The 143,671-nt window shown below is 48.2% G+C and overlaps 5 protein-coding genes across 5 annotated transcripts in view; all 5 read left to right on the top strand.

The window, feature by feature from the left end:
• Positions 1-10,274, top strand: part of LOC128726405 (protein PRRC1-like) — a 12,027-nt gene extending 1,753 nt beyond the window's left edge. Inside the window, exon 5 of the mRNA XM_053820211.1 lies at positions 10,004-10,274. Coding sequence (XP_053676186.1) covers positions 10,004-10,207 — 204 coding nt within the window. The 3' untranslated portion in view covers positions 10,208-10,274. The remainder of the gene's footprint in view (positions 1-10,003) is intronic.
• Positions 10,275-26,710: 16,436 nt separating this feature from the next.
• On the top strand, positions 26,711-30,267 carry LOC128724084 (uncharacterized). The gene is made up of 12 exons (XM_053817848.1): positions 26,711-26,771; positions 26,846-26,944; positions 27,025-27,229; positions 27,309-27,479; positions 27,550-27,638; positions 27,706-27,809; positions 27,875-28,061; positions 28,129-28,381; positions 28,445-28,707; positions 28,772-29,418; positions 29,477-29,816; positions 29,874-30,267. Exons 1-12 carry the CDS (start codon positions 26,711-26,713, stop codon positions 30,170-30,172), a joined length of 2,718 nt encoding a protein of 905 aa, XP_053673823.1. The 3' UTR covers positions 30,173-30,267.
• A 264-nt stretch (positions 30,268-30,531) lies between these two features.
• Positions 30,532-34,473, top strand: LOC128727641 (uncharacterized). The gene is given in 12 exon segments (XM_053821571.1): positions 30,532-30,643; positions 30,708-30,797; positions 30,867-31,068; positions 31,146-31,313; positions 31,413-31,507; positions 31,572-31,723; positions 31,805-31,988; positions 32,063-32,309; positions 32,376-32,609; positions 32,648-33,326; positions 33,414-33,726; positions 33,808-34,473. Coding segments are annotated over 12 exon segments (2,706 nt in total). The 5' UTR covers positions 30,532-30,594; the 3' UTR covers positions 34,101-34,473.
• Positions 34,474-44,725: 10,252 nt separating this feature from the next.
• LOC128726679 (zwei Ig domain protein zig-8-like) lies at positions 44,726-100,992 on the top strand. The gene is made up of 8 exons (XM_053820499.1): positions 44,726-46,151; positions 85,243-85,314; positions 95,827-96,161; positions 96,356-96,472; positions 96,841-96,934; positions 97,140-97,267; positions 99,553-99,721; positions 99,820-100,992. Exons 2-8 carry the CDS (start codon positions 85,245-85,247, stop codon positions 99,921-99,923), a joined length of 1,017 nt encoding a protein of 338 aa, XP_053676474.1. The 5' UTR covers positions 44,726-46,151; positions 85,243-85,244; the 3' UTR covers positions 99,924-100,992.
• Positions 100,993-141,238: 40,246 nt separating this feature from the next.
• LOC128727536 (cytochrome P450 4C1-like) overlaps positions 141,239-143,671 on the top strand; it is a 5,449-nt gene continuing 3,016 nt past the window's right edge. The window contains exons 1-5 of the mRNA XM_053821457.1: positions 141,239-141,413; positions 142,108-142,305; positions 142,410-142,598; positions 142,844-142,916; positions 143,005-143,131. Of these exons, the coding sequence (XP_053677432.1) occupies positions 141,239-141,413; positions 142,108-142,305; positions 142,410-142,598; positions 142,844-142,916; positions 143,005-143,131 (762 nt within the window). The remainder of the gene's footprint in view (positions 141,414-142,107; positions 142,306-142,409; positions 142,599-142,843; positions 142,917-143,004; positions 143,132-143,671) is intronic.

The raw sequence follows: 143,671 nt of genomic DNA, 5'->3' as shown, positions 1-143,671 counted from the left end.
TCGTTAGCGAAATGGAAGAAGCGCTATTAAAAGTAGAAACAAAAATGTTTATTTTGACTTTCGCACACTGGCTCTTCGAGGCGAAAAAGGGCACATGCTTGCTTCATACCCGAAACGTGCTCCATCCGTGGACATTATTCCGGATTACTATTGCGCCCCGGCCAACTGGGAAATGGTTTGGGCAAACTGGCGAAGAAAAGGGCGAAGATGAAGCGGAAAAAAAACAACACAACGATGTTGATCATCCTTATTATAGCCACTTGGCGTGGACATTCGTCCCGGTAGGACTCGCACAGCTGTGACAAGGCGCGCCGGCCACAACAAAGCGCACGGAATGCATCGGAATGGCATGCAATCCGCTCAATTAGACACTCTTGCGGTGGTGAATGCGCGATCGCGAAAGCGCGTAAAACGAATGCATTTATTTTATTTAAAAGATGTACCCATTTGCCCACGATGATGTGCTGTTTGCGGTGTGCATGAGGAATCGTCTGCTCTTTAAGCACCTGAACAGGGGCAGCAAAAAATGGATAATTATATCCGCCCCGGTAGCACAGGCGCAGGGGTTGCAAAAAAAAAATAAAGGGAAGACAAACGCGATGAGGTGCGGTGTGCTGTTTCCGAGAATTTTGAAATGGAAACTGCATTTTCCGTGGTTTTTCAGTTGACAGCTCCATGAAGAGTGGTTCGGAAAATGCAAACAAGAACAAAAAAATAGAGCCAGCTCTCCCAATTTTTAATGAATCTTTTTTTAATCATGCCACATTAAAGCTGCAACAGCGGTCGCATTCGTTCTCGCCACCCAATTCGACGGGGGTAGTTCGTGTAGTTTTGCGAAGCATTTACTCACCATACAAAAGCCTGTTCTGTCAGCTCAATCGCGTTTGATCAGTTGGTGTGGCTAAACATAAAACGGCGATTTACATGCGCGGTGTTGGAGTGTTTTCCCACAAACTTATATATATATATATATATATATATATATATATATATATATATATATATATATATATATATATATATATATATATATATACATATATCCCCGCGGCTGGGTTGTTCACCAGTGTTCAAGCGCCTTTGATGTTCAAGCGTTAATTACGGTGTTAATACGCGACTGATTGCACGCGTAATGTCACGGTCGGTAATAATAGAGGTGGGAAAAATAATTCACAAAACGAAACAGAGAGCGGGAGATGGATTTCGAAGCATTCCCAATCAGCATGGTTCGGTTAATGCCGTTACCGTGAAACCGATTTCAGGCCGTCTGGGTGTTCGTACGTGTTTCATCCATTTAATTTCACTCCAGTTTAAGGTCGATCACAGCCGAACACTTGTGGTCAGAAAACGGCAACAAAAGGATACGGCAAACGTGTGGAAGGACATGCCGGTGATGTAGCTTAAAACGGCAGCTTGGAATGTGTTTCATTAGATTTTACCGGAATGCGGCTCGAATCCCGGTTGCGAGTGGCAAAGGCCTTGGGAAATGCTGTCCAAGTCCCGTCCGAGCCCTTGGGACTCGAGCAGTCGACCGTGCCGACCGAACGGGCACTCAAAAATGATCCGATACCCCGGTCCGGTGTTCTCGGGAAAAAGGCTTGAGCTGTAATTAAATTGGCGACGTTCCCTGTTGTTCCTTTCGGTATCGCTTACAACGGCAGCCCCGTCCCTGGAGAGAGGTTTCCCATTGCCGGATGGGAGACAAAGCGAACGGAGCACTCTCTGTTCGTAGAACGAACTTACGAACGAGCGAACGAACGAGCCCCAATTACATTTCGCGTGCCCACCCTTGTCGTGCACCCTTGGGGACTCGTAGGACGTACCGTCGCAGCAAGACGGCACCAGTTGGAAAGGATAACAGTAAATTCGCTATCATCACGCACGCTATTAGCGTACTTCGCGGGATCCACTTAGGGGCCGCCGGTCCCTGTTTCGTTTTATGTGTGCCACATTTCAAACCATTGCATTGCCCGCTGAGCGTTGGATATCTAACGTGTTGCCTGTGCGGCAACGGTGGCGTTTGGGAAGCGCTCCAGAAAACGGTCATGCCAAACATGCACCGGTCGCGCAACCGGTGGAGAAAGCTTGCCTGCCTGTAATAAAAGCAAATGAATTGGAAAAGAATGCATCTCCTCGAGTCCCATGCAACGAAACGGAAGTCCCATGCAACGTGCAGCGTACTGCAGCTGTGTATGCGCACTTGTATGCATGAGTCCCACTCGGGGTCGTTAGTTTTATTACGATGCCATTACTACCACTGCTTTTACTGCTGCTGCTGCTGCTGCTGCTGCTGCTTGAGAAAATCTTGCCTCGCTTTACGGTGTGATGATTTATGGCATCCCGGCGTGGCGCGTCGAGCGGAAAATGTGATCCGGAAGCGGAAATCCAACCCGCGCTCTCTGGTCGATGCAGAAAGTTGTGCGTGTTTGCGCTCTTCTTCGGCACGGGCACGGGTTCGGCTGAATATGGATGTGTCCTGCCGGGGCAGGTATGTGCCATACCTTCGCATCTTTCATCCAGGTTAGGTGTGGCGTTGGCTTTTTGTACGGTAAAACCCGAAACGCCCAACGGCCGGCGGAACGGAAATGAAAAATGGCCGGTCTGGATAGCCGTGCAGGTACGCGCACGCCGTTTGCCTATTAAAATAATGTATGTCGTCGGCAGCCGGCTCGCGCTACCGGAACCCCCCCGGACCCACTGGTGGCCTGCGAGCGATGAAGTGTGGCCGATGTCATTAAGGAAGCCGACGATGCAGTGTATACCCTGGAAAACGTGCGAAAGCGAGCAAGCGAGGAGATATATACGTTGGGGCCTCCACTAACGATGTCGTACGATGGTGGTACTTGCAGTCTGAGAAGATTTGCTCCACCTTTGCACACTGCACACGGCCTGCCAAACACAATGGGCAAAGATGCGACGATAGTGGACGTACAGTGGATGTCGAAACCTTTGCCATCGCCGCCTGGATGTGATCATTTGCAACGAGAGCGTTGTCATGCTGTGGACGATATGGGGCTGGGATTTGGCGAAGAGATTAGCAAACATGCAGATCATCAACAACATGATGATGAACATTCTCACCGTTCGCCTTCAGCCTGCAGCTGCGCCTCAAATCAGCACCACACTGTACGGTACGGACACCGGCACGACGCTCGGGTGGCCTTTTTCGTCGGGCAAAGATGCGCTTTTCTTTGCTGATAAAATTACCCACAACGTCTTTTGCCACCGGAAAGTTGTCGTCCTCGGCATCGGTTGCACCTTGGCCGCGCGCATTGCCGGTGTCCTGATGGCCACGGTATGATCCTCTGCCCACCGTCGCTGGTAGGGTTGAGGATTTGTGAAAGTTTTCCCATTTTACACTGTGTACTCCATCTAATTCCAATCAATTACATGCACCAGGGCCGGTCTCGGGTATGGTTGGGGAACCCAACTTTTTTTTTTCGGGACGTTTTTGTGAATGTGTTCCCGGGACTTCGTTCCCGCCCACCGAGGACCGACCACACGAACGCCGTCGGGAAGTCGCAAGTGCACACCGTAATTGGGTGCACAAACGACACTTCAGCCGCGTACCGTGCCATGCCATCATGCCTCCCCTCTCCCATTTAGTGCAGTTTCCGATCTGGCCATTTTCCACCTGCCAAGGGCGAGGTTCCACCGACGTGACGTGACGTGGAAAAGTCGCCCCACGCCTAAAGCACTTTCGGGTGCTTTCGTTCCACGGACGGCTTCGAGAGTTGGGGCTGGCTTCGTTCAGCTTGAAGCGGTTTCGTTTCGCTCCGGACTCGTTCCGACCGGACGAAAGTGGGGCCAATAAAGGATGCGAAAGTTTTGATGGCGCTCTCTCTTTCTTTTTTTTTTATTCGTTCCTTGCTGCGTGGGGTTTTTTGTGTGTGTGTGTCGGCCACTTTCCCGTTCGTTGTAGTTTTTCAGTGTCGCATTTTTTGGGCGCGTTTTTTTTGTTGCGTGATTTTTTTTTGTTCACTAAACCGTTGTTAAAGGATGGTAACCCGCGAGACGGTTCCACTTCGTTGTTTGGTGGACGATGGTAAATTTAAAAGTACTTGATTAGAAGTTAGGTGGGGATCGGGATGAAAGTTTTCTTAAATTGGTTAACGTTGAAGAAGCGGGACCCTTTTTTTTCCCCGTCGCTCAAGGACACTCGGAACGGCATCTCCCGGGGGGAGGAGGCGTTGAGCTAACGGTGGAACGGCGTTAATTAATCATGTTTGCGGAGTTATGCGATTGTTGGCCGGCTGTCGAAGTTGAGCGCTTTGCTATGAAACGTTTTAAAATAAATGATGGTTCTGGATGGGGTGGTGGCTTTTTTTGTGTGCTTTCGCTAAAAAAAAAACTCACTCCATCATCTAACAAACCGTCAACGGTATCGGACAGATGAATCTCTGATCAATATTGTAACATCCCGCCGTTGAATTGCACGCTCATTAGTCGCACAGTTTTCAGCGATTGGCAAGCGAATGTAAACGCTTAATTACGATCGATTCAGCCACGAAATGGTGGCCCACCCGACAGCCTTCTCCAGCCAGCGAGAGCGAGGGTGGTTTATCGATCGTCGGGCTAATGGTTGAAAAGTTTTCCACCATTTAGGCAGCGAAATTGTCATTGCACGATTCCCCATTTCGATTCGCCATCATCCAAAAACCCGGTACCACCAAACGCTCAACGTTTCTCAGGATTTCGATGTGATTGCACGAAATTCGTCTTCTGTGACCACCCCTTCATGTCCGGGCTAGTGCTATTGGGTCTGGAGTTGGCCTTCCCGGGAGGACGTGGGACAGATTTTGGGTCCCATGGATCCATTCCGGTCGTTTTTCGGTGCTTCCATCTCGTTAAGGAGCGCTTCCAATGCCTCGACAATACCAATGCAACGGTGGCCATTGATTGCGATGGTCCACCCCGGAACTGGTTGGGGGGGGGGGAGCGTTGTGTGTTGCCCTTTTTTGGGGGTGAGGACGAGTTCTTCGAAGAAAAGGGTACCGAAACTAAACAGCTTCATCGGCGTGGGTTTTGGTGAGGAAGCGAGCGAATTGAAATCATTCCATCACTTTTCATTAATTCCAGGGAACTATCGGACGACCCAGCAAAAGCTGGTGATTGTGGTGACACACTGGGGCATTCATTGGAGGACTGATGGCCAAAATGTGTGTTCTTTTAGGGGCTGCTTGCTTCTTTTGTTTATTGAAACATCACTTTAAAATTCCATTCCCTCGGACGTTTAGAATTCATGCGAAATCATCGCTAAAGAAAGGACCCCTCCGAAGGAAATGACTCAATCATTTTCACAACGAGATCAAAGTAGGCCAACAAAACAAAAAAGGACAACAGTAATTCGCCCAAATAAGCGCCCGTTGTTTTCGATCGGTGTAAAGAGCCGCTCATGTCAATGGCCACCGGAGAAGGATACCAGCGTGGCGCACGTCTTGCTGAGTGGCAAAATTGATGTTCCGACGGGGTTTTATCGAAGTGACGCTTCCGTCCCCTGAAACGGTGGGCTTTTCCGGCGAGCTCGTATTAGGAACCGGGGAACGCTTTTTTTGATCGAAGACATCAATGCGACGGTGGAGCTGCTCCATTGTGTGACCAAACGGCCCGTGCAAACTCCCCCTCGGTTCCGGACCATCGTATGGCGAGCGAAATGTTCATCCTTTTCCCCGGAACACCCGGCAGCGGGTTTTGGCGACGTCACGGAATGCTGTAAAGCGCACCAAAACGAGCGTCGTTCTCCGTCGTTTTGTGGCAAGCGTTACGACAGGAAGTGACGCTCAAAATGATGGCACACGTTGTGGTGATGTCAAGCACAAGCACACGATGCTGTGACTCGAGCTTTACTCACCCCCACACGCATCGTAAAGCGCCTTCGAAGCAGGACTCGAGTGTTGATAAAATGGGAAAACAAGGGTGTTCGCTGGGCCGGGATAATGGTGCTGCTTTCATCCACGAACGGTCGCAAAACCGAGACGGTTCGTCATCTTGGGACCTCGACCTAAAAGTTTCGCGCCCATCGATACACGAGATTGACGGGTCCAGCTCCCCGGGTGGTTCACAGTTTCCGTTCCGGTTGATCAGAGGACAAACCGTGAGCAGCCGCTTTGGGAAGGTGAATGGCATCAAAAATCGTTGATTACTCTTTGACGGGTGGTGCTTTCGGAAGGGATTTTGGGCCGTGTCGTGTTTTGTTGAGCATCACGGTTCGGTTCTGGCATTGATCATGTACCTGTCGCGTTAGCATTAATTGGAAATTCAGCATAGAAAGCGATCTCCTCGTTCCCGCTTGGTTCTCGTTTCGTTCATCGGCAAAGCAAGACGGTACGGTTCTTCGGTTGTGACCCACGTCATCGTCATACGGGTCCTATTCCGGGGCTGGGGAAATTTTATGGTCTCTTTGATTTTCACTTACGAACCGCCTTTAGCAGCAGCCTTTTAGCCCTTTTCGCTCGAACACCGAACACCGTTAATCCATTAACAATTCCTTCCAGTGCGTTTGATAAGAACCCGGACCCAATTTTGTGACTGATATCTTTCCGGGGGAAAACTACACCGTCAAACTACTGTGCGCCGGGGGTCCGCAAAGGGACTCCACAGGGGGATAAAGATAACACAATGCGATGCGAAACGAGCTCCGAACCGGAACGAAGGTGGGAAAACTCACCCGCCGTGGGTGTAAAATATTCCGTCTGGCCATTTTGCCCCCCCCATGCAGACAATAGTTGTCACTTGGGTTAAAATGTGTGTTTCACCTTCTGCTTCGCATCCCTCGCAAGCATTGTGATGCAGGTTTTGAAAAAGGGATCCGTTTTCATAATTCAAACCGGCGGCGATTCGGGTTTCGAACCTTTACACCTGTCTTTGGAAACGATCGCGGTGAGATGTTAATATTCATCGTTTTCTTGTGTCTTCAAACCCATCGCCCATGTTATCGGTGCTTTTTTTTTTCGTAATGAAATCTTCAATCCATTACCGAAATGACGCGCAAAGTCCAAAGGTTCTGGTAGGGACGCTTTCTCACTTAAGTGGCGCTTTTATGCGCTGTTTGCTCGCTTTATTGCACGGCAGCGCTTGCTGGAAGCACCATCGAATTGATTTGAATTTCGCCTTTGAGAGTTCCCATCCTACCCGTACGGAACGTTTAATAATTGGCTTCTTTCGCGTGGGTCAGACTTTGCGTTAGCAAACAGGGAAAAATGCTCCCAAAAAGTTCCCGGTTTCAGTTCGAACCGATAATGGTGGGAATTAGATTAATCGCTCTTGTTCGTTTCAATTGGGGCAGTTTTAGGGTGCTCATTTAGAGGCATTAAACCGAGTTTTTCCCCCGGAGCATTGGGGCTCTGCTTTCCGGTAATGTGAGTGAGCAACTTGCGTTTTTTTTCTCTTCATTTTTCACACGCAAATAATCGACGCTTGCAATTAAACGCTATTGCGATTCTTTTATGCATTGATTGCCACATTCGGGAACACGCTCATTTGGAATTCGCTCGGTAAAATCACGCAACGCGACGTAAAATCGCGCCATAAATTCGCCCCACAACGCGTCTGTGTTGTGCCGTAAGTTAAATTTCCCAAAAAACCAACCCCGTGGGCGGGGGAGAGTTTTCCGTTCCGCACGTGACCATTTTGCATCCCCGCAGTCGGTTGGAAAACTTACAAATTTCATCAAAATTGTTAAGCGCGCACACACACACACAGTGCAGCAACACTAGCAAAGGTGAAAGGAGCAAAAAAAAAAAATTTGCCCTCACAATGCCACGTTTTCATCCGGGTGGCTTGGTTGGCCTCGGTTGGGTTTAAACTTATTGCACCTTAACTTTCACAGCAGCACCAAGCGAGCGAGCGAGCGTAGTGGAGCTAATCTTCTTTCCGTAGTTACGTGGGGGCGACTCCACGAGCTTAACCCCCCCCCCCCCCCCCCCGGGCGGGACCTGCCTGGTTTGCAGAAGGATTTGCAAATCACGGACACCACGGTCATGGCCTGGATTTGCCGCTTCCGGTTTGGTGTGTGTGTTTGCCCGGCGCCAGCCAGTCAGCCAGCTGCTTAGTTGCATTATGCAGCACCATCCCCAGCAGGAGTCACCTGCTGACAAAACCCGGCCAATGCTGTGCACCTGAAACGTTATGCAGCGATGCTATCGCTCCGGCACGAAATGAGAATCCCAAAAACCCGGGCCAACCATAGATAACGCCTGGGTCGGAGTCGGATTTTACCTACCGTAGTGCTCCCCTTCGCGTATCGATTCCGTTCGGAGTGGGAGTTTTTCGACGAGCAAATGCATAACGAACACCACCAAGTCACAATGATTCACGACGGGGGTTTTTTGGGGGGGTAAATAGAAGCCGAGCGACATAATTTTCCCGTCCAGACGGATGATGATTAGCTGAAAGGTTGATCGGATCCGGGCGCGCGCGCGAGAGAGGAACGGTACGTCATTAGACGATTTACGGGTGGTACGCCTAAATTGGATTATAAACTATTTCGAGAGGACAGGCTCTCCAGGACAGCCTTCGAACGCATGCAGCCCAATGTAACCCCCGATGTCCTTCGGAAGTGGCGTTGAATCAAGCAACCCGTTCCCAGCAAGCAGCCAAGCCAGTTTCCAACCATTTTGCTGAAAGTTACCGCATGCGAAAATTGAAACTTATCGAACAATCTAAGCCCCCCAAAAGCCCTCGTATCTGTGTGCATCCGTTGCTAGTTCCGGAGTTCCGGAGTTCGAACCAGCGAACTAGCTTGCGCAGTTAGTACTAGTACCCCTCCCATGGTCGAGGTTTTCCATTGTTCAGGGATGGTCGGTTTGGTGTCTTTCGTTACATTGGCTGCCTTTGCGAGGCGATAACAATCGGAAAAGGCAAAGAAGCAGTTCCGGTCCTTCCGGCGGAAGGAACATATCTTCCATTGTATCTTGCGTGTTTTTTTTCTTCTTTTCGTTCGTCCGGCAGCTTTATTCCCGGTGGTCGTCTCAGCGCATTTGATCGATTGCACACACACACACACACACGCACGGAAAAAGAAAGAAAAACAGAAAAAGTTCTCGCAAAAAGTTGCACAAATATTAGTCGGCCGATGTACGTGCGGAAAGTTCCTTTTCTGCGCTTTTTTTTTGGGGGGGCGAAGGCAAACGACCGATGAATGAATATTAAGTGAATAGAATCAAATACCAGTTTGTGAAATGACGGGGTAAACAAAGATGGATTCGAGGAGCGATTGGGGAGGGGTTGGTATTCGAAAAGGGGGAAACAAAAATATACATGTCCGGATTCGCTTTGTGCCCAGTGTGTTTGCCAATCGTCTGTACAAGCTTCAAGCGTAATGTTTTCATTGCAATGTTCGATAGTTTCCGAGATGTTTAAAATCGCTTAGATGGTACAAATTGGATTCGAGCAAAAAGAGCATCAAAAAAAAAAAAAAAGAAAAATTCACGTACACTATCTGCTGAAAAGACACAAAATCCTCGTGCGATTAAAAACCCCCGGTTGACCGACTCATTGACTTCGGTTTCAACGGTTGATTGCGCCCATGAATTTGCCGTCCGTTCGTCCGGCTGGAAATTGGGTTGGCCTTTTTCTTTCTGTGCCGACCGAAACCCTCCCCCCCCCGTTTCAGGTTCATGATCGGGGTACACGTTTGATTAAGCGTCTGAAAAGCAAGCATCCTGAAAAAGGGGGGGATTTAATGGGAAATTCATTAGTTTTTCTTATCACCAAAGGCGAGAGGCTGCCTGGCGTTTGGGTGGGGTGGAACTAAATCGAGCTTAGCCCTCGCTCTTTGCAATGCACTGTAACGCAATGGTACATTCCGACGCGGATGTGCAAGCTTTAGCCCGGGGTAAGCCCGACCAAACCCACCCCCTGACACTGGCTGGCCATTTAAGCATCCACGAGACTGGCATGCATTTTGTTTTCTCCCCATCCCGGGCTGACCGGGTTTTCTGATTTCACACTATCTAATCTCTCCGCGCAACCGCGTCGTCTCTTTTTGCTGTTATCCTTCCAGACCTCACACACCGAATGGCACCGAGCGTACACGTCCGTATCCCGCCCGGAGATGATACTGGCCGCGGCAAAAACGATAGCGACGCTCTACAAGCAGGCCGCCCACGAGTACGAACACATAGCGTCCCAATCGGGTTCGGTCCCACCGGGTGAGGTGCCGGCCGGTGCGGACCCGACCGGTGGAAACCCCGAACCGGCGGAATAAGAATTAATGTCCACCATCATTAAAGCTTGCCACTGTAATCACTACTAAACGGACGACTGAGCCGATGGGCGATGAACGAATTAAGCTCTGGTTGGAGGAGGGGGGTGGGGGAGACCGGGGAGGGGGAAGCCATCGAAGAAGGTGTCGAAGGACGACGGTGCGCGCTGCACCGGGTTGTTGGCAGAAAACCTTCTCCACACCCATACGAAGCGAAAGGATATTCCGAAGGATAGCCCACCCCCGTCAGCATCATCATCATCATTATTGGAAGATTGTAAAAAGGTCACCCACTGGCCGAAGATTGAGAGAAAATCGTTCTCCTTCATCCCGGACGGTGGACAAACCCCCCTCTCGACCAGCCGACACAAAGACGTCCTGCGATGGGTGCGATCGACGGTGGCGCACACCGGGGGTTGCGCATAAAAGTTTTAATGGTGGTTGTTGGTAGGGGAGCCTTAGGACGCCCTGCGAGACGGCGTTACGGAATATCATCGGTTTTATCGTTACTTTTCTCTTTCTCTCTCTCTCTCTCACTCCCGTCTATGTTAAAAAGGGAGCGAATAAACGGGGGGATTCGGCATGATTACCATTTTTTGATTCGACCCCCGAGAATTCAGCATCGACGCAGCACACGTTAAAGCAACGTCACCCCTTTTCCCGGCAAAAAAGGGGTGGCTCGGGGTTTTCCCCGCCCAAACGAAACCGGGGGGGGGGGGCGGGAGGAGTGCTTTTAATTTTAGAACGCGCCTATCAAAATTATTATCATAGTTTATTATAGCGCATCGTTGAAAATGTAAGCCTATTATCGTAATAATAACAAGTAATAAAACGTAGGACCTATAAGCAGCATGGGTTTGATGGGCATTGCGGCAACGTCGCCCGTGGCCAAACACGCAGACTGGTGGGATCTGGGGGTTGTGCGGGCTTGCGTTAGCACAAAATTGAATATCTTAATTCGTTTTTATACGCGATTGTGCGGCGGAAGGAATCTCGAATCCTCGAGCGGGTTTCTTCATCAAACCCCGGGCATTCCACGCGTTCCGGATCATGCTTCAGGAGGGGGCGGCACGTAGGCGCGGACGGAAACTCGACATCATGCTCCGGGTTGAGTGGTCGGTCGATTTTCAGCTGGTCGGGAGCTGCACCGGAAGGCAGCTTTCCACGTCCACGTGGTCCCAGGATGCTGGTGTTTGTCTGGTGTCGTCGTGGTGGATTTTTTTTTGCTTCTCTCTTCTCACTCACTCACCACGCACGCTCTCTGTTATTAGTGCCTTTATCCCGAGCGGAACGTCCCCGAGGCTGGCCCGGCTAGCGACAGAAATTACCGTTTTCCAGCCAACGGAGCACGGCAAGCGCAAGAGTGTGTCGAGAGGGTGCTGGATCCAGGAAGAGACGACTCCCGGTCGTCTGGTTTTGAGATGAAATGAAATTATGATTTCTCTATTTGCAACCGAGGTGTGTGCGTGTGTGTGTGTCCTTGCCTGGTGCTCGAACCCGTAGCCTGCGGTAGGAACCATTTGCCATTTCACAGGACAACGCCAGGATTCTAAGCAGCACAGCGACCGTTGCGGGTGAAACATAAAGCAAGTGCGCAACAAACCGACAAGGAAGCAAACCGGCTTTCCCTCCTTTCGACGGAGGTTTTCGCATGTGTCCTCCTCGGGGGTTTGGCTCACGCTGGTTTGGACAGGTTGGTTCAAGTTAGACGACGGCTACGAACGGGGTTTGCCAACCGCAGCCACTACACAGCGATGATTGCGGATGTTAATTGTTTTGTTTATTAAATTTGGAAAGTTTGGTTCCGTTTTATGATCCCGGAGGTCCGGTGAGGGGGGGTTGGGGGGGGGGGGGTTAATTTTTGCATACATGCATGCTTTCGACGGCATTGTGGCCCCGAGGGCAGCCGGCAGCAGCAGGTATGGCTAAGGGTTGGGTTTTTGCAAATGGGAATATTTAATTTTCACCCAATGATAATGAGTGTGTCTCCTTGCGAGGTGACGCGTACGTGAGGTGGAACATTGTGGGGGCGTGCTGGAGGGTGGGGGGTTTGGTTTTTCTAATAATTATTTCATTCTTCCCACACGCCTTTCCATACGCCCCCCTATCGTTGGGGGTGTGCTGGACGAGCAAGCAAAAAAAAAAGGGTGTGCCAGTTGCGTTCCTTTGGGTTCGTCGTTGCAAATTGTATGCAAATGTAAGCACATGACATCGAACGAAGGTGTACGGTAAATTGTTTTCTGTGCAAATTGTCGGCTTATGTACCGGTCAGTAGCAGCATGCTGTTAATTAAGTGTGCTTGAGCGTGCGGCTGTTAATTAACATAACGCCTGTTGGTCTTGCATTGTTTTTTTGTTTGTTAATACGGCGAATGCTGTCGGCAAACAGTGTCGGCCTGGGCCAGTTCCATTTTAATAATTAAAATACAGTCCAGTTCAGGATCAGGAATTGCCGCTCGGTTTCTTCGGATATCTTTCAGCAATTTACCTACCGGGAAGTGAAAGAACGAACACTATGCTTTAGTAACCGTACCAGCTTCTTCCCGATGTCGGTTGCCTTGGAAACGCTTCACTTTCTTTGTCATTTAACGGTTTTATGCCTCCGTCCTCCACGCGACTAATGGCCACCTGATCCTTTTAAGCCTATGTGAGCCACCTTCCGACGACGTTGATAACGAACCGGAGTGAGTCTTATCTGTGCGCCCGTACAAAAAAAGACAAATTGCAAATTTATGATTGATGGCTATCTGCAAGTATTAGTTTACGGGCGACGAAGCGTACCGTGCCCACTAAGAGAGATGATTTACTTTCACTGGAAGCAAACTAATTAAATACGGTGCAAACTGAGCCAGCTTGTTGAGGTATAAAACGCCGCTCGTTGCCGCCAGAAGATGCAGTTAATTTAAATGCATTATGCAAATGATGGATATCATTTCTGCGTTCTTGTGTGTTTTTTTTTCTCTTTGCTTTGCCATCCCGCCATTATCCCAGTTTATGCGAGGCTGCACACAACTGACCGTAATTGCCGCACCATCAGCTGGCTCAATTCATCATCCTGCAATGATGGGACCGATGGAGATCGAAAAGAAACGTTCCAGCGACGTGCAGCGTGTCGTTGTGGTGCCCTTAATTTGTGGCCCTGCCGGTTGGTACCGGGAAAATGCAAAACAAAAAACGGTACGCTTGATTTGTGTGCACAAAAGTTACTACTTTAGCCGAATGCATTCGATACCGTTCATTTTGGTTCCGTTCGTCCCCGATCGCTTACACGGTTGTGTTGGCTGATGCATCTTAATTAAGCTACCCCTCCACACAGCACACCCTATTCCGAACCTCTGCAATCGGTTGGTCGGGACAAAAATTCAATTTATTTCAACTAGCCAACTTTGCTCGCCCTCGGGGCGCCTTTCCCGGGCCAGATCGGGGGGGTTTTTTTTTGTTTGCCAATAGGTTGAACCCCGGTGGGCGTCAGGGCAATGATGAAAAATAACAGTTTAGCAACAGTGTTGGACAAACAGTTCCGTTGGCCAACCCTCACCCTTCGGGATTAGCACGATTGCCAGGGCTTTAGGTAAACTGCGATGTTATTTCTGGCCCGCGGCACACCGCTGCTCACCAACTCGCCATTGTGTTGCGAGTTTTACGAAAAACTAATTCCACACCATGCTATTATCGTTCTCCATTTGCCGGACCTTTCGCCGGACCGGGTTCGGTACATTGGCCGGGTGCACCGAAAAAGCACAAGGATCTCCTTCTCTCGTGCTCGTGCTTACTCTTGCACCTTTCTTCGTCCTTGTTTTGCCCGCGAAACGTCTTCCTCCGTGCACCGTCTTTCAATCTTTTGTCACTTCACACCACGCTCTAAGGCCACCGGAAAAATGCATCACAGCACCGTCGAGTCGTTTTGCTGGTGGCTCGTTGCCGTTGCAGCCGGTCCTCGAAATTAAATGTACTGTTTATTGTTTTTGTCCCTGGTGTAGTTTCGTCCCCTGGCGTTCTTTCGAAAGGCGATTCCACACTCGGCACACACACACACCTCACACGGTGCTAAAGAGCGCGCACCGACAGACGATCCTTTTGCTGTTTGCTCCATCGCGTATTGCAGGTTGCCTACATTCAGGGTGCACCGTTCAGGAGTGCGCGTTTTCCAGATTGCTTCCGTCAAACCCGGTTTTGTACTGTTTGTGCAGGTTCGCCTCCTTCATCGGGATTAGTACTGCAAATGGATGCAGCTGGGAGGTGTTTTTTTTTTTCTCACACTCTCTCTCTCTCGTTTTTCTTCTGCACTGGAAGGGTGCACCCGGGTAAAAGGACGCCTTTCGCAAAAGGACTCTTAATCACGTCTTTTCATTGACGACGTGTGATTTTCGATGTGATTTGCCCGGGCAGAACCGACGGCGTTAGCCTCGGGAAGCAGGGGAAAGTGTTTTTTTTTTCAAATGCACGTGAAAGGCGACAAGCGATGGCGAGAAACCGTTCCACTGTAGAGCGGAATTTGAGGAACTTTTCCGTTCCAGCAGTGCGATAGGCATGCACTTTTGTGTCACTCTTTTTTTTTCTCCCCATCAGCACGCTGATTCCTCGCAGGGTGTGGGAGAGTAGTTTGCGAAAGGTTCGAGCTCTTATCGGGAAATGGAACCGAGATTTAAGTGGTGCAGGAGAGAGAGATCGCGAAAGAAAGGCTAGTGAGTGAAAGGAATGGCATTTGCGGAGCAAGTTTCGTTTGGGTTGAAAAACGTCGTCAACTTCAGGCAGTCTCGATCGTTAATCGACAAATAATCCGGTCTCGCCGAACACTTCACCAGGAGCTGCATGCCGATTGGTACGGCTGTGGCTCAGGTTTCTACCCTGAGAATGCGCCCGGTCCGGTAGGTGATGTGGGAAAGTTTAATTGAAAGATTTCTTCCACCACCGCCCGGTGTCGTTTTCTTTTGCCGGAAAGGACCGCTCAGGAACAGCGAAAGGAACTGGCATGGACGGGGGTGGAAAATGCACAAACAAACAACCGAGCTACAGCCGATGGTTTTCGATTTTCTCGATGGCAGCAAACTTTGGCCACCGGAATTGAGTTTTAATTATTTCATGCCTGCCGATCGTACGCACGTTTTGTGCCCCGGATTTTTCGCCGCGTTTTCCACCATTACGTACGGGGGGGGGGGGGGGGGTGGGAAAACTTTTGCCAGTTGCATGAGAGCGAAAATTATAGCCTCAAATAGCGCACGTTTCACCGGCGCTGCACTGGCTTCGGTGCCCGACCGGACGGTGAAGTAATCGGAAAAAATGTACCACCTTGCTGTGGGAAAGTGACGAGAAACGATTTCACTCACGGCAAGTGAACGAAACAAACGTTCCTACCAACGTTCGCGACTACCCCGGGGCACAGCTTGTAAGCTCGTGCACGGCAAGCGGAAGCGAAAGAAAACGTAGCGATGAAGAGAAAGAACAAGAAAAGGAAAACTCTGACGAAGGCTGCACAAAAAGATGCATGCCCGGAATGGTCTGATGCACCTTGCATGGGAATTGCAGCGACGCGCGGGACCACGCCGAGAAACTTGCTCGTCGATCCTTCCCAGGAGCAGAAGCAACACTTCCAAAGTTTTCCCACGAGAGTTTGGGCGAGGCGCTGGGGAGCTTTTCCGTCCATCCCTACCGGAAAAATAAAAAAAAAGCTCCACCCTCACGTGCGATTTTCGAGCGCCACGAGGGCGAAATGTGGAGTTTTAATTAGAATCTTCCGGCAACTTTAACCTCAATTGCCGATGCAGGTGGAATGGTTCCTCTTTTTCTTTCACTCTCTCTCTCTCTCTCTCTCTCTCTCGCTTGCAGGTGCCAGAATTTTCCCGTGCTTCATGCCCGAATCAGGCAAACGGATCGTACATTACTCTCCACCTGGCATTAGGCCGCTCGACTCCGTCACGGTGGAAATACAACGTTTCGGAGACGAACGAACTTGTGGTATGTGTGTGTGTGTGGGTTTGCCAGGGTAAATTAATTACTCAATTCGGAAGAATGATTACTGGAAACAAGTGCGACCGTGTAGCGGTGGTTCTAGACGAGAGGGCTTGATGTAAAATCGATTTGTAGCGGTAACTCGAAACGACAGTGGCATCCCTTCGCTTTGCAGTGCTGAATTTTGGCGAAATTGCGCCCACCTAAGCCGGGTTGAACCCTTGACAAAGTCGATTTATCCCCTTATCGAAGCTCGTTTGCCTCCGCAGGACGAACGGTTGATTACTCCGGCGTTGATGAACGTATCTGCCACAACGTTTGGTGGAATACGCACTAATATTTCTTGTAACGCGATTAATCATCACCCAAACCGCACGTGCAGTCGTTCGCAGAAGATGCGTTTCCATTCGATTGGTTTCAACCGAAACAGTTAACAATTCAAACTAACTGCTGGAATAACTTAACGCGACAACACCCAGCATGATGATGCGTGCGAATTACAATACGATGGCAAATAATGAGGTTCCAGCATCCACCCACGAGGAGCGTTTCAATTATTGCACCAAAATGACGCTCACTTTGAGCTTCGAGGGATTATGTTACGATAATACGCGGTAACGCTGTACAATGAAAGAAAGGTGTTTCTCTTCTCAGAATAAACCGCGAAATTCATCCTCCATTCATTCCATTCCTCCGAAAAATTCATCCGAAAATCCATCCATTCGTTCGGAGTTCATGACGTCTAGGCTGGATTCGCCTACTAGATTGTGTTGTGGTCAAAAGTCGATGATGGTTCGCTAAACTTGCGCTGTAAATCCCCGCCTAATGTTTAGCAATTTTATCCGACACTCTCGCTCACCGGATACACTGGCGGTGGTTTTGGAAGTTTGCAACCCTCACCGGCTCAAGCCAGCCGCTTTCGAAGCACACCCACCATATACCTTCTTTTATTGGTTCCGGGGGATGGAAAATCCTTGCGAAAGCCAACCAGGCCAGGATAAAGCGGACGGGCGAAAGAGAAGAGTTGTTGACCCGTTCGGTTTTTGAAGTGCTTCTTCGTTCCTATCGCTCGCTATCGGACGGCCTTTTAGGTGTTTGGTTTTGTTTGGATGTTTAGTTTTTCCACCTCGTTCCAGGGCACTTTTTTAGTCCACCGGTCCAACGATGTGCCGGTGGCATGTTGTGCGCTGGAAACAAAAATAACAACCCCCGTAAACAGCACCCCGGGAAGAGCGAGAGAGAGAGAGAGAGAGAGAGAGAGAGAAGAAAAAAAGCGAGCACCAGCACAAGCTTTCTAATCCAAACAACAAAACACCGGCAAGAGAAACATCGCCCGGTTAGCCGGTTTGCGTAAAAGCGAACCACCCCCCCCGGCCGGGTGTTGTTTTAAAAGGCGAAAGAGCTTTCCGTTTCATTTTTTTTATCGCCCCGTGGATGTCTCGAGAGTAGTGGCCGAAAAACAAAGTTTTCCGCACGCCAGGACAATGGTCCCGTTTTGCTTTACAACCCCGGGGAGGGTGTCGAAGGGGAAAACACCCAGCTAAGGGGGGATGGGAAAATTCACCACCCACCAACCCACCCACGGGGCACCCACATTAATATTCACCGCGGCAACGGAGCTCACCCCGAGAGCTGGGAAATCACTTTCGCCTGTTCACTCAATAGCCGTGAGGGTTCGCCATTTCTGCCACTTGCAAACCCCGTGGACCGCTAATCGGCCATCGTTCGACCGGGTTCGGGCGCCATTTGCTAGTTCGTCTTCGTGCCGCGTCGCCCACCCACACCCCCACACGCTGTAAGGAAAAGTTGTTGCGGATTTGAGCACGTAAAAACAGCGCGAGACAAGCGAACGAGTGCCGTGTGCGTGCCAGCCACCGGACCGTGCTAATCAAATACTAAACGATACGATTGATGTCTACACAAATCGGTCCATCGGTCGGTGGCCTGGTCTCGAGGGCCCGGTCTCGTTAGCCGTTGACGCCAGCACCGCGCTACCGGTTTCGATCGCTCATTCGAACGGTGGGCGTTGCGGGAACAACAACAGCAGGAAAATAAAATAATCAACATCATTTACAAACCAGTTCGCGTTCGCAACCGGCCAGTGGACGGGCCGTTTCGGGCTTGCCCTTTTTTTTTCTCGTTGTTCTTCTTCCTTCAGCTTTTGGCCAAAAACTTTCTCTACCCATGCACTGGCCGTCACTAATGTAATCTCTTCATTCGACGCCGGAGCGTGGGCGGGTGCGCCCGGAGTAAAAGGTTAAATATTGGATTAAGGGACAAATTAAATTGATGATCCTTTTTTATTTTTTTTTGCTTAGCCATCGGCTCCCCGAGGAACACGTGTGGGTGCGTCCGAGAACCGAGAACGTGCTGCCGACTGGTCCCGGCTTTGTACAGGGGGGAGCCTCGGAACATCATTTCCGGTTGTCTATTTTCCGCACGTATGTTGTTCTGGTCTCCCCCCCCCCCCCTCCCCATTTTCCCGGGAGCTGTGTGCGTTTCTTCTTTGTGCGCTTTTTTTTGTCTTCTTCTCTCTCCTCTGTACGTTCGAGTGACCGCTGAATGTTCGGACTTTTCCGGAGGCAACACGCTCGGAAGCGTCGGATTGTTGCCGGTGTGCTGCTGTACGGCTTTCGGGAGAACCAACGGGCCAGATCAAGGAACAGGAAGGAACTGATTATGGCTATTATGGGGGAGGAGTGGACCCGGGTAAATCCTTTCCGTGGACTCCGTGGAGTCGAGTCGTTTCCAAGCTGGTGGGCTGAAAGTAAAATGAAAAAAAAGGAAGGGAGAAAAGACAGTAAAATCTGACGCTACGCTATATAAATTAAATAATACGTTCCGGGCGCACATTTGCCAAGTTTGTGGGCGGATTAGCATTTTGAGCATTTTGCCTAGCCTGGGGGCTCAGCATACAGGGTGGGCTTTTGCTTCTTTTTGGTTTAGACGGGGGGGGTGCTTTAAACATGGCCGTCGACGTGCGTGCAACATTGGGAAACGTTGAGCCGAAACCGAGAAGGTAACGTATGTGACGGACCGTGCTCGTTACAGGAGAAGTTCGTTAGCCCAAATTTGAGGGCTCCTTTTTCGAGGTGGGAGGGCAGCAAATTGAGAGATTTAAATTTCTGACAATTCATCTCGTGGTCCGCATCAGGTTCGCCTTTCCGGCTGTGCACGTGGGAAGAAGAGAATTCATTAAATGGACCTGTTTGTTGAGCGTGTTGATTCACAGCGCGGTGTACTTTAAATTGGTAGGTATTTTACTCGCAGTGATTGTTGAAAATTATCTTTTGTTTGATTCGACAATATTTTGCGATTCCATTAGTTTAACATGTGTATTATCTGTGTCTAACTTTGTAATCCATTTTATGCGTATCTTTCGTGAATGCCAGCCCAGTAAAAAAGACGGATATTTTAGCTTGATAAAAATACAAATTAATCACAATAAAGAACGTTTATAAACCATCGTAGAGTGAAGCAGCTTTAGCTACACAAGAAAAGGAATAATTGATTACCGTTCGCTCTCTTTAAGAAGCGATGGAACCAAAGCAAACGGCTAAGTGGCAGGACGAAATCATAAACAATATCTCTCGTTGGCGTTGCTCTAGAAAGGAAGGTTAAAAGTTTGAACGCTGGTTGTTTTTATTTTTATTCCGCCAGCAAGTTTCCGACACTTTCCAGCCATAACAGGCGCATCGATATCGCTATCATAATCAATCATGAGCTAGCTGTTGCAAACAAACTTTAAAGTATAAAACTTGTTTATCATCAACAGTGTAAGTGGGCTTTTCTTTATGAACTCAACACACTTTGTTAGGCTGTCATTATTCGCTACATATTACGTCTTTCAGGATCATTATTCGCTACTCGCTACTCGTCTTATGAGTTCTCCACCGTTAGTGGGTGAGTAGGCTTAGACATTAAATCAAGATTGCCATGGAACGGCAATCGCTTACCCAAATCCGCAACAATAGACGCCCCAATCGAGGACTCTTGCAACCTTCAAAAGGTCATGCCAGCGAATGGCTACCTTATTTACGAGGAGCTGTTCTAATTCGTTCTATCGTTTAATCAATCGCTTCTGGCTCTTTTGAGCTGCCCAAGCGAACCCATCTCGGTGTGAGCCCACGCTACACCGTCAACGTCAACGCCTGCTTTCGAGCCAGCGCCTCCTTTGATCATGACGATCACGGAGCCCGACGTGAGTGTGAGCCAACAGCCCATCCCACGCAAGGATTCCCGTTGATTTATGAACTTTTAAACAACTTGCTTTATCGTGTAATCAGACCGGAGCGATAGCCGACACCGAAACGGCCACCCGCCAAATGTCAAAGTGTCAAAACTTTACGACGATGTGGTTTGTCCGGCGTCCAGCCATTCGAGAATCTGCAGGCTACCAAGGCCGGGCGACCTCTCTGCAGGACCGAAACTTTTATCTGCAGGTGTGCGGAACGCATCATTTGCCACCCGCAAATGTTTACGTTTATGATGCCGAGTGGCAGCAGCCGGGCAAGATAAGCAAGCACGAGGACACGTTTGCCGTTCGGTGGGTTGGGACATTTTAACGGTAATGATCGTTCGACGGGGTTAACCTCTGGTGTCTCACCGCACCATACGATGGGTTGTAACGTGGAAAGGGCCGGAAAATGTGGCCATGAATTCCGGCAATGACTCGACGGAGGTCGGCCTAACCAGTGCGCGCTTCCGGTGGTGGGCAAATTGCCCACGCTTGGCCATCCTTGCCCTTATGAAAGACGAACGAGCGCAGGTAAATGAATGCTATAAATTTTCATACAAATGATGTGCGGCTGATTCGCTGTTGTTGCGGGAAAATTACACCACTCGCCTGGGAGGGGTGGCACTTTCGAGGGAAAATCTACCCTCCACCAGGTCGGCAGCTTGAGTAATAGCAGGTGTTTGACAATTGTGTGACGCTGAACCGGTGAAACGCGATTCCAACCGCGGTTCCGGATTTCGGGTTCCGCTTCGTAACGTTGATTAATTATGTTATGGAAATTTATGAAATATATTTTAATTTTTCATCCGTCACCATCAGCTCGTGCCACCAACTGCGTGGATTTCCCAATGCGAATGTGCGAGTGGGCGGATGGGTGGGGGCAAGGACCCTTCTTCCCAGCCATATCTTCCGAGTGCAGTGGAGGATGAATAAATGGAACATGCTTTGGTCGGTTGGATCCCGCCCGTCTGCAATCAGACTCTGGGGGTTTTTCAGTACCAGTCCTCAAGCTATTTTCCGAAACGACGGCAAGAGTCCAGAAGCCTGCAGAACGAAGCACACTCAGTTGCGAAACGTGTGCAGCAAACGTACATACGCCAATGGCGAATGGGTAAAGTGATTTCTTTTTTGACAGCTGAACGTGACAGAAGAGTGCATTTGATGCAATGCACGGCACGCATGACAGATGGCTGTGGCGAATCTTCCTTTTGCGACGGAGTGCTGCATCCTTCGAGCCATTTAACACGCCAAACCTTTAGTCATGGCTTCGGCAAAGAGGGACATGAAATTAATTACCAACAAACAAGCGCACATCGTTGTTGTGATTTTTTTCTCTCTCTCTCTCTCTCTCTCTCACTCAGTGCTGTCCTTTCTTGTTAGTGGATTCTCTTCGATCGTTCTCCCCTTACTCGAGGTTAATTTTTCAAACCCGGCAATATTTATGCGCCCCCATTCCATTTGCTTTTCTGGAGCCTGGCAGAGTTCGTTAGCAGTAAAATATGAGCAGACGGTTCGTCCGAGCGAACCCCGTTCTCGAGTTTCTTATGCCGTTCGTGCCAGTCACCCTTGGTTCTGGCTGGGGCCAGAAGAAAGAGTCAAGTGTACGAACTGGGCGATCCGAAGGACACACCGGGCAAGGTTATCGATGGAAATTTAATTCCTTCGATCAATCATTTGCATTGTTTCGATAGTTCGAGCGCCTGGCTGCGCTTGTTGTCGTTGTCGTCACCGTCGGTGGTAATGAAAAATGGGAGCAAGTTGTCAAAAAGAAAAAAAAAGAGGGAAGTGGAAAATGTACCAACCCGATCCGTCATGGCGATGTCGTCGGGAGATATCCCCGTGAACCCGCCGTTGTTTTGTCTTAGTTGTTGTGTGCATATAAAAAAAAATATACCCCATTTTCCTTTCGTCGCAAACACATTAAAACGGGTCCTAGAAATGGTGCTGGCTTGGGTTAAATTCCGTTGCAGATCCACGGTGCCCGTTTGTTCCGCTATAATGGGCTCAATTCGGCCTTTTGTCTTTGAGCCGTATCAAATAGCCGTTTGAATAGGTCGTTTGATCTCGCCCCCCGAAACGATTCGCTCAACCCACCCACCCACCTTCGCGAAAAAAGTCGAAAAGCGAAGTAAAATAGCAAAGATAAATGTCTCAATTTCCGCGTGCGCAATCGAATAGCGAGCGCTTTTCCCGCGCACCGGCACCAAACCAAGCTAAACGATTGAAAACTTTCGCCTCCACCGTGCCCTTCCTGGGCGGTATAAATGGCGCAATCAGTGGGGGGGTGAGTGAAAAGTTAAAACCGTTCCTGTGGCTTCTTATGCAAATGCGCCTAAGCTGTGTGTGTCTCTCCGGCGGTGTGTTTGAGTTTGGCCGAGAGAACGAGGCCACGCAGCCAGGCGGTGGTGATAGCGGCAAACTAGATTTATAGATGGAAATTTAATTCAGAAATCAATCACCAATATTGTTTTTATCGATTTGTGCCAAATCCAACACGGAACTTTACCGGCAGAATGGGCGATCGATTTCGGTAAAGCTCATCGGTAAAGAGACAAGCGAGAGAGAGAGTGAGTGAAAAAAAAAACGATGATAAGGAATGAAACGGAAACGAAGTCATTTTCCCCCGGAGGAGGTGAAAATGGAGCACAGCAAGGGGACGTGTTTTCGTCAGTTTTCTTTTGCCTCCTTCCGTTCGCCGGGCGAAAAAAGCCCAGTTGACAAGACAAAGGCCAGGCCAAATGGACCGTGCTCATCGCAGGGTAATGAGAAAGAAGCAAGCTAAGGATAACACACACACACCCACACGCACACACACACATACAAAAAATGAAAAAGAAGAAAAAGAAAACCAACCCTAAAGAAACCTTTCCCCACGGTGGCAGGACAATTTATTTTTCGTTCGATCTTCCCGATCCCGATACCCGGCGGCTAGGGAGGAAAATTGAGATCGATTTGTTGCAGCTTTGCGTCTCAATTTCCACGGGTGGCCACCGGAATCAGTTGCGGGTGTGTGTGAGTATGGCTACAGCAGGACACGAATTTCCCGGAATTTCCACCGGCGGGAAAAGCGTTCGCCAATAAGGCACGCTGTGCCGTCGTTTGGGAAAAGGTCCATTATTCTGGTCAATATTTTCGAGTTTTGATCGTCCCGAGCCGCCTGCCGACCCTGGGCCGGTTCTCCCGTCCGTGCTGTCCGGTGATAAACAAATGATGATGATGATTTTACGGTGCTTTTATGATTAGCTTCATTTGACGTCGGGCAGGGTCGATATTTTATGGCGTATATTTTTATTGCCGCTTTCGCTTTTGGACGATACCAATCTTAAAACAATCGGAATCAATCGCAATCTCACGGGGATCGCGATTTTAATTAAATGTTTTGGATGTTTTTGTGCATGTTTTTCGGTTTCGTATTATTGATGTGGCGGTTCTTTTTTTCTCTCTCGAAGGAATCCTTACAATTTATTGAATCACAATTCTTGGAACTGCTCAACTTAAATCTTATGCCGGTCAGGTCTGGTGGTAGATAAACTTGGCAGAGGCTTCATTTTTTGGCATAAAAATTCAACGAAATGCTTACGATCTTTGAGGGAATTCGTAATTAGGTTTAATTAGTAACGCCAAACAAAAATATATACGCCCCAAGGCTCACATTGACCCGAGGACCTTTCAAAACGCGCTAGAGTCCTTTTTCCTGCACTTGACTCGATCCCGGTGTAATCTGCATAAGAAAATAATACCCCCCGAAGGGCCGATTCTTGATTTTTGATGGATGCTTACATTTCCATTCGAATACGCCGCGCCCTTCGGCAACGGGGCCGATTTGAATAGTAAGCTGCCTCGGTGCGGCCAGATAGCCTTTTGAACGGTCAATTAGCGCAGCTACTCGTGCTCATTATTCTGTAAAAACTTCACCCGCACAACAGTAAAAGGAGGGCTTCACCCTCAAGCTTGGAACGGAAAAGTGGATGCAGATTTAAATGCGCAAATCGGTCGAAACGGAGCGAAACAAAACCCGGAGCGCGGTGGCCGCGGTTCCGGGTTTTTGTCGAGCGGAGTTGCGGGGAGAAACATAATTATTTACTCGCATCACTGTAGCGCTCTAAGTTGCGGCAATGAAAAACTTTCCCGGTACGTGATGGGTGGGACAGCAAAACGAAGCTTTAGCAGAGGCGGAAGAAAAAAAAAAGAAAAGAAATAAAACGAAGGCAAACAAAGCCCGCAAAGGGAAGAAATGTCCCTCAATGGGGATGGGCTTTTGGTAGGCCTGTGTTTTTGGGAGTTGCCTGCGCTACGACGACAACAACGCTAGGACTCGAACGCAACGACTTGGGACGGTGGAAATTAATTGGCCAGCTTAGCGTTGCGATTCGGAATTGGCAAGGATTCGGCTCTTAAACTTGCCAATGTTACGTTCGCTTGTTCCCGGGGACCTTGGTTGGTGGAAAACTTTTCCGTTCGGGTCACCCTGGAAACCGTTCCATCCGTGGCTCCTTTGATGCTCATTAGGCGTAATGGTACGTTTCCTAGGACGCTCTTCCGGCCTGTTTCCCGCACGGAGTGCTTGTGCTTTCTTGGTGCGGTTTTTTTTGCGCGCCCTCTCTTTCTCTTTCTAAATTTTCATTTGTGCGTGAAGCCTGAATTTTTGCCCAAAAGCCTCACCACCCAAATTCCCGCTCACGTCGGTGTCCGCACAAGGACGATTGACAAAACAAGCCACCACCGCCGGAGTTGTGGTGGGAATCCGCGAACGCCGCGGTCGTGCGGAAACAATCGACCGGAACACCGGAAACCAGTCCGAGACCCCACACGCACTGGGGAGTGGGTTTTTGTTTCGGGCGAATGGGCGCAAATTTTCCACCCACCCCACGACCCCCAGGGACAACACCGTTTTAGCATTTGAACCTTCGCGAGGGGAAAAAGCCGCTTGTTCGAAATCTAATCGTTTCCCGGCACGACTCCGTTTTTGTGTGTTGCTGTAGTCGGCGAGTTCAGGCAGATAATTGCCGTGGTAAATGCCACCACTACAAATTGGTTTATTATTTCGATACGGCTTATTGGGCCGGGGGTGCCTGTTTACCAGCCATACGCTTTTAGCGTGAGCATTGTGGAGCACAAAAAGGGCGAACAGTCGGAGTTCCGTCCGTTGAGCTTGGGATTGCGAACCGTTTTTTTCGAGGGCCAGTAAATCAACACACTCAGTCAACTGCATCTTATCAGTCGAGGGGAATTGGCAGAAGTTTTGATTGATCGATTTACTCCACACCGACGCTTGCTGGCGCGTTTGAAGAAGTAACGATCGCATTTCCATTTCATGAAACTCTGCCTGAAATTCCTGCACTTTGTGTTGGCTTTTCGCACCACTAGCTTCAACTACACTCATCGCAAACTATGAAGCGGCTATCGAGTAACGACTATCGAAACGATTATACGTACAACAGTTGGGAGAGTTTGCTTGCTTACATCCTGGACGCTTACAGGATGGCCGGATGCCACATCGAGATAACCGTTTTGAGCAGCCTCGGGTGATGGTAACTTCAAACCGTTTGAAGCTGCAGGCTTTGAGTGGGCCTCAGGAACAAGAGTTCCAGAGTGCAATATCCGCCCGTTCGTGTGCGCTTTACAATGTACAACAAGGGTTGCATTTGAAGGGTAACCGTCTCGATCGGATGTTGATGCTGCATGAAGAGGGTTTGGTTTGGTTTGGTTTGGCTTGGGAGCATACAGGGGAGTAGTTTTTCCAAACGATTTACTGTTTTCCAAGCATAAAGCATACGACTTGTTGGTGGCGTTAACTTTGTTTCACCTAGAGTGGTTAGATTAAGACGTGAATAGCCTGAATTTTGATCAGGGATTCGAGAAAGCAAATATGTTATACTGTTTTTATATCATATCAAGCAATTTTATTAAAACAATAGCTTGTTTTTCTGATTACAAGGTATATTTCTACAAACGAAACGGTAGAGCTGCATAAAATTAATGATAATTCTGAACATGAGTTAATAGTAAGGAATTTGGAAGTCTTTTAAACAACGCGCTCTACTTTGCTCGTCATATTTAGCTGTTTAAAAACCGCATAAGCAACTCAAAGTCTCGAAAGAAAAAATAAACGTATTCTATGGGGAAGCCCTATTTCTTGACCCGATCTACTCCTCTCTAATGTAGCACATGTAGCTCGCGATCGTGAAGCTATTCCCCGCCGAAAGCCGCAAAACCCGTTCCACCGTGAGTGTATTCGTGAAGGTCGTTCGATGCGACTCGCGCTCCGCCTCAGACGGTTTCTCGTACTATCAGTGCAACGGAGGCTGCAACGAGAGCAACATGCAGCTCGTCAAGCAACAAGCACTGCTCGTGGGACTGCTATCTATATTCACCAGTTGCAGTAAGCTATTGCTGTCGGAAATCGCCATTCTTCCAAAAAGCCACCGATTAACAGCAAACGCTTTCCAATTTCAGCTAATGGCGATCGCACGTTTATGGCGTTTATGGACAGCATAGTAGCTGAAAATCGCATCGAGTTGGCCATGATGCCGAATGTCCGCGAATCGCTGGATGGTAGGATAGTTGGAACTCGCTTTTTGTTCCCCGGTAAAGCACTCTCATACGCATCATGGATGTATTCTGCACGCTTACAGATTGCCACATGCGTTACTACAAGTACGATGAAGAGGTCAACGAGTATCCGATGTTCGAGCGTGCTCGGTTGGTACATCGTGAGTACCCTCATCTGGCTTTACTCGGTTGGACGCAACCAAACGGTACGATCGTGTGGGGCTGCGTAGGAGCGTTAGTGTGGGAAAACTTCATTCTAACTACGGCGCGTTGCATCGGCAGCCGTGGGTAAGTGTGCTATTTCTGTTCTGAGATTTACGTTTTGCGATTGTGACGTTGATTTGTGCGTATTGTAACGTCACTGTAGCCTCGCGGCTCCCGATGTAGCGCGTATGGGAGATTCCGAGCCGCTGGGAAACGAGAACGTTAACCAACACGTGCAGCAGTTGAAGATCGTGCAAGCTGTTCGTCATCCGGAGTACAGAGCCGGTGAAGGACAGCACGATGTGGCGTTGGTGCGATTGGAGCAGCACGTGCGGTAAGCAAGTAGTACTCAAGTGCTCCCCGTTGAGCGTTATGACAGGACATTTGTGGTTGTATTTCGGTAGGCTTCACTCGACCGTTGTTCCAGCTTGTCTTTGGAATCGGAACGATTTCAATCACACCTCGCTGGAAGCGATAGGATGGAACACGTCAGGTAAGCCTTCGATTTGTCTTGGGGTCAGAACGGGTTTAAAGATTGATTCGTTGTCTTCCTTCCACAGGATCACCGAAGCTTTCCAAAGTGACAGTTCATCCCGTCAGCTGTGATCAGTCAGTGGCAAGTCAGAACACCTGCTTCAACAACGACGGCTCAGATCGGTGTTTGGTACGACTTCCTTCCTGATCACCGCATACTTTGATGCACGTTCACATAGCTGTCTCATTCCACAGGGTGGTTCGAGTGGCTTCGTTCAAGCAAGGTTGCACCACAACTCGAAGGTGTCACCTTTTTTGCTCGCGTTTACCGCAACAACGAGCGGTCAGTGTGATGGTTCCACACCAGCAGTCTACACGCCGGTGTCCTCGTACATCAAGTGGATACAAGAGACGATCGTCGCCAGTGGAGAACGTGTGTTAGGTCTGTCATTTATGTTCGTCGATCTGTAGTGGCTGAGATGGTTAACCTCACGGATGGATTATTACAGATTGGGAATTGCCACCGGATGCGTGCGCTTTGCGTTACGTGCACTTGCGCGAGTACGACTCGGACGTGGTGATCGGTGAAACGAGTAACTCGCAGACGGTTACACCGGGTCGGAGTCGCATCAAGCTGGAACAGACGTACCCGATGGCTGAGATCCGCTATGGAGGTTACTACGTCAGCCGGGAAGACTGCAACGGGATCGTCATAGACGAAGACACCGTGTTAACGCTGGCACAATGCACCACAAACTACGGGTAAGGGTTCTAGTTGGGTGATGTGCCAGTTCATCTATTTCTTACAGTGCCTTTGTGTTGCAGAAAACTCGCTGCATATGTAAACTGGCGAAACGAACGGAACACCGTCGTGAAGCATTACAACCATCCGGGATATCGCGAGGGTGAACACCACAACGACATCGGCATCCTGAAGGTGGAGATGCCTTTCGTGTTTTCCCGAAGGTTCGTTCCAAGCTGCATCTGGTACGAGCCAGACCTTCCTGGGGACGAGATTTTAGTGAGCGGCTATGGAAGACGTGATTTGAACTACTTCAGCCTGCATTCGGAGACAGTGACTGTGTTCGGTGAGAAGTGTGACGTGTTGAAGATCCTTTTGCATATGCCTTATATCCGTTTTTTTTTGTTCAGAACCGAGTGAAGATCGATTGGTTGTGCGTTCGAATGTGCTACCTTTGGCCAATTGTTCCTATCCCGAGGAGTTCCAAAAGGGACTTCCTCGCGGGCTCACCGAAGAGAACATCTGTTTCGGCCACGATACCTACCTGGTGCCAAAGATATGTCAGCAAGCATACGGTGGCCCAATCGGAGGTAAAGTGGCCAGACTCGATCGAACGTTTCAGTACGCGTACGGATTGAACTCGTTCGGAAGGGATTGTGGCTTTGGTCGTGCTGCCGTGGGTGTAAAGCTGTCCCATCACGCACACTGGCTGAAGACGATCCTGTTGGCGGACTATCGCACGGACACCGGATCATTGCTGTTCCTGCACTCAGAGCTGGAAATGAATGACACATGCCGGCACGTGGATGGATCGGATGGACGGTGTATCGACGCGACGCGTTGTCCTCGAATTCGGTATGAATTTTCCAACCACAGGCAGGTGGTGTTTTGCAACTCACCCACCGTCGTCTGCTGTCCGTACGAGAATATGGTGAACGAGACGACCGCTGCTGGTCGAGAGTTGGACGAGTGTGTGGAGCGTTACGGTGAGGCTCGTTCTCGATCCATAAACCACCTGTACCAGAATGGACCGTCGTCGGACGAATTTCCGCATCTGGTAAGGTCAAACGAATGTTTGTCGCAGTTCTGGATCTAACTCGATCAACATTTTGCAGGTTATGATCGGTTGGAAATCGACGAAGGAAGACGCAGCACCACGATGGAAGTGCAGGGGAACGATCATCGCTTCGAGGGCGATCGTGACGGTTGGAACGTGTTTGCTCGCGGAAACAGGTTCACCAACCGCTGTGCGGTTGGGTATGAACAACGACGCCGCAGTAGTTGCCATCGAGGAAGTGATCTTCCATCCAGACCGTAACGGATCCAGTGGAATTCATGACGTAGCGGTGATCAAACTGAACAGCTCCATCGAGCAAACGTCATCTTCAGTATATCCGGCCTGTATTTGGTCGAACCAAACGCACACACCCTTCGAAATGATTCAGCTGGTGATCAGTGAGTAGATCGAGTGATCTCGTTCGTAGCAACCGATCTAATTGTGTCCATTTGCAGATGAAACCGCCGACGAGTACGTGTACTCGATGGCTAAATATAACGCAGATTGCAACCCACCGGAGGCTGACGATCGACCTGAGGATCGTTTAAGATCCAGCCAGCTGTGTGTGGATGTAAGCTCACCCAACACGGTAGTTTCCAGAGGTGATGGGATGTTCTGGTCACGGGCCCACGAGGACGGTACAAGCATCCAGTATTTGGTGGGCCTCATGAGCCACCGTTTACGCCACGATCCATCGATAAACGTCCACATCCGCATGTCATCGTACGTCGGGTGGATTAAGAGCATCTTGTAGATACTCGAAGGTACGCATTGCGGTGAGAATGGTAACACTTTGTAACGCGAAACGAATATGCTAATTACCGCGAAGGTGGACAAATAAATAAGGAATTAAATAGTGATGGATGGCTCAGGTGTGTGCTTTTTTTTCTTCTCCCTCTCAATTCTATAAGCAGACTGCTTTATCATTCTCCCCTCAGTTGGTCGGAGAAGGACACAGCATTTGCAACGAGCAGCTAACTCGGTCGTGAAGAAGACGCCCTGACATATGCTAATAAAACGGGTTGCTTTGAATTGACTGTATTTTTTTGTTGTTGCGTAACGCTGATATTTAATCAATGCTACAGGGAGGTACTCATTCCAGCGATAAGAACGTACGTTATAAAGCTTCTCTCGGATGACTCGGTGGCCTCATTCTTCGTTCGAGGCTTTAGCGCGATGCATGTTATTAGTGCACTTGCGTTTCTAGCGATATTTTTGCGATCCGGTAAGATCAACTGTTGGTTGAGTGACGCGATTAGTTTCACACTGCTTTATTCGCTCACGCACAGGTGATGGAATTATTCTCATACCGACCAGTGACGAGCATGGACCCCAACTACACGACACGCTGCTGCCGAATCGTCGGGAATCCATTACGGGTAAGGCACCTCAACCTTGCTGCCGTAGGTCCTACACCCTGGAGATTGTTTTACCGTTGTACCTTCTAGATTGCCATTACAGGTACTACAAATACGGGAAAAACAGTCTCATTAAGCCGGCTTATGGGCAACCGGCCTTTCTAAGGGAGTTTGCTCATATGGGCGCGATTGGATGGACACAATCGGACGGCACCATCCAGTGGAACTGTGGAGGTTCCTTGATATGGGAGAATTACATCCTGACTGCGGCGCATTGTTCAGCGGACGATGAGTAAGTTACTAACCACGGGTGTGTGTGTTTGATCGAGTGGTTCGAGGTGAAATATAACTAACGATCGTGCGCTCTAGCAATATGGCACCGGACGTAGCACGATTTGGTGATATCAATCTCTTAAATGACACCGACGATCAGTACGTGCAGCAGCTGAAGATCGTCGAGATCATCCGTCATCCAGAGTTTCGCTTTCGGGCGCGTTATCATGACATCGCACTGATGCGTCTGGCGCAAAAGATCAAGTAAGATGTCGCACGAGACAGATGAGACGTTGAAGTGGCTGTGATGATTGAGTGTGTATTCGTTTTTTCTCTCTCTCTCTCTCTCTCTCTCTTTTGAAGGCTTCACGATACCGTAGCACCAGCGTGCCTGTGGAAAGACGATGAAATACGCTTCAAATCGCTGGAAGCCACCGGCTGGGGAGACACTGGATTTGGTATACTACGGTTCATCGGTGAGTTTTTTGCTATTGAGCTTGATTTGATACATTTATTTCACAGCGGAAAGCCGAACGCCAAACTTGCTGAAGGTGTCGCTTCGTCCTGTTCCAATAGAGCGATGTAATCAGCACTATCTCAACCTGCGTGGATTGGGTGCCGGATTACACACGAACCAAATCTGCGCTGGTGACGCCCTCATGGACACGTGTCCGGTAGGTTTGTGTGTGTGTGTGTGTAATCGTGATAACCCGTTGGATAATTAACCGAATTGGATTCTTATTTGTTTCCACCAGGGTGACTCGGGAGGACCGCTGCAGGTGAAGCTTTTGCACAACACACGCCTCACGCCGTTCGTAGTCGGTGTTACCTCGTTTGGAACGGCTTGTGGATTGTCAGTGCCGGGAGTTTACACCCGAGTAGCGCCATACGTACCCTGGATTCGGTCTGTGTTGAGTGATCGAGGCGAAGACGCTGCAGGTTAGCAGTTAGTTCTAATTCGTTCAAGTTTAAGCAGATAAACATAACCTCACATTTGCCGTTTGCCGTTGTAGAATGGAAATTTGAACCGCAAGGCTGTGCTGCTCGCTACGTGCAATTGCGGGAGTTTGAACCGAGTGTAGTGCTGCACAAGGGCTCCAAGAAAGAAGAGCTTGATTTTTCAAATGCGCACATATTTACGAGAGACAACCCGCAGTCGGTTTCCATCCACTGGCGCGGACCCAGTGCGAAGGAGTGCTATGGAGTCATCATCGACGAACGGGCTGTCGTTACGCTGGCGCGATGTACAACAGATAACGGGTTAGTACGACTATCAGTTGCGCCTTATGCGTGTCTCGTGACGTGGATATTCCTCTTGTTTTGCAGAGTTCCACCAGACTTCGTACGGTACCTAGGCACTGAAACGAATGCGATCATTCGTCACTTTCAACATCCCAACTGGACGGAGAACTCACTGTACGGAGACGTTGGTTTACTGATGTTGAAAGATCCATTTCGGTTTTCACCGGAGTTCCATCCCGCGTGCATCTGGGAAAGATCGGATATTCCCGGTTCCAAAATTGAAGTCATCGGTCGAGGACTGCTTGCGTTGAACGCTTTGTTTGACGAACCTGTGGAAGATGGCTACAGTGAGTGAGTTACCCCGACGTAAAGCCGGTTGATATTGTGTAGTGATCTTTCTCGGCAGTGCTATCCAACCAATCGATCAATCTGATCGCCATTGCTGATGTGCATGGAGCAACCAACTGTACGGTGCCACAACGATACGAGTCGCAGCTAGGGAGCGGTTTAGCAGCGGAACATCTGTGTTTTGGGGCCGATCCATTCCTGGTACCGGACACATGCGAACAGGCGTGGGGTGGCCCGGTTCAGCAAGAAGTCACACGTCTGGCACGCAGTCTAGAGTACGTGTTAGCGTTAAACCTGTTTGGGCGCGATTGTGGCTTCGGAGAGTCCGCCGTCAGTGTACGGTTGGGGCCCTATGTACCATGGCTGCAGTCGATACTGCTACCCAAGCAACCCGAACCCGACATCGTAGAGAAGTTTGTGTTCTTAAACCACGATCTCCAGCAGGGCGATGATTGCAGGGCAGATCAGGATCGTGCTGGAGTGTGCATGAACGCGTTGGAATGTCCCAAAGTGTTGCACGATTTCCGCGAGAATCGTCCGGTGCGCTTTTGCCACACCGGCTCATTACTGTGCTGCCCGCGCGAGGACATTCGCAATGGAACAGATGCAGAATGGCGCGAAATCGATAGCTGTGAGGCGGGTTCTAACGCGCATGAACGCGCATATTTCAAGTCTGCTCCTTACGTGGTTAGTGCAGGCTGGTTGTGTTGTGGTGTGATCGTAAACGTAAATTAATGAACCTTAACCATTCACTAGGTGTGGATCATATTGAAGTTGGGAGAAGAGACGCGAGTCTGCCTCGGCACGATCATCACCAGCAGGACGTTCCTGACGGCGGCTAGCTGTTTTGACGACGACGTCACACCGGAGTTTGTATCTATCGAGGATAGAGAGAAGTCAATGGTGCTCGAGATGTCAGTCCGGAGGTATGTGGTGCATCCGGAGTATGAGAAAACCACCAAACGTCGCAACATAGCGCTGGTAACGGTGCAGAGTCGCATTGAGGCGTCGTTTCGGAAGATGAGCGCGTGTCTCTGGAACAACGCTACGCACACACCGTTCTACCTGCATCAGGCTGCATTATTAGGTTAGGGTGTTTCTTAAGTAATACAAGCCTAATGTGGGATTCAGGTTGTAATTGGGATGATTTTTCTCTTACCATTTGCAGAAGATGATCAGTGGGATACGATAGACGTCTTCACGCAGTTCAGCTCCGAATGTGGGCACACGTTTGGTCGGGAGTTAGAATCCGATGAGCTTTGTGTGTTCGTGGGCGGTCGCCACGAGGAAGCTCCAGTAGACGAAGGGATGCCTGCTTTTTGGGTACGAAAGGGCTCTGGTACTAGCCCACGGTTGAGCTACCTGATCGGCATCATGAACTATAGGGTTCGAAACGACAGCAGCACGCGTATGCTGACTCGCATACAACCCTACGTGAGCTGGATAAAGAGTGTGTTGTGAAAGAACAGCTGGAGGTTATGTGTCTTCATTTTCAAATATAAGCTTTAACAAGGAGATGAATATACAAGAAAAAAAGATAATCGTTAACGGGTTGACTAAACCAAAGAAATTTTGGAGCATCATATGCCTGAAAATTGGATATGCGCTTTAAGGAATTGGATACATCTTTGGTGTTATTTTAAGGCAATTTTACTCGCTAAAACCTAGAAATGATAGCGTAGGTCATGAGTTTATCGTCCAGCAAGATGTTTTGGACTTATCCCTTAGAACTTGAACTGTTAATGACGACCACATTGTGCTGCAAAACTCAATCGCGGCATGGATCCAATGCTCGATGCTAGGTTTTATCCACAAAAAAAAATCGCGGCTTTGCGTTGATTGAATAAAGCACGTAGATAGTTAAAGTGTGAGCGATTACAGTGCTCGGTGAATGTTTCTCATTTTGGCAGCATGAATGTAATCTCCCTGAAAAGTCGACGTTGCTGATGAGGAAAGCCCGATAGGCTCTCGAGAAGTCTCATGCTTGATGGTACACTGATATGAATAACATGCCACTGGGACTTTTAAGAAACTGAAACCTTCTAGAGTTCCTACTTAACGGTCCCTGTCCCTGCCAAGGATAAGTTTAGGATCCCAAATCATTGCTCAATTATTGCCCACTAATGGTCCAGTTTATTTCAGACCAATTTGTCCTGCTAAGAACTAAAGAATGACCGTTTTTTTTTGCCGCAAAGTATCAATTTGTTCGCTTGTATTTTTCACCCCACGATCGATTCGGCACTACAACGTACGTATAACTCCAGTCCCAGCTGTGGAGTATGATACGCAAAGCCGTCCTTCCCGGGATTTATTATCGCCGACTTTCATCCCAAACAAACTTTGTTAACACGCTTTTTTTTTCCTGCTTCTCTGCGTTCCCCGTATGGGTCTCTTTTCCCCATTCCTACCGGTTTCCGAGCGGCATTTCGTAGAACCTTTCCGTAGTATTCATTGCGCGGTGGGGCTCTTTGGAAAACGCCGCCAGAAAAGCCCATAAAAGTCGTCACGCTAACGAGTTTGGGCGTTTTTTGGGTGTGTGGGTGTGTGTGGGTGGTCGAGATGGTCAAACACACATGGCGTTGGCAAATGACGTTTGATTTGATCGGGGGAGGGGCCCCAGAAAAAGGAAAACGAAATGGAAAAGAAGTCAACGAAAGAAAGAAAAAAAAAACGGCGAAGAAATCCAATCACACATAACATATGTTGTGGCGAGCAGCGTAACTTTATTACGCCCCAGCCTCCCCAAAAAGAAAAAAAAACCCCGGATGCGTCTATTCGCAGCCATCTTCCGGAAGTTGGGGGTTTTTCCTGCGAAATCACTTCCGGAACCGGTACCGCCCGGTCCAGCGGTCGCTGGACGCTAATTGATTCCTCGGAGCGGGATTATTGCTCACAATTTACAACACTCCTTCTGTTCATTATCTCGGGCGGTGGGAGGTTTTTGCCATTTTCGTATTTCTCGCTCGCGTATGCCCACGAACGCATGAAGAAGACACAGATGGCACTGTCGATAAGGGGGCGAACAAATGGTTTAACTAATTGAATAATAAATATCATCGGACATAAAACGCTCTAATCGGATGTGGATGTACACCACGACGCCAAAGCACGCCCCGGGCCCGGGCTAATTAATGCAGCGCGGTTTAACATTATTCACCGAAACGGGTTTTATCCGTCAAGTAGAGCAGCTTTTCCTGGGGCGTGGGAGTTGATTTTACGCCGATTATTTTATGCTCGTTTACACTCTGGAACGTGCACGCATAATTAGGGCGCGAATGTGGGAGTGGCGAATAATTCTTGCCAAATTATGCAACCCCGAATCGGCTTCTCCCGGGCGAATGCGTTCGGAATTAAAATGTGTGCCGGCGTGACCGGGTTTTCCACCCTCCCTCGGCTGGTGGGTGCTGTTTTGTCTTAACGGTCAAGGAAATTGGGCGCTTTGCTGCGTAATATGGGTCACACGCGCTTCTGGTCAACGTCCAAATGCGCCTGGTGCAAAAGAAACCGACTAAAACTTGGCCTTGAAGGATGGCAGGCCCTTCAACGAGTGTCCTTCTTCCATTCCCGGTGACGGCCTTTTTCGTGTTCGCGTTTGGTACCATCCTACCAAAGGGCTACCCTGGTTCCACTTTCCCGGCGGATAATAAACGCTCCGCTGGCGTAGGCCTGGTTGTATCGGGCCATTCGGGTTTCGGAGGCGGAAATTAACGCTGGCAAAAATCCACTCCCACTGCGGAACTAAGCGCAGTCTCCACGAAGAAAGCTGTCGCTGTTGACGCTTTCATTTCGTCCTGGGTTGTGCCGGAAGAAAGGGGGAGAGAAAACCAACCACCGCCGAACCCAATCCTCGAGAAAAGCGGAAGGAAATTTTGCGTCACCGGCGGAAGCGCACTGATGAGCCTGGCGACGAGCGCCCGTTTGGTTAGCGGCGGCAGTTTCAGCCTTCCAGGAGTCCGCTGGCAGTGGATGCTGGAGGCAAATTAAATAAAACAACAATCTCCTGCCACCACCACAAGTGAGCATTTCGCGTTTCGAAGACACGACGGTTCCAGCAAAGATGTTGGTGGTGAGAAGCGATGCCTTGAATTGATTAGTTCACCGAGGCCCTTTTTGAAACGACGGCATGTGTCAACGGTTGCTAGGGTGATGGCAGCCGAGTGTATTTCGAGTGTCCCTTTCTTTTTCAAGGCTACTGAGATGAGCGAGTTACGCGTGGCGTTCAGAAGCGTTTGGTTTTTCCCGCCCGTAGCTACCACCAGCGTATCGGGAACTTATCAACGTGCGGCACTAGCGGCGGTCGAGCTCACGCTGCTCAATTTAGGTAACCCTGCTGAGTAAGCGCGTTTTACTGTGCGGCACTTGCACGCATCGAACATTGCCACGATAATTCAATATCTTCCACTGATTGCCGGAACGGAACTGAACCGGTTGCAGCCCTTTTTTTTTGTCGGTTGTTTCGCGCCCACATGCCACCATTCGTCGCACGTTTGATGATGATCCACCACGCCGACAAGCGCCGAATGCCTTCCGAGGGCGGTTAGATTTTCAATTTTTTTGCTACTCTCAAGCTGCGACGATTGTTCGCGGGAAAAGGGGAACATCTCCCACCTGGGGAGAAGCAATTTGCACACCGGGAATCTGCCTCACCGTGGCTTCGGTGTCCCACTGGCACACAGAACCGGGGGATAAGATGGCACACGTGCGCGTAAGTGGGCTTGGATGATAAAAATTGGGCTTAATGTTGGCTTGGTGGGCATGTAAACGAGTGGATACAAAAGCAAACGAATAAAAAGCGCCAACGTATGCGCCGTGTGCGCTCTCAGTGCTGTTTGAAGTAAATTAATGTTTGCTTCGGCTTTTCCTGTGTGCGCCTTGCGCCTGTGGAATTAATTAGACCGTCTTGGGTGTATTTGAAAACGACGCACCAGCGCCGCTATTCCAGAGGGCATATCTATAGGGGGTGGCAGGGTTTTTTTTATAAAGCCGTAGATAAATCTTTGACGATGCGTTATAAAAGACGACGCGATCTTTCAGCTCGTGCCTAGCCGCCAGGGGAATCAACGCAAAGGCTTACGCGTTCACGAGCGAGTTACGCCAGCACTCGACTCTGTTTTATTTCGATTTTTTTTGGCTTTTGTTGTACTACAACACCTTCCAAACGAAACAATGGAATGACTCCGACCCAGCTATGGCCCCATTTCCGGTGATGTTGATCTCTGTGTCTTTATCGGTAGCGTATGCTTTTGTTTCGCACAGCTCAACTGCAGTCCGCATTGTGCGCGTACATGGGGCTGTTTTATCAACTCGCCCGTACTTCATTTCACGCTGAGCCCTTTTCCGCTACTGCTGGTAAGCTCGATGCGATCGGTTTTGCATCAATATTTGCACAGTAATCGACCCGCCCACGGCCGGATGTGCCGGTGTGAAGGTTGCTGGTGCTGGGGTTGGCGCGAACGGAAGCATCGTTACGATTTCCTGAATTTTCCGTGGTGCGTGTGGCGATGTCCGATGGGATTAATAAGTGAGCTGGAAGTTTGTGGCATTTGTCATCTGTGGCGCAATTTCCCACCCGAGTGTGAATGTGCACGACACCGCGCGTGCACGCGTGTGTGTGCGTTTGGATGGGTGAGAGTACCCGTGGGACGTAGCCGTGCGTGAAATTGTTATTTTATGCATTCACTCAGCACGAAATTTATATCGAAAGGGTACTTTATGTCGAGCGGAAGATGTTTTTTTTTTTCGAGACCAGAGCCCCACCCGTGTGCCGAGCGAGAGCTGCATTCGGGAGTCAAAAGTGAAGCGGAAACACTCACCTCAATTGTTTTCACAAGGGCTCGGTCGAGCGGGTGTATCAGGAAAATGGGGTGGATGGAAAAATAATGGATAAGTTGTAAGGTTTATATCGTTGAGCTTACATAAAAATTCAGTCGGTATCGCTCTCCAACCGGAGAATGAGCCCTTGAATCCTGCTGGAAATTTATGTTCGATGCTTGTTTCTACTAGGGCAGAATGACATGATAAAGGTTGGGATAAAGAAAAAGAACTAATACTCTATTTGTGGATGGTATAGTTGTGCTCAAAATACACGTTAGAATTTTATGAGATGTGTACCAAAATATTAAGATTTGTTTTTAAATATAAATGTGTATGGAATGTGGAATTGTCATATAACTAGTAGTATTTTATAAATAAGAAATGATAAAAAACTCTATGAAACAAAAAAATAATGGCAAACAATTTTCTACGATTTGATGAAATTTGATAATGGTTTTTGTTTTTTAGTTATATCCTAGCATGCATCATTTCTACAGAAATTTCTTGTTGTTAATGTTATTTATTTAAGGATGGTCTGATCGTATTTAAATTTGTATAATTATTTGTGAGCTGAAAGGCATTTCCACCCAACAGCCGCTGAGCGCCTAATCCCGGGCTGACTCGGTTAGTTTTTGCAATAGATCTGTGACAAGTAACACAGGAAAGCTTTGGTAGATTTTTAAGACCTTTACGAAGGCAGTCACTTCTGAAAATTCCTTAACCTCTTCGTCGATTTAAAACTGCGTTACCTCAAAGTTCATCATCGTTTCATCAATACGCAGGTTGAACTTGCGCGAATGATTCTGTATAATACCGGTCAGGAAAGGCTGAGTGAAGTAGAAACCACTTATCCAGACGTTAGGTTTACTCTCGTCAATCCAACGTTGGAAGAATGCTAGACGATGCACGAAATCGTTCAAGAGGTTTTCGCTAGGGGTAGCTTTTCGAGGATCACGCCTTGGAATGGATATTTTGCTTGACTGTTTAAATTTAGCTCCATAACTAAAACCATAAAGAGTTATTGAATTATAATCTGTGGAGGTTTTAATGAATGAATTTTATTCATTCATGATTAAATGAGCTCAAAGTATTTTTAGTTTACTCAACGCTGCAGATGACAATTTGGTCCTTCAACTTGATTCGAATTAAATTAATCGCATCACTCAAATGATCTAAAGTTTTATGATTAAGTACTGAGTTGTTTTTTAATCAATGAATGCAAATTTTATTCGTTCATATTCTTCTCCTTGATTTTTTACTATTTTTCCCGAGGTACATTATTCCAAACTAAAAACTACACTACAATAATTCATCATAGTACAAAACATGTCATTCCTATTGTGTTAAGATATTATATAAACCAGAATCAATATAATCTTCACGTTTATATGAACAAATCGATTTTAAAATATAGATACTACTACTACTACTACTATTCGTTCACAGCTATAGTTTATCTTTGACAGGTTATTATATTAATTTCATATGTCGCTGTTTGAGCATAAATTTATTGACATCTCGCATGTCATAAATGGTACTGCTTAAACCGAGCTGCCTCCAGTTGCTGTAATACACTTATTCACCGAAACGTCGCACCGTACCCTTATGCAAATTAGGTATGCAAGATCGTATTAAAATACCTCCACTATCAAGTGACCCATACTTCGCTCTCTCCGATAGATTCCCTTCCACAGGACACGCATCAACTGCGGCGCAAACCTTCGGTAGCATAAACTCGGGCTGAAAATCAATACGGCTTGATTAGTGCTAATTGTACCGATATTCATCGTCAGCACGGTCGCACTCTCTCTCTCACTCTCTCTCTCTCTCTCCCACGCCCAGCTCGTTCGAAAAACGATCAAACGGGTTCGGGTTCCGTGGGCTCCCGAGTGGTAGCGGGAACCGTGGGGTTGTTTGAATAATTGATGAAAATCCCTTCGCAGATGCAAAACCCGCTCTCGCCTTCTCGCTTTTCGCGCAACCCCTGGCTGCCATTCAACAGGCGCACAGGTGGATGGTTTAATTATTTGACGGCAATCATTTATGCATCACCGGGTTGTTTCTGAAGCGGCCAGCGGCATCCACAAATCCCCTAGGGAGGCATCATCTCGCGCACCTTGTTCCTGGGTCTGCTAAACTTCTTGACCCACGGGGCAAATCAATCGCACCGCATCACTCAACCCGGTTTTGCTGTGGCCGTTTCGAGCTGTTCCGGATGAGCTGAACCGGTCTCATCAAGACGCCCCTCATCCGGTGGACGCTTCCTTGCGATGGCTCCCAACACAGGGTGGTTCATGAAGGTGGGCGTTTTGTCTGTGCCAGAGTTGGGCTCAATTGTCATTCAAGCTCATGGTTTTAGGCCACTCTGGGGCGCTCAATCGTGCGCCGCTGTTGTTGTTTTTCCGGCCACCCCCTGGTGGTTGTTTTGGGTTTTCACGAAAGCAGGGACGCCATCAAGCACACGCTCGGTTGTAGTGTGTCAGGTCCAGAGCGTCGTAAAAACGGGTGCATCTTTCACGCCCGCTCCTGGTTGGTGGGTGGCTCATGATTACCGGGTGGTGATTTGGGCGCGTGAAAAAGGGCTGCACGATCACCATGCCATGCAGCGCACGTCGGTGCCGTTTTTATGAGTCTTCCCCGCCCATGTGCCACGCAACAGTCTCGTAAGAAGCAGTCGATCCTGACCGATCCTGACGATGATTGCCGACGTCGTTTGGTTGTGTGTGGCGTTACTACTTACTACCCGGTTTGTTGTGTTCTGCCATCGCCTGCCTGCTCCGAAAAGGCGTCATGTTTCGGTTGTTGGCCCTTTTTGGCTCGTTTGCTGCGTTGCTTTCGTATTTCAGTGGGGGAAAAGTCGTAAAAGAATCGACACAACGTCGAGGAGGTGGGTGTGAAGCGCACGTCCACGGAGATGATGACGACGAGGACGACAAGGACGACAAGGACGACGACGACAACAGAATCGTAAACGATGGCCGTATTCGTGCATCGAACGGAGAGGTCGAAGTCGGTGATAAAACGCATGCACGAATTCAGCAACACTCGCGCGCTTTGCTAACGATACGTGCGCGTTTTAAATTGTTGTGCGCAATCATCGCGCGGCTGGATGATTTGTTGTTAAAAATTGGCTTTCATTGAGCCACGGTGCAGCAGCAGCAACAACGCATGGATAAAAGCCTCCAGCTATGTCGCGTGTTTTTATGTGTGCAGCGCGCGTAAACACCACATTTTCGGGGTTTTTGCACTGTCGATGATCGTCTTGCGGTGCTAAATAAAAGACTCCATAAGCCCCAAAGACGGGTTTGCAGGCCACGACGTTCCCGACGGACGTTCAAACTTCGCCACCGACGAAAAACTTGCGCAACTTCGCAAACGCAAATAAAAGTAAGAAGCGAAACTTTCCCCATCGTCACCGGGAGGGAAGGCGAGCGAGCTTTAGTCGCTTTCCGCTTAATACCGGTCAGTGTCGAAAATTCGGCGACTCGGCGTGGCGGTGTTGGTTGGTTTTCGTCTGTCTGGCTGGGCCGTTTTATTTCCTGCTCTGCATACGTGAACCACGTCGTTCGGTTAAGTTGTGCGGCATAAAATAAAAGCAAACGCGGGCGGAAGGAAAAACACAAAAAATCAGACACACACACACACACGCGAGAGAGAGAAAATTGTGGCAACAATTCGCGTGTGCGTGTGTGGGTTTTCGAGGGTTTGTGAGTGCAAAAACTTCCCACTTTTCACACACGGTAAGGACGAAAACGGCCCGTTGTAGTGACACAATAACGAGCTGGTCCTGGGAGTTGGTAGTTTGGTTTTGTGTTCTCTTTGCTCTTGACCCTTTTGTTTTCTTTCTTCACACGTTCTCTCTCTCTCTCTCTCTCTCTCTCGCTCCCTCACATACACAACAACTCCATCAGCCTCCAGGGGGTTTTCTCACGCTGCTGCTGCTGCTGCGGCATTGCAACATGTATATACGTCTTGTTTATTTTACGGCATTCGGCAACGATAACCCGCACCGCTCCGAGGGCATTTCGGATGGGTTGCATTTTGGGGCCCGGTTTTTAACAGCGAACCCATGGCTCGTTTTTCCACACGCCCATGATCCAAATCTGACTTGCGGGCCACAACCACAGGCCGATTTAGCATCGACCGACCGACGGGAGGGCCGCGCTTCTGTGGCATCCGTCATGCGCCACCCATGCGCCTTTCGCCCAGGACCGAGAACAGATAAATACCACCGGGCATGGGGCGTGGGCGCGTTCCTTTTGTGCTGCCCGTGCGAGTTGTGGGCCGCGTGCTGATAGAACGGCCACACGGTCACGTTGCGAGGGTGAACGCACACTACGCGACGAACGTTATCCTGCGCTTGTCCTGCGGAAAACTCATAACATGTCGGGTCGGGTGGTTAGCTTTAAAAGTAGAGTGAGAGAAAAAGAAAGAACGAAAGAAAATCTCACCCCCAAACCGGAAGTGGAGGTTGATGCTATCTGAAAGCCGGTGGAAAAGCTACGGCTCACTCGTGGCGCCCGCTAGGATTCAAGCGTCCAAAGGCCAGAGCTCAACATTCAAACCACCCACCGGATCGGTGGGTGTGGGTGGTAAAGTTTACACACCCTGCCTGCTTTGCTTTCGGGCAGCCGGAAGCTTCGATCGGTTTGCCGGAGAGGTGGAAAATGTCGCCCCCATTCACGGCAAAGCGCAACATAATCTATCGGGGGGCCCGTCCGATTACACAAGTTAATAATATTGTTTGTATATTTTTATGGCACTATCGCTAATTTTATGCCATTACTTGTGCTCGCTTGGCTCGTTGACGAGATCGAGCCGGCGTGTGGCACGATAAGGCCGCGGCCAATAGCGAACTATCGCGTAACTAGATTGGAAAAGTTCGCTCGCGGGAAGAGACAAAAAAAAAAACTAACGAGAGCTGGTAAAACCGGACTAGTGGACTGTCGTTTGCCAGTGCTGTTGAGGGCGGAATTTATTTACTCCAGTTTGCGTGCGTGGGTGTGTGCGTGCGTGCGTATTGAAGCACCCGCCGGGAGGCGTATCGTTCGATATCGGTCGGTCGGTCGATCGGTTGAGCCGTAATCGCACGTGGAATATCAATGATTTGTTAATCCCGTGAACGTGGTGTGAGGCGTCGAGAGATGAACCCTCACGGAATTGTTTCAAAATGTAGCGATCCCGCCCGGGGGGGGCATCCGTGGGAGATTAATGTGTTGGTTGTGTTGGTCAGACAATTTCAAACCACCATCAATACGTGGGTGTGTGTCTGAGGGATGATAAGAAAACACTTTCTCATCCCCGTCGAGGATTGTGACAACTTTCAAACGAAAACAGAAACGCTTCCCACAAGCGAGCTTTGCGGGTGGGTGGGTGGTTGGGTGGTCCTTTTTCCTGTTTTCCACCGACCTTCTCAGATCCGTCCGTTCCACAATCCCGTTCAGTGTCAAACGGAATGAAAGACAAATACGAGCGGAGCCAGCGTGAGTTCACCAAACCGCCACCGAGCCGAACCGGTTCGTGGTGGTGTGAGTGCACCCAGTTCTAGTTCGCAAAGAATGGGGCACCTTTTGCCGGAAATGCAGCGGAAAATGTTCGGAAACGCTGGACCCTCGCCCCGAAAACGTAAACAAATGGTGTGTCTGTCGCGTCGCGTCGTGAGCTTTCCCGTGAGTGCCCGGTACCCGTGGCTGGGAAACCATCGCGCCGTGAGTCACTCAAAGCTCCGACCCGAGCAGGCACTCAGTGGGCACTCATCGCAGGAGCCTTTTTTGGTTGGCTTGTCGGTTGGACGACGCACGCCAAACGGCACACTTGCCGTGTGTCAGCGGTGAAGGAGTCTCGTGTTTTTTGGCAACCCGTTTCGAGCGTCTCCATTTCCGGCGGGGTCCGTTCGAGATGCGCTCGGTAGGATTGTCCTGCCATCCTGCGGGTTTTCGTAAGCCGTATGCAGGATATTAAACGTTTGACCACGTGTGTGTGTTTGTGTGTGAGTTTGTGACCAAACCCCCCGTTTGCACGGAAAAGCCACAAAGCAGTGTCGCCGAATCTTCGTGTGCTTGCGCGCGTGTATGTGTGTGGGTGGGAGGCTTAGTGAAAATCCCACAACGGTACCATGCGAGTGGGTGGTGGTTTGATTTTATTAGACAAGCGTTGCATTATCTCCGTGCGGTGCGGATAATCCGCCCCGGCCCATAAAGAAAGAGTCCTTGCGTGGAAATTGAAAATGGTGCGAAAGATGATTAAAAGCACCGTGGATGTGCGTAGGGCAGCACGCCGAGACGAAGAACCGAAGGAACCGGAAGCTGCACCACATCGCACACACACATCGCCCACACGGGGATCAGCTGTCGTCGGTCGGAATGTGACGGTTGCGTCGGGCGTTAGCCGATTGTAAAGTGTTAATCGTTAATTGCTCGGAAGCAAGCGCGTCAGCGCATCGGTATGCCCGCAGGGAAAGGCATCCATTGTAACGGCACAGTGGCCTCGTGCGGTGGAATGTCACGCCAAAGCGATGGAACCGGCTCCGGATGCAGGATGCAGGATCATGAGTGGAATGTGCGGTCCGAGTTCGAGTGCGGCCAGGTTTAATGGGATTAGAAAGTAATTTCCGAGCACTGGTACTGCGGCGTTCTGTTGTCGCATTTGCTGGCAGGAGATACGATTCCTTGTGAGGCGCGGGTACGTGTGTGTGTGTGTGGGGGGAGTTTGGAGGGAGTTTGGAGGGTGCCACCCCTTAGGGAAGTAAAACGTGTGTTTGCGCGAGACCGTTACTGGATTCGGAAGTGTGCGCTGCTTTACTGCGTATCGATAAAGTGTACCGGCCCAGATGGGGCGCAATCTCTCGCGTGTGTCTGTTTCTGTGTGTGTGTGAGTGCGCGTGTGCGTGTGTGTGTGTGTGTGCTTACACATTCACGCTCGTGACACCTAGCGTGGCGAAATAAATCCGCAATCGCTTAAGCGCGCGCGCTCACCGTGCCACTTGCTGGTAACAAGGGAGCAGCAAAGCAAAAAAAAAGAAAAAAAGAAGTAATAATAATACGCACGAGAAAGCGTCCGAAGGGCGAACGTGAAAGGAGGGGGGGGGGGCCTACAAAACCCGCGACGGGGCCATAAATAAAAAATAAACAAGTGTTCCGATGGCGTACCGCAGCGAGATCCTCCCGATTGGCGTGCTCGCGTTTGGTGAATCGTGTCGGCTTATCGAGGGATAAGGGAGGATTTTTGCGCCGCCCGAGCAGCTGGAAACCTCCACACTTTCGGGAAGCTACCAGGTGGATAGTGGAGGGCTTTCCGTGTCCTTCCATCTGCGCTCTGTTTCACTTCCTGTTCGCAGTCCTTTCCGCTGCGCCCTGGGCTGGTGCTGCGGTGCTTTAAACATTTAGCAGCTTCGTGTATTTGCGGCTCACTGACAAGCGTCTGTTACGGTAATTGACAATTTGCGTTGCGGTCAGCCGTTTGCGTGGGCGAGCCTGCTGCGATCGCAAAACCGCACACCGGAACGCAGGCGTAAGCAGGCGTGAACAAGCGATCCAGGAAGCCGCGGGTCCAGGCGAACCACGCGATAAAAGACGGCCGGTTTTGGTGAGTCGGGACGGGAAGGAAGAACCAAAACAGCAACAGCAGCAAAAAAGGAGAAAAAAAAAAGAAATAAAATAAACTCACCGAGTTGGAGAACATCGTTCCGTTTCAGCGCAGGTATGTTGGGCCGTTATAATGTTATGAGCGATTATTTATGGGCAAACATTTCCACCGCTTGCGAGTTTCGAATTAATTTGTTCGGGTGAAAATATGACCCGAAACGGAAACGGTGCAGGATGGTTTCTCTCTCTGTTTTTTTTTTTTTTTGCGTCACCTTTTTTCGTGTTTGCACCTGTCAGCTCGCCGCGTTCAATTACGAGTGCACACAGAAAAGCGAGAGGAATTGTGCTGATTGTGGGTTTTGTAAATAAACTAGAGGCATTCATGGTAATTTTGGAAGGAAAAAGGTTTTGCGAAATCGAGAAAAAAGGGTGCATGCATTAATACATGCTAATAATGCTAGTGGAAATATAATCCCGTTTAGATTGCTTTTCAACGCATATTCATTTGAATAAATGTTGCACATTTTATGTGGAAAAATAAATTGAATGAGAATTGTTTAAAAAGAACCATTTACTATTTTAATGAGAAAAGTGAAAGGTTTTATGAAGGCAAAAAAAAGAGATGATTGCGTGAATAAATGCAAGCGAAAATTTTATCCTGTTTAGATACCCTTAGAAATGACATTCGTTTCATACTGTGCATGGAATAGGAATGTAATGTTAGCGATTTGATCCGCATTTTCATGGGAACGCAAACCACAGTTGATCCATTGTAATGCTATTTTAGTCCGTTTTGATAGTTTTGAGCGTAACTATCCAAAAACAAAAGGGGACATGCATTAATTCGGCACCATGCCTCACAATGTCGCAGCAATCGATGCCATCAAAAGCATCGTATTATCCCCATTATTGAAGGCACTTAATTGGTATAATTGGCGGTGAAAAGGTCAGCATTGAAAATTCCGTCCGCTAATTATGCGTGCTTTTGCGATTATGCATGCACGCGATTTTTGCGCTTTGATTGACCGCGTTAATAATGCACTGCCCACTGCAGCACGAAAAACAATCCACCCACTCGGGAACAGGACTTGGCATGGTTGGTTGGTTGTGGCCGGAAATCGCATACATAAAACACGCGCAAGCCCTTACGCTGCTCCTGAGGGCAAGAGCGTTATCTTCTCACCCGTGAGCTGACCAGCCACTTCCACTCTGCCCGTGGTTTTCACCATCAATCAAATGCCACCCCGAGCCACCGAGGGTGGCTGGGAAATTGCGTTTCACCTGCGCAACTGGGAACCCCTCGGTTTAAAAGTGAAAACCGCGACCCAACCCCCGGGCGCGAGCGCTTCTTGTGGGATTATTTTCCGGCTCGTGGCCAGGACGGCTTAACCTCGGGCGTAAGATTCATAAATATTTATTGAAATGATCCAGCCTTCGCCTTCCCCGCTTCGGTGGCACTGCGACACCGGTGCAGGAAGCCGGCTGCAGCTTCACCGGCAGTGGCGGTGGCGAACGTAAAGCAGCGGCCTCGTAAAGCATCACGGGGAGTGTTTATGGCGATAAAGTTATAAACTCTGGCAAAACTTTTGGCGCGATTAGCGTCGTTCAAAAAACATTTTTCGAGGCCACGGAGGACTCCAGTGAAGGTGGAGGGATTTCTCGAGGGCTCAAACGTATGAGTAATGGTTCGGCTGGGATGTTTCGTTATCGGGCGGTGGCAGCAAACAAACAAACAAAAAAAAAGAAGCTCGACAGAAAGAATTAAGCCAACAGTGCATCGTGGAAAGTTTGTGGCGTTTTCGATGAATGTCATTACTTTTCAAATATGGAATACTTTTCGTGCGGTTCGTTCGTGCGTACCATTTATTAAACGATTGCGCGGTGAGAAAAGTGATACACACCGAGGTTAAGCATAAAGTACAAAAAAACTAGCAAAAAGTACGCCGACTTTATCGTTGCCCAATTCCCGCGAGAGGTTTATCGCAGACGGCTCCGGGAAGATGAGTTAATGAGCCCGTCCGAGCGTTTTGGCATAAATGCTTTCTCGCAAAAGATCGCGCATTTCTTTCCCACCCAAAAGCCGCGTTTGAAGTCACTGCCGCCATCAGCATTACGAACGATAAAAGGCGTGCGAAATGGCGGAGGGTCCTTTGAATTTTTAATGCACGCTAAGCGGATCTCGCAGCCGTTGTCAAACGATGTTTCGCCATTATTCTTTCGTCTCGCGTTGCCAGCAAAGAACTCCGCATGACGACCCGAACGAGCATCAGCCCCGTTTGATGGTGTGGCATGTGGAGCGAAAAACATCCGCACCAACGTGTTGGGATATTTGCCCTTTTTCATGCTAAAAGGTTAAGTGGATCTGTCTAATCAAATTTTTGCTCCACCGGTGGGATTGTCCCTAGACGAGCGTGACCCGGGTGATGGGGTGCTTTTTCGGGGAGCCGTATAGCTGGGAAAGAAGCGCTTCCAGTCGCAGCACTGGGACCGATAGGCACAGGTAGGGTTGAAGATTTGGAGAATAAAAATTCTGCTCGCTGAATCGAAAACCACCGGGCGTCTCCATCGGTGGTGGAATGACTGGGCGTCTCCATCGATGGTAAACGACTGGGCGCCTCCATCGGTTGAGGAAGCAAACCAAAATTAATACCATCCGCACCAAGTTTCGCACGCGTTGTAAACTCGATTACGAATGCATTGCAAACAAGAAAAAAAAACGCAATGAGAAGACGAAGTTTTTTTCTTTCTTGCTACTCATCAATATTGCGCCCATACGCCATGCCTTGGCGAAAAGGTGCGCTCGAGTTTATCTTTTATTGTAGCGTCGGTAATGGATGAGCGAACTTTTTTGCTTCGCGCCCGGGCTTACATTTGCAAAACCGCCTGTAAGTCTGTTTATGTTACGTTTATGGCTCACTCACTGCGAAACTGTTGCAGGAAGCCATCGATATCGCTAGCTCCGGTTCACCGTTCAGGTGAAAAAAATACTCGTCGGGCATGATTTCGATCGATACGTGAAGCTAGCACAGCGAAGCACAACTTTCCTATAGAAGCGGTGATAAAAAAAAAGAGCTATCTTTACCCACAGGGATGTGTTTTATGTTTGTCGGTATGATGATGGATCCCAACACTGGTAAATGCTTTGCGGAGGCTTCAATTACGGTGCGCTTTGAGTAATATGTTTCCCGTTTTTATTTTTGTGTTGCCCTCATTTTTGTTCGGGCGGGGATACTCTCGTTATTTCAAGCTCACCATAGCGTGTCCATTCCGTTGCGTTCGCCTGTGCCCCGCACCAAAGCTTGAAAGCGAACGAAGTGGAAGGAAATCGTTCACCTAATTCCTTGAAATAACGAAAATGAAATTTACCGCCATCCGGTGTGGTGCGTTGTGCCAAGTGTCAGCCGGATGTGCGACATGACGGAGAATGTCCTTCACCGATTCGCAGGCTTTCAGGACATTATTTTTCCTTCATCAGGAATCCCCGGTGTGGCTTGGGCGGCTGTTTGCGTTAGCCACCGGTACCGATCTTTGGTCGTGTTTTCTTTCCACCGTCAAGTTTTTCCGAAAGGACTCTGTCAACATCCGTCAGTGCCGATGGCGGCTAACGGGCGGAAAAGTACGGGCGCTTAGAGGCAAAACAAAAAACGAGAAAAAGAAGAAGAAAACCCTCCCGATAGACCCTCAAAGCGAGCTCCCGACCGTGAATAATGACGAACGTAGGTGGGTATCGACGGTTGAACCTGCAACAGGAGCATTATCCTCTTACTGGGGATCTCCCCGTTTTGGGTGGGATTTTTTCCTGCCTCGCTTGGGTGGCTTGGCTGTCGTTAATATTAATAGCGTGTTTATAAATTGAGTTTTGGGTGGGAAGCGTAAAATTTTGGGGCGCGTTCGCTCGAAATGACCGCTAGGGGCAGCGTACACAAAATAAAAAAAACACACACACCATAAACCGCGAGCCCTCCCACCGTTACGTGCTCGTATTTTCACGGATCGTTTCCCATAATCTGTAGCACCCACGCCATCTCGTTGCACTGGTCACGCGATGGTCAGGACCATGGATGGTGGTGCTTTATTTTCCGTTCCCAAGCGTTCGATGTTGTGTCGAATGACTTTTCAGGCGGTTCGCGGACCCATCGACCTATCGCCAGCAACACGTACAACAATGAGATTAGCGGTCGGCTTAACTGGGGCGACCTTCCGCTGATCAAATTTTCGGCCCATTTTCCGCACGATGCAAATGTGTATGTTTGTCTGCTGGTAGGTACGTGAGCATGGTGTCGTTGCGACCGAACCGACGTTGAAATTGTTTTAAAGAACCACGACAGAAAGGCCACGACCACACGGATCAGGACAGGATATCCTGCAATCGCCGGAACGAGCCACTGCCGACAGGCTACCGACGGCTTACCGGATGTCTGGAATGGGCGTCTCGCGAACCCATCGTCCTCGTTGGAAGCGATGTGCGAGTGTAGAAGCAATAGAAGCAACAACAAAAAAAAGCCCGGTGAACGAAAATCGATAGTGTGACTTTCCATTTTGGGTGAGTGTGTGGAGTTTTCTTTTTTTTTTCCTCTTTGGCGTTTCGAAATAAAACGCCTGTTCGGTAACGGCGGTTTGGCTTTGGAAAGCGCTTCTTTCGAACGTCAAGAAACCGACATACGTACGTACGAAAGTAGAAAATCACATCCTCGGGTGTCGGCCTCGAAGAGAACGGTGTTTCGTTTTGGCGATAAAAAAAAAATGGGCGGAAAATTCGATCCATAAAATTTGCCCCACGACCCGGTGCACGAACGAAGGTGGTCGGGAAGCATTAGACCACACCGATAGTGTGCAGCCCGTCTAGGTGTCATGCTCGACTAATGGCGCAGAAGATAATGGGTTTCCTTCGCTCGCACGCCAACCGGGCGCTATCTGATTTGACGAGGTGAATTTAAATTCACCCTCAACCGTTTTCGAGCGCTTACCAGGGATGGGGCTACTGGGTGGGCGAACTTCTTCGCTGTCGGTGTCGGGATCGGGCCATTACGCATGCTTCGGCGCACCGTCGATTGCAGTTTTGGTTTTATGGGGCTTGACATAACCGCGAAATCGGTTTCACAAGGCGCTCGATAGCACGAGTACCGTGGGTTTTTTGGTGGGTGTTTTTTATATACATTTTTTTTGTTGAGGGAGCTAATTTTTCGCCCTGATTTTTACCCCACACTGGATGATCCTACGGTGGTTACGGTGGTTGGGAAATTTTGCCGTGAAAAGCTACCGTTATTGCCGTGCTCGACGAGTCCATTCATGGTGTGAATATTGGCGCTTAGCGCGAGTGTTAATGGAACAGGCATGCAGGGTGTCTATTTTTAACGAAAAATCCATTTTTCCGAGAGGTTACTTAAGGGCACACTTTTTGAACACCGACAAAACCGACGAAAGCGCGCCTGAAAGCGTTCCATTCGCACTCGTATTTAAAATCGTTCGAATGAACGAAAGTTTCCGCTGTTGACAGAGCAAATTCTGAACAACCGAGGACAACTGGCCCTCTCACACGCGGCGCCCAGGCCCTTGTAACGGCGCGCAGGTGGGAAAGAAATTCCACCAGTACTTACGCCTTGGCGTCGTGCTTTGTCGAGCTGGCGCGACGCGGGTTTCCCAAGAAATTCGGAAGACAGATTTCTCTGCCTGCTGAATTAATAATTCCGCCCGGCTGTTAATTAAATAAACTGCTCATCTGATTATCGCGCTGATTAACGCCCTGCGGCGGCTACGGCCGCCTTTTGCGTCAGATAGCTACGAAACCCCGGGACCAGCGAAGGCTACGATTGTTGGAGGAAAATTAGGTTCCTCGCTTTCCCACCCGGTACCATCCTGGCGGCCCATCCCGTCCAGTCCGTCACCCAACTTGAACGCGTCGCGTTAATTAGAAAAACCAACCCGACTTAGCACCTTCCGCCGCAGCCGAGATTGATTCATTTGTTTGCCCAGATAGGCAAACTCGGGGCCTAGCGGGTGGTCGGTTGGGCAGGTCGTAAGACTTCGCGATTAAATGAAGCGGTACTTCGAGTTAGTTAGAGTACTTAAGTGGGTTTAAGTCAGCTTGGCGCTGCGACAAACCAACTGTCCCGCCGGTGAGGGAGCGTGTCGTTGCTGGCGTTGGATCTTAAGTGGATGTAAAGTGATGAAAAACTTTCATCATTTTCCTGCTCAGCTGTGGGGTGCGCTGTCGAGGCTTCGTTCGGGGTTCGTGTGCAAGAAACGCCAGTGCTGAGCCGTGCTCAGGTGTAAAACTGTGCTGAGGTGGCATTATAATTGAAATAACTGCGTACATCCGTCGCGCGCAACAATGCAGCGCCGGTGAAAGGTGGTCGTGTCGTCTGAATTTTTGCTTTCTTCTCGCGCCACTAGGACGAAAATAATCAGAATGTACGGCCCCCCCCCCGACGGCGAGGCGAGATTCGAGTGAAAGTTTGCTACGCCTTCGCTCGCATTTTCCATTGCACGTGGACTGGGAAGCCCCATCGACTGAGGGCTTTTGCGGTGAGCCCTGGGACGTTGGGATGGGCTGAAAGTAAATTATTCTGAAAAATACTCCAAATCCTCTTAGTGAGTGAAATTTCCGTCCCGGTGCCGGTGAGAACTTCCCGCACAGAGTCCGAGCCGGGGGTCACGTAAAAATTAAAGCCAGCTCATCGAAACCAGCTCGACTCGTTAGTTGCTGATAGCGGAATTTTAAGCACAAAGGATGACCATTAGTGCAATGTTTCATTATGCGCTTTTATTCGAATTGGACTATCGCTAGGTTACGGAAGGGAGACAGCGCTAAGGAAAAAAAGCGAATAAAATAAAAACTCCCCGCGTGGTCGTAAAGCACCACACAGAATCCGACCACAATAGCTTTGATCATGGAAATGAGGAGTGGAAAACGTAAGCGAAAATTCCCTCAAAGGTCACTCGAATCTGATTTTTCCTGCCGGTGGTTGAGCGTCGCATCAAACAATGTGGCGCAAGAAAGAAGAAAAAAAGTCACCCCTAAAACCATCGTCCCTCGAGGGGACAAGTGCATTTCGGCACAGTAACGAGTGGGAGAAAAGAATACAACGACAAAAAAACCCGAGGAAAAATATTAGGTTGCCATAATCGGCTTTATGGTGGTTGAAAAAGGGGCTTCAGCTTGGGCTGTTGAGACTGCCATGCAGCCATGGTTGCAGCCGGACTTGACTTGAAAAACGATCCGTTTTTCTAAGAGAGAGAGCGATAAACAAGGAAAAAAACGTTGAATTGAGTGTGGAAGAAAAAATGAATGCTATTCGCGGTGGTTTTGCTGCGTTTTTCACTAGCGGAAAAAGCTACCTTTGTTGCGTCTAGAATCAATTATGTTACATTTCCCTACAGCAAACAGGACATTACTGTAAACGTTCGGCAGAGTTGTTTGCTTAAACGAGGCTCATTTTGTTTCCTCGTTTGTTTGCTGGTTAAAATGTAATTACGCAACGTTCTCGCGAGCGTGCTGGTCAACAAACCAACTACCAGCACGCTAGGTTGCAACCGAACCGAAACCTGGAACCGGTGGGATTTATTAGGTGTTCCGTGCGGGCATGGGAAAACGTTCGCAAATGCACCACAACCGTTTTACTTTAGAGGCAAAACATTTCGGCGCATTAAAAATGAAAGGCTCATATTTGTGCACCTGTTTTTTTCCTCGACGATCGGGAAGCAAAGGTGAAACCGATCGCAAAATTTTTGTGTGCAAAAGTTTGCCCGCAATGAAAGCCCGCGGTTCCGTACGGTTGGTTGCCATTTTCTTTTTCCTGGGCGCCTTCATTCGCGTGTTTCCTGTGTTTGGTTTTTGTGTTTTCATCCGACACACCCGGACCCGGGAGCAAATGTTGCACGAGGATTGGAAAATGGTTTTTTCCCGCTATTTCCATACGTACACCTTAACTTTTCGCCTTCCACGGCGCTCACAGCGGTACGGTGCGGAACTATTCCGCCATCGAGAAGTAATTAATTTTACAATCATTCGGTGCGGGATCATTTTTTTTGCCTTGTGTGTGCTGGTTTCGTGTGCTTGGCCCATTTCGGCGTCCATTTGCTATCGGAACAACACACGGTGCGCCTGGTGGACCGTCAGCTGGAACCCCGAACGGTGGAAATGGATGGTTGAAAGTTTGCGCACTCGCACCGTTTTTGGGGCGAACGTTGCGCCGAACGGTGTGCGTGTGCATCGGTGATTTGTGGTGGTGGCGTTTCAATTATCTGAAGAATGCAAAAGTTTATCCGTGGGCGAGGAAATCAATTTCCCTTCCATTCCATCGCTTCAGCCGTGAAATGAACGCCAAGTATGCGATTGAGCGGTGAAATTGATTTCGCTCCGTACCGTTTAATGAAGCGATTGTTTGCTGGTCGTAATTGTTTGTTTTTTTTTTGTTGCAAACCGTAGGTATAGGGCACAAAAAATGGCACAGAATTCGCATCAAAGTTGGGTACAAAGTTGAATAGTTGAAAAATATTATGCGCGGGACTTTTTTTCCCGATATCTAATCAGCAATGCTCGGAATTTATCGACATGATAAAATGGAGAAGTAAAAAACCTCATATTTCTCTAACTCCAGGCATTTATTACGCGCCAGGTTTTGTAAATGATTGGTTTGAAATGGTACGCGCAAAGGACGGTAAAAATATATGATGAAACATAAATTCTTACATAATCGTCGCTAGTATTATTGTGATAGCAGATCTTCCAAGTGAATAACAATACACCCGTTCGCTCTCTCTCTGTCTCTCATGAAATCTTGCATACTTTGGCGATTCCCGGCGCCCATTTGTACATTTCTTCATAAATGTAAAGTGCACCGCACGTAATGGAACATATTTCTGTATGCATAAGCTGTCGCCTAGCATTCATTCAGGCGCTTGCCAGCAGCCCGTTGAGCGGTTGCAATAAAATGCACCATAAATAATGCTCTATCTGCCCGTCAATGAATCATGTCGATGGGCCCCAGGGTCTTGATTTGGTCGTGTTTTACTCTCGATTTGGAAGCGTCCCGGAAAAAGACGGATCGTGGCAGCCGGCGAGTAGTGTTTCGAGCATTCCCTCGAAAAACTGCACATCTTCAGCTGGAGCCGCACAATGCACCAGCAAAGGGACGGGCCATTAGAGCAGCAGATCCACGTTTGTTTTGCAAAAGGGATAGGCGGAATAGAGCCGGCCCCGGAAGAAAGTGGAGATGTTTCAACAGCAAAATGGTGTGGTGGTTCTTTTCCCGAATGTTGCTCTTGTGCGAGTTGTGGTTCAAACAATGGCACCACCGGAATGCTGAATGAAAAACAAAAAGCAACAACCAAAAAAAAAAAGAGGCTGTCTCGAGCTGTATGCGAGTGTGTAATTTGTACCCGGCTGGTACCATTTTAATTCACGTACTTTTGTTTCGGAGAGATTGAGAGTTTGCAAAAGCGGGCCCCGGCTTTGAGACAGTTTGTTTGTTGTACGCCACATTCAGTGTCGAGCAATCGGTGCTGGATGGTTCTTTACCGCTTCAAAGCGGGCTGCATTTTCCTTGCACAGACCGCGGAATCGAGCCAGTGAACTCCCGAGCGATATCGTTGCAGTCTGGCGTTGTTCGTCTTTGTGATTTTGATCCCATTTTAATGTTTTCCCTCGCTGGTGCAGCGAACGAACCGCAAGACGGCACACCGAGTTTGTGCGGAGTGGGTTTTTGCTTTTTACGTTTCGTTTCGTTTCGCTTCGAAAGAGCGAACCATTACCAGCGGCGTGGTGTTTGGCCGGCGCCGTTGATTTTTCCGGTCTGAGTGTCTGAGCACAGGCAAGTGTCGCGTCGTCTTGATGCTGCTGCTGGTGCTGCTGGTGCTGGTGCGAAAGTGCGCAAATATTGACTTTGAGCTTGCACCGCATTTTCGCTCGCGAAGGAAAAACGCTACGGTGCGGGTTGAGAAACGCCGAAGGAAAACGGAAAAAAGCATTGCCTTTGGTGAGGGTTGATTGGACGGTAGGAAGCAAAAAAAAAACTAGCGAACGTTCGCAAGCGACCATCGGAAGCAAACTATTCATTTACAATGGTTAAAAATAATCATTACTCTTACCCGATCGCCGTTCGATTGATCGCGACCGAGGGAATGTAAACTGATGGTTTTGTTCATTCAAATCGGAACCGCTGGAAGCAACGCAAATTGAAACGAAGAGCGCTCGAGTTTATTCGTTGAAGTGCTTCCAGCGGAGCGGAATGAAAACCCAGTAGTTGCAAGCTGCAAACGCTCGATGTTACCGTTGCAGAATCATTACTGTAGTTCGAGTTGAGTGATCAGGTTGTACGCGGGCACTTTTTCTTCGCAAGAGTTCAATGTAATGCCGTTCCATCGCGCGCGTTCCAATTTGCCAAACAGCTCACACCGGGCACCTTGTGCAGCTCTTGCACATTCTTCGTCCTGTCCCGATGGATGCACATTCCAAGAGGCATCTTCCAAGAATCATTAATTATTGGTTCAGAGTTCAAAAGAATCCGGTCGCCGGACTGCCGTTTCGTGCGCATCATTCGCCTTCTGCCACGTAGATGCTCATCTTAAAATCGATGAACATTCCGGTACGAGGGCCAGCAGCGATATGAAAAGTAAAAAATAGCCTAACTTCTATTGAAAGTCGCTAGGTTTTGGTTTTTGTTTTTCCGTTTCCTCAACCTTCCATCGGTCGCTGACTTTCATTATCTTGTGCGCGCGCGTATTATCTTTGCTCTTGCCATTAGCATTTCAATTAGACTGTTGTCTCTGGGTGGGAAAATATTGCACTACAATGAAGGAAAGCCAAAGAAAAAAGATGAAAGCATTAACGCGAAAAAAGGGAGCCCCAAAAGCGAAGAAGCACGGTAAAGCTGCGCTGCGCTGGATGAAGCTCAACAAAACTGAAAAGAGCTCATTTCGCAATGAAATATGAAGCACTTGACGAATATTTTGCAAATTTAATTCGTCGCAAATAACCGTCGACCGAGAGGGAATGGGAAAAACAACCCGGTCCGGGTGCAAGGTGCGCGTCTAGGGCACGGATGAATTTTCTGTTTCGCTAAGGTGAGTGCTTTGAATAATGGATTTTGACAGTGGAGCGTTGCGTTTCTTTCGTTTTTTTGTTTCTTTGTTTGTTTGCCCTAACCCACGCGTGCATGCGAGAGAGAGTAATATTTCCATGTCGGCTGGCTTCATGTGGCAACAGTTTATTGGATCCGAGCAGGCGGGCCGGCGTTGCTATGACGAAATTTCAATAAAGGCGCACCGGTTGGGATGTGTGATAATAGCGATGCTGTTTGTTGCTTCTGTTTCTCGAGCTTCATCGCACGAAAATATGATATTTGAGCGTCTAGCTTTCGGCGTCTCGATTGGCCAATTCGCTTCGGCAAACTATGGCCAACTCCGGGGCAAGAATCGTTACGGAACGATTTATTAACACGTTGCGAGCATTATATGGGATATTTCACGCAGAGACGCTATTGATGGCAACTTTTTCACGCATGGATGGAGTAAACGCTGAAAGCTCGTTGGTGAAAGAACCATTTCAATGCCAACGCGTGCTGAATGGACGTTCACGCAACCCGAGCAAGGCACAATAACTCATCTGCAATTTCTCGCAAGCATTAAAACGCCTTTTGCCCGAAACCATTTCCTTCCGCTTATGGGAACGGAAATGCTTTTTCATCCACCCCGTAGATGGGTGGGAATTGTTTGAAGCCGATGTAAGCTTTATTGCGCTTCGTACGCCACGTGATGAGCCCGGGAAGTCGAGCCAAATGATATCAATACATTGTCGGTGATTTATATTACTCTTTCGGGAGTTCGTGGTTTCGGTCGAGTTTTATGCTCCTTTTCCAGCGTTACATTCGTCGGTGGCTTGTGTGCAGCAGGCTGCATATACAGTCGTCTCAGTTTGTGGAAAAAAGCATGCCTCCAGACTGGGATGCCTTTTAGCAACAGCTCGGCGCTTAATGCTTCTGCTCACCGGTGCGCGAAACACGGAACAAATCGCACCGAGTGGTGCCGCGAGCACACGCTACAGAACAACCATTCCGGGAAGCAACCCGGGTTGGGTTTTCTGATGCCGCTTCCGTACCGCCGGCGTTCGTCATGATTATAAAGTAGAAAGTTTCATAATGCGCTTGTGCGTGTTTCGGCTTTGGGCGTTTGGAAAAGGAAGCAAGGAAGACAAGTTCGGGTTTTGCGAGTGCATGCATGCGTGGGCGAGGGAAGTTTGGGAAACCTCATAAAACAGGATCGTGTACAATTTGCCAAACAGCGCGAACTATTTGCCACCCTTCACGATCGGTTGCGGTTGCGGCCTGGGGCCAGGGCTGACTGCCGGGTTTTGTCGCTAGTTGACTTTAGATTGAATATAAATTGCTTCAGCTTCTGTGGGCTTTCCTATCACTCGCAGACGGTCGGTATCAATCTGGCTCGCACTTCGGCATGTTTCCTGGCCGTTCCAATTCCAGCCATGCTGCGGCGCACGACGAACCCAAACGGCTTGTGTGTAATTAAAAATTACTGAAATTGTTGTTCACAGTTGCGTGCCGAACGGAACGGTGTCGGGAAAAGAATCGTGAAAAGTTGCTGGGAAGGTCTTTTCCGAGGCAATAAACACCTCAACGGCAGCAATTTCCGAAGTTAGCTTTCCGAGAAGCTGTTCAAAAGTTCCGATGAAAGGGATTTTAACTCTTAAACCCATGCGCCCGGCTCTGGAAAACGTATCGCAAGCGAACGTCAATATTAACCACTTTCTGATTGCCTTGGTGTGTAATTGTTTCCTGGAAGCGAGCGTGCAGCATGTGGTGAAAAATGTACTTTCATAAATATTACACGCAAGCCGAGCTTCTGCACCGGATGTATCAGAGAGCGGCTTTACCATTCAGCTCGCTCGAACGCTCAAACTCCCGGGAATCCCTTGAAAAGTCAAGCACCTACACGCGGGCGTACCGCAACATTAAAGTCTCACCTAACAAGCGTCTGGCAGGCATCCGGGAGCTTCCAGCATCCGACCCGAGAGCAAGAGGGCAAAATAACACAAAACCGGAAGCTAATTGTCTCGAGGGCCGTGTTTTCTTGGCGCTCAACAAAGCGGCAATGGAATTAAAAGTTTCCCAGAAATTATTCCCACGCCCACTCGCGTGTGCACTCGCGCTTTCGAGCACCTTCCGGTTTTTTTTCGAGGGGTGAGTGAGCAGGGCATATGTAGCGAGCTTTTTATGTTGCGATAAAAATGAAATCAAAAGCTCGCAGCCCCCGTGGTTGGGTTGTAGCGCGAAATTAAAACTTTTATCGGATATAAATTAAAGCTAATGTGTGTCCGGGGCTTGGCTGTTGCGGAAGCCAACCCGAGCACGAAGCGTTCTTGAGCTCGTTTTTTTTTCTCACCCTTTTTTTTTGTTTCGTTTCGACCCCCATCACACTTCGCGGTGCTCCAAAGCGACTTTCACTTTGCGTTTTGCGGGCGTTAGTTTGCTCTTCAGTGTTCCACGTCCACAGTTCCCGTTGGAGTGGGGGTTTTTTGTTTCACAAAGTTTTTTCTTCCCCTCCCTGTTTTCAGACTCGTCTAAAAATGCTACACATCTACGGCTTTGTTCTTTCCGCGTGCCGGAACCACCGGAATGGGGTTAAGTTGTCGAAAAGCAGCAATTTTTTTTGTCCAACCCAACCTCCATACCATTCTTCAGCCTCTTACACACACACACACACATGCTCACGCACATACAGCCATTTGCGGTGAACTTCAACATGTTGTCGGATCCTAGTAGGCCTGTTGCCGACTCAACTGCTGTCAGTTCGTCCGGTTACATCAATAGCTCGTAGACGTTGTCGTTTTCGTTGTCGTCGTAACACACACACACACACACGCGCACACTGGCGCCGGAAGCGTTTGTACGCTGGGGAGGAATAATTTGCAAGCCCATCCACTCGTTGTGGTGGACAAATTTGCATGGCCCATCTCGGTGTCTTTTTCGCACACCAGCACTGCTCGCGCATAAAGTATGCTGCTGCTGCTGTCGTTTGCTGCGTGGACGGGTGTATTATCTCTCCCCTCGGGTTTCCTTCCAGCGGCTCGGAATGAAGGTGTCAAATTCACGAGATATCCCCCGTCCCCAAACGCTCCGCCCCCCGTATGCTTCGCGAGCAGTTCCGTTCCGTTTCCGGTCGGAAAAAACCCCACCAGGTTTACGGTTCACGAGCCGCACGGACCGTGCTACGAAAGCATCCGTTTACGTGCGACCCTGTGTCGTGGCGTGGCATCCATTCGCGCCTTCGTGTAGCTTTTTTTTGCGTGTGTGTGGTTTCGAGAAGGTGTCTCTGGTAATTTTTTGTAGCTTTCTCGCGCAGTGTTGCACCACCCGGGACCGTTTATGGGGGCAGCTTGGTAAGGATTACTCGCAACACGCAAACGCCATCGACGCTTTTCGGCGTGCGACGCTTCACCACGGATCTCGCGCGGAATGTGTCATAAAATTGTGTAACGAAATGCTTTCCTTCTCTCACGCTCTCTCTTTCTCTCTGATGCACCCCACAACCGGATGCTTAACAATTCGGCACCTTTTGCGGACGTGCGCGAATCAAGGAGTTGGGATTTCCCGGCCCCGTGGTTCTGTACGTTTCGCGCGTTACGTTTTACGCAATGTTCATTAAAAACCGAGGCGATTGGGAGCCTGGGCTTTTCTGAAACCTTAGCCGCACGTTTTACGTAAGTTTCAGCTTCCAGGTGGTTGGCGCGCATTCCTTCGAGAGGACCGTTAAGACGGATAAGAAAACCGATTCCACCGAATCGCCGAGGTGCAGCGCAAATGACAGGCAATGGGTAACTTTTTGCAACGCCAATCCGCGCGCGTGCATGGCGGTTTTTCGGAGCAGTGCGCGAAAGATTGGTGGCAAAAAGCCATAAAGCTAATTAGTGGGAGGTAGATTTATGTGGCACTTCGTCAAAGTTTTGTGAACCTTTCCCGGGCGTGGGACGCGGAGGTTGATGAGCTGTACGTGATCGCCGGGTGCGTGGGCGTGAGGGCGTTTTATCGCGTCGAATTTCTGTGGCACGCCCTTAAAAGAAGGGCGAAATGTTTGGGACAGTTAATGGGTGAAAGTAATCCTTGCCGATGCTGGGGGGTGGGGGGTGTACTTGACGCGGTTGCGTTCTTTTGACGCGCTGATTAGGGACGGGTTCGGTTCATCGTTTGAATTCAAATCTGATAACGAGTATGGTTGATTGAAGCATAATTAGGCCCTCCGGGGGAGGGGGGATTCGGTGTGCTGTGGGGGCAGCTTTTTCATTCTTTTTTTGATAATTATCTGCGCTGAAACATCGCTGAAAAAAAAAACATCACACAAAATGTGATCGAAAAACGTGGCATAAATCTTTGATCAGGTCAAAGGCGCTCGAGCCAATTTACGAGCGATGATAAAGTATGAACATTGTCTTGAAGAAGCTGGGTGATTTACTAACCCACCTAGCACACCCACACACACATGACCTAGCGCATATTTGAAGCACAAAAAGGGCCCCTAAAAATAATCGAAAAAAGACGCACTCCAATAATGCGATGATGAAATAGTCTTCTCGTGGGGAAATGAACGCCTCCAAAAACAAGCGAAAGTGGAGCAATAATTTATGACATTTCTTTTCGTGTGGCATGGAAGAGCGTGGGCATGGAATAATTTTGATTGATTGCACCACGACGGCCCGGGGCCAAAAACGGCGCTCGGTTTTCTGTGAATTTTGTTTTAGCATGACCCACGAGCCCCCAACGCACCGGTACCGTTTATTTCCTGCGACAACCCCGAAAAGCAAACACTCACCTGGCCGGGCAATCCTTCTTCCGCGCTAATAGGATCCGATCGAGCTGCTCTTCGGCCGAAACGAAATAAATCAGCTCGAGATCTCGCCACCCACCCGGAAAATGTGGGTAAGAGACGTGTGTACGTGAGAAAAAACAACCTAAACCGCGTCGACCCTTACCGACCTCGGGCTTTATCGGGCTCCCGTAGCGGACTCGAGCGTAATGAATGCAAACACCGGACAACACGGACAGGATACACGGCGTTTCACGAGCCACGATGTCATTAAATCACGTTCATCCCCCCAACGGAAAAGGTAGCACCCTTAAGCCCAAAACACAACTGTTTCGTTTCCGGGTTGCCCAGCTCGTTGTTCCGCGCCTTTAGCTGCATTCGTTTTTCGAAACTCTCGCCTTTTTGTTTCGGCATCTCCGGCGCGGGTGTGGACCAAATGGACGAGGTGGTAATGTTGACCTAGCCTGCAATAATTCTACTATCCGGTAGCGTTGCCCGCTCGCTGATAAATAGCCGTACATTATTTATTCGATTTCATGTGGAAAACTGGTCGAGGTATCGGTATCGGTTTTCTACCCGCCCGGGTGAAATTGCACCCACGCGTAGCTTTCCGGCGGTGTTTTTACGACTTTTCTTCTATCTTTTTACGACCCGCAACCCCGTATGGGTGGATGAATGCTTTGAGCGGGCACCGTGGGATCGTTTTTTACACCCTGTGGACTTACCCCCAGGAAAAGCCGGTTCTCTCTCTCTCTCGCTCGTGGTGTATCGGGTGAGCGGTTGGACCCATTTCCATCAGTCTAGCTAGATCGGCAGGTTCCGATTGCTGTGCATCCTGCATCCTGCATCCTGCCGTTGACAGAAGCTGCGTGCTGGGGCTGTTTATATCGTCGGGCTCATTGCTCAAGTTGAAGTGAGTTTGTGGCGCGCGCGCGCGCGTTCGAGCGTGCGGTATCTAGGGTTAAATGGTCTCGAGGGGTTTTTCACACGGTGGCCCCCTTTTTTGGGTTGGGAAAAAAGGACCATCCACGTACCGGGGGTCCCTTTGCTAGAACCCGGGTTGCATTCCCGAGGTGGTCGAACACCACCGGGATGGGTGGCCAGTTTTACAGCTTCACAACCCTTCGGCCGGTCGCATTTAATTTGAAACTCACTCCCCCGAGCGAGCGGGAAATGCAATTACTAACTCCGGGGTCAGCTGTCGGAACTTCCGGTTGGTGGGAAACCCTATTTTCCCGGGTGTTGGTTGATGGTGGCTTTGTGCACGCTCGAACCCAGCTCGAAATGTCGTTTTGCTGAGCTGTTCGGGGGCACGTAATGACCCTCGGAATGCCGTTGGGTCACCTTCCGATGACGTCAAAGGGGGTTGTGACGAACCCCTAAAATAACGCCTCCCTGTAGTTCCGTTTCCGTTCCGTTTGTGCCGCTTTCTGGGACGACGCAAAACGCACTGAACCCAGAACACTCCGTTTCTAGCACTACCACTGCGAGTGAATGTGCCTCGTCCGCTCGTTTGAATGCAACGCAAGATTATCCCAGTTTTTAGAGATGAAAGGATATTATCTTAAAAAAAAACAAACACACACACACACACACCCACACGCCCGCAAATGAAAACAAAACTAGATCCCCAAGCGCAAGCGAAGCGCACATGGATGAAGCTAAACTAACACCGGGTGCGTTCTCGAGACCCGGTGGATGTTTCTCGGTGGAATTCACCTTAAAACCACGCTGCTATTTGACGCCGTGCCTAGTGCCGTGCTGGTTGTTTGCTCACACGCTCCCGGAACGCAGCCGTTAGTGGAGGGATTCACATTCGCCCATGCCAACGTGAACATGAAAAGATGGCACCATTCGTTGGGATGAATGCGACCGTAAGATTGCCGCTGTAAATTGCTACAATGAGCGTCCCCAGTGAATGGTAGGGAATTAATTAATTTGCGTTTTGGACCGTGTGTAATAGTGAAAACGGAACGGAACGAAAGAAAAACATAATCGTCCGGTAGCTTGTGCTCCTTTCCTTGTAGCTCGGAAACTATCTTTCATGCGAATGTATCCTGAAAAGTGACAACCGCTCAATGGAAGTCGTATTTTTGTTTCATTCGCCGGTAGAAGATGGACGTCTGTTGTGAGAAAGCAACCGCAATTGTGATAGATCCTTGGAAAATGATACAATAATTGTTCATTAATTGAGAATTGCATTAATGTAGAGAAATGCATGGAAAATTGTATAACAACTGTTCATTTACTTGTTTAGCTTTTGAATTGTCTTCATCGATCGGGAATTGATTGGGAACCTTTAAAAGGTGTTAAGGACTAATAAGTTGTACAATTATAGAACCACGCAAACGAACGAACCCACAAACCTCGCATGTAAATTGTTCCACTTGACTTGCGCAGGCAAATGTACTCGTTTCTATTCCGTTGTTGTGACTCTTCTACGATGCCAAACAGAACCCTTTTGCAGCAAGACAAACGATCTCATTTGCTTACTTCCTGCATGCACGAAACGATAGCACCCCGGGGAAATTCGAAACACGGCTCACGTCATTACGTCGGTTTTGCGTTTGGAAAGGCCAACGTCCCGGGGTTTTACGCAAACCTATTTAACTATCCCGGTCTCGGATCCCAAAAAAACCATCCCTAAGCGGATGGTACAGCATTCGCCTGTGGATGGTAATTTGAACAGACCGGAGAAAGAAGGGAAAGCTCGAAAGATCGACCCAGTACGCAAATATGTTTCGATCGGAATCGACTCCGGTCTAATTTCCGGTCCCGATTCCAGCCCCTCATCTCGTACTCACGAAAGGATCACGGCCACGAGTGGTCAAGCTCGCGTGGGCAGCTGAAGCGTGTATTAGTATTCATTTTATGACACTCCAAGGCTGCTCCTTTACCGACGCTTTGGCTTTGCGCTCACAGTCACCTTGGGCTGGGGTTTTTAAATTCATGCACATTGTGGAGTTTACTCGCCGTTGGCACCCATCGTGCGAAATCCATTCGAGTGCAAATGGCGGTCGGTACGATTGCTGCCCACGGGCACGCAAGTGTGCTTGGCTTGCTTGCTTTACTCGCCAATCCTCCTCACTGATCATATTATTCAAATCGCCATTTGTTCTCGCCTTTCTTTATTTTTTTTTGGCAACAATCCTTCCTCCCCCCCACAGTGCTGGACGGAGTTGTAAGAAGGGCGCGCCGTTTGAACATTGAAAATTGAAAATTGAAATTTATTCTAATGCCAACCGGCCATCGCGGGGTTGCTATCGCGCTGGATAGCCACCGTAACTGCAGTCGAATGCCCCCTTGCAGCAGGATGTGGGCTCCTTTTTTTTCTCTTTTGCTTCCTCGCATTTTTATCACAAGCCCGGGAAATCGAGAGAGAGAGAGAGAGAGAGAGAGAGAGAAACGATGGGAGGAAGATAACGTGTAAAAATGGCGAGGTTTGCAGCAAAAAAAAATCCCCGTGCCTTCAAGGTACGAGAAAGATTGCATAATAAAGCAGGGAGAAAAACGTGTAAGAAAACATTTACCCCAGCCATGGGTGGTGAAAGCGCTTTCACCCCCCCCCACCACCGGGTCTGGAGCCGCTTAACCTGCAAAAGCTCGAGCCGGCGCATGATGGCACAAAACGGTCCGGATGGTGATCCGGGCCGTTGCAGTACGAAACTGCACAACGGATTATTAATGACCGTTGAGCAGCAGATGCAGCCAGACTGCTTCCGGAAAACCGGCACAATGCTACCGGACACGGGCCCATTGCCCTGAACCGTTGCCATGGTAACGCGCCATCGTCTAACCCGCATCTCGGCCATCTCGGAAATTCCCACTCACCTTCCGGCCAACGCTTAGTGCATTTGCATACCGTGCGCACAATATGGTTCTAGGGTGCAATATGCATAGAATTATGTTTACACTGACGTGCGCGGGCAGTTGCGCTGCTCGTGGGATGGTGAAAACAACCTCCTTGACAGCGACACGTTGCTCCGATGGTTGCTGCGATGGTTGGTGCTGCGTGCGCAACGCTTTCGCTGCCGTGTATAGCCCTTTTCCAGCGCAGGAGGCGATGTAACTGGTGGTTGAGTTTCCACGAGTGAAAGGTTTTTTTTTTTCGGGTGGAGTGGTGCGACTGAGTGTGACTGCGGATGATGGGGATGAAGTTGTAAACCCCCGGGGGCGCTTACATTTGATGAACCGATGCACGTAATTGGAGACCATTGCACAGCTGCGTTGCTGCTGAAGGACACCTTTAACTCAATAATGGATCAGTGCTTATGTGTGAGGGAGGTGTCCTAAAAAAGAAACATGATCCAGTGGCACCTAATAAAACGAAAGCACCTCGTTGTTGTGCAGTAAGTGCTGATGATAACTATCTAGCCATGTTTTGACAAGCCAAAAAAGTGGGGTCACTTTACTCAACACAGTTACAGCAACTACATGGTTTTGCTCTCCAGTTTCATCTCTTTTTATGCAATGTTTTTGGAACATTATCGTTGTTTTCGTCTGGTACTTGACCAAGAACCGTTTCAGTTTCTTCTAGCTTTGCTAAGGCGCGTCTTTATCGTGTGTTCTTTATAATTGAAAACGAGAATGATAATTTCTTTCGTGGGAAAGGTGCTCTACAATACAAGCAAGTGGTTTCAATTGGCTAAGCATCCAAAACAAAGTGAAACATTCAATTGTTTTACTTTCAATTCAATTCAATTGTTAACTCTATCAAACAACTGCAGACGGAAACAATTATTGCCATAATAAAATGCCCTTCATTTCTGGCATCTGTTTCACTGCCAGTGTGGATCTGAACAATTATTTCCCTTAGGCATCTTAGTTTAGGAATTTTGCAACCAAAATTAGGATAACGGCAGGTTCAGCTTATTAAACGTTAGCTTACCGCACCAAGCAGCGCATTGTAGCAGCATTTCACGTTCACGTTCAACCGAAAACAACCCACCCGAATAGTCTGCAATGGAAACTATTAAACTACCACCGGCTGCAGATGATGTGCAAATAATATTTGCCCTTCCTACGGGGCACCTGGTGGTGTTGAAGTATCTTCCTTCCTCAACAGGTACAGAGAACCACAACTGCCACGTCTCCCGGCGAGCCAATGCAAATAATACACCCACAATGCCGGTGCTGCATCGCCGTTCCCCAAAATGCATTCGAGCCACGGGCCTGACGGAAAATGCATTCCGTTGTTCTCGTTGCTGCTTCGGTTGCTTATTGACCGCAAAAGCCTCGTACAATTCCATGAACCGCACCGTCGAATGTTCATCTCGGTTAATGGGGCCGAAACCCGACATTGTCCCGTGATTGAGAAGAATGCAAGCCTGTGCAAGCCCGTGCGGTGAACGTACCAGCAGAACCGATCGAAGAAAGACACGTTGGTCGTTGCTTTCTTCGTGGGGAACCTCTTCAAGCCAAGAATTGAAGGCACACATTGTAGCAGAACGTCCGGTCAGCATCGTCGCACGTAGAACACGCCTCGTACACGGCTCGGAATGGCAAACCGATGCAACGCCGTACCGTCGGTGGCAGCCATATTTCAGCGAAAAAGCAATCTCAGCCCCACGGAAGAGATTTTTCCATTATAGCTCCTCGCAGCCGCACCGAAACCTGGTCGTGTTGATTTACAAGCCCCCCAGGAGTGCTGGTGCTTTCTCCGTTTTTCGAGTCAAGGAAACCCTGGGGCGTCTTGCAAACGGTAAGCCATTTCACAGCCGCTTTTCCTCGTGGCATGGCGAAATACGCTGGAAGTGGATATTAAACGCCACGGCGTGCCGTACGAGCAGGGTATCATTGGTATCGATAATATTTCACCCGCGGCAGCAGCCTCGCAAGGAAGCTCGTGTAGCAAGCAGGAAAGCTTCCTGCGGCCGGGTGTTGCACTCCGTAAATCTTTCCGCTTGCGAGCTTTCACCGGGTGAAATACGAGCACCGGTTTGGCTGTGCAGGACTGGGTCAAACGCAAACGCCTAGTTGACATCGAGTTGTGAAGTGCATTTAGTCGTGCGAAAATCGATCCTCTTCAGTAACACGACGCCCGGCGTTGGTCCGGGTGCTTTGAGGGCTCTCTCTCTCTCTCTCTCTGCGTGCCATTGAGATAATGATTTTCTACGGATTGTTAGCTTTGCTAGGGATTTTTCCTCGAGTCATGCAGCTGCGCTCGGGCTGGGTTTTGATATTAACAACTATCATGGTCTCGGTGTGAGTTATTTTCGATTCCCTACCGACGATGACGTGTTTTGTAGTATAGAGGAGCTTTTGCGGGAACTAAACTGTCCTATTTATACACCGACGAAATCTTGTTGCCGTTCGAGCGTGAGTGATATCGATACCACCCTTGTTGACCATCCCAAAAATGGCCGAAGGGGGTTGCGATTGGATCGGATCGGATTTCCCCGATCGATGTCGGTTCGCCGCGCCTTTCGTTGGCTTTTTCCGGTTCGGTTGTTTTAACGTGCTTCGCCGTAAATAAAGCCAGCGGCAGTTCATGGGATGTATTTTTTATACGAGCCCCAGTGGGAATGGCGTGTCTCGCAAACCGGCCGGCGAGCCGTAAATGACGCTAATCATGACAGTACAGCCATCCGGGCATCCGCTTTCGTACAGGTCCCTGGGGCCCACGTTTGGTACTTTGGAAACGATTGCCGTGTCGGTGAGGAAGATGAATTGCCGCCGCGCAGAGGGTGAGTTGAATAAAACAAAAAGAAAAAAGCACAAAAAAGCTCACGACGGCCTTGAAGCCAACCACAGGCAGGCCTCGGGATGGTCGTCATTTCCAGCCGACCGCGGCCAGTGTCCCCTTTGCGACATGAGCTTCAGCTTACCGACTTCGCGTTTGTGTGGGATTTATTTTTATCTTGAGTGGTTTTTGATTTTACTATCCGGTGGAATTGACTTGCAAGGTGACCGCGTGGAGTGAGTGAGAAAGCGAGATCGAGATAGCAGACCTTCTCGCTCGCACGCGACAATGGCCCGACCGGTGATGGCAGTCGTTGGGCATTATTTTGGACAGTTGGCGGAATAAATTGGCTTCCCGACCGCTGGTGGTGGGCTTCTGTTTGCAGACGAGCGAAAGTCGTCGGTGGTTCAGTGGATTGCTGCCGCTGGTTTCTTTTTTATTTATTATTTTTCGCTAGTCATATTTGCCGACAAGTTTTCTTATCAACAGGCCCGGCACAATTGTTACGCTGAATCCTACTGCCGGAGAGAGAGAGAGAGAGAGAGAGCGAGAAAAAAAGCCCACTCTGGTCGGCCTAATGCCTCGGACAAATAGCACGAATTTCGTGATTCATCCTGAAACCGCTTCGGGGAGCAAGAAAATTGATTCTTTTCCCGTCCACGCTTCTCTTAAAGCGTACTTTTTGCTGTCTGCTTCCGGCGCTCTATTCGATGAACGGTGAAACGCTTCCGTTGAAAGCGTCTGTCTGTTTTTTTGTTGGGTGAGTTTTGCCGAGGGGAGAAAAAGAGAGAAAATGCTGTTCACGAAATGGCAACCGGACCATATTTTTGGGTGATTACAATTGAACGCAAATGGCTCGTGGTCTACGGTCTCGGGAATGTGAAAACCGGCTTTCACCGAGAAGCGTCACATTTCGCAACGTTGCGAATGAAGCGCGCGTTTTCTGCCACTGTAGCGTGTAACATCGTTGAAATTGGAATGATTTTAATGCACTCATCTGACCCGGTGAAAGCGAACCTCCGTCCCCCCCGGTGAAAAGCCGCACACAAATACAAATAGATAGCATCGTGATTGGTGATTGGATTCGAGCCAACTGGATCGTATTAACTGCGCGAACGGAAAATCTGCATCCCTGCGGACGCATGTGTGTGTGTCGCATGTTGGCACGGATGAAATGCGGCTCTCGTCCTAAATCGAATCAAAGCCAATGTTTGCCGACGGGATTGGATTGTTGATCACCGGAACATTATCAGTGTTATCATTTTCCCGCCCCCCTTGATGCCGAATGCCGGTGCGGGATTATTATTCGAGCAGCAAATGGTGCGCGTTCGAGTGGTTTATTGTTTGCGGTTTAATGCCGGCGCTTGGGTTTTTAGTGCACGCGGCAGGATGAGGTTATCCTTGAGCATCGTTTGTGCATCGTTTGAATGGTTTATGTTTGTTTAAACGACTCACTCACCGGTCCGGGCAACATCCCATATGCCGGTACGTTGTTTGCACGGTGCGATTGCCACTAATTAAACTTTCCTGCGCTCATGGGAATCGTGCCGTTGAATGGCTCAAGATTTCGCTTATCGCATTCGCAATTTCCCACTCCCACAGCCCCTTTTCGAAAAGAAAGAGAAACCCGCAGCCTGGTTGGTTGTCGCTTTTTCACGCATCATTAGAATATTATCGCGATCGAGGGTTGCCCAAGGGTTCGGGTTTTTCTTTCGTTACCTTTTTTGTGTGCGCTTTTCACGCTCGCAAACGATGGACGTTAATTGCACTTCGGGTGACAGATAAAATAAATGTAGCGACGTAACGATTTAATTATGGCGCGGACTCTTCGGGGAAGTACCGTACCGTTGTACTCCATTAAGTTGCTTTTCCAAAGTGGGTAAATATGACCACACGGGCTTGCTAAAAAGAAGAAGAGAAAAAAAAGCGAAACCCCACTGAAACAGTGCTGAATTGTGTTCGTATTTTCGTGTGAAAAAAAAAAAACGACGAGAGAAATCATAAAACGCCCTGTCGCAATCCGAGCGCGCTTTTGCTGGAATTAATATTCGAAACGACCCATCCGTTGAGTGGGAGTCGGCACACTTACTGCAATTAATTGTTTTGCAAAAGTTTTCCCTTCCGCGGGCGGCCGCGTGGGTCGGCTGTGCCTTTCGCTGAATGATCGCTTGATGAAATGTCCTCGTTCGGTGTGCGGCTGTACTTCACGGAAGAAGCACAGAAAGAGCAGCACACAAAAAAAAAACGGAAAACCTGCTCGCCTCGCTCGAAGCCGGTTTTAATCCCGCACAATAATGTGAACCACCGGAACCGGATGAAGTGTGAAAGATTATGTCGGAATGGAATTTCATTACAACACGCTTCGGTCACCGCTCGATCGCGCTTGTCCATTAACGCGGCGGAATAAAAACCGTTCGCTCCTTTTTTTTCGCCCATTTCTGCCAGCTCCTTTCGGAGTGGGTAAAGGGGTCGTTGTTGGGGCATTGTTGTTTCGACGACGAACGGGTCACCTCGTCACCTGGCCGCGTGCCGTAGGTAGGATTTAATGGAAATCTGTATTATGGTCTCTCGAGCGGTCCACTTTCGCCACCACCATCCGAAACCAGCAGCCGTTAATCCCGACGAAAGCGTTTGGGAAATTGCTTACCACTTGCGCCACTTGTGCCAGCGCGTGTGAAAGCCATGGCCACGTGACGAACGGTGGGTTTGGGGCTCGTCGATCGAGCTTTCCCAGAATCGATGGTCATCATTTCGTTCGGTTGTTTGCTTGCCTTGCTTTATCGCTAACCAGGGTTCGTGGGAGGCGAGCTGCTTTCTTCTATTTACTCCGAAGTATGAGCGATGGTCAGTTGCGAACGAACGAGTCAAGGAACGTGTTATGCATTAAACGACAAAGATGGGTCAGTTCGGTCAATTTTGTGCAAGCACAGTGGGACGATTTCATCGTCAGGTTTCTCGCAGGTGCATTTACTGTTAATTAAATGTTTGCAATTTGAGTGGGGTTGATTAACAAGGAGAAATGATGACCGCAATATTGCGTATCATGTTGCTTGCGAATAACGTGCGAATGATCCATTAGTTCACATTGAAATCCGGCCATTTTGGTGCGCGTTACGCGTGTCTTGTGTATATGATTTTTTCCCGCAACGGAGAGGACCTTTTTTTTATTTCTCATTTATACGATTTTGATACAGATCCATTGTCAGATTATCGTACTTTATCCCATAATCCTACCCGGAAAAAGGGGCCCCAGTCTCCGCCCTAAAATTGACCAATAATTCAAGCCAAGAAACGAGTTGCCTTGCCGTATCAAAGTTCCTGAGCGAGCGCTGTTACACGCCATCGGATGGACCGTGCACAAGAACGTTCGCCTGTCTGCGTCCGGTGCGAGCTGAACCAGCCAATCGATGTCAGCTTCCGACATGAAGCCGGCGTGTAATCGCATCGGAACGAGCTGCTTCGAGCCACCGTCGGCCATCCGGGCCCTCGCATATTCCGAGGCGAGACAGTGCTGGAAATATCGAGCGCTCGGGGCTCGTCTTACCAAACCCGGAGACGAATCGCCAGGCTAGATAGTCGTTCGGTGGTGACCGCATGAAATCTCATTCACAGCGCCCACGGACGCCGTTCGGTGTCGGTAATGAAATCTGTGCCGCATGTTAAGTGAAACGGACGGAGCGGATCGAACGAAGCTCGAGCTTGAGGTTTTTCCTGGCGCACTCAACAACACTCAGCGTGTGGTTGTGGAAAGCGTGTCTGCGAGTGTCGCTTGGACTGCACGGGCGAGTGAAGGAGTTAATTTTGCTTTGATTTTGATTTGTGTTGATTTTTCATTACCCTTCGCCGACGGGTTTTGTAATGAACTTTATAAACCCAGGCGACCAGCAGCACGGGGCGAACAGCTTCCGGTTTTTGCTAGCTCTTCCGATTATGGCAGCGACAAAGCGCAAAAACAATGCGCCACCGAAAGGGCGGAACGAGCAGCGATACTGATAGCGCGTTTGATAAACTTTTCAAACCATCCACCGAACGGGGTGTGCGTGGAGCGCTGGGTAATGAAAATTATTACGCCATGATTCAGGCTAAACAAAGCCCACCCCGATAATGGGAAGCTGCAGAAATAGCGCGGTGCTTCGTAAATTTCAAGATGAGCAAATAAAATGGCGTGAAATGCGAGGGAAGCTCGTGTCCGGACAGGCGGAAAGTCACGGTGATACGATCCAGGACGGCACCGTCCACGCCACCCGGAAGGTGGTTGCAGTCGCAAAAGCAAACGGTTACAAATTTCTGACGGCTTCTGGCTGCCGGCACAACAGTATAGTGCGGCGAAACACCAGGCGGTAATTAATGAAGCGCGAAGCAGCAGCTCTTGTGACGCGCGGTGTTGATAATAAAACTGAACTAAAAACTCAACCCCCTAGAGAAGCGGAAAGCGATGCGACGAGGCGAAATGGAAAGCGACGGCAAAGTGTGGCGAGCGTGAAAATTAAATTTAAATCTGTCGTAATTGACTATCGCATTCTACTCGAGCGACAGAAAATTGATTGTTTCGTGGCAGCACAGCGTTTCGAGGAGTTGTGAGGAATTGAGAGCGATTTTTTTGTGTGCTTCTGTATGTGTGTGTATGTGTGCCACTCTGTTGATGCAGGCGACCAAGCGATTCTGTTGCCATGGTAACGGTGGAGTTTTTGTGAGCTTTTTGAGCACAGCACGATGCGGGAGTTTATGGTTCGCGCATTGGAAAAGCACGTCGCCGTTTTGTATGATTTTAAAGTTAAGCGAATTTAATTTACGCTCCGTTTACAAACGCAATTACTTTCAGCCACTGGTTTAATTGATGGTTTACGGCTCAACTATAGGTATTGAGATATCGAACGATGACAGCTTTATTAAGCTTTTGTTTGGTTCACAATCACGTTTGTGAGTGAAAGTAGCTTTGAGTTTTTAATTTCGATTCATGAAATCGATTTCAAATAATGACAGAACAATTCGTGGGAATCAACTGACATAAACCCTGATCTTAAGCCTCATGAAGTCTAGCAGCTTGGCTTAATCCCTTGGTGCATTTCAAAACAGGATAAGCGTGAATAGTTCACACTTTCAAAGCACACCGCTGATCCGTCGGTTTTGACGCATTTGATTTCAAGTTCAAAGCATCAAGCTCATCCATTTTTAATACCTCGCGTGTGATTCAACAATGTGTGGAAAGGACGAGCGCGCCTCCCGAATCAACCCACTAAACCTCGCTGACAAGACCCACGGCTCACGAGGCTCATCAATATGCACCGCAGCCGTCTAGCCCTTTTGCACGCCGTTAAGTAACTGAGTGTGTCCTTTTCAGCAGTTGACCCCCGCACTCATTAGCTCCTCGAACACGCACCCGCCCAGTTGTTGCGCGCAAAATGATGATGACTTTTGGTTCACAGCCCACGAACTGCCACACCCAATGCGTCTCATCACTTATGCGCGTGCTGCGGGCCAACGGCTCCCGGAGGTGCATTATTCACGTCCTGGGAATAATTCACGCGCGTGTATGCGTACGTACAGCCGCGCCAATCCACACGCACCCGAATACATCACGGGCAGGGCCAGGCGCTCCCAAGGATCCGGTCGTTTTTCGCTCGAGTTCCTTGAGGCGGATCCCGACAGCCCTCGGGAAGTGTGTGTTTGTGCGAGGGTAAATTATGCAACGCGTGTCGGGAAAAGCTCATTTAAGCTGATTTGTAGCCGAATCGCTTCCGGCCGGTCGTTGGCACCAATGCGCCGGTGGCTCACCTCGGGCTGGTGCGTGTACATCATCCCCGATTCGGTTGAGGAATTGCCCGAGGAACAGATCGTGTGGCGAGCGTGGAATGGGGAATAAATTTTCCCCGAGCCGCTAATGTGTGTGCGAGTGATTCGAAGTGGTACGCTGCGGGGCATTATTTTTACATCGTACTCTGGGCCACTTTCTGGGATGAAGGCGCTGAAGATGGTTGCGATCGCGGAAACGGTCGCTCTTGTACACGTACGCAACCGGTAAATGGTTGGCTGGGGGAGAAAATGCTACCCCACTGGCTAGGGTTAGCGTTAAGGGGTCGTTTTGGTAGTTATCTATCGCTGTTGCGCCGAACGGTGTACGGTGGTATTGGAAAAACGTTTTATTTCCAGCATAATGAAACATCCTTCAGTGGCCCTAGAGCTGCTCTGTCTTCGGGGGATTTCGAGCACCGCCTTAGCCTGGCTCATCGGAAAACGTTCAAATTATGTGGGCAAACATTCGCCGGCAGGTGCTCGTAAGCGATTTTGGGGTGGTGGGAAAATATCTAATCGATTTTTCATCCCTGTTAAAAGACGCACAAAGTAGCAATTGCACAATGTCTCGCGAGTGTACCAACGAGGACCTGCTGTTATCCTTCGCCATCAATGCTGAGACCCCATTCGGTACAGCACGAAACGTTTTTGAGCACCGTACAATGTTTTATCGTGTGTGGCACCGTAAAGAATGACACATATTTTGGTCGACTTCGGGGTCTATTAATGACCAGGCTGAATGCAGTTTAATAGCACATAAACGTTATTAATTGTTCGACGGCAACAGACAAACCAGCGGCGGGCAATGGCGAATGGGTCCCTTTTCGACATTGGACCCGTGGTGCAATGCGAACGAAATCAAAGAAGCACAACCATGCGTAAGTGCGGACACCCTGTTGGCCTGGCAAAGTGGCACGTTCGCTGGCCGAACAGCAGAACCCCGGTGTCATTATAAACCCTGAATTTATAGGGCAACTTATCGGGTCGAGTAACTGGATGGTGCGACGTGCCTCGGTGGTGGCATGCCGCAGGGAAAAAGGAAAATATTTTAAGTACGCCGGAAGTAGAGCATTTTCTTCGAAAGAAGGTACCGGTGGCATGAAAGAGGGATAGCACCGTACGCTGGTGAAGCATTTTGCGATGTAGCAATGTGCTTTAATGGCGTTCGTAGACAGTTTTATGCTCGAAGGGCTATGGAAATCGTTTCAAGTATGTTAAAAATTGATCATAAAATATTGCTGAAAAAAATGAGCATTTCGTAGAAGCTTTGTTGCTGTTTGATGCAATTATAATTACCATTTGGTGATAAGCAAACGATGAATATTGTTTTCCACGGCTACGGAACATTAGCTAATTGAGATTGATAGGAGAAAGCTATAATTGAGTTTGCTTTGACATGAACCAAGTAAAATGCATCTTCCGACATCGTTACGCACGTAACGAGCATGTCTTGTGGGGAACGTTATTAAGTTATTACAAAATTCGAAGCCACCAGCAGAAAGCTTCGTTGATGTGATATGGCACATCCTTTCGAAGATCGCTTGTCAACGCGATGTGTCAACGTGCGATGATACACAAACTCGTTACGTATTGGTGTTCATCGAAGTAGGCGTATGAACTCACACAACCACATTTGACGTGTTGTGACACGTCCCCAAGGGTGAGCGGTAAATCAATCAGGATAAAATAGCTACGAGGGATTATTTCAATGCACTCTGTCAGGGTCAAGCTCGTGCGTTTTGGAAATGATAATAGCGCTTGGTAAATAATCAACGGAGAAAAACAATTTCCAAACCGTTACGTTCCAATGCGACAAAAAAAGCAACCGCTGCACGCATAACGCCTGGATCGGTTTTTAACCTTCGAGGAACGGCAACCACACCACTGGAGTGAAATAAATCCAATCGGGTGGGGGCCGAGAATAAAATACTCTATCTGTCGTAACCCTTTTTACGGTCGAGCGACTCAGCGGAAAGCTTGTTTGAGCCCCTTGGCATTGTTTGCGCTTCGGTAAGCCGAAGGAAAAGCATTCCCACTCCCCCATATGGCTTTATCGCAGTGGCAAAATGTCACCGTGCGATAAGGGATGCGGTATCGAGCGATTTTTCTTGTTTACGCGCCCCTTTTTTCGGGATGTGTTTGATGTAACGGGGCGTCGTCGTCGTCGTTTTCTCTCGATTCCGTCGATAGCATTGTGACAGGCACTCGTCCTAACGCGCAGCCATCAAGTCGATCCGCATTGTGCGAGGGGTAGCGAGGCGTCGAACACATTGCTACACGATGGCATAAATCATTTTCGAGGCCATTCGAAAGGTCACGAGCGCATAACGTAGTGTCTCACCCGTCGCCTTTTGTAGCCGCCTGCGAAAGCTAGAGACTAAACGATTTGACAGCGACCTTCGCATGATACACTATCGAGACCCTGTCGAGATTGGGCCGGCAGCTCTTCCCGAGAGGTGGTCATTTATCTAAGTGCCGCACTAGCGCTAGCGCTAGATTTATTATCCTGCCAACACTCAAGCGGGCCCGTTTCGGCTCGCCCCTAGGTATCACAGGGTGCTGTACGTACGTGGAAGGAGTTCTGCTGGTTGTTAGTTGCGCTGTTTGCATGATTTGGCCTCTTGGCAGATCTCGTAACAATCCACCAGCCACCCACTGCCAAGTTCTCCTAGATCTCCACCGTCGGCGTTCATCGTCAATCGTTTCGACCCTCATCTCGATGGAGGCGCCCGGTGGCTTGTACTGAATGGAGGCGCCTGGTGGCTGGTTCGAGTACCGGGTGGAAGCGCATGATGCTCCATTATGCTAAAGTGAGTGTGTATGTTGGCATGACTTCCTGCTTATTCTGGGTGTGAAGCGATGGAAGAGAAAAAAAACACACGAACCATACGCTCGATGGAGATGAAGATAATACCGAGAAAGGATAAAACATCGCAGCCTATCGACAGATCCATCACGGTGCCTTCACTCCGGTACCTCAGGTATTGGCTCAAGGCGCGGCATTGGTTGGCTGTTGAAAAGCAACGAAGGGGAAAATTGACAACAGAGAGAAATTTATATGCCAACCTCCAGCACGGGTCCGTATGGCTCGCGGCTTGACGGGAATTGACAATCGCTGCCTTGTTGACGCTGGTGAAGGTGTTTGAACAGTGAGCGGCCGTTGAATACGCGCACGAGGAGAAAATTCGATTCCGCCCGATTCGAGCCGCATGTTGAGCGAAGGGAGACGATTTACCTAAGCTGCATTTCAATTGTCAATATTTCACCACCCAAGCGGATGGGTTGTAGTACTGTTGATCTTTCTAACGTTTGAGGTACGTCGTTTGTTCGATGGCAGAATCAATATTGAGTGTGCCATGTCAAGTGCTGGTGATGGTTGAGTTATTGGATATTCTGCCCTTCCCCGAGAGCTTTCGTGCATGGAAAATAGTACAGTGAGCGTGCATTCGCTTAAGGACTGTTCTTTTATAAATATGGCTGGTGCGGACAGGTTGATCTCTTTTATACTTGTATGAATCCATCGAATCTTAAGCCCATATCCTTAAGTTCACCAACGTGCGTACTTACACGAATGACGTTGACGAACAGTTTCGTTTGCTCAACGGTACAGTCAATAAAGTTTATTGCTTTCGAGAGCTTCGAGGGAGCGGTGCCACTGAAAGGGTTTCGAACGTCAAATGCACCCATTTGCATAAAGGACTGGCAAAAGTTTGCCCATGCCCTTGCCGAGCACAAAGCGAAAGGGTATGTAACTCCTTTTTTTTTGCCCCTATCGACTTACGGTGGGTTCCCTCGACGTTCACCGGTGGGAATGTATTTTTATCGGTAAACGAGCATCGATGGGGCAAACAGATAACACAACACCGGCAGAGCGCACGAGGTGCACGGGGATCATTTGACTTTCTCGACTGTCACCCAACGGTGGACGAAGCCACCAGCTGCAGCTCTCGAGCATATGCGAACCCAACGGAAAATGGAAGAAAAAAGCGAGCGAGAGAGAGAGAGCAAAACGACAAAGAATAAAATGTTTTCGAAACCTTTTCCCCCCACGAGACGATAGGGTGTGCAGAAAAGGTGCTTCAAACATGGCTCGAGAATGGTATTCTTGGGCTCGGGAAAGCAACAAACCAAAAAAAAAGAAGTAGATCGTCACGAAAGTTTTCTCTCTCTCTCTCTCTGTCTCTCCATTTCTAGTCGGCTCCATTTGCGGCTGCATTTGCACAGCAGCGAAACTTGCACACGCGGCGTTGCGTCGGAAGGAATCCAATTTTCGTTAACTCCTGCTTGCTTAGGTGAATCCCAAGTGATATCGGTCCCTTGTCTATTTCGTCCTTTTTGCTCTTATTCAACATTTTTTTTTCGCTCTTTGCTTTTGTATCAAGCACCTTCTTCATCTTCTTCTTCTCTCGGCTATGAGATCGTGGTTCGATGGCATCGTCTTGATTTTCCGTGCATGGGCAAACTATTCGATTCAGCCGGATAAGCAATTCTAATGCCGAAGCTGATTGGTAAAGGAAAAGTACATGGGCAAAGGCTTGGTGATTTGCAGAACAGCACACCACATTGCATCATTGCCGATGTTGGATGTGTCAGCCAATTTGCGTAGCTAAAGCTCCAACCCGCTGCAAACCGGTGAGCCGTTCACTCGTTCACCGAACAAATTGACATCTGCTTCAGTTCTGATTGGATGGCTTTAGATATGCGGCTGCTGCAAGCCCGAATGCAAAACCCCTTGCGATGGAGAGGAGTAAAAGTCTCTATTCTCTGTGGCCTGTGTGGTTTGATGATTGGATTAAACAGTGCGTTAAGGGTTTAATTGTGCGTTGTGCTCTAGAACGATACCAACTGGGTTTTGTAAACCACTCCACAGAGCCGAGGCGTTTGCATTCGTTATGGACAATTTTAAAATCATTACCAGCAATGCAGCATTCACAAACAACTCCCAGCAAACACTCTTCGTCGCGTTACAACCGCTAGTGGATGTTTTGTGGTAGTGCCTTCAAAGAGTGCCTCAAAAGGGTTGTGCGGATCTGGCAAAAGGGAAAATCAATAATAGCTGCACCGATCGTTTTGCACGAAACGGAAACATTCACGATGCCACTCTTCCACCATTATTTGCAGCCTGGCGCACGGGTCGAACCCGGCAGTGTGGTGTTTTGTTCGTTTTTGCAGCTGATTGGCAGCCAAGAGGTTTTCGGGGCAGAAGCTGCATCAGCTTGTCCTGCCGTGCTTATCTGCCAACGGCAAAAAAAAACCGCCCACTCTCTCTCTCGGCCCGTGGCTAATGCTTTTGCAGTGGAATGTTTACTTTGTGGCGGTTGTGGCATTAGAATTTTCAATTTCCTTTTTCATTAAACCATGGTGCCTGCCGAAAAGCCGGCAAATGGCGAACGCCTAACGAAATGTTTGCTTTGTCGCTAATGCAACGCTCGCTTCGCCTTTATCACCCGTTTTGCGCCCAAACCCCTTGCCGAGAAGACGCTGCCTGAGACGCGTCCTCCTGTCGAGGTGTGGTGTGGTTTATTTCTATTTTAGACTTATGCTCCTCACCCTTTTTGCCCAGCCCGGTGTCGGGGGCGAAGAAAAGGATGCTTTATTCTCATGCAAATGGATGTTTATTCAGCACGGTCCAATGGAGCTTCGAAACCGTACATCCCGTTCGTGTTTTTTTTTTCTTTCTTCTCCTTGTTGTTGTTCCATTGTCTTCAGGTGGGCTCCGTTGGTGATGCAAATTCGGTGCGCCCGAAAACGAGCCATGCTTTTGTTGAAAAATCAATCATTTCGGTAATGCTCGAAGGGTTCGATGTGGGGGAAGCCCACCCAATGCAATGTACCATGGCGGAATTGAATATTCAGAATGCACGTTCGTTTGAATTTTTCATGTGTCATTTGCACAGACAAAACAAAAGCCCTGTCATGGAGCTGTTATTGAATTGTGCCGGGTTATGCTTGATTTGAATATAATACCCGCAGCCGACTGGGCCATGGTTCGTCCACAGTTCCATCATCGCTATGATTGGCCGAAAAAGCTCGAACGTGTCAGTGGTCAATCTTTGGGGTGGTCGATGATAAAATCACATCTTCCGGTTCGGGTCCTTATCGGCGGGTGAGATGTTTTTTTGCGTGGCACATCAAATCTGCGCCGTTTATGCCGGTCAGTTGTAAAAGGAAAACGCGTTGCCAGGCGCTTTTACGAGGGCTTCGTATTGGGTGGGGGGGGGGGGGGGGGTTGGGAAAACCGTTTTCTGCGAGCTCATAAAAGCATAATAATTGCCGCATCAGCTGAACCATAAAATCAGATTAATGCCGCAGCAACACGAACCGACGGCTCGGGGGAAGAGATTATGAGCACTTTGCAAATATGATTCCCAGTGACGGCTGTCCGTGTGTGTGTGTGTATGTGCGTGCGTATGTATCAAAGTAGGCATGGTGAACCGTTGCTAGGGTGTGGGTAATTATGCTTGGACCCGCTCACGTCAGCAAATTGAGTATGATCTGATAGATGGCCAACCAAACGGCGACGCAATTCGTCCTTCACTGTTCGGTAATGAATTGTGACTAAACGTTTTTGTGCGTACATAAAAAAAAAACAAACAAAACATCGATTCCATGGGAGCGTGCACAAGCACAAGCACAAGCACATGTTTTTTGGCGGCGGCCTCTTGCACAATACGCTCCAATAGCGCACTTGACCGGCACTCGGGCGCAGTTAAACGAGCGAGAAATAAACTTGTCAGCATTTTCCCCGGCGGCCATTCGACCACTCAAGACCCTACATGGTTTGTGGTTGTTTGTTTCGAACCTGTGCGCACGGATTCGAGCTGTGATGCGCGATTTTAAAGCTCTTGAACGTTGCGCGTTCGTGCGCTGTTCAATGGCACCCATTGTGCACCGAGGAGGTATTAATGCACTAGAACTCGTGTCAAGCTGGCACTTCTCGACAGTGGACGATTTTTTTCCGATTTGATACACCTCCAAAGACGACCCACCATCATCAGGTGTGAAGCTCAAAATTCTCCATCATCCCCACGGATTGTTCTGCAAGCTTCTTATGCGGCGAGCTGGTGTTCCAGCAAAAGCGAGTTGGGTTGGTAGCAAAAAAAAAAAAACATGGCCCACCTCAACCTGTATCACGACACCCGGGTCAAGGGAGTAACCGTCCCGCGGGGTTTTCCGTGCCGGACGAACGAGGAAATGCTTTTACCGGTCAGCCCTCGGGCGGAAGGAGCATTATGTAGATTAATATTTTGCTCTCGCCTTTCGTACGGGAAGTGTGTTGTTTTTTTTTATTTCGCCTTTCGCTTCCTCAGAGAGAGAGAGAGAGAGAGAAGGAGCGATAAAAAAAAATCCCAAACACCATAGCAATTCGCACCCTTGTTGTCAGGTCAGAATGCAATCATTTGACCTGATTTATGAGCCTTCAATGGTCGTTCGGCAAGCGGACCCACGCAATGTCCGTTGCTTTGAGTCGCACCGCGAGTTTGCTGACCTTTTTTTTCCTAAGACCGAGCTTGGACCGTCCGTTCTGGGATTCGTTTCGTAAAATTAATAATTAAATGCTGTCTCTCTCTCTCGCTCGATGCGCCTTGAACCTGCGTAAGCACGAGTGCGAGTTTGAATTCAATTTATTCATATTAAAATTTGTGCGCAAATTATTCATGCGACTCAGGTGTGTGTGTGCACGCGCTCGCGCCCGCGTTAGTGATAATTTGCATAATCCTCGGAATTTCCCAACCCACTTTGTCGACCGTTTTGCATCGCGTGCGTCCGTCGAGTGATACGCTTTCTCAGGCACGCTTCGTCTCGCAACATATTCGCTTCGTATTTCAAGCATCTTCAAGCTTCATCGGTGGCGCGTGGGGGCTTCGTTAAATATTTATCTCCCAAAATCAAACACAAACAAATCCGAGTCACTCCACGACGGCAAATTTGACGCAATCTCGCACACGAACGTGTCCACATTCTCTCTCTCTCTGTCGTTGGTGACGCAGAACTAATTAATATGCCGTACTTAGGAACTTTCCAAATGAGGCCACCATTCAGCCCAGCGCGAAGCAATATCTCGTTCGAGAACGCTTCGTGCCGATATGGCGCGTAACGGAGATAATAATTGGATACGCGCGGTGACGACGTGACATGACCGTGTGTGTGTGTGTGTGTGTGCTCCTGTTCCGGCGGAAGCGATCATGGCGCATTACAATGATTACCTCTCCGTGCTTACGCGACCACCCACGGATATGCGCGGATATGTTGTATTATAATTTAGCTTTGAAAGCGAACCCTTCAGCGCTCGGGAGCCCATGAAAATGGCGCCTCAGTGTGTACGATGGATTTTAATTCGATTAGCGAACCGTTGCCGGTGGCAGCGCTTTGATGAAAGCGTCTTTCGCAAAACCCAAGGTCTGCGCTGCCGTTTGATCCCGCACCGATTAGCGGACGGTTATGCATCGCTTCGGTGAAGCTCGTGGGGCTTGAGTTTTTCGGCTCGAGGATGGATGCCCCAGCCCCATGTTCGAGAAAATGCAACTATGTGTTTCTTAGCTCCGTGCTCGTGCTGCAACGATAGCAAGTCATCCGGCAGCATCCTACGCTTCGGTGGCATCGGCAGTACGATCAAAGGACCCGTTCATACGGGCCATCCTTTTGGAGCAACCAGAAGCAACAACAAGAGCAAAAAAATCACAAAAACACTAACAAGCTAACGGGTATGGAACGGCAAGGAAAGAAAGGAAAAAAAAACCACCCCCATAGAAAGTCTCCTTTAAGCTGCCCTTTTCACTTAGAAAGTCGCCATGTTTTGCAGCCACTAACTTGCAGCGTGCGCTCAAGAAGCCGTAACGCTTGAGTGGAGATAACAAAAAAAAAGAACCCAACCCACTGCCCGGAGCTAGAGTGCGATAAAAGCACCAACCAACCGGCCGACTGGCCAGATCGATGCAGTCGACGATGCAGTACTGCGGAGAAACCGACCAATTCCGCGAGTTCCCAATGGAAAACCCACACACACACACACACACACGCGTGCTTCACACGCAACGGTAACTTCCGGATGTGAAAGGGGCCAAAGTCGTGTCAAGCTAAATGTTTGATTGCATTTTTCCACCCGCGTTCCTTGCGGTCGGACGGCCCTCTTCCCGATTGGACGAAAGTTTCTTCTTATCCCATTGCGAGTGGGAAAGCGAGCTGTGCGAGAAAAAAAAACAAAAACTTCCACACGGGGGGGGCAATTTTTATCGTTCCATCCGCCCGCTTCGATCGATCACGCGGACACTAGCGGTTGTGGGATTGGAAAATTGGGTTAAAGCTAATGGCTTGAAGTTGTGCTTCCTTCGCACCGGGTACGCTTACGTGCCACTCAGCGTACATGTGTGATGCAGGGTTTTACTGCACGATCAGGCAGTGCGTTTGTTTGCCCAAACGAGGAAGTTTCGAACGATTTGCATTATGGATGCAGTTGGTTTCCTCTAAACCGGACGACGCGAACGAACGCGAGGCTGGTCTCATCCGGTTAACCAAGATGATAAATGTGCCCGCTTAAAGCGACAGGCTCTCGCGTTTTTAGCGCGCACATGCAAAACTCTCACGCAAAGGTGCGCTTCCAACCGTCGATTGTTTTCGCAAGCAGCGTGCATAGGCCGTCAGCCGTGGCCACGGAACCGCATCCGCTTTTGGGGCCAGCGTTCGGGTGCCAAATTGGCGGTCACAAAATTTCCCAACGACCGTGCTGGCCTTTCGACCCGATCTCACCCCCGGGTGGCCTAGAGATGGCCGCTAATGAGTTTCCGGTGTGAATGTAAAATTCAATGAGTAACGACAGCCCCACCACGGCGATGGGAAATGGCCACAACGAGCTGACCCGGACGTGCGTACCGAAAATTCGGCACACATTTTCGGGTGGCGCCTATCGCTTGGAGTGACACGTTGAAATGCACCACGCTGGAGTACGCGAATCGTGAATCGAAACCACCGGCGAGGTCGAGGTGCGAGAGTGAAAATTAGTAGATTGCCTTTTATTAGAATCTCGATCGCGAGTTGCACGCGGGTTTGGGGTGGGTTTTTGTTTTTTTTTTCCTTCCGCTGCTTTTCTCTCTTCTTTCCCACCCAGTTTTGGGGTTGCATATTGCATTGGTGGCGTTTCCGGTTGCACTTGGCGCATGTCACACGCTGCGACAAGCGCGGATCACTGATTTTGCGTGTGCGGGTGACATTTACCACCCGGCACACAATTGGCGCTCTCGCAATGCTCCACTAGCGCATTGTGAACGGATGGCCCAGCTGCCACACTGTGAGCTGGTGTCGCAATAAATCATTCAACAGGGCGGCCATCGACCGCGCCGGAACGTGACAGCCGGGAGTGATGACGATTGAACGGGATGACGTGGCTCGCGTCGGCTCGGGTGTCGGTTTTCAACAAATCGAGTGGGGGGGGGGCGATGAAAAAGAAGAAAAGTGAATCCCACCAGAGACTGATGGAGGTGATACCGAAACCAACCAAAAACACAAAAAAAAAAGCACAGAACAGTAACGAACTGACGAGATAGATTGCACCGAGTGGGCTTTATAATTATTTAACGTATTCAATTTGCTTGCCAGTGACACACTCTCTCTCTCTCTCTCTCGGCATGTGGCGTGCTTCGCTGATTGGTTGTCGTTTGCCGTGGTGGGTAAAGCTTCAGCTTGATCTGGTTAGTTTTTACGCGCTTTCAGTCGCGCATATTTACAATATGCATTGCCGTTAGGCCGACATCCATTAGACAAATTGGTTATGTGTGGTGTTCAAACAAACAAAAAAAGAAAAGAAACTAAATTCGGAGCACTTTCCGTTCATTCGATTCGCGGAACAGCAGGCGATGGCGTAGGTTTGATCGTGTCGGTTGATGAAATTCATTCGTGTGTGTTTTAACTTCTCTCGTTTCAGAAATGATGGCTTCTCATCGCTCGCAGTACGGAATCAACATATTGTTTCTGTTAATTGTTCATTTGAACCATGGTAAGTGAATATAGAACCCGCGTGGGTGCCGCAAGATCGTTTGTTGAGATGTGCATCCATTTCAGGCATCAATCGGTCATTGTTTTTGTACGCGTGGATATTCGCAGAAACACCCTCGATGAAGGTTGCTTTTACGAATGGTTTAATTATCATCTGTGGGGCGTACATGAGTCTTTCTTCCTTGTCACTTACCAGAGCCATTGTTTGCCCTGGTCAGTCAGGCATGCATATTTGTTTTAGTGCTTTGTGAGAAGTTATTGCAAAAACAATAGCACACCTAACCCCACTAGTAATCGAGTCGGACAGAAACATTTTCAAACTAAAAGGCGTTCAATTCTGCGAAATTTCTCGAACTACGGCTTTTGCCGTTCTGAAGCAAGGTTCACGTTCAATTTTAGCGGCTGATTGTGCTCGTTCTCAGAACATACGTGCGCCTACGTTTCACGTTTTCCCCCCGGTGAGTCCATTAGAACCGGAACCGCGGCGCCACGATTACACGAGAGGTTGTTGCGTCATTCCTTTTCCATTACATCTAGCGCCGTCTCGTTGACTTTTTGTTTCCACATGTCCTGGGGGACATGTGAGCAGTCGTCCCGGTCGTTACCTTCACCAAGCACCGGGCCGCATTTTGATTTATTAGCCGTGATTGCCTTTGTTCGCCCGGTACGCTGCATACGGTAGCTTCACCGGCTCCCCGGGGCTATTGAAATGAAGGGAATCGAAAGAAAATAAAATAGCGGCCCCACCAACGTTTACCAACGTGCCCGGTATCTGGAAGACGAGTACGAGCGCGGATACCGCACGGTGGGATTTTTGATGGAACGCGCACTCACGCGGCGAATCTCTAAGTCCTTTTGGCGATCGACGTCGCTTACACAATTGAAGTAATGCTGTAATCAGAGTGATCTCTCTCTCTCTCCCTTTCATCTGTTCCATGCCGCTGAGTGAAAAGAGCCGGCGCCCGAAACCGGCACACGATGGAAAACAAAAAAAAAGAGATGAACGACCAGGCGCCTCCACCCGAGGGCCTCGAAAAGGTCTCTCCCGTGGGTCTTACGGTCTTGCATTTCAATTTCTCCACGTTCCCACGTTGGCGTGGTGGTTGTGTATCTGTGGGGAAATTTATTCCACACTCGAGTGCACACCCGAGTGTTGACGTTCGACCGCAACGGCTCGATTAGCATCGTTCGGGTTCGTTCTCCATTTCGGTTTCCCTTTTTCCGGGTGTTCCGCGGTGCCATAATGAGCGCCGCCACTTTGGGTGAACCAAACGGGAAGGTTGGCAGTGCGTAATTATATTAAATACGTTTCCATTTCCATCTCGTTTGCCCCGATGAATCATTCCACCGGGTGGCAAGGTGGACCGGGCAAAGGTCGGGAAGTAAATCATTCCGGCAATTCGTCAATGTCAATCAACGTCCCGTGCCGGGCGCGGATCCTTTCACTTGCTCTCGAGGTAGCGGATGGAACGGGTATTTTGCCCCAAATGTTTGCCCAATTCAGGGACTTTCCGGCCGTTTGTGACATGGACACGCCATCCGGCGACAAAGCGAATATGTGTGTGTGAGAGAGAAAAAGAGAAAAAGAGAGCGTTTTGATCTCGCTTCTTCTCGCTCATTTAGGTCATTAGCAATCTGCGCGCAGCACGCCACCGGATCCGGTTCGACTCCGGAAGCGGGTTTTCATTCACTGAGCGGACGGAAAACTGCCGGAGCGGCTGTGACGAAACAACCCGGGTGGGTGAAAGCAACGAATCGGCAAAAGCCATTACTTTCATTTGAATAATTTTCGATTCATCTTTCCAAGGGATGCAAAATTCGTCGGAAAACTCAAGTAGTTAATTTCCCTCGACCAACGGCCACCGACTTACCTCGGTCGGGGGTCCACACAATGGGAGCAGGTTTTGTTCACGATAATGTCGGTGGGGAAACCGCTTGGAAGGCTTGAGCGTTTCGAGGCACAAACATTTGCCCGTAATTGCACAACTCGACCACGGCCTGCGTGGAGGGATAAAGTTTTCCCAACATGCGCAACGAAGCGCGAGCGTTTCTAATTGCTACTTTTGCTACCGGGTGCTGTTACGCCAACTGCAGTGCAATTGAATTCGAAAGTTCAGCGTTCGCTGGCGTTGGATTAGTGTGCGTGATTTTCCCCGAAACAGATAGCTCATCGGTGTGGGATGGAGCAGGTTTCTGGAGCGTGCAAGCACAGAAGCATACGAACTGTCCGTCGAAGGTGCTTGACTTGTGGAATCAACCCGATGTGTGCTTAACGGTCTTCGTTTGCAGCTTGGCAACATTTCTCACCAGTGCCAATGACACATTTTGTCGTTTGATGACGTTGGATGTCAGCGCCCAAAAAATAAAAAAACAACGTTCACTCTTGTCGATGCAACTATCTTCAATTGCATTCACGAAGCAGAGCACACAAATGGAAACAAAAAAATCCCCATCGAACGCTATCGAACGCCACTGCGCTCGGTTGATGGTGATTCGCTAGAAAGCTCGAAAGAGATGAGGAGAAAAGCGCACACGAAACAAATCAAACACAAAAAAAAACAAAACGGGATGTTAGCCGTGGTGCAATGCAATCGTAATGGCAAAAAAATGTGCCCACGAATGCGCACGGCAAACGCATCCACCGCTGGCTGAATGGTTTCTCGTAGGTTGATTTGAATGGTCACGTTGGCGAGCCCGGAAATGCATATCGAGGTAGCGCTCAGATTCTCTGTCAAAAAAAAAAAAACACGGAAAGCTCGACAAACGACATGTGAGGAGAGAAGAAATCAAAAAAACCCATTCCCAAACTGATGTTCCGCGCGCTTTCGAACGAACTAGTTACTGGCGGGGGCGGGTTTTCATGTCGTATTTGATGAATTTGTGGAACAGTCCGTTAACTGAGTTTGAAAACGTATTGAAAAATCATGCAACGAGAAATGAACACCCAATTTGTTCGCGTGGGATAATATCGTTTCCTTTTTCTCGACATTTTCTGACATCAGGCGAAGCGTTATCCTTTTTGTTTTTTTTTCTTTAATGCCGAGACGCACATCACAATGATCAGCTTCGTTCGATGAAAACGCGCAAACGCTTGTTGGATGCCGACGCACCAGCATGCGGCCACATGGCTGGTTTGGGATCAAATGAGTGAACATTCCATTAGTGAATGTGTTTTTTCCCTTCAGCTCAAATCGTCAAAGGGAACCGGAAACTCCCCGACACACACACACACACACACAACCGAGGAAGTCGTTGCTGAAAATACAACATCATACATTCGCGGCTGTCAGGCGGCGTGATATGTTTCTTTACGCGAGCTCCTGCACATCCAGCACGGCCAGTGTCGCCAAACAAAGCGACCACCCTCGTGTGGGTGTGTGAAAAGCACACGAAAAAAAACAAACAAACAAAGAAACACCGCCCCCCACAGAAAGTAAAGAAAACAACATCTTTCGAGGGCGGCACCGACGGATAAGAACGCCGCCCTGAGAAAGGGGGCCAAAATCGGCATCGTTTTGCTTCCCGAATCGAAGCCCGGATGGAGCTGGGTGCAAAATCAAATCGCGATAGGCTCGGGAATTGAATTCAATCCGGAAAGAAAAAGGGCGCAGGGCACAACTCGGACAGTTCGAGCTGGCGGTGGATTGGCGCTGTTTGGTTTTGCGGGTGCTGGGAAAAACAAAAAAAAACAAACAAACAAACAAACGCGCTAGATTTCCCGCGTGAATGTTTCGCGTGAATGGTGAACGAGACAAGGAAGAAAAAATAAACAAAAGGATGACAAAAAAAAACACACACACCCACACATGCTCTGGAACCATGGAAGGAGCAAATGGGTTTAGAACAACACGACACCGACACGATCGTGTGTGTGTGTGTTGGAGAACGATAAAAATGAAATCAGAAACTGAATCGGTTTCTGACACGCGGGCCTTCATTTTATGTCACTCAAACGAGCGGTGGGGGTTTTCCCAAACCAGCTGGTGGTAATTTTCACGCATGGAACACATTATGTTTCTTTCTCATACTACATCACTCTCTCTCTTTCACTTTAACACACACCCACCCACATGAGTAAAACGCCCGGGAATGATTTATTAATAGCCATTTATGCCCAAACGAGGTCCGGGGTGGGAAGCGAATGGTTTGCATTTTCATTTCTCACAAATGTTACAACCAATCGTGGACGCGGGCGCGCGCGCGCTTCGACACTTCAAATAGACACTCAAACAAAGGGCAAAGGTGGGGGGGGGGTCGAAGCGTAATTTAAATAAAAATGCTACATTTACTTTCACCACCCAACGGGGGAACCACACGAAAGAAATCATTTCCACCAGGTTTTGTTCGGGCAAAAGTCAACGCGACCCAGGCGGGAGTGGGCAAAAGCTCACAGGAATCGTGCATCGTACGATCGTGATATTTGTATTGTATTACCATTACCCAGAGCTCCCAGGGGGTGGTTGTATGTGGTTGGGGGTGGACCGGGAGAGGCACGCTGTAATGTTTATTATTGTTAATAAATTGCAACGCGTCCCGGTACGCGCAACCAATTTTACGCGCAGCCCGTTGCGCGAGCGACGCAAGGGAGAAAAAATGTAATTAATTTTTAAATCAATGTTTGCCCTTACGTGAGCCTTGACGATTGAAATGGATTTTGTCGGTGGGGGCGTGCGCCTCGAGGGAAACTGGAAAATGGGATTTTTCGCTTTTGGTTTGGTTGAAATCGGTTGAATAAATACCACCCTCGGTGAGCGTCGCTTCCACAGCATTTCTCACGCCTCGCGGGCATGAGCCAAACCCCCGTACGCATTAACAAGTTGTTTGTTTCGGCTTCTTGCCTGGAATTGTTTTTAACAATTATGGCTGTGGATGCTGCTGGGTTGGAATAGTTTCCCATCGCGCGTCGCTGATTGGCAGTCCATTAGTGGGTGGTAGTAAATACAGCAACACAACACCAGTTCACGGCAGTCCGACGAAAGCGCACGGTCGAAACCGGTCCGGTGCCGAAAGCTCACCAAATTCACCAATCGCCATAAACCAGGGACCGCTGATAGGCCGTAATATCGCAAGACAAAGGGGACTCCAAGGCATTAACATAGCGCAGCAGAAGCCAGCGCCAGCCTCGGAGCGTGGTGGAAAAGTGAAAAAAAGGAAGAAAATACGCAACGTGTTTCCGTAACGCTTGATACCATCGAAGGCTGCTTTTTTCGCATTGTTCTCAAAAGCACATTGCGGAGCTTACTAATTCAGGCAGAATAAATAGCACCGCACAATGGAAAACCCCGGGAATATTCATGAGCCTGGCCGTCCCGATCTCGTTGAAATGCGAGTGAGAGAGAGAGCGAGATTTTTTTCGCTTCTTCTTCTCGCTTTTCCGAACCTCTGCTGGGGTGCGTCCCTTCCGCTCTTTGCTGAAGTATTTGCCGTTTGATAAACCGACCGTTTCGTACTTTCTTTTCCGTGACCTTTGTAAGGAGCCACCCCGGTCTGGTTGGTCTCGACCGACCTCGCACCGACCCTGGGATGGGTTTCCGCTTTTGCCAAACCCCGAACCGGAGATGGAATGCCGACACGCTAATCGGAACCGGCTTTTCGGTAAAAAAGGGGTTTTTTCGCCCCGGTCCCGGGTTATTTAGGGTCCGGCGCATCTAAGCGGGCACTTTATGGGGCACACCCCCTCGATGTAATCCTTTTATCTGGCGGTGCCTATCTGCCGAACTACAGAAAAGCTGGGGTTGTGGCGCGGGCGCGCGCGTGCAAAGAGGTTATCAAATCTATGCCCGAGAGAGGTTTCCATCTTTTAATGGCCATTCGGCATGCGAGCGTGCTGCTGGGCAACAGGAGGGTCCTTTCTTGAGGGGTTGGTTTTTTTTTTTTTGGAACATTGTTTCTAGCTGCTGGTTGATCTGATAAATCACCAACCAACCAGGTAGGTGTCCTTTCACCGGCACGTTTGGCAAAGCAACCGGCTCGTTTCCAGCTTCATTTTGATGCATGGTTTTATTTTCTTCTGCTTACAGCAACAATTAGCGTACAATTGCTCTCGTTTGTCATTGTGTGCAATCTACCTCATAACGAAAAAAATACAATTCCAGGTGGTGTGTTCTAGTGGTAATCGGAAGCAGCTCAGCTTCATCCGACCTGTGGTGGTTGGGCTACGTTTCGGGTGATGCATTTTTACACTCAACACACATCGGGAGATTCGTTGCAACAGTAAGCAAAGAAGCAAAACAAAAAAACATGGTACTAGTACACCACTAATTGGTTCATAAATCGCTTCCGCATCTGCACCAGCACCGTTTGGCGTAGTGTGAATGGGTTTGAGGGTTCTATTCACCATCGCACAGGTGCAACCATCGGTGGCCGCTGGTGCTGTTGTTTGCCACACTCAGCCAATTAATTGTGATAGCGATAAGGGTTGTAATTGCATTCGCTTCTACACAATCAAGCGTAATTGGTGATATCATAATTACGTTAGCACAGTGCGATTGCGTGGTGTTTAGAGGTGGGAAATTCGCTGTAATGAAAAGTTGGTGCAATATTATTCCTGCCTGATTTGAGACGGTGTTAAATGGGAACTTTTTATCAAGGCATCAAGGCATCAATCACGTAGAGAAACCCATCCAAGGAACCAATGAACTGGTTTTCAAAGTCGTTTTTAAATACAACTGCATACTTCAAGTAGTTGGCCATGACTTATCCTTCCAATTTAACATTATTTAGATGGCAATTCATTTAAGGATTATAATAAATAGTTGTAATGCAAAAATGTCCTGCTCGCACGATCGCACGAGCTCAGGCATTTCGGGCATCTATTTAGCATGAAATTTAATGCGTCCCTTTCAGCCAGCACGCCGTGCGGAAGGTAATTCATAGCAATGAAACCCTAACGATGGGATTCGATTTCACCCCAATAATTTGTATGCGATAAGGCATCTACACCCGGCCATTCGCGTAAGAAACAACGGGCAAAAAGAAGAAGAAAAAAAAACAGCACGCCCATTGTGATGCGTCCAGGTCCATATTTTGCCTTGCGGCTTTGCGGTACCACTCGCCTCGGTACCGAGAATGAGAGAAAGGATCCTATTTTTATCAACACGTAAGCCCCACCAGAAAGCCCTATTGGGCCTAGCCCACCGGAAGAAAGTTCGGCCCAACGCGCACCATTTTACGGCCAGCTTCGCTGGAAGCCATTGTTTTTCCATTGGTTTTCCGCTTTGCTCGCCGGCACGCAGAACATAAAATATCAATTTAAATTCGAATCAACTGGATTGGAAATGAGGCCAGACAGTGCGCGATTAGGCCTGTCATTATTCGGAATGGTTTTCCTGGCCACGGTGGTGCGGCGTGATATCGTGTTTCTCATTCTTCCTCGAACGCACCGCGGAAGCACGCACACTTGGGGACTCAAACGTGTTAGCACGCATTTTTTTTCCTGTTGTTGTCTAGCATTCATTGATTGCCGGTTAGAGAGGGAAATTTGATGGAAAATTCACAGAAAACCGTACCATTACGGAATCCTGATCCCACGCCCCACACACGCATACTTCTGGCTGACGTTGATAAAGTGATGATCGGCAGAAATATTTCGGTTTAACGATTCCAACAAACCGACCGAGACCGATTTGTTTGATGTTGTGTTAAATGGCCGAGCTGGGCGGGCTGGCCGATATGCTGGGTGATATGACGATTTTCTCGTCCACCCGAAACGCGATTATGTATGGTTGAAATAAATAACAACATATTTTTTCCAGACCTCTTTAGTGGCTTTAAACAAATGCCAGTACGGAAGGCGTTTAAATGAAACTGAACCTCGTCATCGTGCAGGCTGGAAAAAGGCATGACAAAAATCGATTCCGTAGCATGTGCATGATTGAAAGTGATCAATTATTCGCAATCCATTTCCAGGGCTTCCGGAACTGAAATTGCATTTGCTCGCATGTGCAGGGATAAGCCATTTAGCGTTTTATTATTTCATCTCCCACCCGCGGAATCCGATAATTTAGTTTCAACCAAAACGAAATGAATCGATCCACCCGGCGTATCCCGTTCCGTGCTGTTTGGTTGCCGTCGCTTGGCATCATGTAACGTCCACTTAAGGTAGTGTTCACGTTTTTCCACCCACCAACTGCGTGTTCCGTATGGTTCGAAGTTGACCAAATTGATTTCGTTGTAGCCGAAATTCATCCGACGATTCTCCCAACGGGGTCAACATTTGGCTTTCCCAATAACGTGCCGCCTCCGTGCACCACTTGACCCGAGTATCATCATTTTGACGCGAGTATCTCGATAATTAACTGCCTCTGTGCCTCGATCTCTCGGTGGAATTCAACCACGCAGACAGCAATCGAAATGCAGCACCCAGGTCAGCGAAGCTACCCGGGGGGATTTGATTCCGATTTCCGATCGGTAGGTTCCACCGCGACCGAAGACTAATCAAGTTGACGGTTTTTAGAGGCTTGATTCCCGGAAATTGCCCAGCCAGATGGCGAACACGGCCCGATGGTGGATTTGACAATCGATTGAAAAGCTCGGCCCACGTCCGTTCCCGGGAAGCCGTCACTTCGTGCCGTGAGGGTTGGCCTCCTGCGCCCGGTACGGATATCTAATTATACGCTCATAATCGTTACCGGTCAATCTAGGGTCTGGGTAGGCAGGAAGTTCGCCCCGTCACCGTAGCGTCCCAGTGGGATTAGCACAAAACGCGAAACGAAACAGTCGTTTTGCTGTGGGTGGGTCGTTTCATTTAATGGGGAGGTTTTTTTTTACCGCTGAGCTATTTGTTCAATTAGCCTTGGCGACGTTTTTTCGTTGGGTCTTTAGAGGCACTCAACAGATGGCATCGTTTGGGAGTGTTGATATCGATGCGGTTTTCCGCGAACTGCATTTACGGTGCATTTTAAGTGTTTAGAACCGTTAAAAGCGTTTAATGCTCAACTTTCAACGCAGCAAATATCTGGAAGCAGGAATGCTGGAAAGGAAAGTAATGTAAAAGTTTTCACAAGCCTGTTCTTGTTATTGATAGGACAATTTGTTCACTCTAGTTACTTCAGCTGTCATTCAATATCATTAACTGGTGAAATTGAATTATATCTTTTATTCTTGGAATCGATGGAATATCGTAAAATAATCACGTCACAGCAAAAATAGTTATTGCGTATCTTTTTACTTTATTTGATGAAATTCGTTGTCATTATCGCAATGAACTATGTATATATTTTTGGACTTCGCAGCAAACCCACGCTTATCTATCATGTTAATTGAAAATAATAATGACATATTGCTTTTTAGGTTTGATTTTCAGTCAAATATTGCAGAGCCGCCATCAACACAAATATTTGAATTATACTGCTAGCTCAAACTAGCTAAAATTTGATGATATCAGATGTGGTTCGTATCGGTTTCATGGATTACATTTCGATAAAGCCGTTTTTTTCGGGAATGTACTTCAATGTGGTTGAACACGACAAACAAGTTTGCGCATTTTGGATGCATGAGCTCGTTAAAATCCCATTCGTCACTTATTTCATGCAATCAAAATTGACGCTTGTTCAGCACCAAAAACACGCTCCTGCCCTGATGGTTCGCGTTAATATTTAAACTATCTGCTAATACGTTTCTTTTCGCTAGCCCAGCGCAGCTCACACCACACATTCCCAGCTGTGGCTCGCTCTCGTAGATATGACACTTGATTTATGTACCGCATCCGCGATAACATCTCGCACCTTTTCCGGCTCCGAACCAACCCAGGTCTGGCATGGTTTGGCCTTCTCCCGCAAACCAAAACAGCGAGTGTCGCTTTTCATTGACTTTTTCGCAGGGGTTCGGTTGCGAGGCGGAAAATAAGATTGATACCGACGATAAATTAATTCTCGGCCCCAGGGCGGCTACACCCGGGACGGTGACACCCTACGAAAGTAGGCAACCTCTCGCCCGGGGAGTAAATTAAGTGTCTCGTTTCATTTGTGGGCAAAAAACCTCCGGGAGATGGTGTACTGGATTTGCTTTCATGTCACTTGCGCCCCCCCCCGGAGGCCCTTTGCGGGGATCTTTTGCCACATCCGAAGCGATTAATGGTGAAAAGCTTGATGTACTGCCCCGTGGGCATGGTGTGTGTGAGAGTATGGTCCGAGCACGTAGTAGGCCTTGAGGATAGGATGTCTGTTTCATACACCAGTGTGTGTTAGAAACGAGTGGATTCGAATAGGTTCATTTTTTTTTCTCAAAATGCACTCGCTTTCGGGCTACTTAGATGAGTTGGCGTTGGGAAGGCAAGAAAAAAAAAGCTCACCATCGACTACGGACCAAATAAAGGACAACGGCACCATAAGGTGTCCCTTAAATTTGCGTAGCCAGTCCCATCAATCGATAGGCAATACGGGTCACCCTCGCAATCTGTGGCTAAATTTATGAGCCCACTACCACTATGCACCGTGCGCAAACACCTTGCCCTTGCAGCGGGCCAGCATTCCAGGATCTAATTTGTGTCCTCTCCGCTCGATTCGTTCCACAGGCATCACGAAGTCAGTGCAAAGCTTCTCCGAGGAGCAGTTCCTGGCGGAGCTAAGCGACGACCGAGTTCGACCAACGACACGCAGCCGGCCATCCTACACCAGTACCGGCCGGTTGCACGGGAACCTGCCACACCAGCATCACATCTACTACGGTCAACCGTACCGGCCCGATGGCAGCGAGAACGAAATTTACGACTCGGACGAAAGCAATCTGCTCCGGACGCCGCTCGACCGTGGGCCACACTTCGACCTGTCCGCGTCGAAGAACATCACCGCGCTGGTCGGCAAGACGGCCTATCTCAACTGCCGGGTGAAGAGTCTCGGCAATAAGACGGTAAATTTCAATTACGCCAGCTTGCACCCAGCCCGGCTCGGTTGAGCTGCAACTCGGTTTGCTCGCATGGCTTCGGCAGAAGCCAATCCGTTTTGCGATGGAGTCTCTAATGGAGTGCGCTGGGTTGGGACGTGTCCTTTTTTTTTCTTTTCTTTCTCGCTCTCTCTCGCCACCCACGGGATCGGGATCGGCAGGTGTCCTGGGTGCGGCATCGTGACATCCATCTGCTGACCGTAGGTAGATTCACCTACACGTCCGACCAGCGTTTCCAGGCTGTACATAATCCCCAGACCGACGACTGGTCGCTGCAAGTAAGTCGTCCCTACCAAGTGCCCTGGTGTTCAGGTTGATCCCGGTAGCGCCGGGCTTTTCCGGCTCGCTAAGCCGAAAACAAAACAAGAAACCAGTGTCTGAGGGTGAAGCGAAAGAAGACCCAAAAAACAAAAAAAATAGGGCCCATACCAACCCTGACAAAGCCCGGTGCTGCCGTATCGACACCCGAGACCCGATGCGAACCATCGATCATCGGAAGGCGTGAGCGGATACGCCCGATTTTCCATTGTGTTTCCTGTTTTTTTTTCCCCCGAGGCCTACTCGTAGCGTGAGGTGGCTCATCCCCACAGAACCAGTCTGGCTAATGTGTGACGTTCGTTCGTTCGTTCGTTCGTTGTTCTTTCAGATTAGATACCCTCAAAAGCGGGACACGGGCGTGTACGAGTGTCAGATCTCAACCACGCCACCGGTGGGCCACTCGATGTTTCTCTCCGTCGTGGGTAAGTGGCAGCAGTGTATTCAACCCCGCAGCTTTCCCGGGCTTCTAATGGATGGTTTTCGTTTCGGGACGGGCACCCTGTTATTTTTTTTTGTGCCATCCCATATCGGTCTGTCCTTTGTTGCTCACGTTGTGGCGTTTGTTTTTACGCCATTTTTTTTTGTGTGTGTGTCGTTCTTGTTTTCCATCTTCTCGCGCGCGGATAGAACCGATCACAACGATCGTTGGGACGCCGGATCTGTACATCAACACCGGATCGACTGTAAATTTAACCTGTATAGTACGCAACTCGCCCGAACCTCCGTCCACCATCATGTGGATGCACAACAATCAGGTAAGTGTAGCGAATACGAGCGCGCACAGGGGGGATTTTGTTAGTCCTTCGGCTCAATTTTAGATTTCTTTTTTTCTTTTTGCGCTCGCTTCAATTTATGGGGATTTTTATGACATCATCCACACGAACCCAGTGGGAGAAGGTTTATTGAGGTTTGAAGCGATAATCGGGCTGTCGAGCTTCGGTCACCGAGTGGACCAGCAGGCGGGTGGACCAAACGACGAGTAGAATCTCGTTTATGAGCGCACTGTAAGCGAGCGAAACATAAGCACAAAGATTTCCCACACGCTTTTTTGTTGGCTCGAAGAGATTTTCTCGTTTTCAAAGACAGTTACCGTTCGAGGCGAGTTTATTGGAATGGGCCAGTTATGGGCAGGCACGATGTTGGATTTTTGGGCGCCTTCAATAAACCCACCCAGAGTGCAGTGTTTTTGAGGTTGTGCCAAAATGGACGCGTTTGTTGCTGCGCTGTTTCGGAATTAATAATGTAATAATTTTTGCTGCATATCGTGTGCATATTTTTATCGTTATGTGCAACAGCAATTCAGTTTCATTTGAGTTTCCATGGCAACGAGAATGAATTTTTCTAGCAACTCTTCTCAATAGCCTACTGCGCTAGCTTCATTGCGAACAATCCCGAGCGTATGCCAGATTTGGGACTTTTTTTATCACGAAGCGTTGCGAGATTCGCAACGAACAAAAAAAAAACATAATCCACATAAATCCACTGGTGTCACATTGGGGCTTGGGGGGAACTGAATCCAATGATTCAATTTCCGTTCGACACGTTGACCTCCAGTGCCGAAAAAGGTGTCCCGGGTAATGGAAATAATTGCCAAAAGGTGCAAACACCCATTCCCTGGCACGTGCATCCCTCTCGGCGCGTGCATGTCCTTTTACCTCGCACGGGAATGTGCGTACGTTTTGGAGACACACACGACAATATTGGAATTACCCGATAAAAACCAACGGCAAAAAAAAAATGCACCCTCTCATGCAGCTTACCCAACGCGCAGGCACGTTTGCTTTAAATTGTTGTTATACGTTTCTGCATCCTTTCGGCTGGGGTGCTTTCATTGTAGGGCGTATTTTTTTTTATCTTCTTCTGGCTCCTCTTTTTTGCTGCCATTAATGCCACGCCGCATCAAACATGTCGAGCGATGGCGTTTTTGCTCTTTCCTGTACATGTGCTCGGAATGGGAGAATCACCGAACAAACCGCTCGGATTCGCTCCACCAAAAAAAAATAACCCACCATAAAGATGCCAGCAGCGAGAGGTGGAAATAAAATTTCAATATCAACGTGATTTCAATATCAATTTTTCTCCCATGACACAAATGCATCCCACCCTCTTGATTTTCCCCCGCCCCCCCCCACGTGTGATGGTTTGTTTTTCCACCCCCTACGAAAAAGAGGGGAAAAATAAAGGCACACAGAACCGGCTTCGAATGCAGTGTCCCCTGGAGTGATTGAGGCTCGTCGAGTGGCGAGTCGGGTGCATTGCTGAGGTTGCGGATGTTTTTTTTCTTTTTGATTTGCTTATTTCGGCTCGCTCTCTTGATTTATTCAATCCCACTCGCTCTGCTGCCCGGGCAGCAGTGGCGTGTGAAGTTGGCTGCGGTCAATACTTCAACGGGCCCGTTGGGGGGTCGATGGTCGTGATGATTATGATTGAAATGAGAACCCTGTTGAATATGTAAATGCCGATTATGGGAATAGTTGCCTTTTTTCGGTGCACGTCCTTGTTCCGCGGGGTTAGTTATCGGTGCGAGATGAAGCTCGGAAAGAGAGACAGAGCGAATGAGCAAAAAAGGGGACGATGCGAATAAATAATCGTGGCAGGGCAACCGAGAGAACACAGGCAGAGGGACAATAAATTATGCACGATATTTCTCCGCTGACATTTACATTACATCGGGCGCATCCGGCCGTCGAAGAGAATTATGGCGGAGATCATGTACAACTCGCTTGGCGGCTTGTATTTTGGGTGACACGCTTTCGCTCGGATGTCGCTGTCTAATGGTGAAATGCGAACGGACATGTTTCGTGGAACGCAGCTGAAACACCGATGCTGCTGAAGCGGCCTGATTGAGCTGATTAAGCGCACTCAAGCTTTCGTGTGTGTTTGTGTTTCTCTCACCCACACAAAATGCCTCTGATGGCGCACTTTTCCCGTGACCGATGGGCCACAATTATATCAAAGTGGATGGTTGGGGTTTTTTTCCTCCTTTTTCTTCTTGTTTTCCCACCCAAATACTCATGAACCGATTCGGGCGTTGTTGCAGGAGATCAACTACGACTCACCACGGGGTGGCGTGTCCGTTATCACGGAAAAGGGCGAAACGACAACGTCCTACCTGCTGATCCAGCGTGCCCGAACGACCGATACCGGCAAGTACGTGTGCTCCCCATCAAACGCCGATCCCACCACGATCAACGTCCACATCCTGAACGGTGAGCTTTAACCAACCACCCGTTACGCGTGGCCAACGAATCAACGATTGTTTTTTTTTTTTTGCACTTATTCCCTTTGACTCAACCCCTTTCTTTAGGTGAACATCCCGCGGCCATGCAGCATGGCGGTCAACTCCGGATAGGCGACCCGCTCAATGTGTTCCTGCTGTGGCTGGTCAGCTTCCTGCTCGGACGGCGATGAAAGGGCGCCCCACGGACATCCCAAACCCGTTCGGGAGAGATGCTACATCGACATGCTCGTCTGGCTGCTCGCGCTTCCAACAGTGAGGGGCCCAATTTAGAGCTAATTAGATTAAGCTGCAGCCAGCTGGTGCCAGTGGGGACGCCAGCTGACGGATGCACGGTGGCCGTGAGCGTGAGGCTAATTTAATTTGCGGTTAACTCCAAAAACGGCCAAAATGATTGCGCGAAAAAGATGTGTGTATTGTATTGTGCGCGGACGGTGCATAATTAGTCTAAAATGGGAATGCTTTCCCATTTTCCCCGTTTTCGCACGGCCAGCATTTGACTGGGTCTGGGATGCGTTGTTTTGCCGCGCGTGCGATTGATTGTTAAACATTCAGATTAAATAATTATCAGATGAGTGGGGTGTTTGTTTTTGTGGTTTTTCGTTTTTTTTGTTGTATTTGCTGCTCTCGGCGTGTACTCGCTGGTACGCGCAAAACCATGCAGGACAAACATTTAATCGAGCAAATGGAATGAAGGCGGGGTGATTCAAAAAAAAAAAAAAACAAACAAAATAAATTAAATAAATGCATTTCACAAACAAATAAATGCATTCAACGGCATCTCGGCACCCGGTGCCAGTGTGGTGTTTGAGCGCGCTCTAGGTTGTACGTTCTTCCCCCCTAATCCCGATATAATAGCTAATTGAATGAATGAAGAAAAAGAAGAAAACTAAATGGACGGTAAAAAAAAGAGCAGATCGAGGGACCGAAGTCAAATGCCAGCTGTTCTGGCCACACCGGTTGTACTTAGGTTTTGTTTTTATACGCATATGAATGCTGATATTTTTCTAATCTCGTACCGGTTTGGGGAGAAAGTGGGATTTTACACGGTTGTTAATCGAATGGACGCGTGCGGCTAGCGGAATGGTTGAGAAACAACCGAAACGGACACATGGTTCTTTGATCAATTTCTCCAAAACTCTCAAACTCATGCATGTAAACCAGGGCTGCCAGCGGGTGGAGCAAAATAAACCGGACCCGACAAAACTAAGAGTTTATGTAATGCGACAAAATAAAGATCGACATAACATGGTGCACAACGCAGTCGGGTTTTTCTCTCTTCATTGCGGATGTAGCTACGGAAATGGTTTTGCTAGAATTGGGCAAAGAAAGAACGAATAGCATTGTGGTTTACTTTTCGTCCAGGAGCGCTCAGCGCTTTGTGTATCATCTTTCGTTCAGTATTATATCACTACGCATCGGTTCTGGGGATCGGGTTTCTTTTGAATTGCTTTCTTTACAAGCAGACCTTGCTTTACGCAACGATGATGGTTTAAATTTGGTGGATTTTGGCTATAAAAAAATGGAGGTTCTAGCGCTACTCTAACAAGGTTACATAAATCATAGAGCCTATCCGTTAGAGCGCAATGTGCTCATGTGTTGGCTGCCCCAATTATTCGAATGTTAAATCTTATCTCTTTCGTATTGCATAAATACAATTGAAAGCATTATTATTTTTTTTTAAATCCCATTTCTAAGTGTGATGGCTTGTGATAAGGGAGTTTCGAGAAAAGCTCGAAATATGCCGTTATGGCACTTCAAACCGCTTTAATGGTTCGAAACGGAATCTACCTGCTCGTCGTAACAAAAAAAAGATAATATATGACGATACCATGCCCCATAAATGGTTATAATTCCTTCAAACAGGACTGTGTTTATGGTACACTTATGGTACGTTATCGATGCACGATATAACAAGAAAAAAAACGCGAAAAATAAACAGCTCCTGGCTGTTGTAGAGCTTATGTCATGCAAAATGGGATGCTTCTTCAACATCAAACAAAACGTCGCACGGCCGGACCCCAGTTGACCGGAACGCCACAGCCATTCCGGGGGGGTTTTTTTCAACCAATCCGGGGGAGATCGGGCCATCGTTTGATCACCCGTTCGTGTGCGCCTAATTGAGTGTTTTCAAAGCAAATTTTTGGCACACACACACACACACCCACGTGCGTGCATTTCAAAGCGCTCGCTGTTGATCATAATTATCTCGCACACGCACGATGATGTACGCCCACTTGAACATAGCGATCGACCGTTTGGCACTTCCGTTGGGTTACTCCATCGAGATTCCTTCACGCGGACCAACCGCGGGCTTCACCCGGACAACCACTTAGCCGTTGTAATGGTTCGGAAGTAATTTCGATGTTTTCCGGTCGAGTGAAACACGCCACCCATCGGTGTTCTCGCAACGGAAGCGACCGCACCGCGTTTCAGCCCGGTTGCGGTAGTATCATATATGTTATGCTTTCATTTACTGCCTTTTCTTCCCACGGTTCGTGTGTGTGTGTGTGTTGGAAAAATATGGGTGCCAACGTGCGGCACCACACAGGATAAGCAGGGTCGTTTTGCAGGACGTTTTTCGTCTGGGACGGTGCCACAAAACCCACGCAAACGACACGAAAGGCGAACACGTTCGGCACGTCCTTCCGATGTGACAGGTCGCGGTTACATGCCTTAATTAAGATTGCCACCGTTCGCGAACGTGGGCCCGGGTTTTGAGCGTGAAAATGGAAAGAAATTCAACCGATGCCGTCCTTCGCAGGACGGGTCCTTCGAGTATGCTTGCGCGGCACTGCCAAAGGCGCGTCTGTAATTGCAGGCCACAATGCTGCTCGAGCGATGGGAGACCTGTTGGGTGGTTTTGCTTTTCATTCGTCGCTGTTCGGAAGGAAACCGCACCAGCGTTGGCAGCTGTTACCGCCGGGGTGTCGGAACGGTTGGAAAAGTGCTTTGTTTTTCGAACCCCCAAAACGGTGGGTGAGCAATGCGGTGCCGCTCTCTTGAGTCGGAGAGCTTTCGGGCGTTTCGGGAGTTTAATCGCGAAGGGTGGGTTAAAGGAAAGCGAAAAAGAGACGGCTAATTTTACGCTTCATTACGCTCATTCGAAAACCGACCGTCATTAGAGATTGAGAAACAGGCACAGGGGCGAAAAAACGGGGCAAAACAGAAAACGCTCATTCATCGCCAAGTGCCACCTGGGTGTCGATTGATTGGCTGGCGTAAGGCGAACCGGGCGGCCGACCTTCATATGCATACTTGCGCTAGCTGTAGATACAAATCAGGGCGTCGAAGTTTGAGCAAAGGCATGCGTTCTGCTTGACGCAATTCGTAATTTCATGTTCTGTTTTTGGGGGCGGGCGAAGGACAATGCCGGCTTTCGAGTCGAGTCAGCAAGAGTGCTAGTGGTTCGGGGGTTTTTCGCAATTTATGCAACCGTTGGATCACAGATGAAGAGTTCGGTTCAAATTGGACATGCAAATTGGGCTGGCGAAAACTGCGAACGCGACCCGATTCAACGTAATCTCGGTGCGTAGTGATCGTGCCTGGCAGACAGGGCGGTTTCGGGTGCGTTCGTGATCTTGTTCTTGATGGTAATCGGTAATGGAATCGAGCTCCATGATTGCTTGCAAAGACGTGTTTCATGTTACGGCACAACTTGGCGTCATGTGGCTTAGAGGCGGGTTTAACATTAGCTGGTTTAAAGTTGCATTCCTTTTTAGTACATGTTTCAGGTTTGAAATGTTCGATAGCGCTTTTTTTCTGCGGGAAAATGTTTCCCTTTTCCACGCAAAATGTATAACAGTTGAAAGCTCAGGATTCGAAAAAGCTTTTCAAGCAATACTGCAGAGGTGGAAACGTTGAGCTTTTCCGTGAGTACTATACATGACGATTAAAACGAGAGCTTTCAAAGAGAGCTTTATGGCAAGCAAAAGCTACTGGAAGGCAAAATTTCACGTGCTGAATAACCTTGGGAGCCTTTCGCAAGTATCTTTTCAACGTTTTTGTTCAGCTAACAACTAACTTAGGACTCAGTTTTTTAAATAAAAAGTGTAAGAAACATTGATTTAGCGTATAATAAAACGAACAATTATAAACGTATCCAGCTCGATATGTTGGCTAATGTTGTATAGTTGGGCCTTAACTATTTAGAGTTTTTGAGACTCTCACAACTGGCAACATATATAATACCAGCACATCATGGTGGGTGCAATTTTGTTTCGCTTCCATCAGCACGTGCAAAGCATTACGCGTTTTGTGTTGGGAACATTTTTCTCTGGATTTGCTTCGCCTCATGCACACTCACCGTTTGTTTCTCGCCACAAACGGATTGGTACCAAGCGTCGGTGAAACGTTTCGAACCACAACGCGTTTGTAAATAGCCACCACAACGCCAGTCCCGGCGTTTCGAATGCAGGGCTTAGAAACGGTAGAGCAGTTGAGGTAAGAAAAAAAAACCGGAAAACAGGCTAAAACCCCCATGGCTCACAACGGAGGCGCTGGGGTCTCAGCCTGCATTCAGCTGCAGATTATCGGGCGAGAAGTGTTATCGGGATCATTTCGACGCTGGCGCTCGAATAGAAATGGCCACGATGGTGTCGCGGAACGGTTCTGGTTGGTGTACACGAACCAACCAGTCTGGTGGTCGTTTCGCAGTTGACGACCGTTCCGGTGTTTGCGCTCGATGCTGGTGCGGCAATCGCCCCTGTTTTCCCGGTACTGACAGCAGAAAAACACACACACAAATAGCGCACGAGCGCAAGAAAATAAGATCCGCTCACGTCAGCCATAAGAATATGAGCCATCGTTTGGGCCTCATCCCAGTGCCGGCATCGATGCGGTTATTTCACCCTTCACTGGCCGGTGCCATTTGGTGGCAATGGTGTTCGTTCCCGCAGTGCGATCAACACTCAGCCTGACGCTATTACTTACAGGCGATTATTATCGCCCGGAAACAATCGAATCCGGGATTCAGCTGGGCTGAGCTGGAGCGTTAAGGTTGGGGAGGGCGCGATGCAGATGTGCAAGCGAACCCGCATCGGGATTGGATCCGATTGTCCATGCATGTCGTTTCCGGGTGGTTATGGTGCCAGGAGCTTGTTTAGCATATGCTTAGGGGCTGATCGTTAACAAAAATGAAACGGGCCCACGTGGACACCGTGAACCACCAGGCGCCTCCATCGAGTACGGCTTTGCAGATAGAACACGTGGTTTAGATCCGTGGGAAACGCTCCGTGCGCTAGCGAATTGTTGTTCGCTGCCCAAATAGTGGCCATAAATGAGCCGTTCGAGCCGGCACAAAGCCACCAGGTATCGGTTTCGATTTGAATTGACGCAAAGTGTTGAGGTAATTGATATAAATTAAACTCCCGCCTCTGAAACTAAGCGTTAAACATCGAACGAATCCGTAGTTGGAAACAAATTATCGGTTGTGTTGATTGGTTTAAATTTGAGTAGAATGCAAATGTTAAAATTCCACAGTCGAATGGTAAAATATTCCACCGTGAATGTTATCGTTTGAGTTTATATTTTAAAAATTAATTATTAACTACAAAAATCAATCGATATCACCCATGCAAATAATGTTACGATTTCATTGCAATTAAACCGGAACCAGTGAAGTTCGGTTTGCAACGTGAATTACTTCCATTTCGCTGGATGGGTTAATTCACTTACGTGGCTATTAATCGTGATTGAATTGCATAAACCTCCGCTCTCTGCAACCTGCAAACTCATCCACGTTGCAAACTCTAATCGGAACTGAGTAGCGTGGAAAAAAGAAAATCGAAATATTTCCACGCTCCATCCAACGTAAACAAACACTGGGCTCGTAACTTCATTTGCACCGTTCCATAATTAAAGGTGGAAATTGATGAAATTAGCGATTCTGTTTAGGGCTGAAAATAGGCCAAATGGATGCAAATTGCGAAATTGATGCTCGCCGGCGTGTTTGCTTACCCATTACCATTACACCGATTGACAAACGCATTCATCAAATGGAAAAACACAAACCAAAAAAAACAACGACAACGATAACCGGCGGGCTGGCGCCTGCGAGGAGAATCATATTTATTTTACGCGTCGGTTAAGCATAAACTTGACCGTTTTATTGACCCAAAGCTCCCGGCGTCGGTATTCCGGGAGGCAACCTCCGCCTTTTTGACACATGTGCCCAATTTTATGAAGCCATCATTCGACGCACGACGCCACCAGACGCAGGCCGCTAGTGGCACGGTTCAGGTAAAATGTTGCCACCATAATGGCCGGTGAAAATATGCGACCACCGAGGCGCTCGCTGAGGTCTGCAGTTTCAGACCGCTCAGGGTGCATTTTGGGGCGTGCCGCACGTTTTTTATGCCCTTTTTTTATTTGTCTGCGCGCTCGTTGTTGTAGTAAAATTGGCGACCCAGCGGGCGAGCGCAAATATTTTGCGCATAAACCCGGCCCTACGCCAAGCCCGTGGTGACCCGAGTGACGATTGATTTACTACACTTTCGCGATAGCTGACCGTCGACCGGGCCGCCGGTTAATTATCAATTTGTGGAAATTAATTCGATGCGAGCAAAACCGTTTAATGTGCAACTTTTTTTCCCACCACAGCACCAAGCAGTGGAAGCCAAACAGGCGCTGATTAAATATTTTTATTACGTGCAGATCAATCGTTCCGTGACGGAACGCGAGTCCCCCGGTGGACGGTAATTACTCGTGGCAATCTGTGGCAACTATTTAGTGAGTGTTCACTTTCTCCAAAGCACGAGCACACGAAAGAAGTGGCTCACACAGCGCGCGCGTATAGAGAAGCTTATGGACAGCTCGGTTTTGATTGGCGCAAGACATGATAGGTGGCTATATATTATACCCGCAAGTGTCGGTAATAATTATGACCTAAGATGGCGCCATAGAAATGCGCTAAAAATACCACCCCCCAGTGTGGTCGGATGAACACATAAAATGCATAGTTCACGGTTCACCGAGCTCTCGCTCTCTCGGATCATATTTTATGCCGATCTTTTAGAGCACGCGCGACCCTGTGTTGTCGGGATGGTTGGCAAACAGTTCATTTAATAAATTTTACAACCGTTCGCGCAGCGCAGATTTCAGCGCGTGGGTGGGAAGAGACACCCACTACCACCATCACACGGCGGATGCTTCAAAACGCGGCGTGGATTCGAAATCCAAATGGCAGAATGTGAAAATTGAACGGTAGAGTTTTAGGATGGTGGCGATAAAATTTTATCGCGCATCGAGTAATGATCCTGACCCACCCACGGGATAGGTATGCGCCTGTGAGAGAGCGGTTGGGTGCAAAAAATGGCTTTCCTCGCAACGCCCCGTCCACCCCCACCCACCTGCACACATACGACCACCGCTCACTATCCGGGGTGGAGGATAGCAAACAGCAACTGGTTGCGATTCCGCGTTTTTCCGGCCGGGAATGGTGCGAAAATTTGCGGTTGAGCAACGCGCCACCGCTCGGAATTGGTTTGGGAACCATTACCGCCTTTTTATAGGGCACTGGTTTTGAGCGGGCGCCGGAATTGGGGCCATAACAGGCGCGCTTTCATGGCGGCAGGGCCGCAAACGCCCCGCATTCGATCCCCACGGGATTATGGTGCACTAAAAGTAGCGGCTTTATTCGGCAGAAAGAAGTGGAAAATTTTCACCCGAAAGTGATACAAATTTTGAAGCGCCCGCTAAATGAGCTTCGAACGAGGAACTTAAATTTGGAAGCGAATGCGCGGAGCTAACTCGGAGGAGCGCAGGCAAAAAATGAAAAAAAAACTCACCACAATATAATTCCCTATTCCTGCTGGCGCGCCGTTGCGCTGCTAAATAAATATCGCAGCAGTTTTTCTCGAACACTTTTATGATTCTGGTATGGTTCTATGATGGCAAATGTCACATGGCTGCAGGGAATGAACGAGCTTTTTTATGCTTTCTATTTTGTTTTTTACAGCAACAACTTCTTCAATCCTTTCCCAGTGCACCGACGTCGGTGGAAGCCGTCGAGTCGAGTAGATAAAAGTAAAAGCGCTTTCCCGACCGACCACCGGCACAATATACAACGGAGTGAAGGAACCCAGGAACGCCAATGGCTTAACACACGCGACCCATACGGTAAAGGGCTTCCTCTTTTCTTTTTTTTTTTTTTGCAACGTACCAAACCGTGGAATAATGGAAAACCCGATTCTAAAACTCATTCACACTGGTCGGAGCGCGACGGCGTGGCGTACGGGCGTGGGTAAAGTTTGCAATCGAATTAGAAATTGAATTGTGCAAAAGTGAAATTGAACTGCATTTATATTAAACTTTTAAAGCGAATCCCCTCACCAGCCGTCGTCGTCAGCCGTTGATTGAGCCCGCAGCCGTTGGTGGTTTTGAACGAAAGGATGCGAGGGCTCACACAAAACTCATATTCAAAACCCACTCGGCCAGTCGCCTGAATGACCGACAAAGGATGGCCGGGGATGGCGGGAAATGGTGATATGGAAAGTTTTTTCCCACAAAATTGGCTGACCCTTTGTTACGTTCTGGATGTGTGGGCGATTTTTTTCTCTCTCTCTCAATTCAGCGTGTTTGCTGTGTGTGAAAAGTGTTGAAATAAAATCAATTTTCTGGAAAAATGATAAACAATGACAACAAAATTTAAATCAACAAACTAATAAGGGCAGTTTGTTTTCTTTATGCGTACAGAAACAAGTCGGAAGCAAGGCAACTATTAAAGTAGGCGTACAAAATCACCAGCATCAGTTATGCTACTCGCCGCCAGAGCGCGCGGCAGTCGTTAAAGAGAGATGCTGCCGTTCTTGGAGCGGTGTTGTGAAGAAAAAAAGCGTCCGAGATGAAAAATGCATTTGACCTTGGGCAACCGTTTATGATTGGAAAGCTGAAACCGGTCGCAGTTGGCTGTATGCCACCGGTAGTATATTTAAGGTATACTCGTACTCGGTGGACTGTAGAACGAAAAACCCTTCTGCATGGGTTGTGTTTCGACAGTGTTGTTCCTCGCCAGGAGGATCGGGACCTTGACTAGGAGAGAACAAAAAAATACAGTTCTACCTCTAGAGCGTAACGGAACGCATTCCGCATGAGCTTATCTGGTGCCGTGCCGCTCGGTGCTGCCGTCGAGTATCCTCGCCGGGAATAACTAAATAGCCAACGCGGCTCTGCCTTTGCCCAAAATGCAAATGAAGAGTGACCGTAACGAAGCGCACCTTCTGGAAACGCAGTGACCCGTTCGGTTGTAGCCAGCCGGGATTACCGGTGTGTACTCTGTGCTAAAATCACTGTTATTCATTCCGGATGAGAGCGGCTGCGTGTATGTGTGTGTTGGGAAAACAGTGACGAATCGGGAAGGCATGCTTTTGCTACTTGGTGAAGCGTTCACGCGGCTACTATTATTTGTAATCCGAAAATCCGTCGGATGAGCTCGGTTTGGTGTGTTTTAAAATTAATTTTCTCAACGCTACCAACGTGGAGTCTGGTGCTTTTCCTAGCAACACCCTTTCAACGATGTGAATTTGACGTGTTGTTTTGTTTCTCGGCAAATAGCGCCCTTTAGGGGATAGATCCTCACCACCGGGCTCCGAATGGGCCTTTTTTCCCTGTATTTCGTTTGTAGGAAAGCCCTTTTCGAACGGCTCTATTCATGCTCCGGGCTGCAGTCCACTAACAGGTGCAGTATTGACGAACAAATGGGAAAGTATGCTAATTCACTAAGACTATTACGGGCGATCCATTAAAGAGCATTGTGCGTCCATAATGGAGCATTTTATTAGCTGAGTTTTGTTACGTTTTGTGTACAGCACTTTGCGGCATGCAGTTGTTTTCCCTTTTTTCCCACGTACTATAAGCGACACATAATTCGCACACGTGCGCTTTTGTGAAACTAGGCGATTTACATGCAGATCGAATCACCATTTGCGAGTGTATTTTCACATCGTGTATGGAGAGCTTTTCTCTCTCCATACGCATCGACGCTATCGAGGGATAAGGGATTATGTTTTTTTAGAGGGTTTCATCATTTTTTACAGCGTTTGATGTACGGGCATAGGATAGGGCATCAAGATCAAAGGAATAAATTGCCGATGTAGTATACCCTTTTTTGAACATTGTTATGGGGTATAGATCCGATCGAGCCTGGTATGGAATGCCTCACGCCAACGCATGTCGTTGGTTTCATCTTAACAAAAAAAAAGAGTTTCATAGGAGGGTAAAAATGTCCATCATGTTCATATTGGCCTACATTGGCCGCAGTTATTAGAACTCAAACAACATCTCTTTGAATACTCCGTTTCGCTGCTAATTGTTGGAGTTTTGTGGCGTTTGTTTTCGATATGCTTTATTGATGGGATAAATTTGGAAAATCGCCATTTAACTGGCAGCCCGTTTATCAACCCTCACGTCCCACTCAGCATGTCCCAGCCATAAACGCGACACTGCTGAGCTTAAAGCTTCCACCACCACAAGCAGATTCGGTTTCAAATCTCCACCAGTCTGAGGTTTTTATTTGCAAGAAACTGGAAGCAAAAAAAAAAGCTCCACCTCAAAAGGCACCTCGAACCAGAGCGCCTGCGGATAAAAACGCCTCCAACGGATCGACGTGAGTGAGCGAGCGAGCGAGCGTAATCCTTCGGTTAAAGCAAACAGCGTTACGTCGTCCTACCTTCGGCACCAGGGCGTGTAGTTGTTGCGCTTCTCGCGGCTCACATTATGCAGCCCGATCCCGACGTCATGTTCAGAAGCTTATGTCGCGCGGCTACCGAGAAGCGGCATGCTCCAATCACTCCAGCTTGGGTGCGGGTTTTTCCTCGGGTTTTCCACGGTCCAGTGGTTTGGTTTGCTTTGCGCTGCTTTTCGTAAAACACTGTGCCACCGCTTTTCGTTGCACGCGTGCCTGCCTGCAGAACCATCCAGCACAACAAATCGGTTGCATTGTCATCCCTGGCGAGCTTATGAAACGTGCATGCGTTACAAAGCGCGCCATGTTGCACGGGGGTTGCGCTATTTTTACTGTCCCCGTTGGTCCTCGTTCGTCCCCTTCGTAGCGTCCTGGCCAGGTTATTTTCGTGCATGCATTTATTTATTTATATCAGGCTCAACTCAATCTCGTTTCACTGGTTACGTTTTATAGCCCTCGTTCTAGCCCTCGCTGGTCGTGTTGACTGGTGATGGCGCTGTTCCCGCTGCTCGCTCAACCCGTACCGTGGACGATCGCTCGTTTGTTTTGCGATTTCGGTGCCGGGCTGTCCTTGCTGAGAGAGAGAGACAGCGAAAAAAAAAGCGAATCATCGCAATTCACTCGTTTTTCCCACGAGAAGGAGAGAGAGACCCAGCGATACCACGGACTGGACCAAATAGATCACCCCCGAACCCAAGGCACCAAGTCCGGCGGCGAGGGAAATCATGGCATTTTCATTTCGCCCGAAACCCATGCCACCGCTTTGGGCAATTTTCGGGGGGACAACCCCCAACAGGGGCTTTGGCTCGAGGGTGTGATGCGCTGCCGATGATTCGATATTCTGATGTGCACACATTTTTATCACTCTTTTATTTTATTGCCCCAGCGTGGCGTCCCAACCATTCGTCGGCGTTTTGGTCACTTGGACCGGTGGTGGGGTGTTTTTCTTTTTGTTCGCGAACCAACCCACCGGTCGACCGGTTTTGATGGAGGAACTGCGCGCGCTGATAGCAGCTTTTGACAAATAATCTTCTCAGCGTGGGGTGGACTCTTCTCGTGCGGAGTATAACGAGGCTCAGCGCGCGATTGCAGCAAACTGGCAGGGAGAATGAAGCACCATCTGGGTGGAATTCATTTCTATCGTTGATGGAGCGCCATTTCTACTAGCGCCAAGCGTGGGACATGATTTGCGCGCATTATTTCTCCGTCTCGATACGGGGCTCGATTTGATTTAGCGAGCGTGCGCTGTTTCCCGGCCAGTTGGATGCTAAATGAAGCCGTTCTCTGACCAGCAGCAGCTGCTGCTGCTGCTGCTGCTACGACGAGAAGATTCATTTCATCTCGTGTGGCGTTGGGGGGGCGAAAACCGCCGGGATGCATTTTTCGAACCCCAAACACCGGGGGTGTATTAGTCACGTCTCGTGGGTGGATCACGTGAGACTGGAACGAAATGATTCCCAACGTGTAGGATGTACCGTTTTGAGGAAACTATCCCGGAGAGAGTTTGTTTTCTAAGTCATCCGTTAATTTGTGCGCGTGTTTGAGCTCGAATATTTATCTTTTTCCCCGCGTGGAAATCTGTCCGTCTTCTTCCAACGCAAAATCAACCCATCATCAGCCGCATGTCAAACGCGTTGCCATGGTAACGAAACTGTCAAGGACTTGCGAATTGAGGCCGGCACGATGGGCGCTCTCTCGATGCGGAAAGTTTATGCATTTTCCGTGTGTTTGTGTTGTTTCACCCCAAGCGGGTTTGTTTTCTTTCGTGTTCGATTGCGCGTTCCTAACCTTGCGTCGTAAACTCGCAACTCGAGCATCGCTTGGCTATCAAAATCTTAATTTAGCGCCATCGTCCGCCACGACAAGTCCGCCATCCGAAACTGTCGCGAAACTGATGAAAATTATCCTGTTAGAACTTCCCGCTACAAGTTTCAGTTTCGCGCGCGCGCACACGTGTGTGTGTGTGTGTGTGTCCTGCCAGTTCCCACTCCGCTGGAGGCAGCGAGTGGCCCTTAAACGTCGCCCAAGCTGACCCAAGTGGAGCGTGTTTTAATGAGATAAGTTATCAAACTAATTCCCCCGGCCCTGGTAGGGCGTTTTTGGCGCCCTCCTTTGGTGACCTTTTGTTGTGCCCCGCGCAGGGACGAGGAAGGACTCGCTGATCCATTCGTTTTTTTTTCGCTCCAACTCTGCATTTTCACACGAGAACGACGCTTCCTGTGGTGGAAGTTGTGCGCTTGCGGATGAGTGAGAACGAAGTGGTCGAGAGCTGCGAATAGCCAGTGGAAAAGAAGCTGGACCATGCTCGATATTTACGGTGGCAGAAGCAGGAAACGATGCCGCACGTGAACGAGGATTACGGCGAGGTACATGATAACCCCACCCGCACTAGGGGTTGGACCGGGAAATGCTTAAAAGTACCGCAGCTTAGTCGTTTCCGGTGCAACGACACCCGATCCAATGCGGATGTGGGCTTAGCCTGGTCTCTGAAGCATTAGCATTTTTCGCACTCGCTGGACATTACCCACATCGAGCTGGGTTGGACAAGTGGCAGCCGGCAGAGGCAGGCGTAAATACGAGTCCGACTCTCGAGCATGCCGATACATTGAGCAGGAATGTTAGCATACCGTATGCTGGCGTTCGCTTTCTTTTATCATCTCCCGTGCGTGCACATGCCAAAGAGCTCAATCGCATGGTTGCAGACATTCTTCTGCCGCAGACAGTTGAGCTCCGGCTGCCTACATGGAGCAATTTTTCGCAAAACGATCGCAAACGAAGTGACACCGACGGTCTCACAGGAACCACATCACCCCTGAGCCAGAAGTTAATTGAATCCAATAACTAGCAATTAATGCGACCACGTGGAAGTGATTCGGTCCGTGTGTGGCCTCTCGGGGGAACAGAACTTGCATGCTTGATTCGGTTTAAAACCCACCCGCCCAGACGGATGCCAATGACCTAGTGACAACGTGGCACTGGGACTGGCCCGGACATTGTGCGATTAATGAATTCCCAGAAGTTCATCATGCCCAGCAGCCATGCAAAAGGTGCCCGGTTCGCCGTGGTGGGTTTGGTTTTGACAAATAATCAGCTCGGGTGATGGGGAGAGGCAAGAGAAAAAAAAGCCAAAAAAAAAAAGGAAAAAATAATATGGAAAGCAAAAGGACGATGGCACGAGCCATTCGCCTCCGGATGGTGGAATGCTTGTGGGATGCCATAAATTTAATTACCGTACAGATCGTAAGCCAGCGCAAAACGTTCACCCGAACCGTGCATGCATGCATGGTAGAGAGCTGCAAGAGGCAAGAGTTATGATGGTGAAAATAACTTCCTTTTAGGAGGACGGAATGTCCTGGCACCGCCGTACCGTCCAAAAACAACTAAAATCGTAATATTCTGCCAAAGCTCGCTGTGTTCGAGAGCGGGACGACAAGCTGGGATGTCAAAACGGGGATGAAAAGAGTGAAATGAAACATCCCGTCGGAAACTTTGACTTCTCTTTTGCTGCATGCGTGTGTGGTTCAAAAAGGGGAGTATTGGTGCGTGGCAAGGACGGTCCTTTTGGACAGTCGACCGGCTTCTGTTGGGTAGCCTGTGTTTGACATGTTTTCCGCTCGACCGAACTCTTCGGGGCGAAGGAAAGGCGTCTTTTATGCGCTCGAACTAACCGATTTGTGGCCGGGAGCGCCCGGGCGGTCGGAATGCCGGTGACACGGGCAAGGGTGACGATTCCAATGTGAAAGCTTTTCTCCTCGCTGTGCCGCGTTTGGTTTGACTTTTTATCCCTTTTCTAAACCGGGCCGCGCTCGATTGCGGCGTCGGTGCTGCAGCGTGGAAGGACCACGGGCAAAATGGTTAAATTGCCGAGACACGTGGCCGAGATGGTGGCCGGGCAGAAGAGAAAAGTAAATGAACGAACGTCTGGGGAGGGCTTTTTTTCGTCCTTTTTTTCTACCGTACGACGTACGATGGGGTAGACAGCCCCCGTTGGATGACAGCCGCTCATGTAAGTATGATAGACGGAGCCGGCTTGTCGCGTTGGAAAAGGGTGGAAAAGGCGCAAAGTGATCGCAATCACAATTCCCTGCAATGGCTCGCGTGTTTCATTGTCACATGGTGTTCGGAAGCATCCGCCATACATGCGGGAACAATCGAAAGTTTGAATTCTCCACTTGGCGTGATGTTTTCGATGGTTTAACGGTGACAATTCGCAGTTGACGCGTTTGCTGACAATGCTGCGTTGGAAGGGATTTAGCTGTAAAGTGTATGTTCAAATGGGAAGTTGCAAACCGCACGCTATCAAAACGTTCTTTCAATGGTACATTGATGTTATGATAGCAGCGATCAGGACAAAATGTACATGCACTAGGCTAGAAACAGAGGGAATGGCTTTCATTAGGCGTGCTGAAACTTTTGATGGAATTATTTTTGTATTCATTTCCGATGTCAGCACTGATAACAATATACGATCAATAACCCCTGCACAGTTTTGCCCGAGTAGTGCATTGAGTGAGCATCTATTGATTAGGGCAGTTTTGGTGTTACTTTATTCCTCCTCATTTGCCTTGCGCGCTGTAACTTCTTCACTCTTTTTCAGATTCTTGAGATTCTTTTACCCTTTTTCTTAAATTGTAATAACTTTATAAATTATTACAAATTTTCGAAAAAAGGAAATGCCCACCAACGATGGATTATGTAAAATTATAGAACTACGATGATTGAATTATGTATTTTTGAACTAGAAATTTAGTTTTGGTGTTTTGGAATACGGCAAGGTCGTCTGTAAAATAAAAATAAAATTGAACTTTTCGACTCAAGTGAGGAGAGTGCAAAATTTGTTGTTCGCGCAGAAGCGACTCCGGTAAAAAGTTACACAAAGCAACTAGACATTATTATGACACTATGAATAGAATTCTTTGCTCTAGGTGAAAGAAAATATCTTTGAAAATTTAATTAAGTTATATTTAAAAATATAGAATTCATTGATATTGAGAACAACAAAGTAGTTTTTAAGTAATGGTCTGAAATACTGAGCCAAATATCATTATTTTTGTATTAAATCTCAACAAAATACAGTACAAACTTATAATTTTATGAAATTTAGAGTACTTTTTTTCCAAAACACAAATAAAAAAGGGTGACAATTTTTTGCCCCATTAAGTCAAAACCAAAAGACTGTGAAGGGGTTACTTTTGGGACTATTTGCTTTAGAAAATATGTGAGTGCTTATGAATTTGTAGAACGTGAGATATTATCGTGGAAATGTGGAACGTTTTTCACATGAAAATGAGTTTTGCGTGAAATTTACGTCATCGCTGACTTATGTTGAAAAAAAGAGCTCGAAAAAGTGTTGCGTTTCGGAAAAGATATGCTTCTTGGAAGGTTTTTGGTTTGGAAGGTTTCCCGCTTTTCACAAGCATATGAATATGAATGCGTTTAATATGAATGCGTTGGAATAGGTTGGAATGTCATGCATTTTGCAGCCGTTAAAGCTATTTTCAATCGTTTTAGCTATTCCTAAGCCAAGCGGATGCATGCATAAAGCTATTTCGGGAAATCTAGCATATTTACATTTCACAAAACCAATGAACATTCCACTCGACAAATCAACAACATACACAAAAAAAAACCACCCAAAAATTGCAGTTGCACCACACTAAATAAGTGCACTTTAATGCCGATCGCAATGCAAAACGTTCCGTTTAATCTTGTTGGCATCATAAAATCGTGCCCCACTCTGTGTCGCTCCGGATGTTAAAATTTATCAACACTGCTGGTGCATTTCGCACAGCCATCGGACCCGGCCAGGATGCATCCCTATCCGTATCGCTGCATTCGCTATCTGCCCGCCATCGCACGGTTCGATGCAACGCCCAAGAATACCGTTCGGAATTATCTCTTATCCCTAGCCCCAACGCTAACCAACGTGTAAGTGGAACTGTGAACCACCGTTCGTGCCATTCGCGCGCGGGCATTCACACACATCGAACCCACCGACACGGAGCGACGCAGAAGCAAATAAAGTTTACATTTATAACTGTCGTATTATCCGGCTGCGCGCGTGTATCATTCGGGTTCGAATTTATACGAGCGATTACCGGGGAGTCTCGCCGGAGGGATTTCAACCGTACCGGGTACGGCCGTGACCGTACGACCCGTTTCGGATCGCATGCAACCACCGGGTGCGGATTTGGGCTAGGCTTTGGGCTTTTAAAATTGTCACCAGTAGCGTGCCTCAGCGGGAGTGAGTGTACGATTCGCGAGCTTTTGAAAACCACCCGGAAGCGGACTGCGACAACCCGGGACCGAAGGACCGGGAACCGAATGCTCATCCTTCGCAAGGACGCGCGCGCGCGCGCGTTTGCCGACGAAAAGCAAACGACAACCGTTGACGACGACGACGACGACGACGACGATCGGCTTCCCCGGGGGGCTGGATCCGTTCTGATAGTGTGGATTATGGTTGACACTCGTAAACTCGGCTATTTCGGGAGCCTACACTACGACCGGCAGTGCCCTTTTGGGTTGAGCCGATCGACCGAATGGATTACAGTCGATTGTGGGGTTCGAAGTCGCCATCGCCACCATCGCTCTACGCCCTACGGCCACTAATGGGATCGTGGATCGCACCCGCTCAAAGTGCGGCCGTGGATTCCGGCGAGTCACCCTTTTTGGTCCGGACAAAACCACAACCACTCGACAGAAGGTTTGCGCGCGTTCGTTATCGACGTAACACGATCTTGACGGAAGATGGAAACAACAGATTGGAAACTTTTAATGAGATGATATAAAGGATTTAAAGTTGCGAGGCCGTGGCGAAGCGTTTTTAATGAGAAACACCCCCGTTGTTGTTGCTGGCTCGCACGCCCGACGACGCCACTTGTAGCGCTTTATGTTGCATCGCGCCAGCGAGAGCGAGCTGCTTAAGCGTGAACCGGAACTTCCGGTGCAGGGGCGCTAGTTGTTGGTGGAAGCATTTCCACAAAGCAAAACTTCTAGTTCCCGTAGAGTGGGTTAGTGGGTTTTGCTCGGCAGTAATAGCATCCACCATTCGAGCGGTTTGATGTGCACCAATAGTGGGTGCTGGAAGCTGTGAAATCTTCGCAAAGAACCAGTTAATCCTGTGCTGTACATGCACAGGCTAAAGGGCTAAACGAATTAGAATTTAAATCAATAAAACGTACAGCGAGGGATTACTTTAATCTCGAGCATAAGTTTTTTGGCCAAAAAAGCCGCGCAGCTTAGTGTTTTGATGGGAAAATTATGGTTTGAATTAGTCGTAATAAGAAAAGAGCTTTTTACAAAAAGTTTATTTGCAAGCTTTGCTACGGTGTTCTTTGCACATTTCCCCCTTTTTTTTTTGGTATTCCATTATTAAGCCGACGAAAGCTAATCTTCACACTGCTTTTACTCTGTTTAGTGCCTTAATGGCCGTCGAAACAACGTCGGGAAGCTCTTACAAAATCGCCACTCCTCGATTTCGTTCTGCTACGAAACTGCGTTTAGCTTAAAACATTTTAACCAGCGTTTTTTTACCCAAACCATACTCCCATCACCAACGGACTCAACGAGCGAAAGCTAAAGTTCATGATTACCTTCCGTTCGGTTCCGGCCACGTCGTCTCCGGTGCACCGTAAAGTGAGCTTTTCCATCCATCGAACACTCCATCAAACGAGTGGAATGGGCAATCCCAACCGGATAGGGATAAGCAAATCGAAATAGTTTACTCATCGCTTGCCCGGGAAAAGGCCACACTGAGCCTGCCCACTTTACACAGGCTGGATCCCTGGGTGTGGAGCTTTCTTGATGGCTTCCGAAGGGACGCACTAACACACACGCACGTACACACATACACTCAGCCTCAGACAGACGTTTAAGTGATGGGCTCTCGCTGGGACGAAGGAACCAGCACTAATGGTAGCACAAAAAAAAAATAAAACGCCGTGCTCGGAAAGACGCGGATGGAAAATGAAGTGCTTTGTTCTGGCGTAGATGGAGCGGTGTTGGTGGTGCTGCTGGTCGTGGAAGTGTGAATTTCCCACCCACCCGGTTGCGGTGCTCTCTCTTTCTCTCTCTCTCTCTCTCTCTCGAATCACCATTTCGAGCGGCCAAGCAATCGATCGAGAAGCAAGCGCACGAACGAAGGAAAAGCAGTAGCCCAAAAAAAAAGCGAGCCTTGAAGCCTTGCTTCATTAGATCATTGTTGTGCTCGCCGGGCGGATCATGAATCGAACGAAAAGAGCCGTGGGTGGGTGGGTGCGTGGGTGGGTGAAAAAATACCAAACACCACCCATTCACCCCACGGAGCTGGGTGTGAAGTAAATGCGCTTTATGAGAGGGCAATGATTTGGGAAGCGCAACAACAAAAAAAAGAAAACCCTACCCTGAACGAAGGCTTTGGGTGGCATTTTCTTTTTCTCTCTCTCTTTTTTTTGCTCACCCACCCCCGGATGCGGACATAATGTGGCTTATCGTGCGGGTAAAGCTACGGGGACAGAGCTGCGGTTTTCACTTCTTATTTTGGCCTCGGGGGCGTGGGAAGGCGATTTTTGTCTTCCCTCTTAGCCGTCGATTCTTAGCCGGGCTGCCTTCCCCCATTATTCCCTGCACGTCCGTGGGTTTGTGTGGGGGTGTTCCGTATTTTTAATCCTGCAAGTGACCGAGTGGTAGAACAAAAAAAAACGAAACCCGCTCACCAACCGGACAAAGGCCAACCACCGACCAGCCGCGTACAAGAAGCATTATTTTATAGCCACCCCATTCGATAGTGCCGGGTTTGATATGGATTTTTTTTCTTGCTGTTGCTGCTGCTATCACCCACTGCAGGGCGACAAATTGCTGATTGGTTTCGACGATCTGGTGGAACGGACCGAGGACGGGCCGCATAATCCCATTCCGGGCCGTAATGCAGCCCGATACCTGGCGTGATGAAGTTTGTGCAGACAATGGAGTGAGCAAAAAAGAAAAAGAACCCCTGAAGAAGTAGAGCGCTGATAAGCGGGCACGAACCGATATTGCATTTTTTTTGTTTTTGTCTCTACCATCTTTTTTTTTTGTTTGCATCTATCGGTGCACAGACAGCTGGTTGGTGGTGGTGATGTTTATTCAAAAGCAGTTTTTAAATTTGCATCCATGAGGTCGAACGAAAACGCACCACCTGCTGCACCATGGGTGGTGCATTCGCGTTCGCAGAAGCAATCGCCCGTGGTCCATTTCATTGCGAAGTTCGTCAACCGCTTCAGGTTTCAGGAGCGGTTCGTTTCGAACGGCGGCAGTGAACGTGGTAGCAATTTATCTCACCACTAGCCCTTGTTGATCGGAATAAAAATAAGCCAAGTAATTCGTTTGCCGTTCGCTTTTCTGCGTTTTTTTTTGCGCTCCCCAATGCTACCATTGCGCCGCGTTCGAGATATTAGCTTGTTTTTTTCGTTTTTTCCCCTCAAAAACGAAAAAAAAACCTTCTGCCCACTGGACACACAAAGACATTGCAACAGTGCGCGCGGGGAAAAACTTTTTTCATTTCACTTTTGATCCATCCAGCCGGGACCCATCCCGACCCGATGAATGGTGGTGCCGGGAGTAATCACTCATCACGGGCGGATACCGCGGGAACAAAAAAAGATTAGGGTACTTTCACCGCCGGAAGAGCAAAAAAAACAAAGAAAACCCCCACAGGAATAGCGTTCGTGGCGTAGGGCGTGCAAGTAAAACGAGTGAGAGAGAGAAAAACCTCGCAAGAAAAGCAAGTAGAGCAAATAAAGTGAAGGAACAAGGGCCGACGTCGAAAGGAAAAGAAATCAGGAGCCTGATCACCGACCAGACAACGGCGTGGATGGCCATGGACCAACGCGCGCGAGGATTGATGGATTCGCTCGGGCCTGGACCTGGGAAACTATTAAACTTCGTTTGATGTGAACTTTTACGCCACCCAAAATCTCCTATCGCGCCGAGTGCCCGCGTGACGGTGGGTATAAATTTCCGTAAGCTTTTGAATAATTCCGAATGCGAGTTTCATGGCACGCTCGTGACAGTTATTGAGTGATTTGCGATGCGATGAATTCATTGCAGCGGCAAACTTTCCTTCCGAGTTTGCTTGTGGTTTGAGGAGCGTGAAAATATGAACTGCTCTTAGTTGGGGACATATGCTTTTGTGGGAAGAAAAAAAATAAGGTTGATTTGAGAGAAAAGCATTTCATTCTTTACGGTGAATGGGGATGAGAAAAAACGCTCTCCATTTTTGCTTCGGTTGGAAAAAGCTCCAGATGAAGTGTTTGCGGTACATCTCGTTACAGACAAAATTAAACAAACCTGTGTTTTTGGTCTCGCTCAACGACGACGCTCAAACTGGCCCTGCTTGATGCTCTCGGTTGCATATCGATTCCAGCCGATACGGACCAAAAGACATCCGAACGAGCTCGTACGTGTTTTGCTCCAAAAGAACACCTTCAGATTCAGATTATCGAACTGCAGCATCGGTTCGGTCGTCACTCATGGGGCCTTAGCTCTTAATAAAAAGTAAATAACAACCTTCAACAACCACCCGTACTCGAAGGGGGTCGATCGTCGGTCAAATATTTGAGGACGCTCCGTTGGGAAAGCGAAGCGTTCCGACGGCAATCCATTCCCCGGCGAACATTGTGGCGTTTGAGAACCACTCGATGCAAGCCGCTACCGGCGAATGGAACCTAAGCGTCTCATCGAACGCTGCATGTTCGAAATGCCACCCCATCAGCCCCATCAGCATGCAACCCATAATTGATTGATAAAACGAAATAAAGTCCTTCGATCGAACGAAGCGACGGCCCGAGGAACTGCGGTATTAATCTTCCACGTTTGATTAACCGCATGTGCCTGCCTGTCAGTGGGATGCAACGCCATGGTCGTTGGCGCAACGTTGCTGTAAATTGTGCCACCCAACGACTCACCAACAAACGACGAGGACGACGACGACGACGACGATGGCGTTGACGACAACAAGCCTTGGAGCGAGAGCCAGGCGTTCTACTTCATCCATCAAACACTTGTCAGGCCGTTCGGTGGAATTTTGATGAAATTGTAACGAGTTCCTGTGCCGGGTGGGTGAATGAAAAGCGGGCTCCTGTCGGCACCATTCGACTGAGTTCGCGAGGAAAACCGGTCCTGCTTCACCTAGGGGTATTGGAAATATTTGCCCGTCTAAACGATCGTCGCTCGTTTAGGCTGGAACGAGTGAAGTTAATTTACATGCTCAATGGTTCCGCGAGCGTTTTGTGGAGGAGCATTTTTGGGAAGCCCCCCAAAATCCGTGTTCACTCTACTGCGACAGCGGAAAACGTGACCTTTTTGGCCGTGTAACCCATTTTTGGGACCCTCGGGAGCGAAAGGTCAAGTGAGTCGATCGGTGTACACCGGTCCTGAAGCATAGCAGATGAGTTAATTACGGTAATGGAACGGATCGGCATTTTCCGAACGATGAGCGCACAAGGTGCAACTTGGCATGGTTTGAAAGCGCTTCAAGGCACGCAAAACACAAGACAGCAGATGAAAGTAATAATTTCCATGTGCAAATGCGGCTAACTTTAATCAAGCAAAGTATAAATGAAATATATAAGCACACACATTTGGGTCTGGCGCCAAGCATCGCCAGCATGACAGCTTAATGAACTGATCATTGGGAAATTGGCCGGTTATTTCTCAACTTTTCGCTCACTTCTTTGCGCTGAAAACTTTTGCGCCACCCGGGGGGCCGGTTGCCGTGCGGTACCGGAAGTTGACCATCGCATCCTTCGTCGACGCCGCCGGCACCAAAGGATGCGCACCGTGTTTACCTAGCGTCCGGCCATTCTCGGTGGCTATCATTGCAAAAGTTTCCTCATTTCAATTTTCAAATCCACTGCAAAAATTCGCACTCGCATTCGCACGACGCAGCGGGCAGCGGGATGCCTTTTTACAGGACTGTTTATCGTTAGGAACGGGTTTTTTCTTCTTCTTCAGTGAAATTCTCTCACCCAACCACCGACTTGTCTCACCACCCCAAGGGTCCCATCCCATACGCCGGGGACTAAAAAAAATGGGGTTCTCACAACTGGCACCCGTTCTTCCGGCTGTTAAATCGTTCAAGCAAGTGGGCGACATTTTTGGGATCAAAAACAAAAAAGAAAACGGACCTGGTTCTCTTTTGTTCCGGTCTCGGTCGAGCGAGGTTGGTTTTGGGGTGGTGAGAAAGTTTTCCCAACCCAGAACACCCCCCAAAACCCAAAAAAAAAAAGAAAAGCCACCCGGTTCGTTGGAATGTGGGACGGCATTACGTGAAGCTATCTATTCCGGGTGCAGTCCCAGCAAGTGTTCGGCTGCCGGACGAGTGACTATTATTTCGAAATGGTTCACCCGCTCTCAAATCCAATGGCATTCTCGTGCAAAAATTCACCATCGGTTCGGTTGCGTTTTCCGTTCAGCCCAATCCGCACCTGAGCCCGTGGAAAATCCCACCCGCCGCCGCCTTATTCGGAGGGGAGAGAAAATTACTGCCGACGGTTCGAACCCCCCTTTTGCGGGTGGAGCATTTCGAGAGGTCGAGGATATATTAGTTTGTCGCATTACCGGCGACCACCGCACTCCATCAGACTCCCGTGTTCAGGAACGATGGAAAAAGGATGGCCCTCGGGTGAAGCCTTCGACACGATTCGCCCCGAGCCGGGGTTGGATTTTTATTACCTTTCGGCGCTCGTTCACAGCTTTGCACCCACGCCGGGTCTGGTCTGGTTGTGAATGTGACAGGTTCGAAAGGGGATTTTAAGCGCACACGGGAGAAATATATGCGCCACCACCGATGTGCAATCGCTTATCGAATGGCCCTTTCTTTTATCCTTAAATTAGTCACTCTAGGTTTAGCTGGGGTTGGTGATTCGGTGTGGGTGGTTCGATTATTTTACCACCGATCTCGCCCGGTAACGCCAGTCACAAAGCCATCGTTAGCCTTTTCTCGCGCTGATAAAAATGAGCACACCAAAAAGCAAGCCAATGTTTCTCGGTTTTCTCGAATGGCATCGGAACGAGGGCATATAAAAAATGCGCAATTCGCTTCAAGAAATATCTCGATAAATGTACGGGGGAACTCGCATTTCGTTTGGCACACGAAACGGGCTCATTTCCGAACACACGCAAATGCAACGTCGAACGTAATACGCTGCTCGTTTGTGATGGCGAGCTTTGCCAAAGCTTTCCGCCTCGCGCAGCGATCGAACAGCTGCTCGAATGCAACGAACCAAAAAACACTGACGTTCGTTTTGTCGAGGACGATGCGTCCGTGGCTCGTTTTGTGCTCTGTTTGAGAGCGCCGAATAATAACTTTCGTACTTCTGCGTAATTGGGCCAGTGAATGACTGGCAACGCATGGTCGGGTCGGGGCGATGAAGAAAAGCGTTTTCGGTGAGGAAAAGGTTCAATGTGCCCGTTGGCAGCCACCGTGCTGGGTGGTTTGGGTCTGTTAATCATGGCAAATTTTGAACGATCTACCCAGAATCGGGCATTGTGCCATAGAGACTGCTCGGAGGCCCGTTCATCGACTGCAGGCAACAAAAAAACAAAAAACGCACGGCTTTAAATTAATAAAATGGTACGCTCTGTTGCGAAACCGCTCAGGGGAATGTTTCTCTCTCTCTCTCTCTCTCTCTCTCACACTTTAAAGTCAAATAGCAAACCGCACGAACAAGGATAATAGTTTTCAATCCAGCGTCTTCTGGGCTTCGATACTGGATGGAAAGAAAAGCTGCACCACAAAAATTTAGAACAAAACTGAGCTGAAGATAGCAAAGAAAGGGAAAAAGAGAAAAAAAACATCATTCTGTGGGGGGGGGGGGGTGGAGGATAAATTTTCAATTATCAGCAATGTTCATAATTTACTGCTTTCGGCGTGCGAGAACAAAAAAAGTCACACAAAAAAAAACAGCTCCCATCATCACCCCGAAGCCGACTGCAGCGGGAGAGATCTATTTTTTTCTGCTACAATCGCTCCTGCTGGGGTTGTGCAAAATTTTGAGGAAAACGAGGAAAGAAAAAAAACGCCCGGTGGCCTTTATTGCAACCCTCCGCTTTTCGCATGAACCCTTCTGGCCGGGTTGTTAAGATTTTCCGCCACGCTGACCGCGCCAGAAAATTGCGCTAGCGAGCGTCGAGAGTCGAGTTTTATTTCGTTTGCCCGTCCGGCGTTGTTTCCCAGTTCGATTGGCGCTGGTCCGTACGGATAGCGCCGGTGAACGATAGCCCGGTTAACTTTTCTGCTACACTTGCAGTGGGCGAAAGGAAAAAAGTAGAAATGCAGCCGAGTTGCAGGGCGGAGATTATTCGACGGACTCCCGCAAAAGGTGACGGAAAATTCATCCCAGCCGAAGGAACGCTCTCTCTCTCTCTCTATTTTTCTCTCACTCACACTCTCTGTGTCTTAAGAGCGTTGTTATCTTGCGCGGCGCAGGTCGAACCGATTTCATATTAATGTTTCAACGAGACAGCAAGCTCGAACGGTGCAAGTGCAGCGATGCGGTTACGAAGATAATTGCACACTCGCGGGATAGAACTTTCACGGTAGCCATGGTAACGATCATAGTATGCTTCGATGGTGACAAATTTAAACGCCAACAGCCCCTTTTAGTATTTTCTCCATCTCGTCAATTCATCATCAACGCGTGCATCATCAATGTCGCAAATTTCAATTGATCGTTCACTGGTTGCGACCACTCCAAAGTGGAATGGACAAAAAATAACGCATCACAGCGAAATTGACACGCCTGAGATGGGATGCGTTTTTTTTTTGGCGCTAACGAAATAAACGCATCCATCAATCCACCACGCGCCGGAAAGAGGTCATTCGACCAGAACGGCTGCAAAAATTAAAACGAAAAAAAAAAACAAAATGTTATCAAAATACAGTGACACATTTTTAAAAATCCTGCAAACGTGTAAAGTAAGAATGAAGAATAATATAATAAAAAAAAGCTCATACACCCTCGCGTACACCCTTGCTTGCAAAGTGAGAAAATGGGAAGGCAAAAAAAAATACAACAACATTCCCTCCCAAAAAAACATGGCAGGAGACGATTTTTCGGCAACATTTGGTGACGAACTGGCAAACATGCGCTCGCAAAAGGTAAGCGAATACCGGCGTGCGTGGGTAAAGAGTTTCTGCTCACTTGTAGAGTGCATACATTATTCCTGGCTCGGTAATTTCGTCACGGCTAATTTGAATATTTATCGTGTTTCATCTTTTTCACGCTTGTCGCAATTTATGCGCTTCCATCACTTCCATCCGCGAAACGGGAAGCCGGCAAAGCTCGCGGTCCGCTCGAGCACTTTGCATTCGCCCAGATGCTTTTCACCCAAAATGTCCCGTGAAACTCCCGGGAGTAGTGGGCCCGAATGGGGTGGTACGATCGCCATTTTGTCCTCCACCATTTGGGCCATTTGGGTTGGGTGGGGAATTTTATATTCGACAGTTCCATCACTCACTCGGTGCGACGACTTTTGCGACCGGGCGCGTTCCCTGGGTGAGAATTTGTTTTTATTACGTTCTGCTGCCATTTTTTTTTATTTTCCCGCTCGCCCTTTTGTTTCACGTGCGCGGATTGTTGTTGCTTTCGCGGTGGGGTAGATTTTTTTTTTTTTGGTGCTGCTCCCTCCAGTTTGTTCCATTTTTTCCCAAGATCTCGTGCGCTTGTGGCGCTTTTGTTTAACACACCCCTCTCGTTCGGTTGGGTGGTTGACGATGGAGCGGAAATTTATGCAAATACCGCACGTTTAACTTTTACGGTAACGCTTTACCGCGACGGCAACGATGCCGGATGCACACCCCGGCACCGGTCCGGTGTTCGGTCACGATCCGGGCGTGGGTTTTGTGGTTTAAAAATTATCAATCCGCTCTAAAGCAGCAGGAAGAAACTAAAAATAAAAAAGCATGCTCTTTTTAGCTCATCGAGGGAATGTCTTTTTTTTGTTACCTTCCAACAGGACCGGCAAATCGCTTGAATATCCTTCTCGGAAGGCGGAAAGCGTACATGCGGGCTTTGTCTTCGAAAAAAAGGATTTTCCACTCAAGTAAGGGCTGCAAACGCAAAGCTCCCCGTTCGAGTACGAGGTTACTTTTACATGGCACAAAAGGCACGAATAGTTGTGGTGTCGAGCGCCGAACGAGAAATCCGTGTGTCATTTCGTTCCGTTCGCTTGTCGATTTCAGCCCCCACCGAGTGCCGCGTTAACAAAAGCAACTCTCTTTCTCTATGGCTTTTGCGGAAAAGAATGCTACGTTGCCGTTAGTGTCCGATACCGATACCATACTCACACTCGGTTACTAAGCCACAGGAAACCCCCGTTCACATCATCGAAACCACAAATGTCGCTTTTGTTGCAAAAATCCCGCCCTAAAAACACAATCGCGCTCGGAAGATAAAATAAAACCGGTGCGAAAAATGCAAAAATCCGGTGCACATTTCGAACGTACGCGGTGCCATTGATTGACAGCATGCTGGAGGTCAGCAACACTCCGGGATCGTGCATCCTTCCTGTCCATCGGTTCGATGTGACAGCTTTTTTCTCGCCTCATTTCACTCGCGCGTTCCGTTCCTTTTTGTTCTGGACATTTTTTTTTGCCGCAACGTGGCCTTTCGTCCCCGTTTCCGGTGCTAGGGAATGCCCTCAAACGTGGCACCTAATCCAGACACCACTCGAAGCTTGGAGGTTCCACTGGGATGAAGCAAAAGCCAGCATAAAAGCACACACACATACACGGGCGCGCCCGCGCGCATGAAAATCAATGCCGTGATCGGTTCGTGTCGGTCGCATGGTCCATACGCAGCCTCGGCACGTGGACACACCATCCACAAACGTGGGCACCGTTTGCCGTTTTCATGTAAGTATTACAATCCTTTTAGCGAGCTTTGCTTTGTTTTTTTTTAGAAAAAATGTCCACTTCCAGTTTCGCCGTGAGTCAGCCAAGAGCGAAACGCTCCGGGCTGCGTGTGTGGTTTGTGGCGAGATGGGCTTCGGGGGTTTTTTTTTAACGCAGTTTCGCAACGACGCTTTTCGCAATGTGACGCAATGAACTGTATCCAAGCGGTCTCAGGCGAATGGGCTGTTGTACTTGAGCAACTGACGGGTTTTTGCTATGCTCCAGACAGGACTGACCTGCACCACAACCAGAAGGCACCCAGAGTCGTGTGTTTTACGTCAGCTTTCTTACAAAAATCCATCTGCTTCACACATGAACTTTTACTCCCTATTTACTCTCTCACACAGTCTCGCGTTGCTCGGGGGTTCAGATCGATGCATAATGCCACACACCGTTTGCATAACCACCCGGCGTGTTCCGATATTAGCCGCGTGGGGCGATATTTAGTTGGACCACCGTGGACCACTGTCGGTGACACGTGCGTATCGGGTACTCCTTCACGCGGGACGGCTCAAGTAACGGCCTGTCACACGCAGGCACGGTTGGTCTACTGGACAACACGGGCACGAGCAGGATATGATTGATGGATGGAGTCCGGCAGACGGTAGACGCTTCGATGTCGGGTTGCATGGGTGAGCTTTCAAAAATGTCGACCAAAAAAAACTCCCCTTTTCGGTTGATTTCCTATTCGTTTTTTCTCTCTCCCTCTCTCTCTCTCTCTCTCTTTTGTTGGCACGCATAGTTACACGGGGACGCTTGGCGCCTTTGCGCAAGGATCGTAATCAATGAACGTGAGGGAAGCACCCGGAATGGTTTCAATTGTGCACGCAGTCCTCTTTTTTTGTGTGTGCCCTTTTTCGCACTTTGTGCTCGGTGCTGGGCCCAGCCGCAACCGATTTCATCAAAGAGAAGATAGTTCGCAAGCCCAAACGGGTGGGAGGAAATACAGCAGAGCAGAAATATATTTTCCCTGTTGGATAACACTTTGCATGGCATAGAGCAACAGCACACACACACAGCCATACACCGGAAAAAAAAGTCAATCAAAATGCTTTCCATTCTTTTAGGCGGAATTTCGCTTTCGAGAAAATATCTCCCAGCGCATTCAACGGAACGGTGTAAAATATTCATTTTAATCGTTCAGTTTCCCAAAACTGATCGATTTCTTTCGTTTGATATAAAACTGAAACGTTAATTTGTGAATAAAAACGTGTGGTTGCCTTGAGTTTGGCTGTTTCGTATCGTAAATTCAGATGGTGAAAATCTGTGCAACAAAACGAAAACTGTAAGCTTTCATGATTTGATGCCCTATTTTATAGAGCGGATGATTTTTGTAAACTTGAATTGCCGTTTATTTGATTCATTACTTTTTACCTTATTTAAGTCGATTCATTGCCATTTTTGAATGATAATTCACTCCTCATCGAATGATCAATTTTACATTTAACATGGAATAGAAAAATATAAATTACATACTCAAGGTATTCTGATTATACCTCCGTCGGAAAATCAATAGTCATGTTGCAAAAGCTGTTCACTACAAAAACATTATTTTTCACTTCTAAAGTCGCCTACCAATTTGTACCAATTTGTCGCCTATTAAATTTGTATTTAAGGCTGAAACAAGTTGAACGAAAAATCCTTTTTAGCTTGCTACTCGATTTTCATGTAAGTACAGTTAATTTTTAATCTATAGTTTCGTTTGAAGTTCATGCTCATCTTTGACAGTTTTACAAGTTTAAGTTATAAGTATGATTATAACTATGATATAGTTATGAATATGAGTTACATATAAGTATGATTACAATTCTCCAACTTTTTATAATCAAATATGTTCCTGGTTATAATAAGCAGTCGTGAAAATCGACTCACCAATGCAATGATTAAAAGAAACCATATAAAAAAAAAGTTTACTATGCTTTCTTTTTAAAAATACTACTTTCTTTTTTAAAGTTTCTACTCAATGTTGATTCCTACATACCAACAGATGAATTAGATCAAAATGAATGAATGCATAATCATCTGTTTGATGTTTTAGCGCAGCTTGCGGCTTTTGAAGCGTGTGAATATTGTGCTGAATTATCAGATTAAAGCACTTTCCCCCAGCACACTGCGCGCATCTTCTGCGATGCGTTAGTCATCCACGAAGCTACACAATTTAGTTTCCAACTGTTCAATTATTTACGAAAGCTCTCGGCTGGGAGCGTTCTGCCCGAAGGGGGGCCGAGTCTAGGAGACGCATCCCGTGTAATGCTTTCATCGTGCATGCCCTTTCATGCGGTACTGCAGCAAAGACCATGCAGTCCGTTTTTGCACGCCCAGACCATACGGCTTTCGGCGTCATTGGCCGCATCAGTTGCTGGGGAATCTCGCCCAAGCAACTCGAAGCGGAAAAGGCGTCCTGGCGCAGTGGCATGCGGGAGAGCTTCCGCTTCGGTACAGGAAACCACAAACTAACACAAACACACACAGAGCTTCGATGGCACACACCAAACACTGGCCACAAAAGGGGAACGGACAAAAGTTATGCCCATAATATCGTGAAACGCAGCAAAGTGTGCTTTAGAAATATTAAATTTATCTCCCCAGTTCCAACAACCACCGGTGACACAACACAACCCAGTGTCCGGCAGATATGCGATGGAGGCCACTTTATGTTGGATGGCGTGCTGCCGTCCCGGTAGTGCATCATTTTTTTTTCCTTAACCGTCGATGAATGTTTGTTCACACATCGGCATCAGGAACTGTACCACGCAGAAGCTGTCTGCGAGCGAACAACTAGCGTTTGTTTGCACGAACTGGATTTGACTAACTCTTTTCATATTACAAAAAGCTACAAGAATTAACGATTTTTTCATAGCTTTTCAAATGAAAGATGGGCTTTTTTTGTCATCAAGGGTTTTTTTTTCACAATACCGCATAATGGATTAATGTGTATTGTCTTGAAAGATTTAATGTTTCCTATTTTTTTTTCTCTAGCCGACGAAAAGAACCCCCGTTAACCATTTGAATGTTTCCGAGAAGACGTGGCTTAAAAGATTATTTATAGTACATCTTTTAATCTTCTGTTTCTGCGCTAATCTCTACGATTTGCGTTTATGCTGTTGAGATGTAATTTGTAGCCTCAGGAAGCATCGTAGAACATTTTATGAACTGTCATTTTTTTGTTATAAAAAATTCTACTTCAACATTTTGAGCCACTCTTAAAAAATTTACTAACTTTACAATGATGAATTTGATAGTGACTGTGAAGTAAAAACATATGTTCTCTGCTTCGAATCAAAACTCATATGGACGTGCATGTTAATCCCAGCTGGGTCCAGGATGCTTGCAACCAAAAATGATACATTGATTTTTAGACGAAATTATAGATGTAATTGGTAAAGCTAATGTCTGGAATGAGTTATCATCATAGAAGTTTTGGAGTGGCTTATCCTGCTTAGGTATACTTCATTGGGAGCGAAGAAAGAACGAGAAAATTAAATTCCAAAATGATACATCGAAGGCAAGGGCTGAATATAGCTAAACCCCGAATCGAAAGCATGGGCTGAATATAGCCGAAACCAAAAGATGAATAACGTATTTGGTGAAATAGTGAGTCTCGTATAATGGAGGAAAACGAGCACTGATTAGCTGCACAAATGATGATTGAGGAAACGATTTTATTGTATTTTGTATATAAATAAACATTGTTAACCCAAGGGGATATTTTATGAGAGAGTGTAATACCAACACATTTCAAACAATTTGTTATAATTTTCGAGAAAATCTGTAATAATTGCGACAAAGCCTTATATACTTGACATAAACTGGAAGTATGATAAAACAACATAGTCTTGGAAAATCAGGAATTGTGTGATAATAGAGAGCTCGCAGTCATGCTGTTGACTAATTTTAATTTGTAACATTAAGAGCTCTTATGTCAAAATCTAAACGTTTGAACTCGTTAATCTCCTTTTTCGATTCTCCACTTTACTGGAACGAATTCAAACCGCAAAATAAGTAATAAATATACTATTGAAGTGTAAAATTTTGTAATGTTCGGGCAATGGGTTTACCTCAAAACACGTCTAATCTCATTTTAATAGCTTGACCATCATTTCAAAGGCGTACGTTTTGGTTGCATATCGAGCTGCGGTAGAGTCAATCGATTTGTTTTTATTTGCATCAAACACTTAATGTACAATCAATTTGGTGCAGTTAAATGGGATATAAGAGGGCCCAGCACAAAAGCATTTTTGGTTTAGTATATGATCTACCGTACCGTTTGCATATCGCACAATAATAACTGCAAATCGCGTTGTGATCCAAAAGTCCATCATCCTTGAATTATGCGAGTGTTTCGGTATGGGCTCTAACGTTTCCATAATTTTACAAGCAAAAAGTGTTAATCATTTTCAACACCCTAGTGTTTACTGGCTGCTTCTTCTGGTGCTTTCCGTGACCTTTGGATTTCGATTTCGGTGCGTAAGAGTAATGTGTAGGCTTGACAATTGGAATCCTAAAGCAGATGGAACGTTTATGTTGAAATATTTACCGTATAACAATTCAAAGTTGTCACTGTATGAGCTGAAAACGATGTCTTTCAAGCTCAGTTTGTTGAAAAATAGCGTAGACGTTACTTTGTTAAACTTTGTTGTCATTAGCATTTCTCGTCTGCAACGCGTTCTGTTGCCAGCAAACGTACATTTAGTGGCGCTACACGTGCAACAAACACGCCTTAATGAAATAGTGTTTGAAGTTGGTAACGGCCATTTGGAGGAGCTGTTCATTATTTACAGCAATGTAACGAGTGTTCCACGCACTATAGGCCATCTGACAAGACTCAAGAAAGCCACGATAGCCAATTCGCGCTTGGAAACTGTCGATTTGAGCGCATTTGGCATGCTGCAGCATTTGGAGCATTTATATCTTCAAAAAAATAAGATCAGCCATCTCAGCTTAACGTCACCGTCGGATAACGCTTTTCCAAACTTGAAACAAATTTATTTAACAAACAACTGCTTGAAAACCATCAACGGGGAATTTTTCAACACCATGCCATCATTGGAAGAATTGAATGTGGATCGAAACATGATTGAAAGCATTCGAGGACACATGATTTCTTCGAGCATAAAATCAATCAACCTTAAAGATAATCGTCTGTCGGAGCTGGATTGTTGTGGATGGAATTTAAGTTCGATTACGAGCTTCGAAATACGGAACAACATGTTAAAACGCTTACCGAGCTGCATGGAAATATCAATGCCAAACCTTAGCGTGTTATTATTATCATCAAACGCACTGTCAGAGGACTCGCTTTGGAATAGAGTTACCACCTGGAAGCATTTGCACTGTCTTTTAGTAAATAGCAACAACCTATCGCACGCCGTGCTCGACAACATAACTGTCTCGGTTCAAATACTCGGTATAGCAGACAATAAGATACGCCACCTGAGCATCCCATCTGTAGTGGGAGAGCTTTCCGTGTATGCTGAATACAATGATATTGAGGAGTTTTACCCTCATAACCTGTCGTCGAACGTTAGCTTATTGAGTATGGGCTGCAACCCACTAGATTGTAGTTTCAGTAAAACGTCGGCGTACGAAACGATTGATGTTAATTGCAAGAGGAGCAAATCTGATAACCAAATATGTATGGTTTTCGATACATGCACGAAGAATAAACCCGTTTGCTTTTCGACTGGCTACTTACTTTGCATTAGAAAATATGTTATATGAAAGAAAACCGGACATGAAGAAATATAATGCGGATGACAAATTGCTTTAGTGCAGTGTAGAAATGCTTTGATTATGATTTTGGTTCTCAACTATCATCATAAGCCGACTAGAATACGACTGGTCACTAAAAAGGATTTTTTTTTCAATATAGTTCGTTTACTGTACTTAAGACTGATATTCGAAAAGTAAAGTAGGAATACATGATGTAGGATCTTAGAATTTATTTATCTAGTTATGTTTACATCCTTCAGTAGAAATCAGCTTTACGAAGTTGTTAATATATTTTGTAGTTGTAGTTATGCTTTATTTATCTATACTTCTAGATTTTGTGTATACAATTTATTGTCGAAATTCCTAGTCTCACTCACAGTAGTACAAGACATAACGGTTCCAATTTGTATTGGTATCAGCATATTATAAACAATTAAAGATGAGCAGACACAACGCCGTTTCACGAGATTGATCGTACGTCGTGTGATCGTTCATCGAACTCCTAGGCATTCTTTTTCATTCTATTTAAATGTCTTCTTCAATATTCAATTGACTTCTCAGCATAGTTTACGACCCAACAGCCTATTCATAACCTTTTCACAAGTATTTCGCTTTCGTGAGCGCTTATTCCAGGCGTATAGGCAATTTTATCTATTTTCTGAATTCTAGTATTCTCGATTGATTTTAAATCCACTTTAAGAGAGCTCAATTTTTTCTCTGTTAGAATGAAAACTTGCTCCTATCTCGAATAGCCAACAGCGATGGAGGTTTCCTCGCGTGCCTAGTTTCGACTGTAAAGAGTTAACCGTGTGCTAACGCGCATAGACCTACATCAAGCGATTTAATAATAGTTTGCCGCAGGAAAACGCCATGTAAAGGTACACGCCGACCAACACCAAAACCAAAGTTTCATCACCACCTGGCGAGAGAGCGTCCACTCGAACCCGACTAAGCGCTGCTCGCCCGAGTTAGCAAACTTTTCACGCCCCCTACGGGCTCGCAATGCCTGCAATGAAATTTCATTTTCCCACCGGCACGCGGCTGTCGAAAACCGCGTCTCCTTACGCGACTCACCATCGGTCGACCGGGCAAATTACCAACGGCAGTCGAATGCCGTAAAGTCGAGAGGCCACGGCCCACCATTGCCGCCTCCGTGACCAAACAAACAAACAAACGTCGAAGGAACGGGCCCGGCGCGGCGAATGGAACATAAATTTAATCAAACACAATAAACCCCTGACGAGCCAAGTCCGCCGCATGGTGTGCGTTGGATGCCGGGGGATCGTCCGTGTGTTCGCGATCTTCATCGTTCGCTTTCGGTTTCTCGCGCGAGCTCGCCAAGGGAAGATGTAATAAAATTAAACCTCGAACGCTTTCCACCCAACCGGTCGACGGAACGATCCGTAGCCCACCGAGTGCCGCTCGAAAGTTGTTGCTTCCGGACCACCGATGGGTTGGGTTGGGCGCTGAAAATCGAAGCATTATCCTGCCAACCGTCTACGGGTCCTTTTTCGGCATGCTGCATCCACCGATACGGCATGCTGGGACGGTGCTGTGTATTTAGTGTTCGTAATTCGAAGTGCTTTTGCACAGTCCCTCTCGGGAGAGTCGGTTCAAGCGCTCCCCGAGGACAGAAAGCAGGCACCTTTCCTTCCCATATGTTGCTGTTTATTTATTTCAACCTCTCGTGGAGGTCCTCGTGGCGAAGGGCGACACCATGGGCACCATTTTCCCGGAACCAGATGCCCGGAAGGACACCCGAAGGTGCCCGACCTTCCTCGCCAACGCTCGACTAGCGGGAATGCATTAGCCGCATGCCGTTCCCTTTTCGGCCTGGTTCCGCAAACGGGAAATAGAAATAAATGTGAAAATCAAATGGAAGTTAATAAAATAAATAACAATCATTGCATCGGCCGCCATCCAACTCCCCAGTCTTCAGCTGATCGAGCTGAAGCATGGGAATTTCAGAGTGGCTTCTGTAGTCGATCGGTGCATCTTCACTCGAGACCGTTTCTTTCGGTGGTCTCATTCACGTGTGTGTGTTGCTGTGTTTGTATGCAGCCTTGTCTGGTTCGCTCGCCCCAGGAACGATTTCGTCGATCCCAATGAATTACGCGATTGGTTCGAAGCGCTGAAAGAAACAAACTTTGATCAAACGGACAAAGGGCGCAATCGGGCGCAGAAACTTCGATGTACCCATTTTCTCGCCCATCGTCTACTGGCCAGTGAAATCAAGGGGATCGGCGGGAAGGACTTCAAATGAATAATGTATGTTCATCCGCTTCCGCTACGATACGGAGGCCGGTGGCGCCATAGGTGGGCGCCACGTGTGGGCGGGAAAATGCATTCCGCCTTCCTTGCTCGATTGGCCGTTGTAAATTGAATTACGCTCAGCTGCGAGTTGCCCCCAGCGGGATGGCTCGAGAGAATTTCGACTGGTCGGGTGCTGGTGAGGGCTAGGGCTCCACCGAGGAACGGCCGATGGTGGGTGGTTGGGTGGTGTTATTTTTTAATTTCTTTTTTTTTTTTATTTCGTTTTGGCTCACGCCCACCGGCTTATCCTTGGGCCGCAGCTGCAATCGTGAACGTGGCCATTCAAGGTATTTAAATTAGCACCGAGGCCTGGTGTGGGGTGTAATCAGATTACTTGCGAGGAATGTGAGCGATAAAATGGTAATCGTTTTTTATTATTGACTTTTCGGTGCAATTTAAGGGCGCATTGGGCGTGACCGGGTGTGACCGGGGCTCATACTGATTTTCCGATTGCACGTTCAGTTGATTGAATTCAGTACTGGAATGTAATGAAATGCGGTAATGTGTGTGGAGATATTACACATGTTCAAACAGATAATACGGGAGGATGAGTACATATGAAGATATGATTTGCACAGCTACGATAAGAAATAAAACAACACGTATTTGCTCGTGGTTGAAGATAACGCGTTTTGGATAACGGAAGCGAATGCTGCATCTCAGATGACTACTTTATGAACAATTTGCTTTAACTTTATGAAAAACAGCAGAATGTGAGCAGGTTTCCTTCCATTTTCACAGCATTTGGGAAACGGAATTCTTAAAATTTGATATAAATTTACACCTAAATGAACAAGGATTAACAAATAAACTGAACCAATTATTAAACAGTACGCTTTGATAATTAGCTTAGTAAAGCCCCCTGCAGTATAACTGCAATAAGCATCATTATTGATGTGGCGACAAAACGTTCGTTTATATGCCTATGAATGGAACTATTTCGAAGTAATCTTCTTTGAAATGAAAAGACGTGTGATTTTTTTCCAAAAGAAATTATGTCCTCAACAAAACAAACCAGAAGATATCCTTATATATTCTAAATTGAATATTAAATTATAATAGCAAACAGCACGTTGAATAGATAAAGTTCGGATTGTCATTCAAGAAAACCATTTATTCAATATATTGGTGATATTACGTACAAACTCTCCGTTGCCGAGTGCTCTCTCGACTGCTGCTGCATTCATTTCTTACTGCATAAACCCAATCTATGCTAGAAATCCAAGCCTTTGTCCAAATTAACCCTTGCCACAATCGATGAAGTACACTTTCGTGCTGATTGAACATCAGCTTTCCAGCAGTAGAGCCCATACGATTATCACACCTCGCTGGGTAGAAAAAGCATATGATCGCAATGCTCGGAACACTCTCAACATTAAACTCACATTCTATCTCCAGTTAATCTCGACAGAATTAGCTCTCGAGAGAGAGAGAGCGAGAGCACACCTCCATTCTTTTTGATCCATTTCCATAGATCAGCAAGCACCAAAGCCTCAAAGCCGTCAGGAGTCGACCAGCCGGGTGTGGGCTCTTTGCACATTGCACCGTAAAACCGCTTGTAACTTCCCTGTAACGAGCGGTGTCGGCAATAAAAAAGTGGAAAGGTGCGAGAGCTTTCATCGCTGCCCCAACGTCTGATAGCAGAGTGGGTGTCGAAGTTGTTTCCATTCCCCGGTGGTAAGTGTGATGATACAAAACCAACCCTCGGTTCGCCGGTGAAGGAATGCAACCCTCGATTGAAAGGGTGCGAGCACGAACACCCCCACTCGCTGGTAGGGCAATTAGCTTACGCTAATTAAACATTGATTGTACGTGAGACTGCATTTAGATTGGTACATTTATGGTGGAACAGTGTGCAGAAGCTTCACCTTCTAAACCCGCTCTTGCAGCTCTTTCAAGGCACCCCATTTGACACCCCTTTTGGTCTGCTGGGAAGAAGGTAAGCCGTAAACGGGAGCCTTTTGGGCACGTGCAGGGCCGAAAAAAAAACCTCCCGCACATCTCCGTGTCGCGTTTAGGAGCGAACGATCGCGGCCACCAGATTGAAGCACTGCAAAATGCCATTACGGGTGGCGTTCGTTTCGTTCCTTTTCTTTTCCTTCTCGCTTTGATTTTATGTTCCTCTCGGCTGCGCAATCCCTGCTGAAGCAACGCGATGAATGGTGCAGCTAACGAGGAAACGGTGCATATCTCTTGCGCTGCTTACGAGAGCGTTTTGCACCTCTCGGCCAGGTTTGCAAGACAAGAAAAGCAATGGAAATCGCCTTTAGGCAACGAAAAGAACACATATCCACGCCTTGGACGGCAGCAACATTGGGGAAAACGGAAGATTTTTCAAGTACCGCAACTCACGCCTGCCTCATAAAAAGGAAGAAAGGACCATTGGATTTCCACGAGGAAGCACTTGTGTGTGTGGGTGTGTGTGGGAGGGTGAAAGGAGGCAAATTGGAACCTCATTTTTTACGACGCTTTTGCTTGCTTTTCACGGCGTCACGGTCGTCGTCCTGCCGGTGTTGCGCGAGAGTTTTTCCTTGACGAGCTGGAGCTTGTAAGGAAATTTAGCGAATCAACATCATCGCACACACACCCACACACACCCACATGCGGAAGACTTCAACGCGGTGTTGAAGATGGCGTACCGAGAACGGGTGCTACTTGCTAGTTTTTGGCTAGCTTTCGAAAGCACTTGAAGTAGGCCGAAAAATGGCATACCATCGAAGCTCCTGAGCGACTGTACACAGCTCCCCTTTTTCATTTGCTCTTTCTCTCTCTCGCTCGCACACACACACTCCGGCTAAGCCGGGTTGCCATGGCGACGCAGCGTTCCCGGTGGCATGATAAATGAAGCCGGAGCGCGAAAACCCGGAAGCATTGAAGTATGAATTTAATAAACCGTCGCTCCGGGTAACGAACCGACCGGTGGTTTTCGGCAACTCGGGTGCACGGGGCTTGTTCTGTTCTTGCTTCAGGGGGACTTGGACTTTTTCTTTTTTTCGTCGTTTCTTTTTGGAGCTCGCGAGCTCATTTTCGGCGAATGAGGCTTTGCGGTTACCCGTCGCTATGGATACGGACTTTTCCAGCGCGTAAGCCCGCTGCTGCTTTGGGCCACCCACCCTTGGGGGTGGTGGGCTTTTCCGAGTTGTAATGTGATTTCGTTTCCAGTTTTATTTTCCAGCTGGCTGTCGAGAGCGGCTGCAGAACAACGCGAGTGTTTTGTTGTTGAGCTGCCGTTCGCCTCACGGCAATGTTCCGTCGCGCGATCGGATGAAAGCGCCGCGTGTAGCTTCGTATCGACACGGTTCGACTCAGCTGGGGGTTTTTCATTCCACCCCAGCAGCATTCTCGCGAACCCATTGCCCGTAAAATTGACCGTGAAAAGGCTTCACACGGAGAAAGGATGTATGTGCGTGTATGTGTCACCGGCAGTCATTTCTTGTCGATCGAGCGTACGATATTGTGGGATACGTGTTGTTTGCTCGCTCGAAGGTTGCTGCAGAAAGCCGGGAAAGCCCAAGCGCACTGGAAATCCTGCTGGGCCGGAAAAGTTGACCCAAAACATTCACTCAAACAACCGCCCGGAAATTTGTAATTCCATCACCTTGCCTGACCCCACGGCGCGTGCTCGATGTTCTCGTTCCATTCGAGGGTTTTGTGTTTTCCCTTTTTTTTGTTTGCGTGTGTCCTTTCGGGCAAGCTTTCCTTCTCTCCCATCAAGCGGTTAAGTGGAACAGCAAGAACAGGGAGGAAAAAGTTTTCCACCACCCCGTAGGGCTCGCACCGACCGATTGCCGGTGATTTCTGTCGCCCAATAACGTACGTAGTTGCGAACGGAGTTTTGTGAACTTTTCCGGTCGGCCGAACCTGGCCAGAAAATAATCATGCAGCATTCGCAGCGGTCGAATCCTCGAATCCATGGGAACTTTCAGCGAAGGGATCGCATGCAGAGAAGGGATCAAATTTAGTCGCCGGCCACAAACGCTCGGCCTCGGCACACGACGTTACTCGCGTTGCGGAAAAGGGCTGACGACCCAAAATGCCAGCGCACCAATGTGATAATCTTCGAAGGGCTCACCACGGAAGGCCACGGCGTTTGACAGCTGGCAGTGCCGTAAAAATGGCTTTGAATTGGCGGGCGGTGCTTCCGAAACGTCGGCGGTTAATGGGGTGTGCATAATTAACCTTTTTTGACATGTTTGCACAAATCGCCCAAAAGCCGTCCCGAGGTTGTTCGGTTGTGGTTTTTGGAGGACTTTCGAAATCAAATCAATTCATACATGCGCTTCACATGGAGCCAGCGGCAACAAAGTTTCCATTCTGTCCCAAAAGTTTCGAGTTACATTTGAATTGCCAACGAAGAATGATTGCAAATTAAAATCGCTTCCTTGATTTTGCGCTGCGTGTGTGTGTGCGCTATCATAGGGTGACATTTTTTTTTGAAATTTTTTATTTTCAAAACAAACGTTCATCTGCGCCTTTTTTTGTGTGTCTTCTTTTGTGAAAATAAATTAAAACCTTTTCCCGATGATCATATTTGCACGGTAGTTTGAAATGTTGAGACGAGTTATAACAAATTTTGATAGAATGAAATGGAAGTTTTTCTCAGTATTATATTTTACTAGAGATTAAATTTTCATATATATTACCTGTATCACTTGGATTGGTCATCTCGCTAACATTAAACATGAGTAATATGTCCAAACATGCGAAAAACATTGATTCTTAAAGGATCATTTGGCTACTGTTGCGTTCTACACAAATATTTGTGCAATAAAGTATTATATGTTTTACTTAAGTAACACAATTTCCTTCCTCCGTCCTTAAATAAATATCAATAACAATAAAAAAGCAACCTGAACTCGTGATTATTTCTGTAGCCAGCAAATTAACAACATGCAATAGAGCGAAAACAAAGAGCACCAAAACAAACCAGCTATGTATTGATCCTTGCATGATTGTTGCGATGAATCAATCGCTCGTTGAATCAATCAAGCATGAATGGTTTTCGATTTTGTTGTTTTTTGGGTGATTTAACGCTAAATTAAGAACGCGTCGTCGGTGCACTCGGAATTGCCTTCGATGCAACGAAAAAAAAGAAACGCATTTCATTAAACGGTTAGTCGAACGCGATCATGTACAGGTTGAGAACCCGTTGCGTAACGCACGCACTTGGCTTAGTACGATCACGCAAGATCGCAAAACAAGGCCTGACCGGCCTAGACCAGAGCCAGTTTTAACAGATGTGTGTAGAAGCTGGCAATGAGTGTGAGCGAATGAGTTCTGCGCAGCTTAAAGGCACTGTGGGCGACAGCAGTTTAGATTATACTTCATTTATATGCTAAACTTAAAATAAATCAAGATGTATACCAATTTCCACAGCATTTGATAATGATGACAAAAGTATAGACTTGAAGGTGGTTTTAGCAAAACTCTTCGAAACTCTGACGATGCTCTCCCATAGTGCAGATAAGGCTAAAAACGCAACGATCACCGGCTCGGCGAGCAGTTTATGAGAGTCTCGTGTGGGGTTTGTTTTTTCGCTCTAAGCTCCCTCTTTCTACGAGCTACAATCTCGGTATCTTCATTAAACTGACCTACAACAAGCAGGCAGTAGCTAAGCAGTGCTTTAACATCGGGTCGTGACAACGCGCATTTATTCACTTGGCTCCGTGAGGTGGCTTTGTTTTGATGATCATTCGTCAGTCTACAGTGCTCGGTCGATCGTAGTTAACACGCAAGATTGTTGGCTGTACGCTGTGGCGAGTGATTCTGTGTTAAAGTCACCTTCAACGGGTAGATAATTAGGCCACCGCTGTACGGAACCTGTTTTCGAGAGGAAACTCCGGCTGGGTTCAACGCGATCACCAACCATGTCGGAGCTCAGCACGATCTTCCACGGAGTGCTGCTGTTCATCGCGTTCGCGGTGTATCTGCAATGGCTGATGAAGCGATGGCAGCTGAGTCAAATCTTCGACAAAATACCAGGCCCTAAGGCGTACCCGATCGTCGGAACGATGTACACGTTCTTCGGGAAGAAACCTCACGGTAAGCGAGATCTCGAACCGTTTGGAAGGTTTCCGTTCGTGAGATGAGAGCTGAGTCAGAGATACGCGAGTTACATTAACCCTTAAGGGTGGGACTGTAACAGTTGGAGGCAAAAGACTAGCCCACGATTGATCGATTTGTCAACTTTTAGTTATGTTTAAAAGACGAAAAGGTCGCAGATCAAATATGATCAATGATCAACCAATAACATGAAAAGCTTGGTTTTTTTTTCATTTGTATTTAAATTTTCAGTCAATTCTTGCTTCTTTTTTATCTTTTTTACATAACCAAATGGGTAACTACATATTTGTAGCTTCATAGTCATTTGAATACATTTGAATTGATTAATAGGCGACGTCATTCGAACGATCATTTACGATTCTTAAACAACCTTATCTGGACTTTGAGCAGCCTATTTTGTCGCTAAAAATATCCAAAATACCTACCTTTTGACGGCTCAAAATACCTAAAAACTAATGTTTAACAATTCCATCAAGCAACACGTTAAAGCCATGTGTCCGGACATACTCCACATACCTACCCACACCTAAATCGGACTAGATCGACTAACATCTAGCGTTCTGGTGCGATAAGGCGTTGTGGCACATACCTTCACGTACTGCTTCACGTAGCTGTGGGAGAAAAATGATGCTGTTATCTGCCATGTATCTCTGGTCACTTTGCCCCATTACAGAGATATTCTACGTGCTGGACAAGCGCACACGGGCCTATCCGGACATCCATCGCGTGTGGACAGGCATGACGCCGGAGGTGCGCATCAGCCGCCCAGAGTACGTCGAGCAGGTGATCGGTTCCAGCAAGCACATCGAGAAGGCCACCATGTATCGCTTTCTGCATGCTTGGCTCGGTGCCGGTCTACTCACCTCCAAAGGTAGGCCCGCCTCGTTCACCTTAAGCCCCAGCCAGCTCCCAGCGGCCATAATTGACGTTTGCGATCGTTCTCGTTCCAAACACCCTTTTGCCGGGGTGCAACAGGTGAGCGTTGGTTCCAGCACCGCAAGCTCATCACACCGACGTTCCACTTTAACATCCTCGAGGGGTTCTGTGACGTGTTCGCGGAAAATGGCACCGAGCTGGTTGGGCACCTGGAACCCTACGCCGACACGGGCAAACCCGTCAACGTGTACCCGTTCATCGCGAAAGCCGCTCTGGACATCATTTGTGGTAAGAGGGCCGGTGATTAGGACAAGACGGATGACAATCCCGACCAAACCGCGCCCTGTGTGATGATGATGATGCAGAGAAGGCACAACCGGTCGAGACCCGCTTCTTCCGGCGCTATCGTCGTCGTTCTTCCGGATTCAGGCTCGCTAATGGATTGTTGTGGTGTTTTCTTTTTTCTTTTCTTTCATGCTTTCCGCTGTTTTGCCTGTGTTCGTTCCTCAAACGCCCGATTTTGTGCCCGAAAGAAACCGCCATGGGCGTGAAGGTGAATGCCCAGAGTGAGGGTGAAGAGAACGACTACGTTAAGGCGGTGTACGAGTAAGTACACGGTCGGCTGGCCTGTGGTTGGGCCTCTGATGCGGCAGGAACTGAGCTGTTTTGTGCAAACCTCGCGTTCTTGTTGCAGGCTCAGTCGGTTGTTTCTGGAGCGCTTGGTACGGTTTTGGTTACACGTGGACTTCATTTGGCACCGGTCCGAGTTTGCCAAACAGCACCGGGCGGCTTTGCAGACGGTTCATGGTTACACGCGAGAGGTAAGACATGCCGGTGTGTGTGTGTGTGTGTGTGCCAGTGGCACGAGGACGATGTTTTTCCATCCACCTGATGGTGGAGGTGGTTTACACGAAGCGAGCATTTAATATGTGCGATGTTGGCTTACAAGTTTGTGGCTGAGGATAAGGATAAAGAAGCAACAAAAAAACCCGGCTGCTGCTGCTGCTGTTCGTTTGGTTTCCGCGGCCCTTCTGAAGGTTTTGCGGTGGCGTGCAGCCGGAGCTGAGTTTTTCCACCACAAAGCAATAGTTGCAGTTCATGTTTTGAGTTGTAACGTGGTGGTGGAAACTGCAGTTTGAAGGGGTTTGTTTTTCTGCCAATTTATGGTAGCTAGTTAGATTGCAGTTTTTCAATGTTCAAAACTATCGCGAATAATTTGGGATGTGTGTTTTTTAACATGCAATCGTTGCTCTTTATGCTTTAAAGAGCATATTTTCGTTTGTCAGTTGCATAAGAGTTGGATTTGATAGAAAAATGGATTACTTGATAGTCAGATTTAACAGCAAACTAAAATGTTCAAA

Source organism: Anopheles nili, chromosome 3 (assembly GCF_943737925.1).
Source record: "Anopheles nili chromosome 3, idAnoNiliSN_F5_01, whole genome shotgun sequence".
Lineage (NCBI taxonomy): Eukaryota > Metazoa > Arthropoda > Insecta > Diptera > Culicidae > Anopheles > Anopheles nili.
Note: the sequence above shows the minus strand (reverse complement) of the source record. Positions and strands in the feature narration are given on the sequence as shown.

Excerpts from the sequence above, each read along its gene's own strand:
- LOC128724084 (XM_053817848.1), top strand. The coding sequence starts at position 26,711 with ATGCAGCTCGTCAAGCAACAAGCACTGCTCGTGGGACTGCTATCTATA. Across the intron at positions 26,945-27,024 it reads TGTCCGCGAATCGCTGGATG|ATTGCCACATGCGTTACTAC; the intron begins GTAGGATAGTTG and ends GCACGCTTACAG. Across the intron at positions 28,708-28,771 it reads GGAGACAGTGACTGTGTTCG|AACCGAGTGAAGATCGATTG; the intron begins GTGAGAAGTGTG and ends TTTTTTGTTCAG.
- LOC128726679 (XM_053820499.1), top strand. The coding sequence starts at position 85,245 with ATGATGGCTTCTCATCGCTCGCAGTACGGAATCAACATATTGTTTCTG. Across the intron at positions 96,162-96,355 it reads AGAGTCTCGGCAATAAGACG|GTGTCCTGGGTGCGGCATCG; the intron begins GTAAATTTCAAT and ends CGGGATCGGCAG. Across the intron at positions 99,722-99,819 it reads CAACGTCCACATCCTGAACG|GTGAACATCCCGCGGCCATG; the intron begins GTGAGCTTTAAC and ends CCCTTTCTTTAG.